This window comes from Heteronotia binoei, chromosome 20 (genome assembly GCF_032191835.1).
Source record: "Heteronotia binoei isolate CCM8104 ecotype False Entrance Well chromosome 20, APGP_CSIRO_Hbin_v1, whole genome shotgun sequence".
Lineage (NCBI taxonomy): Eukaryota > Metazoa > Chordata > Lepidosauria > Squamata > Gekkonidae > Heteronotia > Heteronotia binoei.
In genome coordinates, this window is record NC_083242.1 from 38,324,640 (window position 1) to 38,445,087 (window position 120,448).

The 120,448-nt window shown below is 57.1% G+C and overlaps 6 protein-coding genes across 7 annotated transcripts; 3 read left to right on the plus strand and 3 right to left on the minus strand.

Annotated features, from left to right (window-relative positions):
- The first annotated feature begins 12,533 nt into the window (after positions 1 to 12,533).
- Positions 12,534 to 14,602, plus strand: CDIP1 (cell death inducing p53 target 1). The gene is made up of 4 exons (XM_060260670.1): positions 12,534 to 12,618; positions 12,927 to 13,082; positions 13,742 to 14,006; positions 14,435 to 14,602. The coding sequence occupies exons 1-4, from the start codon at positions 12,534 to 12,536 to the stop codon at positions 14,544 to 14,546; spliced, it is 618 nt and encodes a 205-aa protein (XP_060116653.1). The 3' UTR covers positions 14,547 to 14,602.
- Positions 14,603 to 17,936: 3,334 nt separating this feature from the next.
- On the minus strand, positions 17,937 to 22,988 carry HMOX2 (heme oxygenase 2). The gene is made up of 5 exons (XM_060260561.1): positions 22,866 to 22,988; positions 22,088 to 22,205; positions 19,943 to 20,434; positions 18,632 to 18,756; positions 17,937 to 18,540 (listed from the first exon to the last, which is right to left on the minus strand). The coding sequence occupies exons 1-5, from the start codon at positions 22,943 to 22,945 to the stop codon at positions 18,417 to 18,419; spliced, it is 939 nt and encodes a 312-aa protein (XP_060116544.1). The 5' UTR covers positions 22,946 to 22,988; the 3' UTR covers positions 17,937 to 18,416.
- A 1,502-nt stretch (positions 22,989 to 24,490) lies between these two features.
- On the plus strand, positions 24,491 to 27,548 carry NMRAL1 (NmrA like redox sensor 1). Its single transcript, XM_060260562.1, has 5 exons — positions 24,491 to 24,530; positions 24,610 to 24,848; positions 24,987 to 25,236; positions 25,789 to 25,979; positions 27,312 to 27,548. Exons 1-5 carry the CDS (start codon positions 24,491 to 24,493, stop codon positions 27,489 to 27,491), a joined length of 900 nt encoding a protein of 299 aa, XP_060116545.1. The 3' UTR covers positions 27,492 to 27,548.
- A 2,173-nt stretch (positions 27,549 to 29,721) lies between these two features.
- On the minus strand, positions 29,722 to 42,068 carry DNAJA3 (DnaJ heat shock protein family (Hsp40) member A3). 2 transcript variants are annotated; one of them, XM_060260560.1, is made up of 11 exons: positions 41,892 to 42,067; positions 40,802 to 40,938; positions 36,478 to 36,561; positions 36,165 to 36,365; positions 35,357 to 35,509; positions 34,993 to 35,140; positions 34,213 to 34,277; positions 33,969 to 34,097; positions 33,485 to 33,600; positions 33,005 to 33,102; positions 29,722 to 30,628 (listed from the first exon to the last, which is right to left on the minus strand). In XM_060260560.1, the coding sequence occupies exons 1-11, from the start codon at positions 42,040 to 42,042 to the stop codon at positions 30,606 to 30,608; spliced, it is 1,305 nt and encodes a 434-aa protein (XP_060116543.1). In that variant the 5' UTR covers positions 42,043 to 42,067; the 3' UTR covers positions 29,722 to 30,605. The 2 variants fall into 2 exon arrangements, with proteins under 2 accessions (XP_060116543.1, XP_060116542.1); XM_060260559.1 differs by lacking the exon at positions 29,722 to 30,628 and adding an exon at positions 31,461 to 31,583 and having other exon boundaries at positions 41,892 to 42,068.
- Positions 42,069 to 52,980: 10,912 nt separating this feature from the next.
- Positions 52,981 to 118,597, plus strand: CORO7 (coronin 7). Its single transcript, XM_060260658.1, has 31 exons — positions 52,981 to 53,040; positions 54,109 to 54,208; positions 55,289 to 55,363; positions 57,368 to 57,438; positions 58,220 to 58,403; positions 67,951 to 68,027; positions 69,645 to 69,695; positions 73,704 to 73,790; positions 76,396 to 76,478; positions 103,966 to 104,020; positions 104,126 to 104,183; positions 104,727 to 104,872; positions 104,953 to 105,048; positions 105,339 to 105,479; positions 105,735 to 105,843; positions 106,054 to 106,229; positions 106,401 to 106,509; positions 106,618 to 106,704; positions 106,784 to 106,926; positions 107,093 to 107,197; positions 107,462 to 107,547; positions 107,634 to 107,775; positions 108,013 to 108,102; positions 108,600 to 108,716; positions 109,595 to 109,730; positions 110,023 to 110,114; positions 110,211 to 110,297; positions 116,788 to 116,872; positions 117,105 to 117,244; positions 117,650 to 117,715; positions 118,439 to 118,597. Exons 1-31 carry the CDS (start codon positions 52,981 to 52,983, stop codon positions 118,523 to 118,525), a joined length of 3,141 nt encoding a protein of 1,046 aa, XP_060116641.1. The 3' UTR covers positions 118,526 to 118,597.
- VASN (vasorin) lies at positions 90,326 to 92,844 on the minus strand. The gene has a single exon (XM_060261047.1). It carries the CDS (start codon positions 92,842 to 92,844, stop codon positions 90,835 to 90,837), a length of 2,010 nt encoding a protein of 669 aa, XP_060117030.1. The 3' UTR covers positions 90,326 to 90,834.
- Positions 118,598 to 120,448: the final 1,851 nt, after the last annotated feature.

Here is a 120,448-nt window from a genome sequence, read left to right on the forward strand (position 1 = left end):
TTGCAAACATGAAGTCCAACACACAACAGCCTAGTTTGCCGAATGACAAGAGAAGTGGGAGACCTCCTGATCTTCACAGGCATGCTGTTCCACAAGGTGTGGGAGGGGCTAACACAGAATGTTCACGATGTTGATCTTACCACTTGTAGGGTGCCACCCACAGAAGGCCTCGCTCTGATGGGCAGAGTTGTGGTGGCAGGGAATGGTGGGAGAAGGGCTCTACAGCCATGAATCCATGTGCATGATAGGGAGAATCATAGAGTTGGAAGGGACCTCTAGGGTCATCTAGTCCAACCCCCTGCACAATGCAGGAAACTCACAAACACCTCCCCCTAAATTCACAGGATCCTCATTACTGTCAGATGGCCATCTAGCCTCTGTTTAAAAACCTCCAAGGAAGGAGAGCTCACAACCTCTCCAGGAAGCCTGTTCCACTGAGGAATCGCTCTAAAGATCAGGAAGTTCTTCCTAATGTTGAGCTGGAAACTCTTTCGATTTAATTTCAACACATTGGTTCTGGTCTTACCTTCCAGGGCCACAGAAAACAATTTCACACCATCCTCTAGATGACAGCCCTTCAAGTCCTTGAAGATGGTGATCATATCACCTCTCAGCCGCCTCCTCTCCAGGCTAAACATCGTCAGCTCCTTCAACCTTTCCTCATAGGACTTGGTCTCCAGACCCCTCACCATCTTCGTCACCCTCCTCTGGACCCGTTCCAGCTTGTCTGTATCCTTCTCAAAATGTGGTGCCCAAAACTGAACACAGTACTCCAGGTGGAGTCTTACCAGAGCAGAGTAAAGCGATACCATCACATCACGTGATCTGGACACTAGACTTCTGGTGATACAGTCCAAAATTGCATTTGCCTTTTTAGCCACCGCATCACACTGCTGATGTGGGCTTTGTTGTTTTATTTTGGTTTTAACTGAACTCCTATTCAATTGCATTGTTTATTGAATGTCCCATCCACTTGACCATATTTTGGTGGAATTCCAATTCCTGTCTGGTTGCCATTTCTGCCTGGTTCTTCTCCCATAAGGCTTTGCATCTCTCTCTAGCCTCTGCTCTAGAACTACTGACTTCTTTCCGTTTCAGCTTTGAAGTCATAACATCTATGAAGTTGAAGATATTGGATTTATATCCTACCCTATACTCCGAATCTCAGAGCGGTCACAATCTCCTTTACCTTCTCCCCCCGAACACACACCCTGTGAGGTGGGTGGGGCTGAGAGAGCTCTGATAGAAGCTGCCCTTTCAAGGACAACTTCTACAAGAACTACATCTGACCCAAGGCCATTCCACCAGCTGCAAGTGGAGGAGTGGGGAATCAAACCCGGTTCCCTCAGATAAGAGTCTGCACCCTTCACCACTACACCAAACTGGCTCTCTGCCTCTCCATTGTTCCCCCCTGACATAGAGAGCGCCATGGAGGATGTACAAATGGCTATTTGAAGAGACGGGGCTCCTTGCACTCATAGTATTGTGTTAACTAAGTCAAACTTAATGCCTAACTAACTGTATGAAAGAAGTTGGGTTTTGTCAGATACATCAGATGTTCATCACAGATTTGACTGCCAGTTACATTCACTCCTGTGGATGGAAAATGGTACTTAATGTGTGGTTTTATTCTTGCCCCTTGTTGTTTTGAACGAACCACCCTTGTTATGGGTCTTGAGTCAGCGCCACCAAGGATATCCTTTGTAAAAGTACTGTGCACTGTGTTAAGTATTGAATTTTGAATTAATATTCTATGCTGCATACCAGTTTGGAAGGTTTCTGTGTTATGGTTTTAATTTTAATAACTGGAATAGGTTTCTCTCTCTCAAAAGTTATGGGGTTCTTACCAGTCATTCCCCTCCACCCCCTTTACTGAACCCGGTGGGAGTGGCAGTCCTAGGAAAGGTTTCTATACTCCGAAATTCCCCAACACTTATGGACTGGCTCTCTATAAGCTAAATATTATTGTAAGTTGCTTTGAAGTATACTACTGGCCTCTAATTTCAGACCCACACACATTCCCGGCCTTCTGCCCAAAGTCATCGCCTGGATTCTGCCCAGAAATAAAATAACACGTCTTTATTGAGGCAAAAATCTCCACGGAGCATCAGCTGTGCAATAAGAATACCCAGAATCTGTGGCAGCCCCCCATGTTAAGTCGCTTTGGCTGGGAGACCAAGGTCAAGCCAGGCGCTTTGCTGGAGCCCAGCTCCGGTTCGGGCACACTGGCAAGTGTGGCAGCACAATGCCGCCCCGGCCCTCGGGATCATTCTGACCCTCTGCTGCACCACACAACACAGCTCCACCCCCAAAAAAAGAATGTGACCCGCGGCAGCTGCATCGTGCTTCGTGCATTCACATTAAACTAAATAATACGTTTTACATATGGATTTTCACTGTATAATAATAGCAAAAATCTGGATGCAAAACGCATTATTTTGTGTAGTGTGAACATACCAGGACCAATTTTGCACTAGACCTTTAATCCTGGTTTAGCTGTCCCCAAGATGACATTCTACACGAAAATCATAGAGTTGTGTTCTCTGATTCTAGTGTAGAATGTCAGTTTGGGGACAGGGCTAAACCAGGATTAAAGGTCTAGTGCGAAACTGAGAGTCTGTTTGGTGTCATGGTTAAGTGTGCAGACTCTTATCTGGGAGAACTGAGTTTGATTCCCCACTCCTCCACTTGCAGCTGCAAGAATGGCCTTGGGTCAGCCATAGCTCTCACAGAGATGTCCTTGAAAGGGCAGCTGCTGTGAGAGCTCTCTCAGCCCCACCCGCTTCACTGGGTGTCTGTTGTGGAGGAAGAAGATAAAGAAGATTGCAAGCTGCTCTGAGACTGATTCAGAGACAAGGGCGGGGTATAAATCTGCAGTTTTCTTCTTCTAGTGCGAAATTGGTCCAGCTGTTTCCCAAGCGGCTTCCACTGTTCTACTGTAACACCCCTGCGAGGCGGGCCGGGCCCCAGCAGCTGCACAAGGGGGGTTTGAACCTGGGGCTCCCTCCCAGCTGCACTGCACCCCACAGGCGCCACGCCGGGGCGGCTCCAGCTCCGGCTCCCCCGCCGGATCCCTGAAGGGTTCGCGCCGGCGACGTCATTCCCATGGCCACGCCCCCGCCTGCTGGCCACGCCCCCGCCTTCAGTCAGCTCCCCGGCGCCTCAGAGAGCGGCGGCGACGTCATTCCCACGGCCACGCCCCCGCCTGCTGGCCACGCCCCCGCCTTCAGTCAGCTCCCCGGCGCCTCAGAGAGCGGCGGCGACGTCATTCCCACGGCCACGCCCCCGCCTGCTGGCCACGCCCCCGCCTTCAGTCAGCTCCCCGGCGCCTCAGAGAGCGGCGGAGACGTCATTCCCACGGCCACGCCCCCGCCTGCTGGCCACGCCCCCGCCTTCAGTCAGCTCCCCGGCGCCTCAGAGAGCGGCGGCGACGTCATTCCCACGGCCACGCCCCGCCTGCTGGCCACGCCCCCGCCTTCAGTCAGCTCCCCGGCGCCTCAGAGAGCGGCGGCGACGTCATTCCCACGGCCACGCCCCCGCCTGCTGGCCACGCCCCCGGCGCCTCAGAGAGCGGTTCAGTCAGTTCCCCGGCGGCGGCGTCTTTCCGCGGGCTCTGCGGCCGGCCCGGGCTGGGAGGTGAGGCGCTTTGCCGAGAGCGGCTGGCCCGGCCCGGCCCCGCGATGCATGTTGGGGGATGTAGTCTTCTGTGAAACTGCCGGTCCCAGCATGCCCCGCGCCGTCGGGAGGGCTGGGGAGTGGGCGGGGCGCCGCAACGCAAAGGCGCGGTGACGCAGTAGGGGGCGGGGCAGGCGCCGTTGTTGTGAATGGCCGGGCGTCCCCGACGCGCAACTGATTCCGGGGGAACCTGAACGTGAGAAGAGGCCTCCCGTGCAGAGCCGAGGTGGGTCCCTGGAGGGCGGGCGGCTCAGGGCCTCTTGCGCGGCGCAGCAATTCGGAGGAGGCGCTTCTTCTGCCCGCGTGTGCAGCGTCACGTGTGAATGCTCCGCGCTGCAGCAGGAGAGCCCCTTGCAGGGCCGGGCTTCGCAGCATCACTCTTCCCAGCAACAGGGGACGTTCAGGGAGGCTCCTCTCCTTTGCTGGTTCCTGGGAGAGCCCTGCTGGGAGGCGTCCTTCTGACAGCAGCCAGGGAGGTCTGCCGACAGGTGTGAAGCGGTGGTTCCTTGCAGCATGCCAGTTGGGGAGGGGCCGCGGCTCAGGGGCAGAGCCTCTGCTTGGCATGCAGAAGGTCCCAGCTTCGGTCTCCTTCTCTGCCTGGCAGTCTGAGTGGACGAGACTGACCATGATGGACGGAGGCTCTGATTCAGTGTCAGGCAGCTTCAGGCGTGTTCACCCATTCTTGTGGCAGTGAATTCCATAGGATCAATCGCAGGAATCATAGAAACATCGAGTTGGAAGGGACCTCCAGGATCATCTAGTCCAACCCCCTGCCCTGCACAAGGCAGGAAACTCACAAACACCTCCCCCTAAATTCACAAGATCTTCATTGCTGTCAGATGGCCATCTAGCCCCTGCTTAAAATCCTCCAAGGAAGGAGAGCCCTCCACCCCCTGAGGAAGCCTGTTCCACTGAGGAACCTCTCTAAACTCACAAATCCCTCCCCCTAAATTCACAGGATCTTCATTGCTGTCGGATGGCCATCTAGCCCCTGCTTAAAATCCTCCAAGGAAGGAGAGCCCACCACCTCCCGAGGAGGAAGCCTGTTCCACTGAGGAACCACTCTAACGGTCAGGACATTCTTCCTAATGTTGAGCCGGAAACTCTTCTGATTTAATTTCAGCCCATTGTTTCTGACCCTACCTTCTGGGGCCACAGAAAACAATTCCACACCATCCTCTATAGGACAGCCCTTCAAGTACCTGAAGATGGTGATCATATCACCTCTCAGCCGCCTCCTCTCCAGGCTAAACATTCCCAGTTCCCTGTTAATCCTCCTCTTACAATGTCAAAGGACAACCTTTTCTGGCAGGCGAGGCCCTTCCTCCTTCTCACCCGACTCCTAATCAGCCTCTGGACTAAATAGCCCGAAAGGCTTAAGCTGTCCTCCGATCTCTCGGATCTCTGTCTCAGCCCAGTTTGCCTCGTAAGGTTATGGCAAGGTACAAACGCTGTGCTGAAGGGGAAGAAAAGGTGGGAACGTGGAACATGGCGCTGGTGGCTGCAAAGAACAGAGTGGGGGACGAGGGAGCTCATCCAGTAGGGGTCTTCCAGTGCGTGAGGGCCACCTCAGGAGCCAACGGGCTTCCCGCGTGGGTGTCCAGTTTTGGACAATATATGTCTCAAAAGACAAACAGAGTGTCCTTCCACCACCTTTCTTGGGTGGCCCCAGATTAAAGTCATGCCGCTGTTTTGTACGCCCACAGGAAGCCCACGTGTTCTCCAAGCTGCACAGTAAGATCACAGCTGCGTGTGCAGTTGGGTGCATCATGAGAACTGTGTACTACTACATTGGTGGCTCCCTGTTGCAGGAGCGTGCTGCCTGTGTGCCAGTTCTCACATAGCTCAAAAACCCCATACTTTCCCCACAAAAGAAGTGAATCCCACAGCATGGAGCCCCCGGCAGTTTTCGCGAGCTCTGAGAGCCTGCAGGGCCTGAGCCGGTACTTGCAGCTCACGGGGAAAGAGACGGGCGCCCGCAGCCAGGCACACCTCATGGTTCTTAATGATGGAGAAAGGTCCTCTGATTGAAGGGTTCCAGGAGCAGGGAATGGAGGCTGCAGGGACAAGACTGGGAGAGATGACAGCTCTGCTCCGGTAAGACCTCACCTGGAGTATTGTGTTCAGTTTTGGGCACCACATTTTGAGAAGGATACAGACAAGCTGGATGGTATCTAGAGGAGGGCGACGAAGATGGTGAGGGGTCTGGAGACCAAGTCCTATGAGGAAAGGATGAAGGAGCTGGGCATGTTTAGCCTCAAGAGGAGGCGGCTGAGAGGTGATAGGATCACCATCTTCAAGGACTTTAAGGGCTGTCATCTAGAGGATGGTGTGGAATTGTTTTCTGTGGCCCCAGAAGGTCGGACCAGAACCAGTGGGTTGAAATTAAAACAAAAGAGTTTCCGGTTCAGCAACAGGAAGAACTTCCTGACCATTAGAGCAGTTCCTCAGTGGAACAGGCTTCCTCCTCGGGAGGTGGTGGGCTCTCCTTCCTTGGAGGGTTTTCAACAGAGGCTGGATGGCCATCTGACAGCAATGAAGATCCTGTGAATTTAGGGGGAGGGGTTTGTGAGTTTAGAGCGGTTCCTCAGTGGAACAGGCTTCCTCCTTGGGAGGTGGTGGGCTCTCCTTCCTTGGAGGTTTTTCAACAGAGGCTGGATGGCCATCTGACAGCAATGAGGATCCTGTGAATTTGGGGGGAGGCATTTGTGAGATTAGAGCAGTTCCTCAGTGGAACAGGCTTCCTCCTTGGGAGGTGGTGGGCTCTCCTTCCTTGGAGGTTTTTTAACAGAGGCTGGATGGCCATCTGACAGCAATGAAGATCCTGTGAACTTAGGGGGAGGGGTTTGTGAGTTTAGAGCAGTTCCTCAGTGGAACAGGCTTCCTCCTTGGGAGGTGGTGGGCTCTCCTTCCTTGGAGGGTTTTCAACAGAGGCTAGATGGCCATCTGACAGCAATGAAGATCCTGTGAATTTAGGGGGAGGCGTTTGTGAGTTTAGAGCGGTTCCTCAGTGGAACAGGCTTCCTCCTTGGGAGCTGGTGGGCTCTCCTTCCTTGGAGGTTTTTAAACAGAGGCCAGATGGCCCTCTGACAGCCATGCTGATTCTGTGAACTTAGGCAGATCATGAGAAGGAGTGCAGGGGAGGTACTTATGAGTTTCTGCATTGTGCAAGGGGTTGGACTAGATGACCTTTGAGGTCCCTTCCAGCTCTATGATTTTACGCCCTGGTAGTTAGTGCATCTCCTTTAACAGGCCAGGAAGTGGTGGGCCTTTGCTCTCTGTTAGGGAAAAGAGCCGCAGAGCCAGGGGTCAAACAACCTGAGTCGCTCTTGGAATGCAGGGGAGGATGTAACAGAGGCAGCATGCCCTTGCGGAAGAGAGAGGAGTCTCTGTATCGGTTGCTTGTGCTGCAGCCCTGGTGTGATCCCCACATGATGAGCGGGACAACTGGATTTGAGTCCAGGAGTCAAGGGGCGCCTTGCTTCTTGAAAGCTTCTGCCCCAAGAATCCTGTTGGCCTGGACTTGAATCCAGCTCTTTTGCTGCAGCCCAGTTTCACAGCCCTGTGAGAAACTGCATTGGGCAGAGATGCTCTTATCCAGGGCTTTTTTTGTAGCAGGAGCTCCTTGCATATTGGGCCCCACCCCCCTGATGCAGCCGATCCTCCAAGAGCTTACAGGGCTCTTCTTCCAGGGCCTACTGGAAGCTCCTGGAGAACTGACTTCATAATTTATTTTATTTATTTTTATTTGATTTGATTTATATCCCGCCCTCTTCGCCGAAGCAGGCTCAGGGCGGCTCACAGCATAAAATCCCAACAGACAGTTAAAATCAATAAGTATTAAAATTACACATTCAACAGTAAAACAAAAATTCAATAGTTTAAACAGTTAAGAAAAGAATATTAGTTTGGTGCTGTTTCAGTGGCATTTCTTCCAGGTCCCTGAAATCCAGGCGCCGTGTGTCAGTTAAACGCCAGCCGGAAGAAAACAGTCTTGCAGGCCCTGGGGAACTGCGCAAGGTCCCGCGAGGCCCTCGCTTCCTCTGGCAGTTGAGTCCACCAGCAGGGGGCTGCAATCGAGAAGGCCCTGTCTCTGGTGGTTTTTAGTTTGGCCTCCTTTGGCCCGAGGATTACTAGCAGATTTTGTGACCCTGGGGAGAGACAGTCCCTAAGGTAGGCAGGTCCTCGGCCATATAGGGCTTTAAAGGTAATAACCAGCACCTTGTAACGAATCCGGTATCCTACTGGCAGCCAGTGCAGTTCCTGCAGTCTCAGCTGAATGTGACTGGGGAGCCCCAGTAACAGCCTGGCGGTCGCGTTCTACACTAACTAGAGCTTCCGGGTTCAGCACCAATCAGGGGATGTGGCCTAAAATGCAAAGCAGTTCCTGCTTCAAAAAAAAGCCCTGCAAGTTCATATCTAGTACTGCAGTATGTTGGCTGAGGAGCCGTTCCGAACTGACTTGTTGTGGGGCACGAATAGGGAGGGCTGAGGCTCAGAGGCCCCTGCTTTGCACACAGAAGTGCCCCTTCGGTGGCAGGTGACGCCGAGGAGAGTTCTGTGCCAGAAGCCCTGCGAGAGGCTCTGGCTGTCAGAGGAGGCGGCCCTGAGCGAGGTGGATGGGGGTAACTTGATATGAGGCAGCTTCAGTCACCTCCCCGCTGGCTGGCGTGTCCTCGTTGGCCAGGGCTGGAGCTCTGGGAGCCTTTGCTGGTAAATGGTGCCTGGGAGGCCGGCCCCATCAAAGGTCATCTTGGCCGAAGGTGCCTGAGGATATCTTTCCAGGGCCCTGTGTCTGTCCTCGAGCCATCCGGAGGCTTCCAGAGCCTGGCTGGCGTCTTCTCAGAGGAGTGTTTGATCACATCTTCCTGAAGCTCCTGCCTTGGTCTTTTCTGGGGGCTGCGAAGTAGTCATCCTGCCAGTCCCCAAGAGGATTTGGCCTTTTGTCCAGGCCTTCTGGGCCACTCCTGCTTCTTGGGCTGAAAACTGAGGCCTTGCTCCCCCAGAAGGGCTGCTCCACAGGCCCTTCTGACCAAGGGGAGGAAAGCACTTGGGCGTCTCAGCTCCGTCACTCCCCAGCCAGGGTGTCCTTCCCACAGGGAAGATTTCTGCTTGCGCTTAGCCTTGGGACTGTCTTGGACAGATTTTGGTCCAGAAATAGGAGTTGCTCCCCCTGCCCCCTCCCCTCCCCAAGTTAGGAGCCCACGTCAGCTCCTCATTCCAATATATATCGGGAGCACAGAAGAGCTCCTTTATGGAGACTGCCAGTAAGACTTTATTTTTAAACAGCGCTAATTCAAATAGCAGGAGCCCTGTGGGGCAGAGTTGTAAAGCTGCAGTATTGCAGTCCAAGCGCTGCTCATGACCTGAGCTCGATCCCGGCGGAAGCTGGGTTCAGGTAGATGGCTCAAGGTTGACTCAGCCTTCCATCCTTCCAAGGTCGGTAAAATGAGTGCCCAGCTTGCTGGGGGGAAAGTGTAGATGACTGGGGAAGGCAATGGCAAACCACCGTAAAAAGTCTGCTGTGAAAACGTCATGATGCGCCATCACCCCAGAGTTAGAAACGACTGGTGCTTGCACAGGGGACTCCCTTTTTAACCTTTTTCATTCAAAGCACGCTCGTCTAGATCCTTACGCCGAGGGAGGGCTGGAGTTGGGGGAGGGGAACGGGTGAGGAGAAATGGTCCAGATGTGGGGCTGTGCTGTGCGTTTGTCTGGAGTGAGGAGGCTGTAGGCTGTGCAGGTTTACCTGGGAGTAAGGCATCTTGGCTTTGGTGGAGCTGTTGCGTGGGGGGGGGGAGGAGCAGGGTTGAGCTGAAGCAGCCTCTGTGCTCTTGGAAGAGCAGCAGAGGGGAAGAAGTGGAAGGTGGAGGTCCTGAGGCCCTTTGTAGCGGGGAGGGGTGCTGGTGGGGTACGGATTGGTTCCTCCAACATGGTGCCAGAGAATCTTCCTTCCTTCTGTAGGGCTCTGCAGGCCTCCTTGGGGAACGCAGCATCTCCTGTCTTGTTTGTGGGCTCCCTCGAGGCAGCTGGTCAGCCACTGGGTGAGCTGGATTTGAGAGGCCTTGATCTGGCGGGGCTCTCAGGGAGGGGAAAGGTCAGCCTTCCTGCGGTGAAGTCCCCCAGGGGACAGGCGTTGAAGACATCAGGATGTGCTTTGGGGCCTGCTGGCTGCAAGCCCTGGAGGGACGGGCTGTTTACTCCGTCTGCTCAGCGCCTGTTCCGCAGGGCTTTCTCTGCCTGCGGAGGATGCGCCCAAAGGTGGTGAGGGCCAGGAGGCAGGGATATGGTGGCCCTGAAAGCAGGGTGAAGTGGGAGGCAGCAAAAGCTTCGCAGTGTAGCCCTCTCAGTCCCTCCCCGAGGCGCAGAGTGGGCATTTCCAAAGACAGCAGGGCTGCCCAAATCCTTGCCTTATAGGCAGGACATACGCTGGTGTCTTGAAGGATCACCCACACTTCTGTGCCTGGTTCCTTCCAGAACGGTGACAGTTCTTGGCTGTCTTCCTCCAGCTCTTCTCTCCTGGGAACAGCAGTGCCCAGAAGCAAGGTGACTCCTAACTCCCCCCTCCTCTTTTGCGTGTGCTTGGATGCCTTTGGCTTGCACCATTCAGAAGACTGGGGGGTGCATTACCGCAGGCCACTACCACCCCCAGTGTATCGCGAGTGGCTCAGCCCGGCTGCCCAAAGAGTTTGGCAATTGCCAGGCAAGTGCAGGATAGCTGGAATTCAGGGCCCGTCTGCTGCAGAGGAAGCTCTGCCCCCCCCCCCCCCGCCTCGCCTCCCCATTGCTGCTGCTGTGCCAGGGAACCCTGGGAAGAACCGAGGCTTGGGGCCGGGCTGTCCTGAGTGCATGGCTGTGAGCCACAGAAAGGCAAGGACTTTTGCATGCCGTTCGCGTGTTCCTCTCCAGCGGCTTTGAAGGCAGGAGAAAAGTCCCCTGATGCTCGGGCTCTGGTGAAAAGGGGATGCCCTTCAAGCAGCCGGGGGGTGTTGAGCTGAGGCTCCCACGGACTTTGGTGGGGAGTGGGGCAGGGGCTCGTCTTGGTGGTTTCTGGCCTGGCTGAAGTCGTGTGGGGCTGAGCTGCACCTCCGCTGGGTCAGCCAGGCTGTGGGGGGAGGGGTGCTCTCTGCCCCCCTCCCAGAGGATCAGGCAGGGAGAGCTCAAGACAGCAGCCCCTCAGAGCCTCCCCCCCCCCCAGGCGTGAGCTGCACTTGGAGTCTCTGCAGGGGGAAGGAGGGGAGCGGTGCTTACTGTGTCTGGCTTGGAGCTGGAGGTGTGCGGCTGGCCCTGGCAGCGCGCGGAGCCTTTTCCCCCTTCTGCTGGATGGAGGTGGTCTCTAGACGTTTCCTTCCCTTGGCTTCCCTTTTGTGGGGGGGGGGGGGGGGGGCGTTACATGGCTACTGACAGGTTCAGTGAGGCTGGGGGTGTGTGTGGATCTGGGTGCAGGGCTGAGGGCCGAGAGAGCCGAGAGAGGGTTTAGCGCAGTCAGCCGGTTATTGGGGCGGGTGGAGAGTCCAGCTGGGATCATGGGAGTTCCAATCCCCGTGCAGCCGTGAGCCTCTCTGGGTGATCTCTGTACAGTCCCTCTCCCTCTCCCCATGTAGCCACGCTGGCCTGAGCACCTTGGGAGAAGGGCAGACTCAAAAAGTCGGACTGGGTGGGTAAGTCCAGAAAGCCACTCCTGTGTTCCTTGGACGGGATCTTTCCTGGTGAATGTCTGAATTTGGGGGGGGGGGGGGGCACAAGCCCCCTGGGTGAGAGGCATTGTTCCCTGAAGGCCAGCACACAGAAGGTGTGTGGCTGGACAGTGGTGCTTCTGCTGTCACAAGCCATGGGGAGAGTAGATGTGGCCGCCGTGAGCCTCTCTCAGCTTGCGCTGGCCAGTGGGGCTCCCAGCTTTCGTGGGCAGCAGCGACTCCTGCCTGACTGGAGGACTGGCCACGGATTAGAAGTTTTCAAGCAACAGTTTGGGAACCGTTTTATAGATCTATCCCATTCCTTTGTGAAATGAGAAAAAACTTTCCTCACATGCATTTAAAAATGAGAATTTTAATGTTGGGGGTTAGGAGATTGGAAGCTATGACGTGCTTTGTGCTGTTCTTTTTGCCCCACTTTTCATAGTTTGTGGATCTGACTGGCCTCTGTCCTGAGGGTGGGATGGGCTGAGCTGCCCAGGGCAGGTTCTCTGGAAGGAGGGGGGGGGGGGCACATGGATTTCTGAAATGAACAGCGGCACTCTGAGGCCTACAGCTGGGTAGAGGGTTGGGGGTGGGGTACAGAGGACTCGGTCAGGCCCCCTCCCTCAAAGGGCCAGCGCTGGAGGGGTGAAAGTGTGAGAAAGCAGGTTTATATGCTGCCTTGATAGGAATTTATGTGGAATGTGATTGTATGAAGCTTGTTGAAGCCTACACGAAACAAGGATTTGCGTATGGCCTCGTCACTGGATAATATTGCCCAGCTGCATTGGACCAAGAAATTCTCAATTGGGAGCACTGGACTCATGAGAACACTCCCTTTGGATGTTTCCTCCCGACCCTTTTTCTTGGAGAGATTGCTGTCATAGCATCATGAAGAGACTTGGGGGAGGGGGGGGGGGCGTGGAAACGGACGTTCTTGTTCACATGCACTAATATTTGTATGTCTTGGTTTAAGAAATTTATTACTTTCCATAAGAAATTGTGATTGTTGTTCATTTTGGAGGCTGGTTGATGCGGAGGCTTGTTGGCTCCCCCCCCCCCCCCCGCAAGGTCCGAGGGGTGGCAAAATGGCCTCTGGACCATTCCCACAACCCGTCCTTCCCTGCAAATGCCATTTCCGAGCTGCAGCTCATTCTGCCTCTTGGTTTCTCTTGCAGGAAGATGTCCAGCGACCCTCCACCCCCCTACCCAGGGGGACCGTCAGCCCCCCTCTTGGAAGAGAAGGATGGTGCCCCTTTCCCAGCAGGTACGGGGCTGAGCACGAGGAGGTTTCCGCCCATGGGGGGCACCTGCTGGGGTTCCCGAGGAACAGGAGAGCAGCCCCCAGAGGCTGGAATGGGGGGGAGGGTTTTAGGGAGAGGGTCTTGCTCAGCGGGCCCCGATTCTCATGGGGTTCCCCTTCCTCCGAAGCACTCTTGGTCCAGCTGTGTGCTCCTTTGGGTATCGAGCAGGCCGCAAGCCAATCCCACCCCCTTTGGCTTGATACTTGTGTCCCCCTCCCAGCGACAGCTGCCCAGCAATTCTCCCTCCCTTCTTCTTCGGTCCCTTTTGCAGGCGGAGTCTCGCCCTCCATGGTGCAGCCACAGATGCAGCCGCCCGGCCCCCCGCTGCAGCCGCCTTCTGAGTACGGGCCCCCTCCCTACGAGCCGCCCCCCCACCCGGGCTTCATTCCCTTGCCCCCTGATGGATCCCTGCCCTACATGCCCCCTGGTGAGTTGGAGGGCAGTCTCCTGCAGGATGTTGGGGCCAGAGACTCCATGGGGGGGGGCAGCCAGAGGTGACAGGCATGGAGAGCCAGGGTGGTGTCGGGGTTAAGAGTGCTGGCTTAGTGATTTGGGAGACCCAGGTTCGAATCCCCACTTGGGCCATGGAAGCTGGCTGGACGGCCTTGGGACAGTCATCGCCTAAGCTACCTCCCAGGGTGGTTGTGGTGAGGGAGGGAGAGAGGCAGGCTGTGAAGGAAGGAAGGAAGGAAGGAAGGAAGGAAGGAAGGAAGGAAGGAAGGAAGGAAGGAAGGAAGGAAGGAAGGAAGGAAGGAAGTCATACGCAAGTTCAGTGCCTCCATCCTAGGGAGCCATCTGTTCCAGGACAGGCTTCCACATTGGGGGCCTGAATGGTGGATCTCTGAGGGAGACGGTGAGCCCGACACAGCCGGGCTTGTCTACTCAGGTCACCTGAGAGCAGATCGGGGGTCAGCAGGGCCGTGAGGAGCCCTCTGGGGAGTTGCAGAAGGCTGAGGTCTGGATGCTGGGCGAGGCAACTGCCGGAGTTCCCTGCTGGGCACTTCCTGGTGCGCTGTGATCCCAGGTGGCGCAGGGCCTCGGGGAGCTGCAAGCTGGCCTGGCCTGAGCCCGCCCTCTTCTCTCTAGGAGGCTACTACGTGCCCCCAGGGCCACACGCTGCCGCCGGCTACTACCCCCCAGCAGGCCCCTACCCGCCCCCCGGGAGCCAGACGGCGACGGTTCTGGTGCCCTCGGGGGCGGCAACGACCGTGACGGTGCTGCAGGGGGAGATCTTCCAGGCAGCCCCCGTGCCCACGGTGTGCCCCCACTGCCAGCAGGCCATCACCACCAAGATCTCCCACGAAATCGGCTTCATGAGCTTCCTGGTGGGCTTCTTCTGCTGCTTCGTGGGGTACGTGAGGGGCAGGAAGGAGGCCCAGGCGGCCGAGAGGGGAGGTGTGGGGTGAAGCAAAAAGCCACCCTGTTTGGGGGGTGGGGGGCATTCCCCTGGCCCAGGAGGGCAGCTCTGTCGAACTGCTGGCTCAAGCAGCCAGCTCAGCTTCCCCGGCACTTCTGGCCTTTGCTGTTAGGCTTGCAGGGGAAAGGGGGGGGGGGCAATAGCTGTTCTTTTTGCCCCATTTGGGATTTTCTGGCTGTGCCTTGCAGGCGAGAGATTGCAGGATCTCTTGGACTGAAGCCCTCAATGGATGATGGGCAACTTCTGTTCACGTCCTCTCCCCTGCCCCTCACCCCCCCCCCAAGAAAGCTGCTGCCCCCTCCCTTGGCTTGGCGCTTCTTCAGCTGTGCTCTCTCTTCTCCCCCCCCCCCCCGGCTCTTCAGGTGTGACCTGGGCTGCTGTTTGATCCCGTGTCTTCTGGACGACTTCAAGGACGTGACGCACACCTGCCCCAACTGCAAGGGCTACATCTACACATACAAGCGCATGTGCTAGCGGCACTCCCTGGGCTGAGCCACCTCCCCACCCCCAGCCTCTTCCTCCTCCTCGGGCCGCCCGCCCGACTTCACCTGCACCGCCCAACGCTTCTTTTGCCCGTCCCTTCTCCAGCCGCTGCAGAGAACTTGCAGGGCCTCTGGAACCACGGGGGCATTGGGGGGGGCGCAGAAGGGTGGCGGGGGGGCCGTCTCGTGTGGCTCTCCTGTCGTGGGGAAGAGACTCTACCTCAAGCATCTCGGCCCCCCTGCCATTGCCCTTTGACTGACTGTGGGAGGACCCAACCGGATGCTGGAGGTCGCGCAGGAGGCCCCCCCCCCCACCGTCTCCCCTTTGGAGTCTGCTTGGAAGGAGGGTTGTGTCGCTCCCCCCCCCCCCCCAGAGGGCACTGGAGAGCCCCGGCTGCTCAAAGAGGCAGCGTGAACGGAGATGTTTGTGATCTTGGCCTCGTGCTTGGTTCTGCACACGCATGAGTGGATCCAGGATCTGTCCTCCCCTCCCCCTCCCACCTACGGCTCCCTGGGGGGCAGGGCCCCTGCTGGCATCTGTCCTGCCCGGGGGAGGGGGAGAGGCCGCTGGGGGGCCTCCATGGCTCCTCCTTCCCTGCCTGGTTCCTGTTGCTTCCTGCCCTTCACCTGGGTTTGTGGGGAGGCTCCAGATGAGCCCATGAGCCCCCCCCCCCTTTGACTCCACGCGTGTAGATAGCTTGGCCAACTTGTGTAGGAATGTGCTCGCCTGCAGTTTTGTTTTAACAGCGATGTGAAATGTGTGTAACCCCCCCCCTGCACTCCCCACACACACACTTGGTTTTGCACTTGTTCCTCTGGGGAAGTCCCCCCTCCCCCCACTCTTTGCATGGATATTCAAGGTAGGTAAGTGTGGGGGCAGCAAAGGCCCCCTTGGGGGGTGGGCCCCAACCCCACCCGCTCCTCAGCCAGTGCCCCAGGGAGGCTGCCCCACCCCTTTGTGCCCCCAAGAGGTCTGGGGGGGGGAGGGGCTCGTGCTGGACAGGCTATTCCATGTTTGTATATAAATAAATGAAAGACTCCCCTCACTAGCTTGTGTGGTTGATTTCTAGCAGGGGGAAGAGAGCCAGTTTGGTGTAGTGGTGAAGTGTGTGGACTCTTATCTGGGAGAACGGGGTTTGATTCCCTGCTCCTCCACTCGCACCTGCTGGAATGGCCTTGGGTCAGCCATAGCTCTTGTAGTTGTCCTTGAAAGGGCAGCTGCTGTGAGAGCCCTCTCAGCCCCACCCACCTCACAGGGTGTCTGTTGTGGGGGGAGAAGATACAGGCGATTGTCAGCCACTCTGAGACTCTGATTCAGAAAGAAGGGCGGGGTATAAGGCTGCAGTCTTCAGTCTTCTTCTTGTCTGGCACCCGTGCTGCTTGGAGAATGGGGCGAGGTCTGGACTGAGAAGAGGGAGGGAGGGCTGGAGAGCTGATGGAAGCCCCTCCCCCCCAGCACTAGCCCTCTTGTTGTACCAGGAGGGGGCTGCAGAGAGGTGCCGGGTGAAGGGTTCAGACTGGCCTATCAGCCCTGGCCCTGGAAGGTCCGCTCCCTCCCCCCTCCCCGTGGAGCCCCAGGAGCTCTATGGTGTCCCTTTGCCAGCTCTTGGAGTGGCTCCTCCTCCTCGCCCGCCAGGCTCTGCAGGGGGAGTCCTCCTGAGGCCCCTCCCCAGCTCCCCTGGAAGTAGTTCCACGGCCAGAAGTGGGAGACACATGGAGGAGCCAAAAGGAATGGAGGCCGCCATTGTCACCAACCGGCTACTGCTTTGCTATGGGGAGGAGAAATGAGGGAGGCAAGAGAAGGGTGACATTGAAATGTTATGAACAGAGGAGAGGCCATGTTGGATCAGGCCAGTGGCCCATGCAATCCAACTCTGTGTGTCACACAGTGGCCAAAAAAAACCAGTTGCCATCAGTGGGGCCAGAATTCCAGAAGCCCCCCCAAGCACCAAGAAGACAGAGCATCACTGCCACAGACATAAGAGAAGTTTTCTGTGCAGTTTTGGGCACCACATTTTAAGAAGGATCTAGACAAGCTGGAGCCGGTCCAGAGGAGGGCGACGAAGGTGGTGAGGGGTCTGGAGACTGAGTCCTATGAGGAAAGGCTGAAGGAGCTGGGCCTGTTTCGCCTGGAGAGGAGGTGGCTGAGAGGTGAGATGAGCCCCATCTACACTTGGAGGGCTGATATGCTGAGGATGGTGCAGGGTTGTTTTCTGTGGCACCAGAAGACAGGACCAGAACCAACAGGTTGAAATTTAAAAAAAAAAATCCAGCTCAACATGACAAAGAACTTCGTGACCTTTAGAGCGGTTCCTCAGCGGAACAGGCTTCCTCCCTGGGAGGTGGTGGGCTCTCCTTTCTTGGAAGTTTTTAGATGGCCAACCGACAGCAATGTTGATTCTGTGAAGTGGGCAGATAATGAGAAGGAGGGCAGGAAGGGTAGCATCAATCATAGAATCCTGAAGTTGGCAGGGGCCATACAGACCATTTATCCAACCCCCTGCTCCATGCAGGATCAACCTAAAACATTAATGCTTAATTCTTGTGGCTCCATCTAACACGCTCAGGGAAATGCTGGGGGCCACTCCGGGGTCAGGCAGTTTGGCCAGGGATCCTGGAGGGCTTCCCATCTTCTGGGCACGCAGGGGTCCCTGTGGATGTATGTGTGTGGTGGGGAGATATTTGTGCATTGTGCAGGGGGTTGGACCAGATGACCCTGAAAATCCCATCGAACTCTGATTCTAAGCCATGTTGGATCAGGCCAGTGGCCCATTCAGCCCAACACACGAGTCGCACAGGAGCCAAAAGCCAGGTGCCCTCAGGAGGTCCACCAGTGGGGCCAGAACTTCAGAGGTTCTCCCACTGTTGCCCTGCCCCCAAGCACCAAGAATGCAGAGCATCACTGCCCCAGACAGAGTGTTGCCCCAGCCCCTTGTAGCTAAGAGGCGCTGATGGGTGTTGCCCAGCGAGAGCAGTTCTGGGGGCGACACCAAGCAGGAAGTCAGTGGGGGCTGCAGAGCTGGTCTGAGGCTGCACGCTGCCGCTGGGAGGGGGGCAGAAAGGCCAAGGATGGCCTTTGGCTAGAGGAGGAACTGTTTGGCTAGACTGCTGGGGCACAGCCGGAGGCCCTGGCACACTCCCCACCGTGGCACAAGCTGCTGCAGCCCCCAGCTGACCCTCAACCACGTTGCTCTCGGCCCAGGCTGGCCACGGATGACCTTCATTGCCCACCTGCCCCGTCTTCAGGGACAGATGCTGTTCTTTCCCGAGCCCACCGGCCACGAGCTCAGCCAGGGCGACAGCCCAATGGGTGCCCATTGCAACCCGGAGGGCTTGGGTCGTTCTCCCTCCCCGCCCCATCAGGAAACCATTCTGAAGATTCCAGATAATGAGCTTTATTGTGCAGAGGCCCCATCACAATCCATCAGTTACATGACAGCTCAGCGGTCAGGCTCTCTCCGCCCCTCAGTCTCCTCACCTGGCCCTGAAGGCTGGCGCTGGGAACCTTCCCCGGGCAGGATTCTGCAGCCACCCAGGGCAGCCTAAGCCAGGGATGGGGGGCTGCGTCCCCTCGCCCCCACCAGCAGAGCGCTGCCTCCGCCGTGGCCTGAGCCAAGAGAGGAAGACAGGCCGGGGCTCGTCCCAGTGGGCAGCAGCCGCCCGGGGCCCCAGTCACTAGCTAACCATTGCGGGGGTGAGGGTGGGGGGTGGTACCTTCCTCAGATGCAAGAGGCAGTGCTCGTTTGTTGTGCATGGGGTTTTTAATGGCTCCTCCCCCTGCGGGAGGGAAGGAGGGAAGGAAGGCAGCGAGTCCTGCCAGGCGAGCGCAATCTCCTCTTCCTCGGCCACCAGGGGCACTGCCTCACATCACGTACCAGGCCGCCACTCCCGCCAAGAGGGCCAGGCAGGCAGCAAGCACCAGCTGGACAGGGGGCTGCCTCAACATGGCCACGGTGAGATGGCAGGGGCAGCCGGAGCCCTCACTGCTGGCTGCGGGAGGGAGAGAAAAGGGAAAGGGCCGTTAGCCAGAGAAGGGGGGGGGCATGAGCAACCAGAGGGGCAGGAGGAGGAGGAAACCCACCGAGCTTGGCAGCGTAGTAGGGACACCTGCGCGGGTCTCCTCTCCCGTCGTGCAGGGCGAGGGGGTCCTCCTGGACCTCTTCCGTTAGCAGCGCCCCGATCTTGTCCAGTTCATCGAAAACCTGTAGGAAGCCGAGAGGGGCCATGAGTATGCATGGCATGGTCTTCTCCCACCCTCCGGTAGCTAGCAAGTCTGGGGGAACCAGGGGTGGGGGAGGGAAGGATGCTGCAGGGAGACTACTCAGAAACCACGGACCACTGGAGGAACCTGCCCAGCCCAGAGGCACTGCCTGAATAGCGGGCACTACGCTCAGGCTCTCAAAATCTTTTAGCAATCCCTGGACCAAAAGAAGTACGTTTGGCCGTCGCCAGGGCCTTTTCTGTGGCGGCCCCCACATGGTGGAATGCCCTTCCAGAAGAAATCAGAGCTCTGCGGGACCTGGTACACTTCCACAGGGCCTGCAAGACCGAACTCTTTCAGCTTGCATTTAGCACCTGAGGCAGGCAACCGCTATGTTATAATATTTACACCACAGCTCTGAGAGCCTGACGGGCACGATGATAACAACATCTGAGCGCCAACATAGCAGCAGCAATAATGGCAGCAATATGCAAGCGCCAATGCAGCAATAGCAGCGATGGGAAAGCAAACCTTGGATGACCAGCTGATAGTTTTGTAAACTGTTATACTGTTGTTTTATTATATTGGCTTGTTTTTAAGCTGAATTGTTGTTTGTAAAATGTTGTTAGCCACCCAGAGCCCGCAAGGGGAGGGCGGGACACAAATCTGATTAAATAAAGTAAAAAAATAAAGCAAAAGAACTGGATTTTTCTCCTCTTTTGTTTTTTTAAAAAATATTAACTGGACTAAAACGCAGGCTGAGAGCAGCAGCTGCGGGTCCTTTGCACACAGCACTGGGGGGGGGGGGGCCCAGGGAGGAAGCCAAGGAGGGCAAAGGAGAGGGGGAGGGGGCGTCTATTCCCTGCCCCCACCCCACCCCCGCTGGCAATAGGCTGGCCGACAGATTCCCATCCCAGTTTGCAACCTGCCTTGCATCGCTGCGGATGGTGAGAAATCTTTTATGAAGTGACCACCTTGCAATAGAAGGCTGAAGGGCCCTGCCTGTCTTCACTGGACAAATCAAGCGGAGACTAAAATGGGAAAAGCTGGCTCTGTTTTTCTAAAGCCCCCCCCCCTCCTCTTGCCCCTGCAAACACCACCCCAGAGCTGCCGCAGCAGCACCGCCACCCCGACAGAGGCAGGGAAGAATGCGCCCCCCCCACCCCCGCCCACTTAGGCCGCCCCACCTGCACGTTGAACTCGAAGGCCTTGTTCGCCTCCTGGACGATGCGCTCTTTGGTCCCCTCATCCAAGTCCAGGGCATTCAGCCGGGCTCGGTAGAACTGCTTGAACTGCTGGGGGTTGGAAATGTTTTCAAAGGCGTAGAACTGGACCCCTTCACCGGTGCTGGGCAGCTTCAGCGCTCGCTGGGCCACCTTCTTCAGCACCTGCCCCCCGGAGAGGTCCCCCATGTAGCGGGTGTAGGCGTGGGCCACCAGCAGCTCCGGCTCGTGCTGCCCGACGTGATGGATCCGGTCCACGTAGCGCTGAGCCGCCTCTGAGCAATGGATCTTGCCCCGCCAGCCTTCCCCGTAGAAATACTCCAGGTCTTTCTCCAGGGCCTCCTTCCGGTGCAGCTCGAGGGGGAAATAGAGAGGCATGAACGCCGGGTGGTCCTTGTTGCGCTCCATCTCCTCCTCGAGAGCAGAGTACGTGTGGTAGAGAGCTGCTGTCCCCAGCTGCAACAAAGCAGAAGTGCCATGAGGGGCTCTGTCTGGACCCTCCGCCTCTCCCCGGCCAACAACTCCTTCTGGGATAAACATCCTGCGGAGGAGGGGGGAGTGCTCAGAGGATTGGTTGGCTTCCTTCATTTAATGCCCGCCTTCTTTGCCACCCAGATTCAAGGCAGGCAGCAACAATTCAAGCAGCTGGCACAAGAAATCCAGCGAACAAGACAAGCCAACTAGGAGCACCAAGATCTGGAAACGACACATGTTGAAAACTCGCTCCCGAATACAGCATTAACCACAAACAAGTGGAGAGTGAACTGCAAAAAGCCACAAGACGGCGCAAAGAGAAACAAGCCACGCTGCATGCAGTAAGTGTTGCAGTGGGGAGGGGCTGCAGCTCACTGGCAGAGCACCTGCTTGGCTCGCAGAAGGCCCCCGGTTCAATCCCCAGCTGCATCTCCAGTTTAAAAAGGTCCAGGCAGGAGGTGATGTGGAAGAGCTCCACCTATGACCCTGGACAGCCACCGTCATTCTGAGTAGACAGAACTGACTTGGATGGGCTGATTATCTGGTTCAGTGCAAGGCAGCTTTCTCTTATGTTCTTGGGACGGACCACAGCTCAGTGGTAGAGCCTCTGCTTGGCATGCGGAAGGTCCCAGGTTCAATCCTCGGCATCTCCAGTTGAAAGGACCAGGCAGGAGGTGATGGGAAAGACCTTGACCTGAGACCCTAGCTCACTGGCAGAGCCTCTGCTTGGCATGCAGAAGGTCCCCGGTTCAATCCCCGGCAGCATCTCCAGTTCAAAGGACCAGGCAGTAGAAGATGTGAAAGGCCTCTGCCCTGAAGAGCAGCTGCCAGCCTGAGCAGGCAATATGGACCTCGATGGACCAGTTCAGCACAAGGCAAGTTCATGTGTTTGAGAGGAGGAGGAGGCTCAGTGGCTGAGCATCTGCTCGGCATGCAAAAGGCCCCCCGGTTCAATCCCTGGCTTCATCTCCAGTTAAAAAGGACCAAGTAGGAGGTGATGGGAAAGACCCTTCTCTGCCTGAGACCCTGGAGAGCCGCTGCCGGTTTGAGTAGGCAAGACTGGCTTTGATAGGCCAAGGGTCTGAGATGGCCCAAGGCAGCTTCGTGTATGTTGACTGGACTACAATCCCGTTTCCACTATGAAAGCACCCTCCTAGATTGTCCCACTATGCTGCAGTTTGGATTCCTCTCCACGAATGTTCTCCTAAACAGGACAGTTTAGCACATAAAGGGAATGGCAGTTTTTGGCAGGTTTGGGGTTTTTCAAGGGGCCTCCTGATGAGGCTTTACAGAAAAGGAAAATGACAGAGGCGAATAGTTGCCAGTAATTCAAACGCAAACCATGCGCAATTTTATGCCAGTGCGCAAACACAACCACACCCCCGGTGTACATTTATTACTTATTGTGAGACTGAGAGGATGCTGGTTTCTGACAGAACTTTATGGATCATTATTAACCTGTCAGTTATCACTCATGTTCAAACACCCATTTGCAGACATGCACATTTCTAATACTGCCTCTTTGTTAAGCTCCCACTCCAAATGGCCACTTGCTAATTCTAAAAGGCTGCTGAACCCTGATCTATGGGCTGCCCCCCATATCCGGAGGGCCAGGTGAATGAAACAAGGACACACCTTGAAGAGCTGCCTCTTGATTTTCCCTTTCAGGAAGTCTTTGACGAACGGCGTGTTCTCTGCCCGGTCGTGCAGCTCTTTGGTCCCTTCCTTCAACAGCTCTGACAAGTCCGTGGGGCTGTGGGAAGAGGGAGGGACACGTGTGACAAGGCGAGGGGGTGGTGAGAGGGGCCACAGAAGACGAGGAGGTGCACTTTGATTTGGCCTGTTCCTGCGTCTGGCCTATGGGGCAAAGTGCTCCAGCACTCAGCACAGTTTAAGGGAGCGGTGTTGTGTGGATTCCTGAGGGATGCTGCCGAGGAGCAGGAAACCATCCATTGCCCAAGCAGGCAGGGCCCAAAACTGCTCGAGTGCCAATTAAGCCTCCTTGCTAATGACGGAGGGTGAGGAGGCAGCCCCACATCAGCCCAAGCAAGATGCTACTTCACAGGCCTCGCAGGGATCCAGGTCTGCCTTTCCCAGAAGACCAGGACCACCACAGCGTGCAACAGGAGGACAAGTGCTCCAGACCTCAGTCTCACTTTCCCAGGAATCAGGGCTTTGCGGCTGCCCTTACTTAAGGGCCGGGCTGAGAACCCTGCGTTGGGACAGATTCAATCCCTGAACAGGCTGCTGTTTCCCCTTCTTGACAGCGGAGCGTTAACTCCAGCCTGGAGTCCTGTTTTTAGTGGCTTTCTTGATACATGCTGGTCTCCTGACTCTCAGTGCCAACCCGAAGGCTGGCATCCCCCTGCCCCTCCCCCCGCCAGGCCACCTCTTCCAATTCAAGGGGGCTCACCTGCCACTGTCCTCTTCTTCCAGATCTTCATAGGAGAGGTTCTCGGGCTCTTCCAGCCCTCCTGTTGCCTCCGACGACATCGTGCTCTAGGCCTGGGGCTCTGCCACAGCCCCTAAATCTGTCCTGGCCAGAGAGAGAGAGCGAGAGAGCAGGTCAGGCACCCAGAGGCAGGGCTGGGGGGAAACTTGGTTATTGATTGGGGGAGCTCAGGATTCTGCTTGCAATTAAAATAAGAAGAAGAAGAAGCCCGGGGAGACTGAAGTGGCACAAAGGGGTCCCTTCCACCTTGGCTTCCCACGGCACCTTCTGCAACTGGAAGAAGAAGACGATATTGGATTTGTACCCCACCCTCCGCTCTGAATCAGTCTCAGAGCGGCTCACAATCTCCTCCCCCCACAACAGACACCCTGTGAGGCAGGTAGGGCTGAGAGAGCTCTGACAGAAGCTGCCCTTTCAAGGACAACTCCTACGCGCAGGTCAAGAGACCCTCCCGGGGCACCAAGTGCAGAATACTAAGCCCCTCCTCCCAGGGCGACGTCAGGATCTGGGGCTCTTCCAAGCAGGGCCAGGGAGATGCCCGAGTGGCACGGCCGCTTGGCCCAGATCCAGGCATTGTCCATCGTGCCGGCCGGCCTGGGAGGGACAAGGGGGCCGTTGCCAACCTCCCGGGCGCTTAGAGCGGGAGGGGACGGGAGAGTCCCCCCCCCAGAGGCCCTCTGCACATGCCCAGGGGCACCTTCCCGCCGCTGGCTCACCGGGCGCCTCCGAGGCCCACTTCCGCGTCTGCTGGCGCTCCTGGCGGCACCACTTCCGGTCAGCGACTGACCGCCCGAGACGCCCGCCGCGGAAGCCCCGCCCACCCACTGTGACGTCACGCCCCGCCCGGGAGGAGGAGAGACCCCTGGCGGCGGCGAGGGAGGCACGCATGCGCGGGGGGGGGAGGGAGCCGCGCCTGCGCTCTTCGGCAGCTCGGGCTAGCAGGAGCGAGCGCCGTCTGGTGGCGGTGGAGTGGAGCGACGGGGTAGGCGCGCGTGCGCTCTCCAGCATCCCCGGCCGGAGGGGGAAGCGCGCCCTCTGCTGGCCCAGGCGCGGAGCTGCCTGCCCTGCCCGTCGGGCTCCGTACACGCGACTCTCTGCGGGCGTTCCCACGTGGCGCGGGCACTCCTCCCTCCCCGCGAGCCTGCTGCCACCACCCCCGAGCTGAGACGCCGCGCCCTGGCGGGATGTGCCCCTCTCCCTCGTACTGAGCCCCTGGCTGCCCCCTCCCGACGTCGGGGCTTCTTGGCTCTCCCCTGCGCGGGCGCGGCTTGGGGGGGCGGGGCGGGCGCCGCCGTCGAGTTCTGGCTGCTGCTGCTGCTGCTACTGCTGGAGCTTGGACGCCGCGCTTGGCGGAGCGCGTGGAAGGGGCGCCCCAAAGCCGCGGGCAGGGACGGGACGGCTGGGAGCAGGCGAGGAGGTCCGCTCCCCCTGCCCTTCAGCCGTCCTCAGCCTGCCTTTCTCCCCGGCGGCCTCTGTGCCTGCTGATCCTCAAGGTTGGGGGGCTGGACCTTGGAGCCCCTCTCTCCCCCCTTGGTTGAAGCCTCCAGGCGGACTGCAGAAGAGCTGCGGGGCGGGGGCCCCTCCAGATGGCGGACAGGAGAGTGGTGGCGGTGTTTGGGGCCACAGGTAGGGGCCTGGGAAAGCGGGGGGCCTCTGCGCCTCCTTGGGCGAGAGGAGCGTGTGCCTCAGGTGTGCTCTCCTGCAGGTGCCCAGGGGGGCGCGGTGGCCAGGGCCTTGCTGGCGGAAGCCACCTTCCTGGTGCGGGGGGTCACCCGCAGGCCGCAGCAGAAGGCGGCCCTGGAGCTGAAGCGGCAAGGAGCAGAAGTGGTGAAGGCCGACCTGGAGGACCCCCGCAGCCTGGAGGCGGCCCTGCGGGGGGCACACGCAGCCTTCCTGGTGACGGATTTCTGGGAGCAGCTCAGTGAAGAGCGGGAAGCGGCCCAGGTGTGGAAAAGAGTGAAGGGGCCCGGCAGAGGTTGGCGGTGCAGGGCCCAAAGTCACCCTGGCACCCTTGGCTGAGTCTCAGGGCTCTCCAGCCAGGGCTGAGACAGGAGCCTTCTCTCTCTCTTTCTCTCCCGGCAGGGCAAGCGCGTGGCTGACGTGGCCCAGCGGCTGGGCTTGAGCTACGTGGTGTTCAGTGGGCTGGAGAACGTGAAGCGGCTGACCGGGGGCCTGCTGGCAGTGCCACACTTTGACGGCAAAGGCCGGGTGGAAGAGTACTTCCTGTCCTGTGGGGTGCCCACCACCTGCATCCGGATGCCCAGCTATTTTGAGAACTTCCTGACGGTCTTCCGCCCTCAGCAGGCCCCCGATGGAGACGGCTGGGAACTGGGTAAAGTGTCCCTCCTGCTTAGCCAGAGCACCAGCTTCCCTACCCCTCTGTGGAGGCCGCAGAGAACCATCTCCCCAGGCAGGCAGAGGCCTGATCCTGCAGGGCAGAGGCCACACCCGGAGTCTCTGGCTGGCTGGCCCCTTCCACTTGACGGCATCTGCCCTCATTCTGCCTTTGCTGGGACTCTTGAGCCGCTGGGATGCTGATGCTCTGACTGCAGTGAGCATTAGTCCCTCCGGGATGCTGGGCCATGTTAAGTGCGCGGACTCTTGTCTGGGGGAACCAGGTTTGACTCCCCACTCCTCCACTTGCAGCTGCTGGAATGACCTTGGGTCAACCACAGCTCTCATAGGAGTTGTCCTTGAAAGGGCAGCTGCTTGTTAGAGCTCTCTCATCCGCACCCACCTCATAGGGTGCTTGTTGTGGGGGAGGAAGGTAAAGGAGATTGTGAGCCGCTCTGAGATTCAGGGTGAGGGGAGGGATATAGAGCAAGTATCTTCTTTTCCTTCTTGCTCTTCTTCATGGGAGAGACCTGTTTCTTGTCTTGTGCAGCTCTTCCCATGGGAGATGTCGCAATGGATGGCATGTCTGTGGCTGACCTGGGGCCCATTGTAGTCACGCTGATGAAGGAGCCGGAGAAGTACAAAGGCCAGACCATCGGCCTAAGCACAGGCAGGCTCACAGTGGCCGAGTATGCGGCGCTTATGTCCAAGCATACCGGGAAGACCATCACGGACGCCAAGGTGAGGAGTGCCCGTGGGCAGGACAGAGGATGCCAGTAATAATTAGGGGGGGTGAGTGTGCCGTAAATATCAGGGTGGGGGCAACAAGAGGGCCCCCAAAGCCTTGTTGATAAAGTGTGCCAGTTATTGCACTAGTTTAAGCCCACTAGTTTAAGCTCTTTGCCCTCACTGTCGTGTAGCTTATTGAATAAGCAAGAGGGGTCATCTGGCTTTGAGAAACATTAAAGATTTAAAGAGTAAAGAAACTCTGCAAGTCAGCTGCTGTCTGCTGGATTCTTCACCCCTCTTTGCTCAGATCCCCTAAGCCCCATTTCTCTGGGTTCTGTGACAACAAAGAGGATTTGGATGGTTAGAAACCTGCTGGCTGACGGAGATGCACCTCCTTCCGCTGCCTTTCCCTAGGCAGGCCTGTATCCCAAGAGCCTCCTGGAAGGGCCCTTTTCTGTCCTGGGTGGCTGAATCTGCGCAAGACGGGCCAGAACGCTTCTTAAGGGCCTCTTCCAAAAGGGCCACCCTTGCTGCCTCCCAGATACTTCCGTGCCCTTCCCTGCAGCTCTCTCCGATGGGCAGCTGAGCATGGTCTTCTCTTTCTCCAGGCCCCTCTCTGGCTGGCTGGTTGCAAAGAAGAGCAGCCACCCTTCATTGGCTCCCTGGCCAAAGCAGCTTCCAGCCTCCTGCTCCTCCTCCCTTTCGTTCTCCCAGCAGCCCTGGAAGGAAGGCAAGGCCAGGAGTGAGGGGCCCAAGGCAGCCGGGGAGCTTCCCGGGCAGAGTGGAAAGGTTGAGTCGAGGTTCCCCAGATGGCCTCTGCTGGGGTCTCCCCTCAAGAGGACTCGTTTCCTCTCCTTCCTTTAGCCAGGCCCAAATCCCCTCCTCCACACCCCTGGGCACAGAGTGGGTGCATTGCGAGGACAACTCAGCTGCCCTTGGGCAGGGGCACCTGAAAGGACTGCACCCCCCAGCCCTGTCTGCTGCGCTGAAGACCTCCCCTCCTGCCTGCCCTGCCATCCTTGCCCTTCCGGGAGGACCCAAACCAGCCTGATCTCATCAGATCCAGCAAGCAAAGCAGGCAAGAGCAAAACCACCTCGGACTGCGTCTTGCAGCAGGGCTTCGTTGCACACGGAGGGGTTGGTGACGCCCCCCTCCCTTTCAGTTGAGTACGATCTGATGGATGCTGGAGTCTGTGGCAGGGTCGGCCAGGCTGGCTGCGGACATCTGTCCCAGGCGCTGCCTGGCGAGGAAGGGAGCCACCTTCACCTGCCGTGCCTGCCACACGGCCCCAGGGCTCAGCGGATGGGTGACGATTCTGTCTCTCTTTCTCTCGGCACATGCAGCTGTCCCTCGATGCCTACCAGGAGCTGGGCTTCCCTGGCGCTGCGGAGCTGGCCAACATGTTCCGCTTCTACCACATGAAGCCCGAGCGGGACATCGCCTTGACTCTGAAGCTCAACCCCAAGGCCAGAACCTTTGAGGAGTGGATCGCCGAGCAAAAGGCCGCGTTTGAGGACTTGTGAGAGGCGGAAGGCTTCTGCTCCCCTCTGAAATGGGAAGGGCAATTTGGGGCCAGTCTCAGCCTCCATCTTGGGTCCTCCGAAGGGGCAGGAACCCACATGCAAAGAAAGGGGGGGAAGACACATCACTCAAAGAGGGAGGTGAAGCCACCGAACTCTGAGCCTTCCCCAACGGCAAACCCACAAAGTCCTCTTCTGTCCCCCAAAGGGCCTTATATCTACTAGTAATCTCTGGCCCAAAGCTCTGTCTATTGCACCCCGGAAAATCTAGACCTGGCTCTTCAAGCCGTGGCATCTTGGCTCAGGCTGAGTTGGTTGAAGCGGAATCTGACAAAGACGGAGGTTCTACCTGAGCCGGGGGGGGGTGGGGGGGGGAAGAGATCCTTCTGCCGGCTCTTGACGGGGTGTCACTAATACTGGTCCTTAAGGTCAAGAGCTTGGGTGTGCTCTTTGAGTCCTCTCTTACAATGGAGGCCCAGGTAGCAGCCACTACTAGAGCCGCCTTTTTTCATCTCCGGCGGGTGCAGCAGTTGGCCCCTTTCCTGGAGCATGACGACTTAGCAATGGTGATCCATGTCACGGTCACCTCAAGAATAGATCACTGTAATGCTCTCTACATGGGGCTACCCTTGGCGCTGACTCGGAAACTACAGCTAGTGCAGAACACTGCGGCACGGCTGTTAATGGGGCTCCCCCGATGGGAGCACATTCGGCCAGTGCTGAAAGAGCTGCACTGGCTACCTATTGTGTTCCGAGTCCGTTTCAAGATGTTGGTATTGACCTTTAAGCCCTTTATGGTCAGGGACCTGTCTATCTGCGGGACTGCCTTTCTCCACGTTCCCCAGAGAGCACGGTGTTCAGGGACAAAAAAATCTATTGTCCATCCCTGGACCAAAGGAGGCTAGGTTGCACCAGAATTGGGGAATGCTCTCCCGGAGGCCATAAGGGCCCTGTGGGATCTTTGCACTTTCTGCAGGGCCTGTAAGAGCGAATTGTTCCAACAGGCATTTGATATCTAACCGGGGGAGAACTGCCACCCCACGTCATTATGTGATCACCGTCAGAAAAGAACAACTCGCTTATATTGTAGTGATAGAGCACCACAAAATGGTTTTAAAATCTTAAATTGTAATTATGTTTTTATTGGTTTTAACTTGTGAATATGAATGTTGTCAGCCGCCCTGAGTCTGCTTGCGGAGAGGGCAGGATAGAAATTTAAAGTAATAAATAAATGATAAATCTAGCCTCCTCTAAGCCCAGGGCTTTTCCCACCCTTGTGGAAGGAGCTCCCCAGAGAGAGCAGGGCCCTGCAGGGCCTGTAAACAGCTGTTCCATTCAGCCAGCCGGGCATCTGATACTGCTTGGTCCCTCCTGCTGAAGCCTGCCTGCCTGCCCCGTTGTAAATTAATTGTAAATCAGTTGGACAGGAAAAACTTCTGGGAAGGAAATGCCTTTTTTTTGACCCAGGTTTACTAGCAATAGAATAATTAACAGGCATTCTCACATTCTGACCTGTTACTGTTTTATGGTTTCCCACACTAATGCAACCCAGATCAAAGGTTTTCTGGATTTGTTAATTTTACTATTCTGCTCTTGGATTTTAACTTTGTACCACTTTGCATTCCAAACCCCACCAGCTCTATGTGGCTCTGCTTACTGTCCTCATTCCTCGTCTGAAGAAGTGGGCATGCACACGAAAGCTGACGTTCTGAATAAAACTAAGTTGGTCTCAAAGGTGCAATCAACTCCTATTTTGTTCTGCTCAGTTGTTTCTTTGGCTGTAACTAAGAGAAAGGTAGTTTTGCCCAGGAATTCATTATATTGGAAGCACTACCCTGTCACAGACCTTGGGATATTATGGTTTTGTAGACTGCCATCTTTATTGTTTTGGTTGGATGTTTTTAAAGTTTGGAATCCTCTGCGTTGTGACCCACACTGAGCACGTTCGTGGGGAGGACGGGATACAAGTAAAATGAAAGAAATGAAAAATTCCAGGGCTGTGGCAGATAAAGGCAGACAGAATGGTGGCCTCCCAAGTGAAGGGGGGGGCCTGCCATTCCTTCATGGGAGCCAGAAACTGCTTTTCAGTCGCAACAGATGGAGGAAAGAGACTCCAGATGCTGGTGGGGTTGTGCATCTGCTCTCTCCATCAGAATGGCCCAGTCTGTTCACATTCAGGAATATTCCTTCCACTTCCCCCTCTCAAATCTCAGCGAGTTTGGAAAAGCAACAATTACAGATTAAACATTTTTTATTGAGCATTTTACTGAACATTTCTATTATTTACATTAACTTAGACCAACTTAGTTGGATAGCTATCGGTGCTGCTTGGTAACAGGCGGGGGGGGGGGGAGGAGCACTGAATGCCAGGGGAAAGGGAGAACGGCAAGGTTGTGGGGTCCTGCGAAAGACTTCAGGGCCCGGATGTGGTGCCCACGTTCACACAGGGAAGGCAGCTCCAGCCCCGATTCAGAGACTGCTTGCTCAGGTCCTGCTCTCTCTCCCCCCTCTGCCCAAGAGGTGAAGGGAAGAGACCCTCTCTTTCCCCTCTCCCATCCATGCTGCACTTCTGGGACATCCACACCTGCAAAGTGTCCCTTCTGGCAGGGTGCCCCAGCTTGGGCATGTGGGCCAAGAGAGACATGGGGCTTCATCCCAGAGGACCACAGGCTAAGCAGCCAAGAGAGCAAGGGCTACAGGCAAAGGAGGATCGTGTCAAGCCACCCCTGGAGCTGGGCTTTTGGCCCCTCCAGCTCAGCTTTCGAGCAAAGGGCAAAACTCAGGAAGTGCTCCAACCTCTGCGAGGCAGTCCAGGGGAAACAGCTACCACCCCTCCGAGGGGGCAGGAGGGAAAGGGGCCCAAAGATCTCCTGGCTGCAAAGCCTACAAGGAAGAAGCTGCTGTTCTCAGCCAGGGGGCTGCTCCGAGGGGCTTGGGACAAGCTCAGAGGCTCCTCTGTTTAGAAGAGCAGGCAGAGACGGGTTTCCTGGCAGCGGCCAGTCCTTCACCATTACTGTAGCTGCTCCACAGTCCCTCCACTGCCTGGGGCATCTGGCTGGCGTTTGCAGCTAGTTCTGGACTCTTCTCTCCTCCGCCCCGGACTGCAGCCATCTGGCTCTAGTTTCCAGCAGAACGTTTCCCTAAAGCCCCAAGACAAGAAGACACATTTGTCAATGCATCCCAAGCTCACCTGGCAGAGAGAACTTCAACAGGTACAGGCAGCGAGAGGAAAAGATGTGGTCTAGGCTTGCAGAATCCCAGGTGCCTTTCCTCCCTGAAATGGCTCTGGTCCCACCTGGCGCCCTCTAGAACTAATCTCGGCAAGGTGGGGGGGGGGCGGGTGAACAGGGTGCTTCACCTTCTCCGCTGGGACTCTCCTGTCAAGCAAAGGCCTGTCTCAAGGGATGTGGAGGCCTCGGATGTGTTTGAGGGTCACCCAGAGAGGCCCCCTTGGCTGCCTTCTGCCTCCACTGCCCTTCACTACCTAGATCCTCCCAGCAACACCTCCTCCACCTGCACCAGTTTGGTGTAGTGGTTAAGTGTGCAAACTCTTTATCTGGGAGAACCAGGTTTGATTCCCCCTCCTCCACTTGCACCTGCTGGAATGGCCTTGGGTCAGCCAGAGCTGTGGCAGAGATGTCCTTGAAAGGGCAGCTGCTGTGAGAGCTCTCTCAGCCCCATCTACCTCACAGGGGGGAGGAAGTAAAGGAGACTGAGAGAAGGGTGGGGGATAAATCCAATATTCTATCATCACCACCCCGCCTTTCTCCCCTCCACCTTGTCAAAGAAGTGGCCCCTTTCAGAACACGGTGTCCTGGTTGCCCCTAGAAGCAGAAGGCACCCAGAGGAGGGGGTGGGCAATGGGGGCGGAGCTCCCCAACAGCTCCTTCCAATCCCAGCTGAGCTCTGCCTGCCAGCATCCCTGCAGCCGGACACGGAGGCTTGTGCATGAAAAGAACAGAAGAGGCTGCCTACCTCAGGGGGTGAGTCAGGAGCTAAACAGTTTCTTTAGTTTAGCTAGGAACCCCTCCTCTTGGCCGTCCCCTGCCTCCGGCCTGGCCTGGCCTGCCCCCGCTCTAGCCGAGCCCCAGTCACCTGGACACAAACAGCAGAGAGCAGTGGCATCAGGGCACACCCTGGCACACAGTGCCGCCACCCCCTCGCCCAGCTGCCCACTGAGGAGGGGGAGGGGACAGCTGTCCTTCTTTCAGGGAACCCAGCTGGGCTCAGGGCCTCCGAGCATCTCCACGGGCCCCGTGGCCTGCAGCGGAGCGCTCCAAACATCCCCCTGCTCTTCCCCGGCTGCACACCCTCAGCTGCCTCCTGGGAATGCAATCGACTGCCCCTCCCAACCCCACTTCAGTGCTGGGCACTTTCCTCTCTGCCATGGGCTCCCCCCCAACTTGAAAACCCATCTCCTGGGGAATTCCCACCAGCCATTCCCTCTGCCCAGGGATCCTCTGCATGATCCAGAGGGAATGTGGGAGGGCACCCCACGGCCCATCCCCTCCTCCCAACCTGTCTCCTGATGCCTCTCGGGGCTCCCACTTTGTTCCCCATCGTCTCCCTCCCTCCTCCTGACTCTCCCACGGCCAGGAGTGGGTGGAGGGAGGCGGTGGGGGTGGGACTGGCCTGGGGGAGGGGCTGTGGCCTAGCTTCAGCTGCCCCCTGCAGGGTCATGACTGGCATCACTTCACAGCAACGACTTCATCACCAGCAAAAAGCGGAGGGGGGGGAGGTGTGATAGAGAAGGAACTGCCCTCTCCCCCCCCCCCCCATGAGAACTTAAAAACAAAGGGAAGGAGGATTCACACTCCCCTCCGACTAGAACACCCACCCGGTCAGCCCTGCACTCAGTCCCAGTGCCTATTGCATATGCTGCCCTTCTCCTTATTCCCCTGCACTCCGTTGCCCGGTTTGCGCATCATGGGATGTCCCTTCTCAGACAGTCTTCTTGTTTGCCTCGTTTCCCCAGCTCCTGTGCTACTCCACAGTCTCTTGGAGAGCTCTGCTGTTGGCCTGAATCGTTTCCTCCATTCTGTACCCCCAGCCCTGAGTCTCAGCAAGAAAAGGCAGATGATGCCACAAGATAAATAAGGCCAAATAAGAGTGCTTCTTCCTACTTCCTGCCCAGTTTGGCCCCAAATCAGCCTCTGCCTGCTTGAAGGAGAACGTCAGAGGCTGCCTCACTGCCAGCAGCACAAGCTCTACTTGACCTCCATCCCCAGTGCCTTAAAAGACTGCAGAAGAACCACACTGAGTCGTGGAGAAAGGCCCAAAGAGCCTGTTGATGGGAGCAGGGCTGAGTCCTGCCTCCCACTTGGAAGCTCTGGCCCTATTTTGGGGGGGTGGGGGGCAGGCTCTGCCCAGAGGGGCTTCTGCTCCACACAGCTGGTCCCTGCTGAGACAACTCAAGGACACCCCCATGCCACATTGCACCCCCTGAGACCACAACCAGCCTGACACTTCAGATGGAGGGGGGGGGATTGCTCCTCCCAGCCCCAGGCCCCGCCTACCAGTGGTGGTGTTGGTGATCCCATTCACCGTCCCGTCCACCTCTGTTTCATCCTCCGCGTAGCTCAGCATCAAGGCTCGCTGGCGCTCCGTCAGTCTCCTGCAGCGGGGAGGAAAAAGAGACCGTGACTGGGGCGGTGGGGGGAAGGCCTGCCACGCGGAAGCGAAGAGAGACAGACTTGAACATGGAGTCGCATTTCTTCCAGCTTCCACCCAAGGAACTCTTTTGAAAACCAAGGGGCCTCTTTACCTGGTTGCTATAGACAGCACACACAGAAGTAGTCCCGGAAGTGGGCGAATGAGTTACAAGGAAAATTTGGAGGGGGGGGGGGCACGATTCCCCAGGTCAAGGAATGGAGCAAGAGAGCCAAGTCAGATGCTCATGGCAGAAATCCCAGATGAGGGTCTCTGTAAATGCCTCTCCCTCTCTCACACAGTATGTTCTCAGAGAATATCCTCTTCCCATGATAACCTTGACTTACTTGGGAATTCTGATCTTTATGTGAATGTAGTGGTCTCCGTAACCATAACTGTTAACCCTTGGAATGCCCTTCCCGCTCATCCGGATCCTCTGATCTGTCTGGATCCCTGCAGGTATCTGTGAGGGGAACAGAAACGGGGGGGCTCTGTCACGCATCTGCCCACAGACCCTCTTCAGAGACTTTGCTGACTTCTCCTGGGAGCTGGGCCCGCTGGTGAGGACAAGCTAAAAAAGTTTAGTGATGACTGCAGAAAACAGTGCGGGGAGGGGAGAGACCAGTGATCCAGTTTGACCTTCTTTGGCAAGCAGGACAAGAGGGGTGGATCCCTTGGTCTGCTTTCTCAGCATCTCTTTCAGGAAACAGTCCCCAACAAGTCTGGATAAAGGCAGAACCAGTGGCCTCCTCAGCCCTCCCCGCAGCGCCTTGTCTGGTTTCTGCTTCGCTCTGTTGGAGGAAGCGGCTTCCCGTGGCCGCTGCTACCTACGGTGATGCTGATGGTCTCGTACAGACCAGAAGTGCGGGCCGTCCCCCCCAAGACTGCCTGCGCCACCGAGATGAAGAGGTCTGAATGGATGTCCGCACCGTCTCTCCTGAACACAGGACTCTTCTGGACCTGAGAAGAACGAGCAGACAGGGTTCTCAGGCAGGGGGGTGAGGAGGGGCGGCACAGGTCACCGTCGTGTTCTGAAACTGAGTGCCCCACGGCAGTTGCCCAAAGGGGGGCCTACCCTGAAGGTGATGAAGATTTCCTTCTTCCCCACAGGCATGCGAACCGTCTGCCCGTCCTCCACACCTGAAACCCAACGAGAGGAAAAGGGTCAAGTCTTTGGCCTGAGGCGACCCTTGCCGACTCCTGGCTTTCACGGGCCACCCTCAACCCCGTTCGGTTGCACGCAAGGGGGGCTTCTGGCGCTTCTCAGGCCCCGAGGCCTGTGCCTCTTCAGTTCTGCTCAGAGAAGCAGCTTTTAATGACATTTTATCAGGCTTTCTTGGGGAAGGGGGTTGGTTTTGAGATTTCCATTGCCCTGAGCCACAGGCAAAGCCAGGGCTGTCAGAGGGCCAAACAAGAGATCTGAAGCTGTCCTCAGTCACGTCGGTTCGTTCCTTCAAGGACAGCCAGCAGCTGAGGGAGCTCTTGGGCACTCCCAACACACAAGCTGCTGCATCCCTCCATGCGGCCAGCAGTCACCCTCCGGCAGGACATTTTGAGAGGAGGAGGAAGAGGAGCGTTCCTTTCCGGGGAGTGATATTGGAGGCAGACCCCTTTGCAGCTCCTCAGTCCCACCGCACAGACACCTGCTTGCTGAGACAGCTTTCCAGGGCACCTCCCAAAGGGGACGAAGAGGCCCAGGAGCAAGGAAGGTGCTTCTGGGAGCAACCTACTTGCTTACCGCCATTCAGCCCAGGGCCAGAGTTCCCTCCCTGGTGCCTTCTGCAGGGGGTGGCTGCTCTCTCCTCCCTCTGACCCAACCCAGCTACTCAGCACCAGCCGCCCCACCAGCACTGACCTGCTGGAACGGGGACCATCACGGTCTTCTTCTGCTTGGTCTGGCCTGTGCCCCGGCATAACCCACAGGGGGTCGTCATGACAGAGCCTCGGCCGCCACACCTCCGGCACGTCGAGCGCATCACAAAGGGCCCCGTGTTGATCGTCTCCTGGGGAGGGAGAAACAAGCACGGGCCGAGTCAGCATCCCCAGGACAGTTTCTTCTTCCACCAGATATGATGTCATCATCCACATCCGCTGACCCCCCAGACCCTCATTCCCAAGGGCAGAGGCATAACTGGGGTAAGCAAGAAGAGGAGGTCCTCCTGCTGGTAGAAGCGGGGCCTTCTAAGGGGCTGCCCCTCTTGGCTGGCCGACAGGCTTACCATGCCAGTGCCGTTGCAGTAGTGGCAGTGCTGCACTTTGGTGCCCGGCTCGTGGCCTCGGCCATCGCAGCGCTGGCAGGCGTCGTTGATGTTCACCACGATCTCCTTGTTCACGCCCTTTGCTGCCTGAGTGAATGTCAGCTCCATGATGTACTGGGGAGGAAGAGAACAAGGGTCACTTGCGTCACCCCGTGGCTCAGGTCACGGCCCTTCCTGACGCCCCACCACTTTACATGCAGGGAAGCAAAGAGCAGGAGACGCCGCGTTTCTCATGCCACACTTGGTCACATTCACAGAGGGTGTCGTAGCAAAGGTACCAAGCAGCAACAGCAGCACCCCAGAACAAAAGCCGTCCTTTCCCCTCTCTTCTCCAGGGACACTCGCCCTGAATTAGGCATCAGTTCTTCTCACAACCAGCAGAATCTACTTCTGAGTTGAAGCATTAACCAACTAACTGACAAAGGTAGATCTATTATACCTTTTCTCAAGAGGCGCTGGGTTCCAAAGCTCATGTTTGCTCCAAGGAAGTTCAGGCTTGGAGAGTGCTTAGCTCACCCCGCACTTGCCTACCCCATTTTGCAAAGATGCCCTGGCTATCCTCATGGCTGTCCCCGCCCCCCAACCTGCCCATCTGGAACCAGCTGGCCAAGGAAAAAGAAACAAGTGGGAGGAGTGGGAAAGGAGTTCGCAGTGGGCAGGCAAAGCCCCCCCCCCCACCCAGCCTCTGTATTATGAGGCGCTCCACGAGGAGACTCTACAACGTGTCCTGCCCTCAAAAGGGACTTCCGCAACAGGAGTCAGCGCTCACCTCCTGCGGCTGGTCAAAGACAGTGTGGAAGTCTCCAAAGGGGGACCCGGAAAACTCCCCAAAGATCTTCCGGAAGAGCTCCTCGGGATCCACGGAGGGCCCTCTGCCCCAGTACTGCTGCCCGGAGCCCGCCGCGCCAGGGTCAAAGCCGGCTGTGCCATAGATGTCGTACTGCTTCCGCTTCACCTCGTCGCTCAAGACCTGCAAGGAAGGCCACGTTGCCACAGCTTCCTTCTCTAGACTTCTGGGCTGTGAAAACAAGGAAACACCCCCCCTCCCCCCGGACATGGCCTCTCCCAAGGGGGCCCCTCACCTCATAGGCTTCTGCCAGCTGGGAGAACTTCTCCTTTGCTTTGGGGTCCTCTTTATTGGCATCTGGGTGGTATTTCTTGGCCAGCTGAGGGAAGAAAGACTCACTTGCACTGAGGCTTATGGAGGGGGTTTACTTTATGTTAACTGTCCAGATGTGCAATTCAGAGAAGAATACAACGATAAAACACACAATTTTGTTCAACAGTAATATCACCACTTTTTAAGACAAACAACAAGAAGAGACTGGATTTATATCCCACCCTTCACTACCTAAAGGAGTCTCAGAGCATCTTACAATCTCCTTCCCTTCCTCTCCCCACAACAGACACCCTGTGAAGTAAGTGGGGGCGAGGGAGCTCTTGAGAGAACTGCTCTTGAGAGAACAGCCCTGAGAAAACTTGTGACTGACCCAAGGTCACTCCAGCAGTTACATTTATTTATTTATTATATTTATATCCCGCCTTCCCCTGGCAGGTCAGGGCGGCTAACAATTAAAACAAAATAAAATTAAAGTGTTACAGTAAAATCACGATAAATTATATGGAGGAGTGGGGAATCAAACCCGGTTCTCCCAGATTAGAGTCTGTATTTAACCACTTTACCAAACAAAAGCAGCATAATCCAAAGCAAAATAACTTTAACAAAAACAGGAACTTTAAGAAGGAGCCCCAAAGAAAAAAATATCAGGATAAGAAACATTAATCCACCTATATATAATAATAATAATAACTTTATATTTCTATCCCGCCCTCCCCGCCAAGGCAGGCTCAGGGCGGCTCACAGCATAAAAATACATTATACATCAAGTTATACTTATAAAATCATGGTTAAAACAATTTACAGATTATATTAAAATTAACATTAACAATATGGTGCTATAAACATTAGATCTTCAATAGAATTCAGTAACTAAAAGCATTTTCAGCGGCACTTCTTAGCTTGTCGTTAGTTGAAGCTACCCACCAAAGCCATCCACTAATTTCTCCTCTTTCTCTCAACCTGATCAGAGGAGGCATTTTAATCCCCCATTCTCTTTCGCCACACCCTTGGTGTGCTAGCTCCGTCCTTTCAGTGGTGATCAATTTGTGATGATCGTTGCTTAATATTTTATCCAAAAACAACAGTACAGAACACAGTAAGACCCTCTGAAATATCACAACATTGTCAGCAAGCTTTTGAGTTCATCAGAAATGTTCTTCAGGCTGGATATTTAACAAAGAAACAAAAGATTTAAAAAACAAAACCAGGAGTGCCACAACAGAAGAGGGAAAGATGTGAAGCATGAAAAGTCCAAATCTGTGGGTGGAATTAATGTTTCTTTTTCTTCATTTTAAAATGACGTGAAGGCAGACTTCATTGTAGGAAGCTCCCCCTTATCTCCCAGCCTAATTATGAGCTTTGAGATGTAAGGTCAGCACTTTCCAGTATTTTAATTGGCCTTAAAAATGGCTTTGGAGGGTTTTTTTATATGGACCAGCATGACTACTGGCAATTTCTGTCTGTTTTGCAGAAGATCTTATGTAGCTAAACTTAAAAACAAAACTGGTTTTAAGGTAGAATGATTCTAGCATTATCCTCGGTTATAAGGACTGTAATGGTTTGTCTCATTTCTCCACAGCTGGGGACAGAAGGTGGCAACCGGGGAGAGGGTTTCAATGCGTCACCCTTTGGAGTGCAGAGTCCCCACGGGGCAATCTTCTCACCAGTGCTTTTAACATCGACATGCGCCCTCTCGCCTGGCTGATATGGAGGTTTGGCCTGGAATGTCACCAGGACGCTGATGACACTCAGCTGCATCGGTTGATGGCCAGCTGGCAAAATGCTGGTTCAGACAATCAGGCAGGGGCTGTATCTGGTTGGTTGTAACAGAGCTGGCTGAAACTAAATCCATCAAAGACAGAGGTTTCATGGCAGAGAGCTGAGGACACCTCAGGCTGGGATGTCAACTTCCAGTTCTTGACGGTGAGCCACTGGCACCAAGGCCACTTGTGAAAAGCTTACGCTCAGACTCAACATGCTTTCGAATGAAGCAAATCACAAAATTAACCCAGTAGACTTTACTAAACTCTAAAATCCTTAGGGAATTCAAAGTGTGTGTGTGTGTGTGGGGGGGGAATCCTGACTTTTCCCAGGCCTTCCCATCTCTGGCTGTTCCTCCGAGAGCCGCATGAGAGGCAGCTGACAAGGTCAAGAAAGCAGAAGCCTGACTTCACACACCTGCCACCCCATACAGAGCGCCCATGAACACAGTCAAAGATCCCCTGGCAACGGCATGAGGAAAATCTCTAGTTTCACCCTGGGACATCAGGCTTCAATGCCCTCAGTCACTGCAGCCTATACATCCACCCCTTTCAGATAATGAAACAATGTTTAAGACAATTAAAAAGCAGCAGCAGCAACAGCCACAGTCTTTCCTAATAATCGGTTTCCCGGGCAGCTGAACCCAGCATAGTCCTCAGAAGCTGGCAGTTTTCCTTCTCCCCTTACAAAGAAGTTGTTCCCTTCAGCATGGGGTAGGGTGAGATGAAAGGATCCTAGTGCAGCCAGCTGAAAGCACATGGGCAAAGCAGTCCAGAGCTCGCTTCAGCATCTCTGGAGCTGGGGCAGCTGATGGATGTCTAGGAGGGCTGAGTTCAGTTGACCCTCACCACTCACACACTTCCCCTGCCACCAGTCTGTACCTGTCCTCCCAGCTGCCAAGAGACACTGAGGAAGGGCATGTATTAGGAATGGAAATGAAAACAAATCAGCCAGTATCATAATGCCCCTGTATAAATAGATGGTGCGGTCTCATTTGGAATACTGTGTACAATTCTGGTCACCGCACCTCAAAAAGGATATTATAGCATTGGAAAAAGTCCAGAAAAGGGCAACTAGAATGATTAAACGTTTGGAATACTTTCCCTATGAAGAAAGGTTAAAACACTTGGGGTTCTTTAGCTTGGAGAAATGTCAACTGTGGGATGACATAAGAGGTTTACAAGATTATGCATGGGAGAGAGAAGGTAGAGAAAGAAGTTCTTTTTCTCCCTTTCTCACAATACAAGAACTCATGGGCATTCAATGAAATTGCTGAGCAGTCAGGTTAAAATGGATAAAAGGAAGTACTTCTTCACCCAAAGGGTGATTAACATGTGGCATTCACTGCCACAGGAGGTGGCGGCGGCTACAAGCATAGCCAGCTTTAAGAGGGGTTTGGATAAAAATATGGAGCAGAGGTCCATCAGTGGCTATTAGCTATAGCATATTATTGGAACTGTCTGGGGCAGTGATGCTCTGTGTTCTTGGTGCTTGGGGAGAAAGGGCAAAGTGGAAGGGCTCCAAGCCCCACTTGTGAACCTCCTTTCTTTTCTGGCCACTGTGTGACACAGTGTTGGACTGGATGGGCCACTGGCCTGATCCAACATGGCTTCTCTTATGTTCTTCTGTGACACAGAGTGTTGGACTGGATGGGCCATTGGCCTGATCCAACAGGGCTTCTCCTATGTTCTTATGTGACACAGAGTGTTGGACTGGATGGGCCACTGGCCTGATCCAACATGGCTTCTCTTATGTTCTTCTGTGACACAGAGTGTTGGACTGGATGGGCCACTGGCCTTATCCAACATGGCTTCTCTTATGTTCTTCTGTGACACAGAGTGTTGGACTGGATGGGCCATTGGCCTGATCCAACATGGCTTCTTTTGTGTTCTTATGTGGGTGGTCCACAGTTGGGGCACACTCAGGGGCAATGGGCAGCAGCACTCCCAGCTGCATCCACTGGCCAGTGCTGATGGGAAAAGGGCACACAGGTGATGCGGTGGGAGGGCTTGCAAGCAGCAGAACATGTGGGCAGGTGGGAGTGGAAAGGAGAGAGGGAGGGGGCCTGGGCAGAAAATGCCCAGGGGCACCCAAAACCTAGAACCAGCCCTAGAGCAGTCCCATTACAAATGGGAAGCTGAGGATGAGTAAGAGTAGCCCACCCCAAAGGTCACCTGGTGAGTTCCTGGAAAAAATTTGGTTTGAACTGGGAACTCCCCAGACCACAACTCATTCTGCTTGCTACAACCCTACAACGATTTTTATTTGTGTGTGTGTCTGCGTGGAGAAGGAGAGAGAGAACAAGAATCCAGCAACACCTTAAAGACTAACAAAATTTGTGGGAAGGGAGGAAAGGCCGTCCCCTGCCACAAATTTAGCTAGTCTTTAAGGTGCTACTGGAGTCTTGCTCTTAGATAAACAGGCAGGCAGACATCCCACCTGGACCCAAAGTGCCCCCACCCCCCACGGCTGACTTTCCTATTTTAAGAGCTAAGACCTGGCCCAATCCTCTTCAGTAAGCATACCTGATAATAGGCCTTCTTGATCTCCTTCTGGCTGGCAGTCCGAGGCACTCCCAAAACCTGGTAATAATCCTCTTTGGCAGAGGCCGCAGAGCTGGTGTGAAATGAGGCAACATGGAGGAGAGGATGAGGTTGGAACCCTGCAGAAAGCACAAACAGGATGAGAAGGCAGCCCAGCAAGATTTGTGCACTGAGAGGACAACCGGCCCCTTCAAAATCCAGGCTCAGGGCAGTTGCAAGGCTTCACATAACCCACCTGTGCTATCCTCACGTTACAAAGTCCACACTCAGGCCAAGCAGCTGACGCTGTATTTAAAACAACCGTTCTGTACAGCCTGAGACCAAAGCGAGATAACTTATGTCAGTGATCTCATGGCCCAGGTCCACAGAACACTACTGCTTTCAGCTACCCGGCCAGCTGTTGATAGAGATAAATGTACAGCTCCTTTGCATAAGCTGTGGGAAGTTCTCTAAGTAAATCTCTACAAAAACCGGTTTCGGAAACCTTTGCTGCTTGAATAGAAGACTGATTTATACCTTCAGATGTTGGTCTGAGGCAGCAGAACAAAGTCCGAGTCACCTTTAAAACCAGCAATGTTTGGTTCTGGGTTATAAGCTATCGGGTGTATGCCCACATTTCTGTGAAGTGTGTGTGCACCCAAAAGCTTGCACTCAGAATCAAACATTGCTGGTCTTAAAGGTGCCACTGGACTCAATCTTTACTGATATCTTGGCTTTGTAATTCAAACCGGCGATATGAAAAAAATGCATTTTCTCCCGGAGGGAGGCTGGCAGGCCATGCCCCTTCCCAATGCAAAGGAAATCTGCAAAGCACCAGCAGCGGCCTCTCCCCCAACCGGCCTGGAGGAAAACGCCCCTTCCACAGAGGAGGCCGAATGGGGTGTCCTTTAGCAGGCGTCCCCATGAAAAGCTGCAGCCGCTATGGAAGGGAGCGCGCCTATTCTGTGCAGGGCTGCCCCGTCTCAGCGTCCCCTCCCGGGCAGCCCCGTCCAGACGCAGCTCTTCCTTCCCAGCCCCAGCAGCGCTCTGCACACGCCCAGAGGCACCCTCGCCGCCGGGCCCGCAGACTCACCGGGGCGGCTGCAGAGCCGCGGCGCCAGGGCCGGGCAGGGCGGGAGAGCCCCAAGCCCCATGCTCACACCCCGGGCCAGGCGCAGGGCCAGCGGGCACCGCCGCGCCCCCTCGGCCACCCGCAGCCAGCGTGAGGAGCACACGGCAGCCATCTTGGGGGCCCGGGCGCAAGGCGCATGCGCGACCTCCGCAACCGGCGCCGGCGAGGCCAAACGCTCCTGCTGCGCAAGCGCCCTACACGGCAGGGTTCTACTGCGCGTGCGCGCGGTTGTCGGTCGTTTCCAAGACTTTTTGCTGCGGTCAATCTGCCCCTGCGCGCCTCTGGCTCTTAAAGCCCTTCATCCTTCTTCACTTCTGGGGCCAGTTGCAGTGAAGTCAAGAACACAATATGAAGTTCGAAATTAATTAGGCTTCTCCATATTTCATAAATTATTAATAGCTAATAGCCATTGGGGAGGGACGGTGGCTCAGTGGTAGAGCATCTGCTTGGTAAGCAGAAGGTTCCAGGTTCAATCCCCGGCATCTGCAAAAAAGGGTCCAGGCAAATAGGTGTGAAAAACCTCCGCTGGAGACCCTGGAGAGCCGCTGCCAGTCTGAGAAGACAATACTGACTTTGATGGACCAAGGGTCTGATTCAGTAGAAGGCAGCTTCATATGAGGGACCTCTGCTCCATATTTTTATCTAGCCCCCTCTTGAAGCTGTCTATGCTTGTAGCTGCCACCATCTCTTGTGGCAGCGAATTCCACATGTTAATCACCTTTTGGGTGAAGAAGAACCTCCTTTTATCCGTTTTAACCTGACTGCTCAGCAATTTCATCAAATGCCCACGAGTTTTTGTATTGTGAGAAAGGGAGAAAAGTCCTTCTTTCTCTACTTTCTCCATCCCATGCATTATCTTGTAAACCTCTATCATGTCACCCCGCAGTCGACGTTTCTCCAAGCTAAAGAGTCCCAAGCGTTTCAACCTTTCTTCATAGGGAAAGTGTTACAACCCTTTAATCATTCTAGTTGCCCTTTTCTGGATTTTTTCCAGTGCTATAATATCCTTTTTGAGGTGCGGTGACCAGAATTGTACACAGTATTCCAAATGAGACTGCACCATTGATTTATACAGAGGCATTATGATACTGGCTGATTTGTTTTCAATTTCCTTCCTAATAATTCCCAGCATGGCGTTGGCCGTTTTTATTGCAATTGCACACTGTCTTGACATTTTCAGTGAGTTATCTACCACGACCCCAAGATCTCTCTCTTGGTCAGTCTCTGCCAGTTCACACCCCATCAACTTGTATTTGTAGCTGGGATTCTTGGCCCCAATGTGCATTACTTTGCACTTGGCCACATTGAACCGCATCTGCCACATTGACGCCCACTCACCCAGCCTCAACAGACCCCTTTGGAGCGCCTCACAATCCTCTCTGGTTCTCACCACCCTGAACAATTTAGTGTCATCTGCAAACCTGGCCACTTCACTGCTCACTCCCAACTCCAAATCATTTTTGAACAAGTTAATTTAAATAAATGGGGAAGATATGGGGGGGAGATAAAATTGCATCCCCCAGAGGGACAACCAGCCAGCCCACTCCCACTAGGAAGGGACCACTCTGGGAAGGGGTGGGGTGCCTTTTCCTCCAGCTCGCTTAGCAACACTATCCTGGGGTTCCCAACCTCCAGGGAGACCTCCTGGAATCATGGTGGGCTTTCCCAGGAGCCGGAGATCAGCGGCCCTGGAGGAGAAAACTTTGGAGGGTGGGGCCTAAGGGGGCATCACCTCCATGCCCCCCAGACTTCCAGGAGCTGGCAACCCCACCCTAACCAGGCCTGTAAAAAGGAGGGGGGGGGGGGGACACCAGACTGCTTCGTGGAAATCTTTAAAGGAAGTTAAGCTTTGGGACTGCAGAAGCTCCCTGACTCCCGGGCAGGCCTGTCACACTCCAGAATAAAATGAAAGAAAAGCAGGAGAGAGGCCACAATTCTCAAAGTTCAAATGATGGACTGTTCCTAACCAGCCCTTGACTTGGTCTGACTCACCCCTCCAAGCAGCTCTGCAGCCTAGGCTTGAATAGGCAGCCCTCCCTTGTAGACCTTCTTCCCAGGCACCACCCCCTCCTCCTCCATTGGCCCCAGTTTTCCCTCCAAAGCCCCTGCCAGCCAATCACAGGCAATGGAGGCCCAGGAGTCACTCTCTGGCAGGCTTCCCTAGAGTCACTAGGCCGCCTCCTCCCTATGCAGCCCCAAAGGACATCAAATGGAGAAACACATTCGGTGCCATTTAAGCGTAGGTAGAATGCCAGCAGGTCGCCGCACCTCAAAAAGGATATTATAGCATTGGAGAACGTCCAGAAAAGGGCAACTAGAATGATGAAAGGGCTGGAACACTTTCCCTATGAAGAAAGGTTGAAACGCTTGGGGCTCTTTAGCTTGGAGAAACATCAACTGTGGGGCGACATGATAGAGGTTTACAAGATAATGCATGGGATGGAGAAAGTAGAGAAAGAAGTCCTTTTCTCCCTTTCTCACAATACAAGAACTCGTGGGCATTCAATGAAATTGCTGAGCAGTCAGGTTAAAACGGATAAAAGGAGGTACTTCTTCACCCAAAGGGTGATTAACATGTGGAATTCACTGCCATGGGAGGTGGTGGGGGCTACAAGCATAGACAGCTTCAAGAGGGGGTTAGATAAAAATATGGAGCAGAGGTCCATCAGTGGCTATTAGCCACAGTGTGTGTGTGTGTGTGTATATATATATATATATATATATATATATATAAAGTTTGGCCACTGTGTGACACAGAGTGTTGGACTGGATGGGCCACTGGCCTGATCCAATGGGGCTTCTCTTATGTGACACAGAGTGTTGGACTGGATGGGCCATTGGCCTGATCCAACAGGGCTTCTCTGATGTTCTTATGTGACACAGAGTGTTGGACTGGAGGGGCCATTGGCCTGATCCAACAGGGCTTCTCTGATGTTCTTATGTGACACAGAGTGTTGGACTGGATGGGCCACTGGCCTGATCCAACAGGGCTTCTCTTATGTTCTTATGTGACACAGAGTGTTGGACTGGATGGGCCACTGGCCTGATCCAACAGGGCTTCTCTTATGTTCTTATGTGACACAGAGTGTTGGAATGGAGGGGCCATTGGCCTGATCCAACAGGGCTTCTCTTCTGTTCTTATGTGACACAGAGTGTTGGACTGGATGGGCCATTGGCCTGATCCAACATGGCTTCTCTTATGTTCTTAGGAGGGTGGGGGCTTTCCAGTGTTTTGCACTGAGTGTCACATGTATGACTATCTGCCCACAGGACAGAAGTCTTGAGTGTGTGCTCGATGCAAGCAGCTCCTGGTTCGCAGGGAGCAAGTTCGTACCCTTGAGGCCAAGGTGACTGACCTGGAGAAGCAGAGACAGTCTTGGGGACGTATTAGATGAGCCCCACTCTGAACGCGGCAGCCCCATTGCTGCCAGGGAGCATGAGGGTCGAGAGGGAACAGGCACTGTGCTGAGGATAAGGGGAATGTGCCCTCAGTAGGGACCTCTTCTTCAGTTGGTGAGCGGGTATCTTTTCGCGCCAATGAACCATCCCTGGGCAGGGAGAGAGGGGGGGTCTTGGTAGCTGGTGATTCAATCCTTAGGCAATCCTTAGACAGCTGGGTGGCAAAACCGTGTACTGACTGTATGGTGACTTGCCTGCCTGGTGCGAAGGTAGCAGACATTATGCATGTAGTAGATAGGCTGAGAGACAGTGCTGGGGAGGAGCCAGTGGTCGTGGTGCATGTTGGATTCAACGCAGTCAATTATAATCTTTTTACTTACCACTGTGTCAACGTAGGAGTCCATGGGGTGGCCCTTTAATGGGTTTCCTCATTCCTCCACGGTTGGGGACAGAGGATGGCAGTGGGCGAGGATGTGCCCTCTAAGCAGCCCTTATTATGTGGGGTTTCTCAGGGGGCACTCCTCTCCCCAGTGTTATTTAACATCTATATGCACCCTCTTGCCCAGCTGGCGAGGCGTTTCAGGTTTGGGTGTCATCAATGTGCCAATGACACCCAACTGTATGTTGTTGGATGGATGGCCAGCCACTGCCCTGCAAATTCTGGCCAAGGGATTAGAGGCTGTGGTGGGATGGCTAAAATAGAACAGGCTGGGACTGAATCCCTCAAAGATGGAGGTTCTGTGGAGGTGGTGGTGGGTTCAGGATTGGGGTGCAGGTTCTCAGCTCTTGAGGGGGACCCTTTAAACTGGTGCCATCCCTCAAGAGCTTGGGCATTATTTGGATGCCTCTTTATCAACGGAGGCCCAAGTTACAGATGACCAGGCTAGACCCAGGTTGGCAGCCATGTTCCTCTAAAGCAGAACAGATGTTGAGTCCAGTGGCACTTTTAAGCCCAACAAAAGTTTACGCATGTACATGCACACTTCTTCAGACCCCCAGAAATGGAAGCTCACATTTTATATCCATTTATTTTAATTTTTGGCCGCCCTTTCTGATGCTTCTACATAGATGAACAGCGAATTAGCATACAACTTAATGAAGCTGTTTTAACATATGCAAAGACTAAATAGCAATAACAAGTTAAGGTTATAGGTCACAATATTACAGGGGGGAAACCAGTGGATTCGTAAATGTGTCAAAGTAGGAGACTTATGTGTAATGGTATATTTTGTAATTAAGAGTAATTGAGTGTGCTGTTACGCAGCATTCGTCTCCTCTCATGCATGGAGTTAGCTGAAGGCATCTTTTCCTTTGAGGTGGGGTGATGTCAGAGGAACATATTCCTAATTGCATTATATTACATTCACTATTCCAGTATACTACTCCAAAACAGAAATACACTAAAATACAGAGGATATTCTTGATAAGTATACATATGTAGGGACTGAATGAGTTTAGCATATGTAATGAGATAAGAAACCAATATCCCTCTTAAGTCTTGGGTGGAGTTTTGTTCCAAGTTTTGTAATGACTTACAGTTCAGCAATTTCTCTTTCCAGTTTGTTCCTGGAGTTCCTTTGCAATAAAACAGCCACTTTGAAGTCACCCTTTGAATGTCCTGGAAGGCTGAAGTGTTGTCTTACAGATTCTCAGTCTTGCAATTCCTAACATCAGATTTGTGTCCATTTTTCCTTTGGCACACTGTTTGTGCTGATGGGCACTGTTGGCATTTAATGGCATATACAGTGTTAGAAGATGAGCAAGTAAATGAGCCTGAGATGGTGTAGTTGATGTTGTTAGGTTCAGTGATTGTGTTGACTGGGTGTGCTTGGCAGCAAAGTTGGCATTTGTGTTTACTGCAAGCTCTGGGACCAGTGCAGTGTCCATGTTCAAATGAGATGTAGCATTATTGTGGGTTCAGAGTTGTTTGAGATGGGGAGTGATGTGGGCAAGAAAAGGTTTGCCGCCTCTCCCCCAAGTACTTGTGAAAGAGTTGTCATTGTCCAGTAGAGGTTGTAAGGCCTTGATGATGCATTGAACTGTTTTGAATTGTAAACTGTGTGGTATTCTATTATTGTCTTTTTAGAACCTGTCTTGTACCAGGTTTTCTCTGGATGCCATCCTGGCTTTGTTAATCTGTTTCCTAACTTGCCTTGGTTTAGCTTTTGAAGTAGACAGGCATTAGGTGGGTTGGTGATAGAACTTGAGTTTTGCTTGTCTGAAATGCACTGTCATTAAAAAAAAATGTATTATCTGGACTGGATTTATTCTTAGTGCTTGGATTTATCATGCATAGCTGTTTCAAGATTAATTCCTTTGCTGATTAAAAATGTTGGTTACTTTGGTAGATTGTTCTGCTTACATATTTCCTTCCTTTCAGTTTTTGTTATTGTGTTTTGATAAACCAGTGCAATTCATGCCAGATAAATGCTGAAGTCTGTATCTTCTTACTGGTTGAGTGTTAGACTGTCGGAGCGGGAGTAGCAGAGTGAGGGAGATGACTTGCCCGACACAGGGCTTCAGGAAAGAAAATCAGGCAGACACGTGCAACTAGTGCCAAAAGGTGTATTAACATATATACACGACAAGTGCTCTCTTGTGCAGTCTATACAATATCACCTCCACGGACAAAGTGCTTCGCCTAACCACCATCTCACAGGGAGAGACCTGTGTGATGCACACACAGATCATATATAGTCCAAGCAGCCAATCCTGGCCATGCTGACTCAGCAGATTGCATCACTTGGCTTCTGCCGGCTCAAGCCGGTCTGCTGATCAGGTCACTGTGACCTAGCCTGGCAGCTAGATCACCAGCTGTCATACTGTGGCTGTCAGACTGGGTTTATGTAGATTCTTGCTCCAACACACCTCCTAATCTATTTAAACCCAGTGCACCAAAACACTTTATACAGTTTACATACATGTCCACCAGCAACATTACAGTTCATATTTACGTAGCTCGGAACCCTTTCCGGAATTCGTTCAGGAACTCATCATGATTGTAAAACACATCATCGTGTTCCTGTTCAGCCAGCTCTTTCAGACGCTTGGCTTCAGCCTCCTTCTCCCTAGCCTCGCACTCTGCCACCCAGGCTTTCCATTTCTTAGCCTTTTCTTTTAACATTTCCTCAAATCCGGGTGGGTCTGGATTGACAGTCAGAGTGACATAGGGACACTTGTACCTAGCGGGACGTTGGCCTTTGGTGGACCTGGCAGACACCCGTGGCCCTGTGCTTGGACCAGCTTTGTCTTCTTCGGGTTGCTCTGTTCCCACCTCCTGGGCTGGTTGCTCTGCCCCTGTAATTGGGTGTTGAACCTCCTGACTCTCACACTTTACCTCCAGTTCCTGCATTTGAGGCTCTGCCTCCTGACTCTGCTCGTCAGGCTCTGTGCCAGCATTCGGCTCACCTTCTCCAGCCCCACTGGGTGCCACCTCCTGGGCTGGAGTTCTGGGCTGCGCTCCAACATCGTTATCGCTACTTGGCAGCAGGACAAATTGTTTCTGCAAGGAGTGCAACCTTGGCCAGCTGCTTTCTTCATTGAACTGGGCACTCTTGCTAAGTGTTATCTTGCTTTTGCTATTGCAGAAACGATAACACCTGGCCCTTGGCTTGTAGCCCAGAAAAATTAGGCTCTCTGCCCGGACATCCCCCTCCCCGCTACTCGTGGAGTGGATGCCAACCCGAGCCCGTGACCCAAAGACTTTTAAAGAACTCAAATCTGGGGTCTTGTTCAACAGTAACCTGTAAGGCACATTTTTCACAGTATTACACCAAACCCTATTTTGCAAAAAAACAGCTGCATGTATGGTTTCTGCCCAATAGGTCATTGGCAGTTGTGCATCCTCTAACATGCAATACATCACATTCTGCAATACAGCCCCATGCCCATTTTCTCGGGGCGTTGCCGGGTTCGTCAGACGGTGGGCGATGCCCTTGTTCTCCAGCCAACGTTTCATCTGGTTAGATAAGAATTCCCCCCCTCTGTCGGTTTGTACAGCTAGGAGATTAACCCCTAATTGTCTCTCCACTGCTTTGACCCACTTGGTGAATGTCCTATACACCTCAGACTTATGCACCATGGTGAAAACCCACGCGTACCTCGTGTGGTCGTCGGTGGCCACCAAGCAGTATCTCCTCCCCGACAGACTCTTTGGCAATGGGCCAATAACGTCTAAATGGACTAGTTCCAGGGCTCGTGTGCTTTCCCTTGAGCTTTCTTTAGCAACAGCACACGCCTTGCTTTTGGCCTTCTTGCAGACCTGGCAATCCAAGTAACATTTGCAAGGATTTACTTTCAAACTAGGCACAAGCTCCAGGGTTTTCTTTAACGCCCTAAATCCGCAGTGCCCGAGTCTCCTATGGAGCAAATGTATACAATTATTGTGCACAGGCTCATTCGACACCTGAGCCACCTGGGCACAATCACTCTGGACCACATACAGTTTACCTTCCCTCTTTCCTGTCACAAGCAACTTTCCCCCACCTCCCAGGATTTTGCAGCAGGTTTTCTCAAATCTCACCTGGTATCCCTGGTCAAACAGTGTGCTAACACTCAACAGGTTAGACTGCAGTGAGGGTACATACAACACATTTTGCAACATACATTTCAGTGCAGGAAATTCCACATTGCCTGAGCAAACAGAATTGGCAGTGGTCCCATCAGCCAATCTCACATACTTATGCTCAGGACTGTCAATGTTTTTCAACAACTCCTTCTCGCAGCAGAGATGGCTCGTTGCCCCGGAGTCTAAAATCCAAGCAGACCCTGTGCTCTCTACTGCAGACGTGACCAGCCGGGTTGCTTCCTCACACGGGCTGGCGGTCCTCCGCTCTCGCCGCACACGCCCCCGCCTCTTCTCCCTCTCAGGGCAAGCTCGGAGCAGGTGCTGCGACGACCCGCATCCATAGCAGCGACGGACTGCAAACGCAGTCGGCTCCACTTCCTCCACCTTCGGACGCCTGCCAGCAGCAAAAGCTGGCTCATTCTTGGCTGTCTTCCCGGACACACCGATAACAGCACGCTGCCTGGCCGACACCCCCGGACAGCTCACGGCCGCAATTCTCTCTTGGAAGTCAAGCAGGTGGGCACAGACGTATTCCATGGTCAGGGTCGCTACGTCCACCGTCTCCAGAGAAGTTATCAGGGGAGTGTACTCAGGTGGCAACGACGACAGCAAAATGTACACTCTGTCGTCTGGAGCTACAGTCTTGCCTCTTGCCTCCAGCTCAACGAAACAGTCCGTTAGCCGTTTGATGTGATCTTTCACACACCCTCCAGCCGGCATAACGGTGCGGAACATCCTCCTTGTCAAGGCCATGAGGGAACCAGCAGTGGTGCTAACATGCACCGCACTCAACGCGTCCCAGGCAGCCTTGGGAGTGTCCTTCCCTCGCACATAAACCAGCTGGTCATCTCCTATAGATAGCACTATGTTGGCCAGTGCCTTATCCGATAACACAGTCTCGGCAGGAGATAAGTCAGCAGGGGGGTTACTCACGAACAGCCATTGCCCTTCACGCTTGAGGTAGTGTTGCATTCTCAGGCTCCACACCGCGTAGTTGGCTGAGGTGAGCTTCTCAACGGCTACTCCAAGCTGTTGCTGAGCCATCGTGCCGACTCCTCCTCACAGCTGGCTGCCGACGTCCCTCTGGCTCTCAAACAGAGAACGGTGGTGCTTCTGTGTCCTTCGCCGGCGTTCCTCGCCTCCGGCTCTTTCCAAACTCACAGTCAGCTCAACTCTCAACTCTCTCCTCCGCGCAGCGGAACCGCCCTGGGCCCATAACCCTGTCGGAGCGGGAGTAGCAGAGTGAGGGAGATGACTTGCCCGACACAGGGCTTCAGGAAAGAAAATCAGGCAGACACGTGCAACTAGTGCCAAAAGGTGTATTAACATATATACACGACAAGTGCTCTCTTGTGCAGTCTATACAATATCACCTCCACGGACAAAGTGCTTCGCCTAACCACCATCTCACAGGGAGAGACCTGTGTGATGCACACACAGATCATATATAGTCCAAGCAGCCAATCCTGGCCATGCTGACTCAGCAGATTGCATCACTTGGCTTCTGCCGGCTCAAGCCGGTCTGCTGATCAGGTCACTGTGACCTAGCCTGGCAGCTAGATCACCAGCTGTCATACTGTGGCTGTCAGACTGGGTTTATGTAGATTCTTGCTCCAACTTTGGTAGATTGTTCTGCTTACATATTTCCTTCCTTTCAGTTTTTGTTATTGTGTTTTGATAAACCAGTGCAATTCATGCCAGATAAATGCTGAAGTCTGTATCTTCTTACTGGTTGAGTGTTAGACTTCTGGATGATAAATAAGAATGCCAGTCTCCAGGTGGTAGCTGGAGGTCTCCTGCTATTACAAGTGATCTCCAGATGGCAGAGGTCCACCTGGAGAAAATGCCCACTCTGGAAGTTGCTCTCAGGGCATGATATGATAATGACAACCATTTTTCCCACTATGTCTTCTTGTAATAAAATATTTATCATTTATCTCCATCTTCCTGCCTCTGTTTTGTTGGCAGGTTATTCCTAATAGACTGTAATCTGCAAAGGTTTTTTGTTGCATCTTTGCAGTCTCTAACATTAGTATCTAAGGCTTTTGATCACTAGCCCATATCTGTCCTTGCATATGTTTGGTGTCTGTTGGAAAAGAAAGTATAGTCTCTAGTATTTGGATTTTTGATCTTCCAATTGTAATATTTTTGGGAAATTTGCCTTTGTTTTCTCTCACCTATCTTTTTTTTTTGTTCAATTATCTTTGAAGATCATTATAACTCCTTCTTGAAAATTAAAAATGGATTGGAAAACATTTTCATAAAATTTCCCTCTTGCATTGTTTGGGGCTTGTGTTGTTGCTAGTGTGTAAATCTAACCTTTCTGGAAGCCTGATTTTCAAAATCATGTATCTTCCTTCAGAGCCTCTTAATTCTTCTGTGATACTGATTTGTAAATTATGTCTATCAACCGTGACTCCTTTTTTTCATTATAAATTCTTAACAAAGAGAGCAGAGGAAGGAAGCCCCGAAGAATCATGGAGGTCGCAGGAAGGGTGGGCAGGCCTGTGCTTCAGCACAGAGTCCTTCAAGAGAGTTTGTCAATGCTGCCTGGCACTGATGTTCCCTCTAAGCAGAGTTGGTGTGAGCTAGCTCACAGCTTTTTGGAGCCTTTTGTCTTAGCTCAGGAAAAATGGCCCCAGAGCAAGCTAATGCCTGCAGTTGCAGCAACTCACAACTTTAATGCCAGGAGCTCACAAAGTTGGATTTTTGCTCACAAGGCTCCATGGCTCAGAGGGAGGCAAATGTGGGGGGGCTTGAGCCCTTCAGTCAGCCCCCCCCCCCAGCTGAGACCTTTGCTGGTCGTGGGGTGGGGGCAGAGGGCGCTGGAAGGGAAGGGAAGGTTGGCGGCTGCAGGAAGGCGGCGAGTGGAGGAGCAGCTCCTGCCCAGGCTGGGGAGCCCAACCTTGCCTCCAGGGCGCGGCCACCGGCTGCTGCTGCTGCTGCTGCTCTGGCTCCTCCTCCAGGGCGCCCCGCCCCCTCCCTCCCTCCCGCCGCGGGGCGGGGCTTGCCTGGCGGGGCGGGGCTCCCTCCCTCCCTCTCTGTCTTGGGCGGGCGAGCCCGGAGAGCCGAGCCGAGCCGAGCATGCACCGCTTCCGAGTGTCCAAGTTCCGGCGCGCCGAGGCCAGGGTGGCCCGCCAGGAGGTGGGTGGGTGGGCAGGCGGGGGGCACCTGCTGCTGCTGCCGCCTGCTCGCTTCCCCGGGGCTCCCCCGAAGGCAGCCGGGAGGGAGGGAGGGTCGCGCAGCCAGCCAGCCAGCCACGTGGGGGACGGCCGCGGAGAGCAGCGCCTGGCTGCCCCCTTGGGAGCGCTCGCTGCTTCTTGACGCCCCCGGCCCGTAGCAGGGCGGGGGCGCTTGGTTTGCTCTCCCGCTGGCAGCTGCCCCGCCCCGCCCCGCCGTGCCTGCAGAGCTCCAGGCGCTCCGGCCCCGAATGCTGGCGCGGGGTGAAGGGCCGTGCCAAAGAGGCTGCAGATGCCCGGGCAGGGTGCTGGGGGGGGGGGGGGGCGGTGAGGGGCGCAGCAGCCCTGCAGCATCTCCTGGCCGGGAAGGGCTTGGCTCCTTGGAAAGCAGCCTCTCTTGGCCCGCTGTAATCTCCAGGACGTGCCTGGAGCCCCCGAGCCTCGGAGCTTCCCAAGGCCCACCCAGGGCAAAGCACCTGCTGACAGGGCCCGGCTGGCCCAAACAGCCCCTGCGCTGGCAATGTCACACGAGGGTGCCCAGTTTGGGGCCCCCAGAAGGCCAGCGCCCTAGACGGTCACCTCCTTTGCCCAGTGCTGGCCTGTCTCCTGAAGGCAGACTTCTGCCACTTGTGGCCAGTTCCGTCAGCTGCAGATGGGAGAAGCTGCCTATTGCTAGAATTCTTCCTCAGAAGGCTAACGAAGACACTTCTAGGACTCTAATACCAGCCAATGATCACATGCCAAAGAGGGAGGCTCCAGCAGGGTCTCCTCGAAACAGATTCTCTTTGTCCTGACGACTCGTTGGGTGCCTCCTGGAGTGTGAAGGGGGTGGGCAGCAGCAGTGAGAAGGCTGTTTGTGTGACAGTGCAGAATGTTCCCTTTTTCTCTGTGATTTCGCAGAGAAGGAGGAGGTGGTTTCCTTTCATTTCCTCGCCCCTAAATGACTCCTGGATTTCTCAGTGGGATGCAGCAGGGCAGCCTCCCCTCAAAGCCCGTGTCTCCCTCCCATTCTTCTTCTGTCTGTGGGTTGCAGGACTGGATCCGAGGCATCCATGGCGGCTGCGCTCCTGCTGCTTCTGGGAACCACCTCAAAACCAGCTGCCGCTGGATCGTGTTCAGCACAGACTCTGCAGGTGAGCAGTTGGCAAGGCCTGGCCCAGAGACGAGGCCACAGGGCCTCTGGCCTGACCCGGTGTGACCTGGGGATGCACCTGCATCAGCCTTGCGGTAGGGACCCAGGAAGGCTGTGTGAACACACAAAGCTGCCTGATCTTGAATCAGACCTTTGGTCCATCCAGGTCAGACTGGCAGCAGCTCACCAGGGTCTAAGGCAGACCTCCTGCCTGGTCCTTTTCTGCTGAAGATTGAGCCAGGGACCTTCTGTGTGCCAAGCAGAGGCTCTGCAAACGAAAAAATACATAGCTAGCTGCAGCTGCCTTCTACTGAATCAGACCTTTGAGTCCATCACAGTCAGTCTTGTCTACTCCGACTGGCAGCGGCTCTCCAGGTCTCGGGCAGAGAAGGGTCTTTCACAGCATCTCCTGCCTGGTCCTTTTAACTGGAAATGCCCTTGGGAATTGAACCTATTTGTCTTCTAAGCACTCGGAAACTGCCTTAGACTGAAACAGACCTTTTAGTCCTTCAAAGTCAGTCTTGATTACGCAGACAAGCAGTGGCTCTCTAGGGTTTCAGGCAGAAAAGGATCTTTCCCGTCACCTGCTACCAGATGCTGCTGCTGGGGATCGCACCTGGGACCTTCTGCATGCCAAGCAGAGGCTTTACCTTTGAGCTACAGCTCCTCCTCAGGTGCCACACTATGAGATTCTGGGGCAGCATGCGAGAGTAGCTGTAGCGTCTCTCTGGGAGTGAGGGGGCTTGGTGTCTTGTTGCTTGGTAGTAGCAACCACTGGTGGATTGTGTGAGAAGGAAGGCGCTCCCTGGGAGGAAACCCCCACCCTGTTTGCGTGCATCCCCTAGAGCAGGGGTGGCCAACAGTAGCTCTCCAGATGTTTTTTGCCTACAACTCCCATCAGCCCCAGCCATTGGCCATGCTGGCTGGGGCTGATGGGAGTTGTAGGGAAAAAAAACATGTGGAGAGCTACCGTTGGCCACCCCTGCCTTAGAGTGCTGGGGTGGGGTGATCAGCCTGGGTGTCCCGAAGGGCTGCTACAGGGGTGGCCTGTGCTCTCTGACCTGACTCCTTTCTCTTCCAGGTGTGCTGGGTGTCGTGCCACTGGAAAGCCCAGATGGGGGCCAGAGGCCTGTTTCGCAGCTGCGTTGTCATTCAGGTGAGTGTGGAAGCCGAGCTGGTCTCACTCCATTTGTGGTGCTCTCTTTGCTTCTTACCCTACCTCATCTCCAGGGAACTCTGGGAGGCACACTGGGGTGTGGGTGGGTGTGTCTCCCGCCTCCATTTTATCTTGTCAACAACCCTGCAAGGTAGGCCAAGCTGAGGGAGGGGCTGGCACAAGGATGCTCCCCAGATTTAGTTATGTAATTCGTTTATGGCCAGCCTTTCTGCTGAGACTGAAAGTTGGTTACACAATTAAATACCCTCGGTGGGGTAGGGCGGGATATAAATCGAATAAAATAAAAATAAATAAAATAAATAAAAGTAATCACAGTAAATGTAAGAATAGCCAGATGCATGTAGCATGATAGAAGTGGATTGCAAAATTAGAGAATGCGCTGAAAACACAATTATGATGCAGAAAATAAAAGGGGACTGCAGGATTGGAAAACAGTGCAGTGAAACATGTAAGAAACAAAGTAACAAGAGCTCATTACAAAATTAAGAGAATGATGCAGTAAAACAATATAGCGTTTAATGACCAATCCACAGAAAACCATCTGGAATATCACAGGCGTTAACTGCAGCCCTGTGCTCTTTATAAGAATGCCCTAGTGGTGTGGAGGGACCTGAACCCAGATCTCCTGCTGCCAACCAGGGTTGCACACCCCCAGAGGGCCAGATCCCTACGCAGTTTCCAGAGTCCTCCTGTGTTTGGTTCCCAAGCAGGTCCTGCCCCCCCCGGTCTCCTTCTTCTGCCACTGTCCCTTCCAGAAAAGGAGCTCTTAATTCATGGTGCTTTTCATTGCGGGGGGGGGGGGGGGGGCAAGAGAAAGGCTCACCCACCCCCAGCCTTGCAAGAGCTGCTGACTCTTCCAGCTTGGCCTGGTTGCAGAGTGAGCCACCTTGCAAGAGCAGACCATGTCCTTGCAGTGGTTTAGGAGGCTGAGGGAGGAGAGGCAGGAAGCTGGAGGATGTGTTGCCAGGGCAACTGCTGCCCGCTGGCACATGGGCTTAGACCCGCCCCTTGTGGGGGAAGCCAGAAGAGGCCTCCTCCCTCCACTTGTGGGGGTTGGCATCTGTTTGCACTGGGGGTGGGGACAATCGGTGCTGCTGCGACCTACTTCCTTGGGTGCGCCAGCTGCCTCCTCTGTCTGTTTACTGCCGGGCTGGGCTGCCTCGTGGAGGGCAGCCAGTGGGGGTCCCTGTGGACTTGTGTGCCACAAAGCCCCAGGGGCAGCAGGAGTCACTGGGCTGTCCCCACTGCTTGGCCCGGCCAGCATCTTACAGATCCAAGTTTTGAGCAGAAGAAGAAGGAATGATGCAGTGCCCCTTTCCCCACTCCCTCCCTTTTTGTCTCTTGCTGAATCTTAATCCTGGCAGGAGTTCTGGATTTGGACTGTTGCTCTGCCCAGAAGCCGTAGGCATTCCGAAGGGCCTGCCCTGGCAATGGGGCTGCCCAGTCTCCTTGCCCGCTTGGAGGCCCCAGTGCCTGCTGGCTCCCAGAACTTGGGTCTCGGAATATTACTTACTTCTTTTACACCCCTGGCCTTTCTCCCCAGTGTGGGGACCCAAAGTGTCTCCTGCCATTCTCCTCTTATCCATTTTCTCCTCCCAACAACCCTGCGAGGTGGGTGAGGCTGAGGGGGGGCGGACTGATCCTCTGCAGGGCCACACAGGGATCAGAACACAGCTTCCCCAGATCCTAGCCTGACGCTTGAAGCACTGTGGGGCCTCTCTGCAGGCACGCTGTGGAGGTCCACACAGTCAATAAGACAAGACCCCTGAGAAGGGGAGTTGTAGGGGGAGGATTACAGAAATCTGGTGGGGCTGGAGGGGATCTGATCCGGCTTCCTGTTTAAGCAGAGCTGGGTCGAGTCTCAGCCTGCCTTTGAGTTCCACGATGGACGGAAGAAAGAAGAGCAATTAGTCAATAAGTCAACCCCTCTCTCTCTCTCTCTCTCTCTCCCCCCCCCCCCCCCCGCCTCCTCCCGCTCACCAGGTGTGGTGGCCGATTTTGACTTCTCTCCCTTCGATGATCAAGTGCTGGCCACATGCTCCGCTGAGGAAGTTGTGAGTGCCAAATCCAGATCCTGTCCTTTGGCAAACCTCGGAGGTCCCTGCTGGGGTTGGTGTGTCGGTGGGGAAGGGGGAGAAGCCAGGGACGGCGAGAATGCTGCTGCTGGGGTTGGGCTGCAGAAGCAGCAGGAAGAGCCGATGCTGCTAAAAAGGGTTGGGGGCTGAAGGAGGGGAGGGGGTCTTTGGGGAGTTACGGAGAGTAAAGCCCCCATCAAGGGCCTTTGTGGACTGTTGACAGAAACTCCTCTGCAGCCAGACTTTTTGCTTATGCCTGGATGATGATGTTGGGAGAAGGGAAGTGGTGGGAATGTCAACTGATATCCAGGGGGTGTCGCTTGTCGAACTGTGTGCCGCGGGGGGAGGGGCAACCCCGCTATTGTGGATAGGAAATTGGGAGCTGGATTAGAGCGCACCTTTGAGTCCAGACACCTTTCCCTGCCCCACAGGCAGCCAATCTAATGAAGGCCATAGCCAGGGTTTTTTTCATAGCAGGAACGCCTTTGCATATGAGGCCACATCCCCCTGATGTAGGTAATCCCCCAAGAGCTTATAGGGTTCTTAGTGCAGGGCCTACTGTAAGCTCTTGGAGGACTGGCTACATAAGAGGGGTATGGCCTAATATGCAAAGGAGTTCCTGCTCAAAAAAAGCCCTGGGCATAGCACAGACCTTGTTGGAAGCCTGGGTGACGTGGCCCCCTGTTGAGTGCCTGCTCTGTAGTTGTGGGAGGGTTGTCCGCCGGAATCTTCTTGCCATCATCTCCTCTGTTTGCCGCAGGTGAAAGTCTGGCGCCTCCTGGATTCCGGCCCGGATCTCTCCTCCTCCCCCCATGTAGCCTTGGGGCCAGAGGGCGGCCAGGCAGGCATGGTCCTCTTCCACCCCACAGCAGATGGTGTCCTGGCCAGCGGGGCTCAAAGGGCAGCAAAGGTTTGGGACGTGGAGCAGCGGCAGCCTCTGACAGGTATGTCCGGAGCGGGGGCTGGGAAGAAGAGTCCAGGCTGGGGCTCCAGAGGGCCACCAGGCGCTGCCTTCTGCTCAGCTGAGGAAGAGGCATAAATTAATACGTCGCAAGCTGCAAATCTGCTGGATTCAGTGTGGGACACAGGAGGCTGCGACAAGCAGGAAGTGCAAGGTGGTGGAAGGGCTGGTGGAGCTTCTGGATCATGTGTCTGGGGTCAAGGTCTTCTGTGGGAACTAGTGGCAACCAAGTGTTTTTCAACCTGACATGGCTGCCCTTGCTTTGAGAGCCAGTTTGGTGTGGTGGTTAAGTGTGTGGACTCTTATCTGGGAGAACCGGGTTTGATTCCCCACTCCTCCTCTTGCACCTGCTGGAATGGCCTTGGGTCAGCCAGAGCCCTCTTATCTGGGAGAACCGGGTTTGATTCCCCACGTCTCCTCTTGCAGGTGCTGGAATGGCCTTGGGTCAGCCAGAGCTCTCTTATCTGGGAGAACCGGGTTTGATTCCCCACTCCTCCACTTGCAGCTGCAGGAATGGCCTTGGGTCAGCCAGAGCTCTCTTATCTGGGAGAATCGGGTTTGATTCACCACTCCTCCACTAGCAGCTGCTGGAATGGCCTTGGGTCAGCCAGAGCTCTCTTATCTGGGAGAACCGGGTTTGATTCACCACTCCTCCACTAGCAGCTGCTGGAATGGCCTTGGGTCAGCCAGAGCTCTCTTATCTGGGAGAACCGGGTTGGATTCCCCACTCCTCCACTAGCAGCTGCTGGAATGGCCTTGGGTCAGCCAGAGCTCTCTTATCTGGGAGAACCGGGTTTGATTCCCCACGCCTCCACTTGCATCTGCTGGAATGGCCTTGGGTCAGCCATAGCTTTCTTATCTGGGAGAACCGGGTTTGATTCCCCACTCCTCCACTTGCACCTGCTGGAATGGCCTTGGGTCAGCCAGAGCTCTTTTATCTGGGAGAACCGGGTTTGATTCCCCACTCCTCCACTTGCACCTGCTGGAATGGCCTTGGGTCAGCCAGAGCTCTCTTCTCTAGGAGAACCGGGTTTGATTCCCCACTCCTCCACTTGCACCTGCTGGAATGGCCTTGGGTCAGCCATAGCTCTCTTATCTGGGAGAACCGGGTTTGATTCCCCACTCCTCCACTTGCAGCTGCTGGAATGGCCTTGGGTCAGCCAGAGCTCTCTTATCTGGGAGAACCGGGTTTGATTCCCCGCTCCTCCACTTGCACCTGCTGGAATGGCCTTGGGTCAGCCAGAGCTCTCTTATCTGGGAGAACCGGGTTTGATTCCCCACTCCTCCACTTGCACCTGCTGGAATGGCCTTGGGTCAGCTATAGCTCTCTTATCTGGGAGAACCGGGTTTGATTCCCCACTCCTCCACTTGCAGCTGCTGGAATGGCCTTGGGTCAGCCAGAGCTCTCTTCTCTGGGAGAACCGGGTTTGATTCCCCACTCCTCTACTTGCAGCTGCTGGAATGGCCTCGGGTCAGCCAGAGCTCTCTTATCTGGGAGAACCGGGTTTGATTCCCCACTCCTCTACTTGCAGCTGCTGGAATGGCCTCGGGTCAGCCAGAGCTCTCTTATCTGGGAGAACCGGGTTGGATTCCCCACTCCTTCACTTGCAGGTGCTGGGATGGCCTTGGGTCAGCCATAGCTTTCTTATCTGGGAGAACCGGGTTGGATTCCCCACTCCTCCATTTGAACCTGCTGGAATGGCCTTGGGTCAGCCATAGCTCTCTTATCTGGGAGAACCGGGTTTGATTCCCCATTCCTCCACTTGCAGCTGCTGGAATGGCCTTGGGTCAGCCAGAGCTCTCTTCTCTGGGAGAACCGGGTTTGATTCCCCACTCCTCTACTTGCAGCTGCTGGAATGGCCTCGGGTCAGCCAGAGCTCTCTTATCTGGGAGAACCGGGTTTGATTCCCCACTCCTCTACTTGCAGCTGCTGGAATGGCCTCGGGTCAGCCAGAGCTCTCTTATCTGGGAGAACCGGGTTGGATTCCCCACTCCTCTACTTGCAGCTGCTGGAATGGCCTCGGGTCAGCCAGAGCTCTCTTATCTGGGAGAACCGGGTTGGATTCCCCACTCCTTCACTTGCAGGTGCTGGGATGGCCTTGGGTCAGCCATAGCTTTCTTATCTGGGAGAACCGGGTTGGATTCCCCACTCCTCCACTTGCACCTGCTGGAATGGCCTTGGGTTAGCCATAGCTTTCGCAGAGCTGTCCTTGAAAGGGCAGCTGCTGCAAGAGCTCTCTCAGCCCCACCCACCACATAGGTTTGTTGTGGGGGAGGAAGGTAAAGGAGATTGTGAGCCGCTCTGAGACTCTAAGATTTGGAGTGGAAGGTGGGATCCAATATCATCTTCAGTTGTGGCGGGCGAGCAGAGGGAATGTGCCAAATAAAATTTAGAATGCCAAGTTTTCAATGCTGTTTGGTTTGGCTGCTGTCTTTGGAAATGGTTGTGGTTTGCCATAAATACCTGTGGCTGGTGATAATATTTGGGATAGAATTGGTGGCACCCGGTTTGGGAAAAGCTCTTCCAATCTTCTCCCCCCCCCCATCTGTTTTGCCAACTCTTGTACCCAAAATTTAGTCACGCTCATGAAAACCATCTGCTTCACGGTGCTGTGTTCCCTGAACGGAGCATGTGCAGCACGAGAAGATAATTGATTGTGTTTTCTCCCTGCTGGTGGTGCTGGGGGCATGGAAGTAGCAGCTGCAATGCTCCCTCTGCTCACTGGGGTTTTTAGACCTTGACACCCATTCATTCGCTTATCTATTACCTTCCTTCTTGTGTTATGATGACGACAACTGCTCAAAGGAGGCATTGGAGAAATGCCGCAATAGCCAGCAGAAATCATTGGCTGTGCTGTCATATCGCAGCTGACTCACGGTGGCCACGTAGGGCTTTCCAGGCAGGAGGCGAGCAGAGGGGCTTTGCCACAGCCTGCCTGTGTGTAGCGACCCTGGACTCCCCCCCCCCCAGGGGTCTCCCATCCAGGAACTAACCTGGGTTGACCCTGCTCAGATTCCCAGATCTGATGAGATCAGGTTTGCCTGGAAAGATGCACAGAGGTGGGTTGCCATGGCCGGCCTGGACTTTCTCAGTGGTGCCTTTGCTTAGCTTGTGAAAGAAAAAGAGGAGACTGGATTTATACCCCACCCTTCACTCGGAGTTTCAGAGCAGCTTACAATCTCCTTTCCCCTCCTCTCCTCACAACAGACACGCTGAGGTAGGCGGGGCTGAGGCAGCTCTAACAGAGACCGCTCTTGAGAACTTGCGACTGACTCAGGGTCACCCAGTTGGCTGCATGTGGAGGAGGAGTGGGGAATCAAACATGGCTCGGGGCGTTGAACTCATTGTTATGAAGGCCGGATCTGACATAAATGAGACCTTGTTGGGCTGGGCCATGTATGTACCTATTTAAGTAGTTGAGATATACATTTTATAAAGAACACAAACACAAAGATATATTTTTAAAAATGCTTAAAATGTTAGCACTCGTTAGTCTTAAAGATGCTTTCTTTGCATTTCTCCCATGGGATCCAGGGAACTGGGCAAAGGAAGCTCTGGCTCTTTCCTTCCTTCCCCAGGAGACCAGGAGGGGGAGGAGCCTCAGCCAATAGAAGGAAGAGAGACTTGGCTCAGTAGCTCTGTTGTGCAATTGAACCAACCCGGCAAAGCAAGCTCTGCCTCCCCCCTTCCCTTCCTCCCCAAGGGAGGAGCCTCAGCCAATGGAAAAAATAGAGGTTTTACTCTGTAGCTCCTGTGCAATTGAGCAAACCTTACAAAGCCAGCTGTGATGCAGAAGGAAGCAAGAGAGCGGGAGAAGGAAGCAGATGATAGCCAGTTGCTTATTTGACACCCCTGCTCTAGAGTCTGCCACTCTTAACCACTACATCAGACTGGCTGTCCAAGAGCTGCTGAGATTGGGCCATCTAGTCAAGACAAGAGACGAACAGAGGTGGTTGGCCATTGTCTTCCTCTGTGTAGGGACCCCTGGGTTTCTTTGGTGGTCTCCCCTGCTTAACTGCTGAGATCTGATGAGTGGGCCATCCAGGTGGAATTCCAGACTGGAACATTTGTCCTTGAAAGGTCAGTTAGGCTGCCAGTGACCCAGCTGCAATGTGGCTGAACAAGGAAAAGGGAAAGTAGAATTGTCTTCTGAGCTCAGATATTCACAAATCGGAGTGGATGAGTTTGCGTTCACTGAACTCTCTATTAATCAAGGGTGGCTGTGCATTTTATGCATGTGGTGGAGGCAGGATGAAGCCGCAGAAGCAGTGAGAGGAGAAAAATGAAGACTAGTCAGTGCTACACCTGTTTCAACATCTCCCGTGATCTGAGTGGTGCAGAACGTGCCACCAAAGACTCCCGGTTGAGAGGCGCCTTCGTGAGAAGAAAGGAGCTTCTTGCAAAGAGGCCTTCTTGTGAACTGCGCAGAAGGAGTTTCAGCTTGTGCTCGGTTATGAAGCTTGCTGAATTTATTTGTGACTCAGGCAGAGAGATTGTTCACCGTCTCATTGCTGCTTCTGGAGTCCAGCATTGGGTGGACCAGTTAAGGGAGCTCCTGCTATTTTATTACTTATTGTTCATTTGTTAGATTTGGCTTCTATCCCGCCCTCCTTGCAAGCAGGCCCAGGGCAGTGAGTGTCTCTCCTACAGGAAACTGTGTCTGTCTTGGTGTCTTCTGTGATATCAGGGTTGCTCGCCCTGCCTGGAAATAAACATGGTCTGACTACCATACCGGGGGGGAGGTCTGACAGCCCACAGACAAGTTTGTGACGGTTGCATGCCTGATCCCCTGATGAGCTCTTGAAGTGCCTCTGGGTGCAAAGATGTTTGGTGGTCTCACCTGAGCATTCAGTTAATCAGCTGTCACCTGTGGACCTGCACCCAGAAGAGAGGAGGAGATACTTGGTCAGCCAGTCCCATGCCAGATTCAGTGCGGCAGCTGTGAAGGAAATCTGTGAAGATGGGCTGAGCCATGCCGAGGTCCCTCATGGCCTCCCCGCCCTGTTTGGTGGCCCTCCAGGGTAGATCTTTGGCTGCTGGCAAAAAAGTCTGGTCAAGCAGAGCTTTTATTAGAAGAAGAAGAAGCAGAAGATGATGATATCGGATTTATATCCTGCCCTCCGCTCCGAAGAGTCTCAGAGCGGCTCGCAATCTCCTTTCCCTTCCTCCCCCACAACAGACACCCTGTGAGGTGGATGAAGATACTGGATTTATATCCCGCCCTCCACTCCAAAGAGTCTCAGAGCGGCTCACAATCTCCTTTCCCTTCCTCCCCCACAACAGGCACCCTGTGAGGTGGGTGGGGCTGAGAGGGCTCTCACAGCAGTTGCCCTTTCAAGGACAACCTCTGCCAGAGCTATGGCTGACCCAAGGCCATCTCATCAGGTGCAAGTGGAGGAGTGGGGAATCAAACCCGGTTCCCCCAGATAAGAATCCACACACTTAATCACTACTCCAAACTGGCTCTCCAAGATGGAACTAGCAGAGTGTTTAGCTGCAAAGCTACCTGCAGCTCCACCAGTTCAGCAGGGGAGAAAGCTGCTGATCCCCTAGAGCTGAGTGCAAAAGATGACAAATCAGCTGGGGGCGGGGGGGGGGGTTGATTCCAGAAACCACTGTCCACAGGTGACAGCTGATTAACCCTAACCCTGCAGCCAGAACACTTCCCCCTCTTCCTTGTCCCTCAGACCCCTTGGAACGCGGCAGCATGACTGGCAAGTGCCTCGTCTGTTGGGCTTCTGCTCTTGCCCAAGGAGAGGGCTTGTGTTCCTTTTGTGGCCTGCGGGGGTGAGGCACGCTGGGGGGGCTCCTCTGCCTCTCTTCTGCAGGAGCCGGAAGCCGCCTCCTAGCAGCAGCATGCAAGGCTGGAGATGTCATCACAACCACTTCCTCTTCCACTTCCTCTCAGCAGCCGCCTGTTGGGGGTGGATTCTCAGCTCTGTGGAGTCAGTTAGGCAAGGTGGTTTTGCCCTATGTGGCCACCCGGATACACTTTTTTTTTGGGGGGGGGGGGAGCTTCCATGCAGCATTGCATGCCTTCAGAGTGAGGATTCTGGGACTTCCCCCTTAAAGCTGGAGCAAAGAGAAACTTCCTCTTAGGGCAATTAGGCCAGGGTGGAGAGAAGCTGACCAAGAGAGCTTTTTCCATCTCTCCCCCAAAAGGCTAAAACTCGAGGGCATCCCGTGAGGCAATGAGCAGGAGGTTCAGGACAGACAAAAGGAAAGACTGCTTTACACGGAGAGTGGTTAAAATGTGGGGGATTGGCTGCCAGAGGACGTGGTGATGGCCACCGGCATAGACGACTTGAAAAGAGGATTAGAGAGATTCCTGGAGGAGAAGTCTCAGTGGCTGCTGGCCCTGGCAGCTGAGGGGAGCCTCTGTGTCCTGAGGCTGTTGTGTTCTTGCCTCTGGGGTGGCTCTGCATGCAGCAGATTCAAGGGAATGGGAAGGGAGCTGAGTTCCACTTTCAGAATGATGATGTTCTGCTCTACGTTCCCCTCCATCCTTCCAGCTCTCTAATGGACTTCCCCCCGCTAGCCTGGAGCTGAGTTGTGGGGCTTTGAAAGAAGAAGGGGGGCTGCCATGCCAGAAGAGGGGCCCAGTGTGTTGCCTCCGCCAGTGTGACAGAAGGGCAGGCATAGTGGGGGCAGTTGGTGGCCCAGAAAGAGGGGATGCAGGCTCCACATGCCTCCCCTCCTGCTTCTTCACGGGGGCTGCCATTCCGTGCCCCCGCAGGGAAACAGTCCAGACCCCACCCCAGTTTTCAGAGGCGGCTGCTGGGAACAGATCTGTCAGTGCCTTTTGTGGCCTAGTGTAGCAGGATCTGGCTGTTGGTGTCTGGAATAGTCCTCATTCTCTTTACAGGGAGCTTTAGTAGAGACTTTTGAAATGATATCTGCCCTGCTTTCATTTGGAAGAGAAGCAGCCTACCAACGGCTGATGGTTACTTCACTATTGTAAAGAGCCTCTCCACTAAGCAATATGGTAGACAACTAAAATTTCCCACTTGGCAAGCATTAATTATGAAGCAGTTTCAAAACAGAAGTGTGGGCCTTCTTGGGAGTATGAATGGCAGGGCCACCCAGCCGTATCCAATTTGTCCGTCTGGATCTTCAAATGCAGTGGGCGGGTTTTCATTTAGAGAAACAGCATCTGATTGCCAGCAGTTCTCCCCAGCCCCCTGTCAACTTCCACAGCACTCTCTGGAAAGCAGCAGCCATTTTCCAAGATGGTGGGCAACCAAACCAAAAGGTATAAAATTTGTCAACTTGGATTTCTGAATTCAATACTCCCCCCCCCCCCCATTAAGTAGCACCTAGCTGCCACTAATTCTCCATAGCTACCTTTGCTGACTTTTCTGGAGTTATTTGGATTTCTGACCAGTCTGTTAGCACTGACCTTGCACATGACAAACTCTGTGACAGGTTAAATACCTGTGTTCTCCCTGCAAATGTGGGAATGGTTCTGAGTCTGCGGCGGAACAATGGGAAGAAGAGAGGAGAAAAGGGGTCGTTGGGTGCTGTCATGATCCTAGCCCTAGTGAGGCCTACAGGCTCCAGGGAAGCCTGTGTTAGAGTAGCTATAGGCCTAGAGGGTCTACACTTCCCAGGATCCCTTCTGTCCCTCTGATTGGGAGGGCAGCAGTATTGAAGGGAAAACTTGCCTAGTGGAGACCAGAGGGGTGGAAGGAAGGAAAGGAAATAAAAAGCCCAGCTACAGAGGGGGGAAGTTTCTCACTGGGGAGGCTGCTGTCGGGATGGTTATCTCTGAAAAGGCTGCAATCATGAGAGCTCCCTCATCCAAAGAATGGTGAGTCAGCTGGAATTAGAGGAAGGGAATATATAGCTAGCCATGTCGGCTTTTTATATTTCTTTAGTGTTTTCCATGTTCCCTATTTTACTAAAAATTACAACCCACTTCTTTATTCCTGAGCACTTTCAAAAACTTAGTGTTGTTAAGCCGCCTGGGTCTGCACGCCTCTTTGGTCACAGCTCAAAGGCACTTTCTGAGAAGGAAGATGAGGGTCGGGTAGGTACAGACTCTTACCAGAGTGGTGGCAGCCAGTAGAAAGCTCTCCCTGCTTGTGACCAGTGCAAAAGAAAATGGTGGACTTTGAAGGAAACACCCAAGGGAGTTGCTGTGGAGGGGATGAGCCAACCACATCACTTGGGCAGAAAATGAGGGGACCAGCTGAATGGCGGTCAGTCACAGAGAGCTCTCCAGTTCCACTTTGAGAAGCTGAGGGATAACATCCCTGCTGCTAGAGAAGAGCAAGAGAGAAGTGCCACCTTAATGACTAACAACATTTGTGGCAGGGGATGAGCTTTTTGTTAGTCTTGGAGGTGGCCGTGGGCTCATGCTTTTTTCTACAGCTCCAGACAGACTAACAGGGCTACCCATCTCGATCTGTTCCTACTGCTAGTTAGTGATGGCTTCTCCCAGCACGAAAAGCCACATTTTCCATGGTGTGTGTTTTAGGAAAAGGGCTGCAGCTTAGTTTTAAATAAGACTGACTTGAGGGGCTGTGGCTCTGTGGAAGAGCCTCTGCCTGGCCATCCTCAGCTGCATCTCCAGTAAAGAAGGACCAGGCAAGAGGTGATGTGAAAAACCTCAGAATGATACCCTGGAAAGAAGCTGCCAGTCACAGCAGACAATACAGTCACGATCTGCCTCACAAGACCTGCTTTCTGTGGGGATGTGCAGGGCAGCCAGAGACAGGGCATTTTCAGTGGTGGCACCTCATTCAGTGGTGGCACCCTCTGGAGGCTCACCTGGCACCTGTGCTGATCTCTTTCGGGTACCATCCTGGTTTTTGATAAAGGAGTTGATCTTTTAACATCATTTTGTAGTGTGCTCTTGCTCTGAAAACGGTTGCTATAAGCTACTCAGATATCTGCTTAGGTGGATTTTCTAATTCTGGATTTTAATTGCTTTTAACATTTTATGTTTTATTGTTTCCTGGAGAGGCAGAATAAAAATTTTGCTAAGCAACGAAAGGCAAGGAGGTGGCAGGGGATCCCAGGTTTGCTCAGCGTCCGAGAGCGACTTGGAAATCTTACGTGGCTTTGAATCTTCCTTGAGATTTTCTCGTGCTGGTTCACCTTGATAGCAGGCACATGGGTCACATTGCTGGAGCTGAGTCCAGTCGCACTTCGGAGACTTGAAAGGCTCAAAACCCCCACCCCGAAAATCTCACTGGTCTCTCAGGTGCGACTGGGTTGGAATCTGGTGCTTAAACTTGCCATTTCCAAAGGAGCTTTTGAGACCTCAGGGTGGCAGGCCCTGAGTGAGGATGCCCACAGATTCTCCACTCCTCCACTTGCAGCTGCTGGAATGGTCAGCCACAGCTCTTGCAGAGTTGTGCTTGAAAGGGCAGCTTCTGGGAGAGCTCTCTCAGCCCCACCTGCCCCACAGGGTGACTGTTGTGGGGGGGGGGAGATATAGGAGATTGTAAGCTGCTCTAAGTCTCTGATTTAGGGAGAAGGGCGGGGTATAGATCTGCAATTCTGTTCTTCTTCCTTCTCCCAGAGCTGGAACCGCATGGGGATCTTGTCCAGAGTCTGGCGTGGCGTCCGGATGGCGCTCTTCTGGGAAGCTCCTGCAAAGTAGGTCGTCTGGGATGGACTGCGAGGGGTGGGGAGGGGAGAAGGTGCCTTAGCAGCAGGCTGTGGTCCCACTCTTCTAGGGTCTCACCTCTCAGGTTATGCCTCGCAGCAGCCAACCAAACCACTTTGTGCTTGCTGAAAATTTGCAGAGTGCAGAACAGGCCAGTCAAAGCAAGCTGTGCTTGAGATGGAATGCTGCCCCCTCCTCCCTGTATAAGGAGGTGTTGCAGAAAGCCCCGTGGGTCTCATCTGCTCAGGATCCCTCTAGCTGGATTTGGCATGTTGCTTATGTAATGTAATGTAATGTAAAATTTTATTTGTATCCCGCCCTCCCCCGCCGAAGCAGGCTCAGGGCGGCTAACAACATTTAAGGTGAACAACACAATAATAAAACAATAAATTCATATTAAATTCACATTAAAACCAATCAATGATTAAAACATTCCTAGATCTGATACTGGCGGTAAACATTATTAATCTGGCGGTAAACATTAATTTAGTCATTGGTGAACGCCTGTTTAAAGAGGACGGTCTTGCAGGTCTAAGTTCCGCAGGGCCCGCACCTCCTCTGGGAGCTGGTTCCAGAATTGTGGGGCCGCAGCGGAAAAGGCCCGAGTGCGGGTGCTTTGAAGTTTAACTTCTTTTGGCCCAGGGATATTCAGTCTGTTTTTTCCCACTGACCTCAGTGCTCTCTGGGGCTCATATGGGGAGAGACGGTCCCTCAGGTAGGTCGGTCCTTGGCCATATAGGGCTTTAAAGGTTATGACCAGCACTTTGTACTGGATCCGGTATACGATCGGCAGCCAGTGCAGTCCGCGCAGCCCTGGCCGTATATGCTCCCATCTTGGGAGACCAAGTAGCAGCCTGGCCGCCGCATTCTGCACTAGCTGCAGCTCCCGGGTCCGGTACAGAGGCAGCCCCATGTAGAGATCGTTACAGTAGTCCAGTCTTGAGGTGACCGTCGCATGGATCACCATTGCTAGGTCCCGACGCTCTAGGAAAGGGGCCAACTGCCTCGCCCGCCTCAGGTGGAAGAATGCTGACTTGGCAGTGGCTGTTATCTGGGCCTCCATTGCTTAGCTCTCTCTTGTTTCCAGCTCTTGGTGCTGCTGGCCTGTACCTCACGTGAACACTGGGGGGCACTGTGTGCACATGTAGCCCACCTCTTTGACTATTGCGGAGCAGACTGGTGAACCGAGTCCCCTCGTATCTGTTTTGGGGGGGGCAGAGGATGATTGCGCCCAGTCCCTTGCTCTTGCAGCTGCTGCTCGGAGTTCCAGGGACACTCCCAGCTTCCCTTGTTGTGTACGTTTCCTCCCACCCTTGCCCCAGGGAGCTCAGGGTCTCTTCCCCCCTTTATCCCCCCCCCCAAAAAAAACCCCATTGGCTGCTGGGTGTGTGTGCATGGCCCATGGTCCCCTAGCGGCAGGGTAGTGGGGGGTCTGAACCCAGGTCTCGGACCTTAACCTGACACTTAGATGCAGATTATTCTGTCCTGTTTCTGCAGCTTGTGCCTCCCAAGTGTTGTTGGTGTTCTCAGGGTGGTGTGTTCCGGCAGAGCCAGGGGGCCTCTGCCTGTGTGCTCCCCCTTCTGACCCCCCCCTTGTGTATCTTCAGGACAAAGTGCTGCGGATCTTTGACCCCCGTGCTGGGCCTGCTGCCTGCCAGGTATTTGCCTCATGGGGGGAGGGTGCTGCTGACCTTTGCCTGGCCAGAGCTGCTGGGAAAGGGGGGGTCCTGAGTAGTGTCTGGGGGGGCCCAAGCCTTTGACTAGCCCTTCACTAGTGTCCTCCCCTTGCAGCCCCATGGAATGCCCATCCCCTTTCCTTGGTCCTGCAGGGGCCCCACTCCTCTCCCTTGCATTCGCTGCTGCCCACTAAGATGCTCTAGGGTAGCGTGGCTGTATTGTTGGCAGAGGGCATGCGGGGGGGCGGGGCAGCTGGTACGTCTGTGGGTGCCAGGCTAGAGCAGTGGGAGGGGGGAGTCGCAAACATGGCTGCTACCAGGCCAGGAAGAGTCATCTTTTCTCCCTCATTCTTCTTTTCCTTATTTACTTAAAACTCTTAATGGCCACCTTGTAGAATCCCAGGCAGCTCACAGTAGAAATAAAGCATTATTAACAAACCAATAAAAACAGTGATATTAAAAAAAGCCATTAAAAGTGCTATTAAAATTCCACTTAGGACTGCCAGTAAATAAAAACTAGATCCGTCCTAGATAACTAACCACCTGAAGATCGACAGTATGGAGGCCAGGCCCACCTCCTTGGGGGGCGGGGAGGTTGCTCCATAATGGGGGGGCTGCCACTGAAAAGGCCCTCTCTCCAGTGCCCATCAGAAGAGCCTCTGTCATTGGTGAGAGATTCAGGAGGGCCTCTCCCTGAAGTCTTCCTTCCCAGGCAGGACAGAATAATCTTCCCTGAGAAAGCAAGGAGGTTTAGTCTAGCAGGAGAGGCTGTTCTTCTGTGTGAAGGGAGAGCTGCTTTTTGTGCGGAGGCATGAGCACCTCCAGGAATGCTAAGGTGAGGGGGCGTGTCTGGGAAGAGGTCTGCCAGGTGCCTTTGCTGAACGGGCCTGTCATCCCGTTGGGCTGTCTTGCCTGTCATCCCCTGGTAGAAGGCCTTGTGCTGCCCGTGAGCCCGGAAGGGGAGGTGACAAGGGACGAACCAGAGGCCTTCTGCCTTAGTGGTCCATGCGCCTCCACTTCTGTGTTCTGCAGTTGCTTCTGTTTCTTGTCTGTGCCGGTTGCTCACCGGAGCGTGGCCTGATCCCCTTTCCTTTGGTCAGGTGACCTCACAGAGGAGGGTGCCAGGGCGAGAGCGGTGGGTCTCACTCCTTCCCATCTCTCCCTCTGTGCTCTGGCCCGGGAAGCCATGGCTTGAACTCCCTTTTTCCTGCTGAGGTCATTCTGGGGGTACCTGGCTCCCATCCTCCTCCGTGGCTGTCCACAATGTTCCCCGTTCCCAAGCTGGCCGTGGGAAGCTGGGGGGGGGAAAGTTGACCCATGTTTGGGAAACTTATTTATAGCTCCACGCCGAGTTGTGCTCTCAGGCTCCTGCTCCCCAGCGGAGGGGGCTGAGAGGCCGGATACTTCCGCTAACACTCCCCCTCCCCCCTCTGCCCCACACCCGCACCCTCCTCTGTCCGGGAATGCTGTAGGGATGGGAAGGGGGCAGGAAGTGGGGGGGTGGCCGGGCCTGCGGCTGGCGAGGAGAGGCCGAGCTCCCTGGGGCAGCAGGGCAAAGACCCCGAGAGCAGTGAACACTCTTCAGCTCTGCTTGAATCTGCCCAGGGTCACAAATCCTTAGAGAAGCCGCCTGCCCTGGAGCCCAGCAGACAGACAGGGTTGCCAATCTCTGGGTGGGGCCAGGAGATCTCCCGGAATTACAGCTGCTCTCTGGATGACAAAGAGGACCAGCTGCTCTGGAGGGGCGGGCTCCATGGTGTGACGTTCCCTCTTCCCTTCCTCACACCCCAGTCTCCCTAGACTGTATCCCCACATCTCCAGGAATCTCCCAGTCTAGAGTTGGCAACCCTATGCTGAGCTGGGACCTTCTGTAGAAACTGGTTAAAAATGCTGTTTCTCTGGGGGGGGTCGTAGTTGGCAGGGGCATGGTGGGGGAGAAGGGGAGTTCCAGGCAAAACAGAACCTCGACCTGTGATGCTGGCGGAGGGCTGGGCTGGGGGGAGGGGGGCTCCAGCAGAGGGCCCCCACCCTCTGGGCAGGCTGGCGGGGTGGGTGTGTTTTGTGAGGGGGTCTCCCTGGGAGGAGGAGGGGGAGTGAGGTGCGTCACAGCCGGAGGGGGGGGGGGAAGGCTGCAGTAGAAATGAAGACGCTGGGCAGGGATTCTGCAGGGGGGGCGGGTTGCCTGCTTTCTGCTGACTGGGCAGGCCCTCCCCCTCCTCACCTAGCCCCTTCCCTCCATTGCTGCTGGGGGGAATTGCCCCCCACATTCCTTGTTTTGCTCTCCTCAAGCGGGCTCTCCCCAGCCTTGGAAGCATTACTCTTTCAACATTTGTTTTGTGGTCCCCCACCTTTCTCTCCCGTGGGGACCCCTAACGGGGCTGACATCCTTCTCCGCTGGATTCTCACAACCAGGCTGGGCCGAGGGGGCGTGGCCAGCCCCAGGCCCCCCATTCACCTCTGAAGATGCCTCTCTCATACGTGGACACACCAACCTCCCCCCCCCCCATCCACAGTGGCTCCTCCTCTCTTTAGATTCAGATCCCAGAGAAGTTCTGGCCCCAGCCAGGAGAGGCTTTTTCCTGATGGGGGAGAGAGTTCCAGAGGACCCTTGCCAGCCCTGCCTGGAGGAATGGGCTGGGGGATTGACAGGGGAAGAGTCTGTGTTCTGGCATGGGAGCTCTTCCTGAGCCCTCTTCCTCCTGTCCTCTCTGCACCCAGGTGGGGGAGTGCTGCTCGCCTCTCATCTCATGAGCTGGGGCTCTGCCTTTGGGCCTTCCTCGCAGCCACATGCCTCCTGCTGCCACAAGCTGCCTCCTCACCTGTCCCCATTCTGTCCCTCTCGCCCCAAAGATGTGGCTCAGGCCCACCCACCCACCTGGAAGGCACGTGTCTGCTCAAAAGGTGGCGCCCGGGAGGGTCCTGTTAGGATCATAGCTGGCTCTGGGACAGCCCCTCCCTTCCCAGCATTGACTCCAATGTCAGGCTCGGATCCACTCCAGTCCCCACCCCCAAAGGCCGCCTCTGCACATCCCCCCCATTCCTGGAGGCTGCAGGGGAGGAGCAGAAGAGAGGCACCCACAGATTGTGGAGGAGCACGTCTGGGGCCAGAGGGAGCAGGGCCTTCTAGGCTTTGGCCCCGCACTCTTGACAACAGTTCGGTTCACAGCTGTTGGGCTGCCAGGTTGACCACTGATGCCACCTCTCCCGCCCCCCCACAACTCCATGAAGGTGGTGGGTGGATCTGCCCGTGTCCTGCCAGTCACCTGTGTCTGGCAGAGGGTCAGATTTCTTCAGTCCCCCCACACACACAAAGTGCAGTATGAGGGCCCCCCTGTTGACCAGTAGGGGCTGCCAAAATTGGTCCTCTCTGCAGCAGCAGCAGATCCCCTCCTGGCTGGGGCAGTGACACCTCCTGCAGCCCGGAGCCTCTTCACTGGGCCTGGTTGCCAACCTTTGGTGCTCGAGGGGAGGGGACGCCTCCCCTGCCCCAGTTCTGGGCACCTCCTCTTCCTGCTTGCTAACTGCAGCAGGCTGAAAGGTGGACAGCCTTCCCCTCTCAGCCATGGGGCCCACTACCGTCTTTGACCAGCGTCCTCAAGAGAAGGAATTGAGGCCAGCAGCCCGCAACCCCTCCCCCCTTTGTTCTTGTCCTCCTTTCCCCTTGGCAGCCTGACCTTCCTGGGAAGCCAAGGCTAGGAACAGAGGGGTGTGATGGGGAAATGCCTGCCAAGGGGGCGGGGGGGGGGATACTTGAGCAAGTGGCCTGAACTGGTGGTTCCTTCTTCGGCCTTGGGGGGCCCTGTCTCTAGGGAGCTCTTTGACGCTGGTTCTTGTGGCGTGTTGGTGAAGTCCTCCCAAGAGGGGTCATGGGAACAGGCCTCTTTCTGCCTTCCAGGCCACTGTAGAGGGGAGTGGGGGTGGGAGACGGCAGGTGGTGCTGGCCTTTCCCGGCTGCGGGAACCCCTGACTCTCTTCCCTTCCGCCCTGCAGAGCATCCAGGCCCACGAGAACGGCAGAGACTCCCGGCTGCTGTGGGTGAACTCCAGCGGCTCCCTCCTCTCCATCGGGTTCAACCAGGTATGATGCCCGCCTCCCTTCAGTGCCATTCTTGATCTTACCCCTGCCCCTCTCTCCGGTTGGAACCCAGTATGGCTTTGATTGTTCTCCCGATTCTGCTGTGACGAAGGTGAGGCTGAGAGCGGGTGACTGGCCAAAGGTCACCCAGCAAGCTTACATGCTAGAGTAGGGAATTTGAACCTGAGTCTCCCAGATTGTAGCCTGACACACTAATCAAAGGTGTCAAATGTGCAGCTGGTGGTCCGTATCCGGCCCCTGCAAGGCTGGTATCCATCCCAGGGGCAACTGACTGTCTTCTGCATCTTTCTGGCTGCTACTGCTGCTGGGTGGAAAAGCCTGTCTGAGGGGGAAGGAAAAAGAGAGCGCACATGCGCACCAGAGAAAAGCTCCTCCTGCTCTCTTGTTTCCTCCACTGGCACTACTGCTTTGCCAAGCCAGTCTTCCTTTATTTGGGGAGGAAATGTGGGGGAAGGAAAAAGAGAGTGTACCCGCATGGACCAGAGAAAAGCACACACACACACCCGCTCTCTTCTTGCTTCCTCCACTGGGGCTGTTTCTGTCTTCCCTCGTTTGGAGAGGGAGGGAGGGAGGTGGAAGGAAAGAGGCAAGGAAAGGGAGTCCCATGGCACTTTCAAGACCACCAAAGTTTTATTCCAGTTATAAGTTTTCCTGTGCAGGCACACTTTGGGGGGGGGGGTGTGGCGGGGGAGATTCTTCTGGCAAGCCCTGCTCTACTGTTTTCTTCAAGTCCTGATCACACACACACACACACGATAAAAAGGAGAGGGCAGAGGAAAGAGATGCATCTGGGATAAGGGGAATTAAAGGCAGATTATTTTGACTTTTTCTGAAAAGTTTTTTAAAAAAAAGATTAGATTTCTATGTGCTTAGCTGGGGTTTTATTTTCTTTCAAAAAGACCCCATTGTGAAATTTCAACACTGGGATTGGATTCCATGGTTTAATGACTGGAAGTAGATGACTAATTTGATTTTATTTATATTCTGCCCTCCCCACCGAAGGCAGACTCAGGACGGCTCACAGGTTAGGGTCAAAAAAATGACCAAACAAGATAAAAACATCGATAATACATAAAACATAAAACCAGCATTAAAATATCAGTTAAAACAATATGACAATAGATGCTAGTACAATGATTCATGATGCAGTTAAGTTTTGATGGTAGCGGTATGGCTAGATAGTCAATGTTAGATGTTCCAAGGGGCCCCAGATTGCCATAGCGTGGCAGCAAGTCCAGAATGACTAAGTACATATGAACCTATGAAGCTGCCTTCTACTGAATCAGACCCTCCTTGAGCCATCAAAGTCAGTCTTGTCTACTCAGACTGGCAGCGGCTCTCCAGGGTCTCCAGCTGAGGTTTTTCACGCCTACTTGCCTGGACCTCTTTTATTTGGAGATGCCGGGGATGGAACCTGGGACCTTCTGCTTACCAAGCAGACGCTCTAACCCTCCCCAAATATATGGTTCCATATATTCCAGTTCAACTCGTGGTTCTCTCCCCTCCTGTCACACCTCACTGTCTGCCTTTCTTCCCATTAACCCCCCACCACTGTTTGCTTTTTGAACTTCTGATTATCCTCACTAGCAGTGAGCGGATTTTGTCCAGTCTGAAAGCAACACGTGATTTCACGTGGAGAGAGCCCCCTTTCCAGTTCTAAGAGATAATAAAAGAAACCTAACAGCACAGTTTGCACATTCTTTATTAGGGGAAGGGAGCCCCTTAAAGGTTAACAACATTTGTGGCAAGGACGGAGCGTCCATGAGTCACTGCGCACTTCCTCAGATTCATCCAGAATGTGAGCCCATCTGTCTTTACAGCTTGGAGAGTGAAATGATGCCAGATGCCAAATAACAGCAGCAGCCATTGATAATGAGAGAAGAAACCTTGAAGTTAGGTCAGCAACTGAATGTTGTGGAAAGTTAAAATGTCCCCTCACTGGTTTTTGAATGTTGTGGTTTCTCATAGCTGTAGAAAAAGCAAAAGTCCAGTAGGACCTTGAAGACCAACAAAATTTGTGGCAGGGTATAAGCTTTTGAGGGATACTGCTCACTTCTTCAGTCTTGTGTCCATTTATTCTTTGCATCCTCCTGGACCAAATTGAGATCTAGGTTTCCTGTCTCATTACCGATGATGATATCTCCACACTCCTGCTCCTCCTCCTCTGCATATCACATCTAATCTAATCAAGCCTATTGCCATTTGGCATCTGAAATCATTTTCATAAAGTTTGTATTTCCACAGTACCTCATGTTACTTTCCCAACAAAGTGACATTTATGTCAGATCCGGCCCTCGCAACAAGTGAGCTTGACCCCTCTGCTGTAACCCTGATCCCACCTAGGCTCTCCCCCGTCTTGTGACAGGCTGTGGTGAGGGGGGAGGGACACATCCTGCACGAGGGGCTTGGAGTGGGCAGCAGCATGGGCAGTTTTGAGCAGCAGGAGCTTTTCTTTCTCTGAAGGATCTGTGGCAGAAGAGTCGAATGCGAGTTCAGTAACATCTTAGAGACCCACAAGAGTCTTTTGTTGGGCATGAGCAGGACCGGAATGTAGCGGAGGCCATAACCTCTTTTCCTCTTTACCCAGGTGAGGGAACGTGAGGTGCGGCTTTGGGACACCCGGGCATTCGGTGGCTCGCTGGCTTCCGTCACCCTGGACGCATCCCCCAGGTAGGGAGAGAGGAGCAAAGCAACGTTTTGCGAGGCTGTCTTGGAATGTACTCTCTTTGGGTGTGCAGGGGTGTGTGTGTGTGAGAGAGAGAGACAGAGGTCTAGTGGCTGCTGGGCCCTTGGACTTATCCTCCCCCACTTCTCTCACTGGAGCAAGGGTGGAATCATGTTCCGTAGGGCAGTAGGAGGACTGCAAACCTGGGGCAGCCTCTCCCCCCCCCCCCCCGCACATACCGCCTCTCTCTGCAGCTTGTGAAGACCCCCGCCCAGGGCCCCAGCCCAGGTTTCTGGATCTCCTTTTGATGTGTGGGGAGGAAAGAGAGGAGCAGCGAGGAGGGAGTCTGGCTGCATCAAAAACCAGCCAGACTGCTGACCTGGCAGCTGGGGCGGGGGTCTTCCTCCCACCTTTTTCTCCAGCCAGGCGTGTGCCGCAAAGGCCTCCCTGCAGCCGCCGTCTCTAGATAAGCCCCCTCTTCAATCCAGGAGCTGGACGTGGGCGATCTGGCTCCCCTCCCCCCTCCCTCTCTGGGAAGAACAGGGCACGGAGCAAGAGAGGAAAATGATTCCAGGCCTCGGCTTATTTTGGCTGCTGTGGGGCCCCCTATCTGTGCTGGAGGAATGTGGGGGGGGGCTTTCTTATCCAGGTTAGAGCTGGGCCTGCTCAAAGGCAGGAGGGAGGTGGCCTCTGAAGAAGGGGGTGTCGGTTCTGCGTGGGGGGGAGGGGAGGCCCCGTTGCTTGGGAGACCCCAGGAAGTTGGGGGCGGGGGAGGAGAGGGATATGTGCACAGAACCAGGCAGCAGCTCCCAGACATTTCGCTCCCAGCGAGAGGCCTTGAGCCACTTAACCCCAGCCCTCCCCCTCTGCCGCCCTCTCCAGCCACCTGGCACCCCAGAGGGCCAATGCTGCCAGTCAGCCGTCTCCACACAGGAACTTTGGTTTCTGCCGCGTTTGGCAGGAAGGGGTTGGTGGAAGTGGGGGGGCCTTTTGGGAGTCCCATCCGAAATCCTTAAGCAGAGAAGCCGTGGGGAAAGCCTCGTCACAGAAGGGCTGGAACCTTGGGAGGTTTTTGGAACAAGAAGCTGCAGTTCGGTGGAGTGGGCGCGTCAGGAGTTCTGTCTGAGTGTTTTGCCGGTTGTCGGGAGAGTGTCGGCCAGCCCCCTCGCATTTCTGGCTCCTGGGACAAGGCGTCTCGTCCCCCACGGAAGGTTGAGGAGTGAGCAGCAGGTGTTGCTTGGGGCTCAGCAGCAAGAGTTGAGCTCAACGCACACACAAACATGTGGTCTCTCTCTCTCCTTCTGCCCCACGGAACAAAGTTTGCATCCAGCGGCACCTTTAAGACCCATAGCGTTGAATTCTGCATATAAGCTTTGAGGTGTATACACGCCTTTAAGACCTACAAAGTTTAATTCTGGGTGTGAACTTTTGTGTGCATGCTGTTTTGTCACAAAAGCTTATGCCAAGAAGGAAACATTGTGTGTCTGAAAGGTGCCTGACAGGACTCAGATGTTGCTGTCCTGCTTCAGACTGACCCACCTGGATCTCTCTGCCCCCTGGGTTGCCAAGTTAGCCCCTGGGCATGACAACCAGCACCCCCACCCACTCCCAGCTTCACAGCCTGGTGCCAAAGCGTATTTTGCTCCTTGGGGCTGAACAAAACTGGGGTGTGGGAAGCAACGGTTCCTTGGGGACAGAGGGGCTGGGGCAGAGCTCTGGGGTCTCTCCCTGGCTGTAGCTTGTGGGCTCAGGAGGGCCCGGAACAGACACCCCGCTTTTGTGGTTGGACGCACTGGTGCCCTCACAGGGGTGTGACGGTGTGGGGAGGGGGCTCAGCAGAGGGTGTTTGGGGCTGCCTGCAAGAGGGTGCTGTTTCCTGGGGGCTTCGCCAGAGGGGCCAGTGAAAGGAAAGCAGCTGCAGCTCCTGACCTTACAGAGCTTCTCTCTGTTATGGCTGAGGCACCTTTGAACCGAGCAGAAGTGACCTTGCCGGCTCTCTCTCTCCCTCTCTCTGAAGGCCTGGCTTGGAAGCAGGCGAAAGCAGTGGTGTGTGCGTTTGTGTGTCTCCCCCCTCCCCCGCTTCCAACAGAAGCAAACGCCAAGCGTTTCCTCTTCCTCTTGGCTAATTTGCAGCAGACCTTTGGGATGCGAGAGACGAGAGACGGAGAGGAGGCCAAAGACGGGGTGGGGAAGCAGCCAAGAGATAGGGAAGGCGCAGGCGGCCGACCCAGATGTGCGAGGGGGGAAGCATGGCAGAGGCCGGGGGAGGGGCAAAAGAGTGCATACCCCCACTCCCCTCCCTAGCTGCCCCACAGGGCTCCAGTCTGCCCCCTCAGTGTTCGTCTGTTTCCTGTAAGGAGATGGGTTGCAGGTGATCCCACTTCACTCCCCCTCCTCCCCCCCTGTCTGGTTTCTGAATTGCTTTTCTCTCTGCTCTCTTTCTGGAATAGTGACAACTGACCTGCCCCCCCCCCCCAGTCTCCCCCTCCGTGGAAACCCTCCAGGCTTTACACAGGTTCTTTATTGGTGGTGGGGGGAGGAAACCAAGAGTCATAAGAACATGAGAGAAGCCATGTTGGATCAGGCCAATGGCCCATCCAGTCCAACACTCTGTGTCACACAGTGGCCAAAATACCAGGTGCCATCAGGAGTTCCACCAGTAGGGCCAGGACACTAGATGTCCTACCACTGCTGCCCCCCCCCACAAGGACCAAGAATACAGAGCATCAGTGCCCCAGACCTAAGAACATAAGAGGAGCCATGTTGGATCAGGCCAATGACCCATCCAGTCCAACACTCTGTGTCACATAAGAACGTAAGAGAAGCCATGTTGGATCAGGCCAATGGCCCATCCAGCCCAACACTCTGTGTCACATAAGAGGAGCCATGTTGGATCAGGCCAATGGCCCATCTAGTCCAACACTCTGTGTCACATAAGAACGTAAGAGAAGCCATGTTGGATCAGGCCAATGGCTCCTCCAGTCCAACACTCTGTGTTACATAGTGGCAAAAAAAAACCCGAGTGCCATCAGGAGGTCCACCAATGGGGCCAAGGCAACAGAAACCCTCCCACTGTGCCCCCCCAAGTACCAAGAATCCAGAGCATCACTTCTGCAGGCAGAAGCCCCCGCTCCAAGCTTCCAGGAGAGGGTTTGTTGGCACCCCTTCCCCTTGGGGGGGGGGGGCGAATCCCCAGGAAAGCTTTTTTGGCCAACCTCCTGGACTCAACTGGTGGAACTCACTGCCACTGGGCAGGGGGTGATGGCGACCGGCTTAGAGGGATGGAAAGGAGGTTGGACAAGGCAATAGAGAACTATGCTTGGCTAGCCATAATACCTGCTTGGGACGGCCTTCAAGAACATAAGCGAAGCCATGTTAGATCAGGCCAATGGCCCACCCAGTCCAACACTCTGTGTCACACAGTGGCCAAAAAAAAATAAATTATATATATACACACTGTTGCTAATAGCCACTGATGGACCTCTGCTCCATATTTTTATCTAACCCCCTCTTGAAGGTGGCTGTGCTTGTGGCCGCCACCACCTCCTGTGGCAGTGAATTCCACATGTTAATCACCCTTTGGGTGAAGAAGGACTTCCTTTTATCCCTTTTAGCCTGTCTGCTCAGCAATTTCATTGAATGCCCATGAGTTCTTGTATTGTGAGAAAGGGAGAAAAGTACCTCTTTCTCAACTTTCTCCATCTCACGCATTATCTTGTAAACCTCTATCATGTCACCCCGCAGTCGACGTTTCTCCAAGCTAAAGAGCCCTAAGCGTTTCAACCTTTCTTCATAGGGAAAGTGCTCCAGCCCTTTAATCATTCTAGTTGCCCTTTTCTGGACTTTCTCCAATGCTATAATATCCTTTTTGAGGTGCGGTGACCAGAACTGCACGCAGTACTCCAAATGAGACCGCACCATCGATTTATACAGGGGCATTATGATACTGGCTGATTTGTTTTCAATTCCCTTCCTAATAATTCCCAGCATGGCGTTGGCCTTTTTTTATTGCAACCGCACACTGTCTTGACAAGTTCAGAGGCAGAATACCCAGGATGGTGTAGTGGTCTGAGTGCTGGGCTAGGAGCCAGGAGACCCAGGCTCAAATCCCCGCTTGTTCATGGAACCTCACTAGGTGACCATCACAGACTCTCCGCCTAGCCTGCCTCACAGGAGGAGGCTGTCAGTGGCTTGGGACTCCGCTGGGGCAAAGGAAGTTAGGGAATAAATATCCCCCAAGCCGCCTGTTGGTTGGGTACTGGGGAGCTGTTGGCAGGCAGAGAGGCTCCCAAGCTGTCCTCCCAGGGCCCTGGGCTGGCCGCTGTGGGGAAAAGGATGCTAGCTGGGGGGAGCCTTGGGCTGATGCAGTGGGACTCCTTTTGTGTACGCTGGGAAACACCGACCAAAGCACGGTCTCTTTTCTGGCTGAAGGGTTCTGAGGAGTAGAAACTCCCTGGCTTTTGAGAATGAGAGTGAGGAGTTCCAGCCAGCATGGTGACCTTCTTGCCTAGCATCGCGGCCCTCCAGCCTGTTTGCCTGCCCTTATTTCTTCCCCTGGGTTGGGCAGCTAGGAAGGCTGTTTGTCAGGGGTGGGTCTGGCCCTCAGTCCTGTTCCTTGCGTGCCGCCCGCCCGCCTGCCTGCCTGCCTTCCGGGAGACCTCGCGCCAAGCAGTGGGAGAGGCCCATGCCGGAAATGGCACCGGCTGCTCTGTGCCTCGGGAGGGCTTTGAACGGGGCTGGCCTGGCCGGGAGAAGCCGCTGAGCGGATTTATAGGCTCTGGTGATGAGAGATGGGAAATGACGGCGGATTTTGGAGCCGTAAAAAAAAAGCAGCACAGTTCTTTTTTAGGAATTTGGGGGAAATTGATGTCTGTGCAATACTGTATTGTTTTAAGAAATGATTTGGGCGTGACGTAGCTGGAGAGTTGCATCATCTGAACTTTCTCAGGGCTGGACTTGAGTGCTTTGCTGAGGGTGAGTCAACAACTAATGTGCAGTTCGGTACTTGCAAGATGCCAAGTGGGCACCTGGGGGGGGGGGCAGGCAACCTCCCCGTCCTCTCTCCTTCTCTGCCTGCCGCCATATCCCCATTACCCCCACACCCTTTGAGCACAACGGTCTGTTAATCAACTGCAGACCATTTGCAAACTTGTCCGAGATGGCTGTCTGCAGTGCCCTGGACCTGAAAAATCTGGTTCTGGCTTTACCTGCTGCTGCTGCAACCAAGCGAGAAAAGTGCAGCGCAAGGAGCTAGAGCAGAGTCCCCCCAACCCGGCCCCCCTTGCGGAGAACAAAAACAGATGTAGGGGGAATTCAGGCCGTTTAATCTGCGGCACGGAGTTGTTTTCAGAGAAGGAAGCCTGCTCATTAAACCGTGGAGGGGAGTGCGGTGGAGGGTGCCAAGGACAGGCGGCCCTCCAAGCTCCCCTCCACAACAGCCCTCTGCTCTGCTCCGCTCCATCCAGCCGCAGCTCCACCTTCCACCGGCTGCTTTTGTCCTCCTTGTGCACAAGGATTATCCAGAATAAATACACACCCCAGGAGGGCAAGGTGCCGAAAGGAGGCCAGAGAGAGAGGCTAAGGAAGCCCTTTCTAACTTAAGAGAAACGTTCACATGACTGCTTTAAAAGGTGAATAGAGAGATACGTGTATCAGTGGCTGCTAGCCACAGTGATTCCAAGGACAGCGAACCCCTGAATACCAGTTCCAAGAGGCACCATCAGGGGAAGGCCTCAGCCTCTCTGTCTTATTTGTTTGGCCCTCCAGAGAAGAAGAAGACGATTTTGGATTTATATACCACCTTACTCTGAATCTCAGAGCAGTCACAATCTCCTTTACTTTCTCCTCCCCACAACAAACACCCTGTGAGGTAGGGGGGGCTGAGAGTGCTTTTACAGTAGCTGCCCTTTCAAGGACAGCTTCTATGAAAACTATGGCTGACCCAAAGCCATCTCAGCAGCTGCAAGTGGAGGAGTGGGGAATCAAACCCGGTTCTCCCAGATAAGAGAGCTATGGCTGACCCAAGGCCATTCCAGCAGCTGCAAGTGGAGGAGTGGGGAATCAACCCCGGTTCTCCCAGATAAGAGAGTTCTGGCTGACCCAAGGCCATTCTAGCAGCTGCAAGTGGAGGAGGGGGGAATCAAACCGGTTCTCCCAGATAAGAGAGCTCTGGCTGACCCAAGGCCATTCCAGCAGCTGCAAGTGGAGGAGTGGGGAATCAAACCCGGTTCTCGGCCTCTCTGCCCTGTTGTTGGCCCTCCAGAGGAACTGGTTGGGACTAGATGGACCCTCAGTGGTCTGACCCAGCAGGACTCTTCTGATGTTCTTCTCAGGGGAAGGCCTTGGCTTCTCTGCCCTGTTGTTGGCCCTCCAGAGGAACTGGTTGGGACTAGATGGACCTTCACTGGTCTGATCCAGCAGGACTCTTCTGATGTTCTTCTCAGGGGAAGGCCTCGGCTTCTCTGCCCTGTTGTTGGCCCTCCAGAGGAACTGGCTGGCCACTGTGAGACAGGAGGCTGGACTAGATGGACCCTCACTGGCTTGATCTAACAGGGCTCTTCTGATGTTCTTGTCAGCTCCTCTGTTGTTGGCCCTCCAGAGGAACTGGGTGGCCACTGTGTGAGACAGAATGCTGGACTAGATGAACCCTCACTGGTCTGACCCAGCAGGGCTCTTCTGGTAGGCAAAAGGTTGGAGCAAACATCTTGTGGTCCAGATCCTCAACTGCACACCCAGGCTTCACAAGGGAGTGGTGGATGTTTCTGTTGGTTAGGAGGAAAGGGCTGACTGTCCCAAGCCTGGAGAGCCAGTTTGGTGTAGTGGTTAAGTGTGTGGACTCTTATCTGGGAGAACCGGGTTTGATTCCCCACTCCTCCACTTGCACCTGCTGGAATGGCCTTGGGTCAGCCATAGCTCTGGCAGAGGTTGTCCTTGAAAGGGAAGCTGCTGGGAGAGCCCTCTCCAGCCCCACCCACCTCACAGGGTGTCTGTTGTGGGGGAGGGAGATAAAGGAGATTGTGAGCCGCTCTGAGACTCTTCGGAGTGGAGGGCGGGATATAAATCCAATTTCTTCTTCTTCTTCTTCTTCTTCTTGGTTGAACGCCTGCTCTGAACATCCAGCTGCCCCTCCCTCTCCGTGCCAGAACTGAAGCCTCTCTGTGGTCTCCCCCATGCTGTTTGGGGCGGGGGGAGAACGGCACCATATTTGGGGGAGGGGATTGTGTTTGCTGAGCTCCCTCTCTGCCAGGGGGAGCAAATGGGCACAAGGCAGAGGCTGCAAGGAGGTGGCATGCCGAAGCCAGGCCAAGGGGCCCTTCTGGAGGGGGGGGGGGGCGTGTTGTGCCTCAGATCCAGAGGTGGGTGTGGCATTTGCTGCTGCTGGGGTCTCAGCAGGGATGGGGGCAGCTCACATTATGGCTTTCCTCAGTGGTCAGATATTTGGAATTGAGTGCTTTTGGTGGTGGGGGGGAGATGCATGCAAGCTGGGGAGGGGAGGCAGCCTGGCCCATCTGTGAGGGCTCGGAAGAGGGGCCTGCTAGTGGGGAGGGGCAGTGGTGGAACTGGCCCCCAGCAGAGGACACAGCTTGTGGGGAGGTGGGGAGGGTTAGCTTGTGCAAGGACTGAAGCTCTCCTTCAGGGACTTTGCTCCCAGGCACTGCCCCCCTACAGAAGAAGCGGGTGCTCCTTTTGCCCACACCCCAGGCTCAGTCCTCTTGTGGGGGAGGGGAAGGTGCCCTGTTGGGCAGCTCAGCTGCTTTGGGCCACCCCTGGCAGCTCCCGTCCCTGGGAGGAGGAGGAGAGCGCTTTGGTCCAGAGAGGTTTTGGCAGACGCGTCCGGAAGGCACACGGGCCGTTCTCCTACCCTGCAGCAGCAGCGACGGCGGCATTCGCATTCTCAGCTGGACCTGGCTTGGATCTTGGTTTCCTTTGGGGGATTTCTGAAATCCCTTCGCTGGCGCTGAGTCAGCACTGTGGAGTCAGCTGCTCGCTTGCTTGGCCGCCAGCACTCAGGGTCTTTGAGGAGTGTGCGGCGGGGGGGGCAGTTGCTTTGTCCTCCTCCCCCCCTTGGGCTGTAGCTGACCCCTCCCCTTGGGGCTCTGAGCTGCTGTCAAGTGGGGGCATTCGTGGCCTTCTCTTTGGCCCTGAGTCCTGGGGGGGGGCGGGTCTTGCCGTTCGGTGGCACCGCTTTCCGCCCCCTCCCTGCTGCGGTTGGAAAATCCACGTGGCTCAGAAGGAAAATATTTGCTCAGCAACCATTTTTGCTGGAATTTGGGATGCTAATTTGAAAAATCTGCCGGGTGGCTGACAACCAGCCCTTTCAATGGGTCAGCCCGTCTGCCCGCCAGCCCAGCCGTTCCGTGGCTTCCCCTCTGGGCAGACAACACGTCCCGGCAGTCCCAGCCCACCTTGCCGCACAACTGCCGGCCCCTGGCAAAGAGGTCACCCTCCGGTCGGGCGCTGAGAAGGGCCTGCAACTGAGGGTGGAGGAACGACGCTTGGAGCCTCTCTCCTGCCTCCTCTGTGACAGACGGGCCTCAAGAGTGCAGCAGCCCGCCATGAGTCGGGGGGGGCACCAGGATGCTGCAGCGTGACACCTCACTACTTTGAAACGGGGCAGGGGGCAGTTCCCCGCCCTCCCTCTGAAGCCACAGAGCTGCCTTTTCAGCCAAGGCTTTCCGCGGCTCTTGCTCTCGTCTGGCTCCCCCCAACCCCGCTCCTGTCAGTTTGCTGAGACGGATCTTCCTTGCTTGCTCTGGTGCAGCAAGAGGGGGAAGCCCACAACTAGTTCTGTAGCCTGGGAACCGGGCCATCCCTGCCACTAAGCAATCTAGGTGGTCACCTAGGGTGCTGGCCTTCTGGGGGCACCGAATTGGGCACCTCCATGTGACTCGGTGACGTTATCAGTGTGGGGGGCGGGGGCACCAGAAGTTCGCCTTGCCTCAGGTGCCACGCCTGCCTGGGAAGCTGTGACTTTGGAACACAGAGCTGGAAGGCACCCCCAAGGGTCATCGAGCCCAACCACCAGTGCAGTGCAGGAAGTCTATTGCTAGCTCCTCTCCCCAGGCCTCCAGTGACCTCTGCTCTATGCCCCCAGGAAAGCCAAAAGCCTCCAGGGTCCCTGGAGAAAACTTGCTGCCTGACCCCGAAATGGCCATCAGCCTTTCCCTGGACACGTAAAAAAGGGCCACGAGAACTCAGCCCTGCTGCAGCCCTTCCTGCCCTCCTTCCCGTGAGCTGCCTAAATTCACAGGATCTTCATTGCTGTCAATGGCCCTCTAGCCATTTAAAGGCCTCCAAAAATGGAGAGCCCACCACCTCCCAAGGAGGAAGCCTCTTCCACTGAGGAGCCATTCTGAGGGTCAGGAAGTTCTTCCTGATGTTGAGCTGGAAACTCCCCTGATTTGATTTCAACCCCTTGGTTCTGGTCCAGCCTTCTGGGGCCACAGAAAACAATTCCACACCCTCCTCTATACGACAACATTTCCGAGTACTTGACGATGGGGATTATAATACCTCTTGTTGGGGAAGAAGAATGTGGTCTTTTTCTGTGTGGAAGAGACCCGTGTTGGTTTTCGCTGAAAACTTGCTGGGCTACAGCAGGAGAGACTCTGGTGCCTCTCCCCACCGCCCACCCCGCCCTGAATAGCAGCAAAGGGAAAGAATCCTGTTGCCAGCTAGCTAGGTGGAGCCGCGGCTGGCTCCGTCATCCAAGTTCCGAAAAGCCCCCACTAATCAAAGGCATGTGGCGCTCGCTCCCTCCGCCCATGTGCAGCTGCAAGGGGGGGCGGGGGGGGGAGGCAGCTCCGGACCGAGGCCAGCAGGGCGGAGGCAGCTGTGTAAACAGCCTTTGAATGGGGCTCCAGGAGAGCAAGAGGCCTTCCCATCAGAGCCCTCCTCCCCCGCCCAAGTCTCCTTTGCCCCGCCTTCTACTCCAGAGCCCCAAAAGCGAGGGGGACCCTTCTGCTGCACTGATCTCAGCCAGCCAGCCCCCTTTGCTCCTCCTGAGACCTGCTCCAGTGATGCGGGGGGGGGGGGGCATTCTTATTGTGATCTCCTCTCAGAGGGTGGCAGCCATCTTGGTCTGCAGGGGGACATTAAGATTTGAGTCCCGGAGCAGCGGAGAGACCCAGGAGCGTTTCCGGGTGTGTGCTTCCAAGAGTCCTTAATCCCTTCACCAGACCTGAGCAGAGAGTCCTTTTGTCCCAGTGCGTGTGTGTGGGGGGGGAGTGTTTGTAAAGAACGTTTGTGAAAAGGTGCCCAGGCACCCTGCATCTTGTCGCTGGCTTGATTCAAACAGAGGGGAACTGCTTGGGAGACAGAAAACTTGCATCTGTTGTGAGAGAAGAACCCTCTTTCCCTGTTCAGCCCTGGGGGTTGGGAATTCCATGTTGTGAACTTGCGAACCAGCTGAAGCTCAGCAGTCTTGCATTGGGATTCCCCCTTTGTTTGTGGAGTGTGACTCATGTCAGACTCTCAGGAGCTCATCCCTGAACCGCTGGTTGGTCTCTCCGGTGCTCCTAGAACTCTTGGGACCTGGTGGTCAGTGGCACTCAGTCCAGGGCTGTCTCTGTGTTATCCAGGCTGGTTCCAGGGGCAAGAATTCAGCCGCTTCACAACTGGGGAATAAAACGGCAGACATCTTCCGATCCCTAAATTGGTGCAAGGAATTCTGCAACTCCCCGGAGAACTCTCCGAAGTCAGGCATAGTTAAGTGGTCTTACAAGGTTCTCCAAAACTCCTCCTTCCCTTCGGCTAGCAGGAGTAGAATAAATTGTGCAAAACGGAGAAATAGGTTCTGGGTTTTGCAGCAAGTTCAGATTGTAGAGGTTGGATTTGTTGGTAGAAACTCTGCTTTACCTTGGTATGGATCTTCTCTCTCTCTTTTTTTGCTAGTGTAGAATGCGACTTGCTTGCAGAAAGAGAACAGACCCTGGCTCCCCCCCCCCCCGCACGCGGTGTGCCCTCTGCCTCTCACTCCCCTTGGCATCTGGTGCCAGCCTCAAGCTCAGCTGGGCAGGGGGGAGAGAGCATTGCTCTTAGTCTGCTTGGCATTTTGGCAAGAGCTCTCTTGTGAAATATTAACACAGGGCTTTTGAACACACAGAGAGTTTCTAGCTCACCCTGAGTGACCACAGGGCTATCAAGTCCAACCCTCTGCACCGGGCAGGAGAGTCACAAGTACCCCCCCTCCCTGTTCTCTGCTTCCTGCCATTTAGCCAACTTGTAATTCGTAAGAGGACCCCTCCTCTTCTCCCATGATGGCTGAAGCTTCCCAAGGAGTCTTTGGTGAAGGACCTCGTCTGAAGCCTTTGGGAAGTCCAAGTAGACAATGGATTCCAGCCTAGCAGCACTTGAGAGATCTGCGAGGTGTTCAGGAGGGGGATTGTAAAGAAGGAACTCGGGATGCAAAGGCACCCCCATCAGCTTGATTAGAGCAGAGGGGAAATGGGGGGGGGGGCAAGATTTGCATCTCCAGTGAGGTCACTATAGATTACTACAACCTGGCACACACCATCTGCTGACCATCCCTGACCTGAAGGACGTCCATCTTGCCTCAACCAGGACCAGGGCCTTTTCAACCTTGGCCCCAGCCTGGTGGGATCAGCTCCCCTTAGAGATGTGGACCCTCGCTGAATCATTACCTTTTCGTAGGGCCTGTAAAACAGAGCTGCTCTGCCAGGCCTTTAGTTGAGGCAGTGGACGTCCTACTCTGTCTGGTGTTCCTTCCATCAGCCGACCTTATGCTGCAGCACCATCTCTGCTGTAATATTAAATTACCTTTTTACTGTGCCAGATTCTTAATCTATATAACATGTGTCCAACTGAGCCACCACCTGTAACTGTTTATGATCAAGTTGTATTGTTTTATTGATATATGTTTTGTTACTTACACTGTTTTTATAATGACGTTATCCGCCTGAGCTCTTCTGGGGTAGAGTGGAATATAAATATAAATAAATAAATAGGTCCCTATTCGGCCCTCGGGGGAGGCTCCATTGTGCTGACCTTGTGCAGGGATTCACGCACCACCTTCCCTTTCTCGGCATGCCGGGTCAGGCTCTCAGAGAACTTCCCACAGGCCTGCCCTTGCAGAAGCCAAACTCCTCCTTCCTCGGCTGGGAGGAAAACCGACCTTGCAAACAAATGGTAGATCTGAGATCTCCTCGTAGAGCGAGTGTCCCCTCCACAGCCATAGAAACCCATCCAGACAGTGAATGTGATGTCCAGACAGAAGGAAACAAGCGCGTTTAGTCATGGTGTTTAACAAACCGCTCACAGTTACCCTCTGCTGCTGGCTCGGGTGGGCTTAGAGATGTCACGAGCTGCTTACAACTTGGAGGAGTGTTGCCGGCCAACACTCTGTGGACACAACGGTGGCGGAAAGTTTACTTGCCCAACAAAACCCGCTATCCCTGCCAAGTGCCCCCCCCCCCCGGAAGTGCCTCCTTTATGCAAGTCCACAGGCGGGGTGGGGGGAGGGAGGGTCCCTGCTGAATCCCCTCCTCACCCCTCCCGCCAAGGGCTGCTCTTGCTCCCCCCCCCCCCTTGATGTGTCAGGAGAACTGGGGAGGGGGAAGAGCTGGAGGTCTGGCGTGGCCCCTCCGTTGCCCTGGAGAGCAGCCCAGGGCCAAGCCCAAGGGGGCCTCGCTGACTACGGCTGCTCTCCTGGGAAAAGAACCGCCCCTCGCCACAACCAGGGGGAAGGAAGGAAGGAGCTTCTGGAGGCACCAGCAGCTACTCCCCATCCCCCATTCCAGCAGGGGCATCAGGTGGAGCAGCTGGCCAGGTGGGGCTGGGCTCCATGGGATCCAGGACTTGGGCTGTGGGCCCCAGCAAGACTCTGGCTTCCTGGGAAGGGGCCTTGTCCTCCCAGCGGCCAGAAGGGGATGGGAGCCCCTCTTCAGCACCTGGGGGGGGAGGGGAGGCTCGTGCCCCACGGCTGTGGCTGCCTTAATGTGCTCCAGCGTGACCCTTCCTCCCCAGACAGAGGCCGTCCCTCAGGGACTGCTTGGAAGGCACTGCGGCCCCCAGAGAAAGGCATTCTGGTGCTTGAATTCCTGCACAAGGTCAGCACAATGCAGCCTACTCCCCCCCCCCCCCCCGGGCTGAATAGGAACCCTGGATTCTGGCCTCAAGACGGATGCAAATCCCTCTGCCCAGCATTTCTCCTCTGCTCTGGTGCCCTTGCATCCAGAGTTCCTTCTTTACAGCGCCCCCCCCCCCCGCTTTCTGATGGGGTATAAAGGCCGAGACCACCCCTTTCCTACTTTGGTTCTTCCCTGGGACCTCCAGGGCACTGGGTGCCTTCACTGGGATCTCACATGCCCAGATCCCTCCCCAATCCCTTGGGTCACCCATGGGCTGACTTGGGTTTCCTCAAAACACCAGGCAGGGGAGGGCCACGTCTCATTGCTTGAGCTGATCCTTGGCATGCAGAAGGCCCTGGTTTCCAGTCCTGACCAATCTTCCCTCTAAGCTGAGTTAGCGTGAGCTAGCTCACAATTTTTTAGCCTCCAGCTCACACATTTTTGCCTTTGCTCAGGAAAAATGGTCCTAGAGCAAACTAATCTATGCAGTAGCTCACAACTTTATTGCCAGTAGCTCACGAAGTACAATTTTTGCTCACAAGACTCCGCAGCTTAAGAGGGAACGTTGGTCCTGACATCTCCCCCTAGGCATGTCCAAGGCAGCCGTAGGACTTGTCCTCAGCCCCCCCCCCCTTGTCTGTGTCTCTCTCCCAGGAGCCCTGCTGTCTTCCACACGTTCAGGACAATCCTTTCCCAGCTCTTCCCACCCCCCCCTGCCCCCAGTGCCGCCACACACACACACAAACTGTACACAGCCACCATTGTTATGATTTCGTACAAAAGCATTTATGGTCTGGTTTTAACAAAAAGGAGAAGTACCTCAACCTGTGTTAGAAAAGCGATTTCCCAGAAGAAATGGGAACATAATCTGGCCATGCCATAAATACTCTCTACAGGTCCTGAAAGCTTTTCTTCCCTAGGAGCTCAGCCTGGGAGCTCCGTCAGGCTGTCCTCTTGCCGCCCCCCCCCCCCCATTCCTTCATTGCCTTTGGGCGGCCTGGCTGGAGTTGGCAAGAGGCTCCTGTGCCACAGGAAGACAGACCCTTCTTGCCTCCTTGGCAGCGGCCAAGGCCCCTGGCCCCCGGGGGGGCTCCGCAAGGACCACAAGAGGCCCTTTGTCCTTCTGCCTCCTAACTGGATACCTCTCTTGGGATGCCATGCATCACCCGTCGAAAGGTTTTCATTCCTGCCAGGCTAGCCTCCACTCCAGCGGCCTCCCAGCCACACTGCCGGTTCTGGAGCCAGCTCTCGAATCGCAATGCCATTCTCGAGCCTAGAAGTAGGAAGGCCTCAGCGCCCGGGGGGTGGAGGCGCTTGTGCGTTGCGGCTCCATGAGGGGCACTTCGTAGTCCAGGGCGCTGGGGGGTGTCCCTGCTTTCCCTGGCAACTTCACCCTGTGTCCGACCAGGCCTCCGTTCTCGAGGCAGGCCTTTGTCCCCTCGAGCTCCAGCGGGCCAGAGCTGGTGTCAAGGGAGGGCCGGGCTTTCCCCTGCCGCCTCCGCCTCCAGACGTAGTAGAAGAGGGCAGCTGCAGCCACAGCCACGAGCAGCGTGGCCAGGACGGCGGGCACCACCACGAGTGTCAGACTGGGGTGCCTGCTCTGGGTGACGGGGGCATGTTGCTGGTGGGTGAGATGCAGGGTGTGGGCCTCCACACAGAAGTCCTCTTCGTGGGCTTTGTTCCCCAGTGGCCCGATGCAGATGTGGTAGGAGGAGTTGGGCCGCAGCTCCCGCACGGTGTATTCGGCCAGCGTGGCGGGCAGGTTGAGGGTGACCGGCCGCTTGTCGGGACCGGAGAGGTTGCTGTAAGTGAGCCGGATCCCTTTCAGATGGCTCTTGGACTCTATGTAGTTCTGCAGGTCCACTTTCAAGGAGGTGCCTCCGACGTGCTTGACGGCAATCGGCTGGGGCTGTGTTGGTGCCAGGGGGACCATTGACACTGTTGGCACCGGGACTTTGGTCTCACAGTACGTGCCCGAGAAGCCCACGAGGCAGATGCACTCCAGGCGCTGGTGAGCATCCAGCTGGCACAGGCCCCCGTTGAGGCAGACGTAGGGTGGGCAGAGGCGTGCCTCGGGACTGGGGTGGCCCTCCGGAGTGGTGGCCGGTGCCAGAGTGGAGCTGTCCGGGCTGGGCGTGGGGCTGGGCGTGCTGGGCTCCGGTGGGACGTGGCGGCTGCTGGGAGTAGGGGTGAGGAGCCGGGAGCTGGTGGCTTTCCAGGCGGCAGTGGTGGTGGTGGTAGCCGGGCACCCCAAGTCCGCATACTGCAGATGCTGGAGCAGCCGGCCAGCGTTCTTGGGAGGGAAGTGGCAGCGCGTCTCCTCCGATCTTTGGAGCGCAGCTTTGCTGCTGCTGAGCCAGGTGACCAGCCAGCTCAACTGGCAGATGCAGTTGAAAGGGTTCTCGGCGGCCGTCACGGCCTTGAGGCGGGGGAAGGCCCCGAAGAAGTCCTGGGGGAGGTGGTTGAGGTTGAGGTTGCTGATGTCCAGCTCCTGCAGGTTGGGCAGGTCCTGGAAGTCCTCCGGCTGCAGCTGGGCGATGCGGGCGTTGCCAGCCAGGCTGAGCTTCGTCAGACCCCGCAGCTGCTTCAGGGCTGCCGGCACGCGGCTCAGCTGGTTGTTGGACACATCCAGCTCGTGCAGGCTGTGGAGCTTCCGCAGCAGCTCCTCGTCGAGGTGGTCCAGGCGCAGGCCGGCGACCTTGAGGGCCTCGAGCTTGCCGAGGTGGAAGGGGCCCGGCTCGAGGGCAGCGATGGGGTTGCGGCTGAGGTCCAGCAGGAGGAGGGTGGGCAGGCGGAGAGGCGGCAGGGCCTGCAGCCGGTTGTCCTGCAGCTTCAGCTCCAGCAGGCGCTCCAGGGAGTCGAAGGCCTGCGGGTGGATCCGCCGGATCTGGTTGTGGTGCAGGTAGAGGCGCTCCAGCCAGCACAGCCCGTGGAAGCTCTCGTTGGTGACCTCGTGGAGCTGGTTGGAAGAGAGGTCGAGGTTGGAGAGGCTGCTTAGTGGCTGGAAGACGTGCCGGGGCAGGCTGGCGAGCTGGTTCTGGGAGAGGTCCAGCAGCTGCAGGGCCGGCAGGCCGGCAAAGCTGTCTTCGCTCAGGGAGCGGATGCCGTTCTCGAAGGCGTACAGGTGGGCCGTGTCCGGGGGCAGCCCCTGCGGGACCGTCTGGCTCCTCCGGGAGATGCAGAAAACGGTGCGGGGCTGGCTGCACTGGCAGTTGGCCGGGCAGCCCTGGGCGAAGAGTCCCACCGGGGAGAGCAGCAGAGCACAGAGCACAGGCCACTGCATGGTGCCCACCCTGCAGGGAGGGAAAGGAGAGGGCTGAGAGGGGGCGATTCTCCCCACGGACCCACCCCTGCTCAGGCTGGGAGTTCAGCTTCTCTCCTGGAGGAGGAGGAGGAGAGAGCCAGTAAGCAAAGGCAGCACAGCCCCCCCCCGCCCCTTCCACACTCCCCCTTCTCAGCCAGCGCGAGAGGCCAGGAATTTGGGCCTGGCCGTGTGCAGCAAGGAGGGCTGCAACCTGGCACTGGCTGGCGATGCTGTGGACTTTGGCCGCGAGGGAGGGGAGGAGGAAACCAGACCCCGGCAGGGATGCTGGCCAAGAGCCACGTGACGGCCTCACCGGCAGGCGGGGCTGGTCCAGGCCAGGAGCTTTTGTGCAAAGTGGGGTTTCAATGGCCAGTGCAGAACGAGGGCTTGGGATTGTGGCCGCTGAAGCGAGGGTGGGCCTCTGCTCCCTCCCCAGCATCCCTCTCAAAGCTGCCCTAGGCTCAGAGTTGATGGGGGGGGGGGCATTTAGGGCCTGGTTCCCCTTCCTCAGCTGCTCCCTTCTGGGCAGCCGCCTCTGCCAGCCAGGCGGGAGTGCTGCAGTTTCACGGGGGAGGGGGAGAGTCGGTCACCGCTGCCTCCCCCCTCTGTCTGCCTCCCAGGCCGGGGGAGTAAGAAACAATCCGACCTCCTCCAAGCCAGGAGATGAGCCAAGGGGGCTGTCCAGGGCCGTGGGTGGGCAGGAAGGGGGGGGAAGGAGGGCAGCCACAGAAGGGCCACGAGATCTCTCTTCCGACGTAAGTTTGGATCGGCAGTTCTGCGTGTCCTGGGGCAGTCCAGGCTGCAGGAGGGTGCCAAATGTGGCGGCTTGTGAATGTGAGAAAGGGGGGGGGGAAGGATGCTGCTGGCTGTGTGTCCCCCTGCCCCGGCTCTTTGCATGGCCCTGGCATTGCTGAGGACTAAGAAGGAAGGAAGGGGGGGGGCAGTGTGTTCCCTTGAAGTGCTTTTGCCCCCACCCCCTGCGGAACCAGAGCCCCCTCTCCCTTCTGGTGGCTTTGCAGACAGGCCAGGCGCTCGGCCCTTGCCGGGAACTCTGCCCTAGAATCCTGTTGGCCCCTGGCTCCCCCCCCCCTCCAAATATTTCTCTTCTGAGACACACCAAGGCAGCAGCAGCAGCCCCATCCGGGCCCAGCCAGCGGCCTCCTGCAGGGGGGGTGCTCCCCTCCTCTTGCCCAGTCGAGCAGCTGTGGGTCAGCCAGGAAGAGACCCCCCCATCAACAGGGGATGACCGCCTGGGGCCTTCCGGAAACGCCTCTCCTCTGGCCCAGATCGGTGCATGGGCCCTGCACACTGAAGATGCCCCCCCTTATGTCACTAGATGGTGGCGGGGCGAGACTGGCAAGTGAGAAGCATGATGGGGCCAGGATCGCTTTGCGCCTGCCTCACAGGGGGCCAAGCCCCTTCTCCCCCCCCCCCCTGCCCTGTTTTCCTCCTCCGTCATTCCCAGCTGAGAATTCCCCAGGCCCTTCTGCTCCATTCCTCTGCTGCCGCTGCCCAGGATGAGTTCATCTGGGAAGTGACACAAGGAATCCATCCGTCTCCTCCTCTCTGCCAGCCTCCCGCTCTGTCAACAGTCTGCCTCCGGAGGTCACCAGCGCAGGCTGACTCACCTCGCCCCACCCTCCCACTCGCTCGGCTGGTTCCCGGGACTGGACGGGGGGGGGGGGGAGAGCTGGGGGGGCTCCCCTGAGCCACCTCCTGCCAGGGTCCTGAGACAGAAGGAAGCTCCCCCCAGCCTCAGGCCTTCCTCTCTCTCGTTCCTGGCCCCCCTCTCTCCTCGCCTGCCCCTTCCCCTGCTCCTGGAAGGGTTGGATCTGCCCCAGACCCCCACAGAACGGCCCCTCTCTCTGTGTTGGGCTCGACACCTCCACCCTTCCTCCTAAATTTCATACCGCGCAATCTGTTCCTGCGGTTTTCCCCTCCCCAAAAGGGCTTCAGTAACTCTGCCCAGATGCATTCCTTCCATGGAAAAGCTACCTCAAAAATCCACATGGATGGTTTTCCCTTGAAGCTGGCGGGAGTCAAGTGTCCCCCGCTTGTGAACTCTGAGGGCTGAAGGGGAGGGGGCTCCTCACAGTTCTCTTGGAACGCCCCCCCCCCCTTCTGCAGAGGAGCCCCCGTTCAGCCTGGGACAGCCAGGGGCTGCTTGGGCAAACACAAAGGTGTCTCCTTTGGCCTGGGCAGGAGGGGGGTGTCTCTGCCTGCCCTCCTTGTGGAGACGCTTTCCTTGGGGCCTGCTCTGCTCTGGCATTCTTAGGCCGATTAAAGAAAGGCAGTCCAGTGAAGGGGGGGGCTGCCCGCGTTTCCTTGGCGGCTGGGCGAGGGGGCTGTGTGGGGAGGGGGGGGTCCCAGCCAGCTTCCAGAGTGATGGACAGGGGCCCAGCTGGCTTCTTGCTTGTCTGTCAGCTCTTTGAATCAGTGAGAGAATTAATATTGGGGAGAAGGAGCAGGCGGTGGGGGGGGGGGGCAAAGCTGGCATTACACAGACAGGTAATAAACTCTGGAATGTGCAGCTGGAGGAGGAGGGGAGGAGCCAGGCGGTGGGGGGGCAGCAGCTCCCTCCCAGGCAGGAGAGGGGAGGGGAGGAGAGGGAGAATGTGAAACTTTCCCATCCTTTCCTCGCTGAATTGGGGAGGCGGGTTGCAAGGCATGCCAAAAAGACTTCACTTTGGACTGTGGGTTCGCTGCAGGAGGCTGCAGGTTAGAACAAATGGGGTGTTGCTGCCTGTTGCTTCAGTTCTGCCCCCACATCTTCAGGCTGTCTTGTGCCAGGCTTCTGGCTGACTGTCCCGCCCCCTTCAGCCCCCCTCTTCCTCTGTGGTCACCTGGAAGAGTTGCTTCCTCCCAGAGCACAGGCCCTCCCCCACAGATGCAGCCGGGTGGACTCCAACTAGGATCCGGGAGAGCCGGGTTTGGATCTCTGCCCTGCCATGGAAGCTCACACAAACTCAGCCTTAGTGCCTACATGGAAGGGTTGTTGTTGGGCTGACAAAAAGGAGAGGGAGACAACCTGGAGCCTCTTGGGGACCCAAGGGGGGGGGCCCCAGTGAAGGGTTGTGTGGGGGAGGGGCCCTAGCCTCTGCCTCCCCTTCCCCCAGTTGTCCAGGGCAGGCGGCCTCCCACCCTGGCTGGCTCTTGCTCCCCACCCCCCCCACCCCCCTGCTTGGCTTTCCTGGGGCTGCCCCCTTTCCCTCACCTCACAGGTTAAGGCCCCTTCTAATATCTCTGTGGGGCTGAGGGCTGCCCTGGAGCATTCTGGGTAATGGGAGCCAGCTGTGGTGGGGGGTGTGCTGACAGGTTGGCTTGGAGGTTGAAAGGGGGGGGGGGGCTGGAGCCTTTCGTTGCCAGGAGATCCGGTTTCTTGCTGACATCCGGCTTTGGGGGAGGAACTGCCTCTCTCTCCCTCTCCCCCTCCTGCCTGGCCTCTGCTCTCTCCATCATGGGGGGGGGAGGCTGCTGCCACTGAAGAAAGGAATTGCCAAATAACACCCCCCCCACCCCGCAGGCTCCCTTCCCAGGGCTGTTGCTGCTGCCTCTGCAACCCCCCCCCCCCTCATTTCAGCTTCAACTTCCTCACTTTGGGAGACATTCTCAGGCCTGTGGGACAGCCAGAAAGGGCTTCTGTCCCAAGGCTCAGCTCTGGAGAAAGTGCTCCTGAGCATGAACAGAGAGCCGGTTGCCACACAGCGTGCCGGTCTGGACAGCCTTCCACTGTGGCTGCCCTCTCTAGCTGCCCTCTCCGCTGACCCAATGTGCCCGAATGAACGAGGGGCGCCAATGTGCTCCACACAAACCTCGCTGCCACCCCAGCAGAAGGACCAAGAGAGACCCCCATCACCTCCCCCCTCCATTGAAAGAACTGCCCTTCCTATTGGGTGGAGGGAACCCCTGAGTGCCTGCGCCCCCCCCCCCCGGGCAAACCGCAGAGCCCACACAGAATCGCTGTGTTTATCCGCTCCAAAAAAGAGAAGATACTACCAACATCTCAATCCCCTCCCCACTCATGCCATGACCCCACCTGAAAACAAAACCCGCTCCCAAATGGCCCCCATGAACTCTGCGGGCTGCTCTCCACCCCCCAGACATAGGTGCCACAAGCATACACACACACACAGAGATAATGAGGAGCTGTGGGGGGGGGGGTGACCAAAGCTGCTTGCGCCTCCCCCACAGTATGCTGTGCCACCCCCCCCCACCCTGCCTGGAGCCCTCTGGCCCCACAAAGGCCCTGGGAGCAGGAGGTGGCTGGAGCCAAGAGGCTGCCTTCCCCTGGGTGGCTTTGCCCCTGGTATCCCCCTCCCTCCAGCCTGGCTGCCTTGCCCTCTGCCCCCCTCAACTGGGGCAGGAAGGGTTTGTTCTGCTGCACACGGGGCTCTGGTTCTCTTCAGGAGCAAGAAAGGAATCCGGGTCAGAAGCCTTTGGCAGGACCATCCAAACCGGCCCCCAAGAGCCCACTCGCAGGCTTCCCAGCTCAACAGAACCTTCCGTCTGTCTGCCTGTTGGAGCTTGTGCCAGGACAGCCCCCACCAGTTGGGTTGGTCTTCCTCAAAGGTGGATGAGCCAGGATTCCTTCTTGTTTTTGCAATTTGGGCTGGGTCCATAAGGCTGCACGACATTCTTTCCCTCCAGGAGACCTAGACTGTCGGGGGGGGGGGGGTGCCAGGAACTAGGCGGGGCTTGTGGCCTATGGAGTGTGCTGGATCAGCAAAGCCCCCCCCCCCTTCAGATCCTGCCGGGGTCCTCTGCAGAAGGCAGCTGCTCCCAAGATGTGACAACTGAACCTCCAGGCATCTGCCTGCCGACACTTCCCTCTCCCTAAAAAGAAACCTCAGGCCGGCTGGCCGGGTGCTGCTCCACGACTGGCAGCACATCAGAGGCCCCAAGATTCTTCCCTTCGAGCCAGCTGCCTCCTAAAACTGCCAGACTGCGGTGGCGGGAGGGGGGGCACCACACGGAGGGGGCTGGTAGCCAAGTGGCATTAGAAGCACCTGAGCTCTGCGCAGCGGCTGGGGGCAGGCCTTACTCTGCACGTGCCTTCCCTCTTCACTTCTGCCCTCCTCCCTTGCAGGAGAAGTGCCTCCAGCATGGCTGGAACACAAAAGGGAGGAGGGAGGGCAGAGTGCTTTTAGTGCACTGGACACAAGGGCAGGGTGGGGGGGGACCCAGATTCAGGTTCAGCTCCTTGCTCCTGGGAGATCTTGGGCCAACTACTCCCCTGAGCCTCGTCCCCCCCCCCCCCCCCCGTGGCAGGGCAGGAGGAGCAGATCTCTCTTTGGAGGGGGTGTGTGAAAACGCCCTCCCTGCAGAGCCTCTTCCCAGGAAGTCAGCCTCCAAGTTCCACAGAACACTTCAGGGGCCTAGCTGCGTCCTGCTCATGATCCTCTGACGGACCAGGGGCTGAGGAGGATCTCCCGGTGGGGTTTTGGGGGAGGAGGCCTCTGGCCTCTTTCCAGGCATGGCTGGGGGGCGGTCGCGGAGACTCTTGGGGAGGGGGGCTTCCTGCTGCACTGGCTGGTGTTTCTCAGACCCTTGGCTCTTGGGCTGCTGCTGGTGGGGACATCTGCAGGCCGCAGCTCTGCCCCCTCTTCCTCTGCTGGGCTTCAGGCTAGGCTAGGCCAGGCGGAGAAGGTGGGCGTGACACGGATGGAGCCAGAGGGTCTGGGGCACAATGGGGCTGAGGAGTCCAGCAGGATTCCCTCCCTGGCTTGTTGCCTCCAGGCTGAGGGCGCGAGCAGCCACTCGACTGCAGCAGTCATAGGCTGCTCAGGATGCAAACTGCTCCACTTGGGGGGGGGGGCAGAATTTCCCCAGGCCTCCTCTCGTGCCACCAAGTCGCTGGACATGGAGCCTCTGGCTGGGGAGGGCAGCCCCCTGTGGACTGGGAGGGAGAGACTGCGTGTGTCTGACAGCTTCACAGCCTGCCCTCAGAGGACGTGGCCCTCGTGCCTGGGCGTCCACCAGCTGCAGGGAGTCCCCAGCCAGCGCCAGCCTCACCCAGCTGGAATGCTGCTTGGCAGCTGTGGCTGCCCGTTCCGGTTCTGCAGCTCCGTCTCCAGCCCCACAGGCCTGCTGAGCAGCCTCCCCAGCCCCTGTAATCAGCTCTCCCGCAGCAGCCAGGGCCGGGTCAGGAGCCGGGCAGGCCGGGCTGAGAGGGAGCCTGAGTCTGAAACACCGCCCCCCACTTCTGCTGCTCCAAGACTGCCCCGGGGTCCATGCAGGAGAGGCTTCCCTGTGCTGCTGCCTCCCCCCCCACCACCCCAAACAACAGATGGGCAAAGTCCCATCCAAGGGAGCTGGCAGTTCCCCTCACTGCTTCCAACGTACCTTCCGTGCCCCACGTCCTCCAGCTCTGGCCCCTCTTGCCTTGAGGGGAGCTGCACACGCCTCTCTCCCGCCCTCCCGGGGGGCTCCTGGCCTCCCTTCTGTTCTGAGGCTCCAAGGGAGCATAGACTTCACCCCCCCACCGCCGCTGCAGGGCACGGAAGGTGAGCCGTGGGCACAGCACCCGCCTTGGGTGGGGCTCCCAGACCGCAGCCGGCTATCCTTGGCACCCGGGCAGCTCTAACCCCTCATTAGGCCGGGCGGAGTGAGAGGCCACATTCTTCCCCGCCTGCCTGTGGCCGGAGGGAGGGAGGGGGACAGCAGAGGGCCTGGCCCTGCAGCCCACAGAGCCCCGACCTTCTGCCACGTTGCTGCGGCTGGTTCTGGGGGGCAGGCAGAGAGGGGCAGTCGGGGGAGGGTGGAACCTGGCCCCAGGGAACAGCTCAAAGCCCCTGAGGCCCAGTCACTCAGGGGCCAGTGAGGCCAGCTTTGGCCAGAACAGCTGTGGCTGCAGCCCTTTGCTGGGCGGAGGGGCCCCACCAGCTGTTTTGGGGCTCTGGTCTCAGGTCACTTTGGCTGGCTTCTCCCTTTCCGGGTCCCTGTCAAGCCAGCGCTCTCAAGCGCAAAACCCACAAAGCTTCCCTGGAGCTTTGGCTGACCCTTTCCTGCTGTGCCAGCCCACCGTTTGCTACACATGTCCCCCCCCCCACCGCCCGGCTGCAAGTTCTCAGTCATTCGCACGGTTTCACCACTTTGCACATTTGGGGGTGAAACACAAGCAAGCCCTTCCAGATGGCTGTGCCCTTTGCTATGCCAGTGTAAAAAAAGACATCCAAAAATGTGCAAATAAAATGGGCCCAACAACGGTGAGACTGGGTTTTGGAGAGGACGCCTCTGTACACCGGAAGCCCCAGAAGGTTGGCCAGACTGTACATCCCCTCTTCATGGGGGGCGGGGAGGTCTTTGATCCATTTAGAAAGGAGGCCCACCTTTCATGCCAGCACTTTAAGCCACATGTGTGAATTTGTGCTGAGACGCCGCCTGCATTTCAGCTCTCCAAACTAACCCAAGATGCAGGGTTTGGCTGATCCTGATGGACTTCTTTGCTAGGAGATGGGGGCGGGGGAGACCATCTCTGCCTGGCTGGGCTGTGGGGGCCCTGCTGGGTGCGTGGATACCCTCTTCTGCCTGTTTACCTTTCGGCCTCTTTTTTCTCACCACCCCCCCTCATGGACAAGGCAGCCATTGTCTTGCAGGGGAGCTGGCCGTGTGCCTCCGTTCTGCCTCTCCTGGAGATAGGAGGCTGCTGCCAGCGTACCCAGGAGGGGGGGCACTCAGTGCTCCGGAGGAGGAGGAAGGGGAGGGCTGGTGCCCTTTGCTGGGCAACTGCACAGCCCCTCTTGGAAAGCCCCTCTCAGCCCTTTGCCCATTAGGGAAGCTGGCTGTTGGGACGGGCTGAGCAGCAGCAGCAGGAGGAGACCCCCAGGAGATGGATGGGGCCTCCATCCCGGAGCCGCAGCCGGCAGGAGCCAGGCTGTGAATGGGGGGTGGGGCGTGTTGGAGGCAGAGGCGAATGCACAAGGACCACTGCTGGCTCTCCACTTGGCTGCAGAGATGGGGCTGAGGCTGTCCACACGATGCTGCCACCATCTCACCGAGCTCATCGGCCAGGCCTTGGGGAACGTAGCTGTGAGTGGCCCATCCCATTGACTCTGTCATGCCAGCCCCACGGCCCTTCTCGGTCTCCCTGCTGCCCCTCCCTGGCTACCTCTGTCTCCCCCACCCCTCCACCATCATTCCAGAACCATCTTGCCACCTCCCACTTTGGCCAGAGCATCCCCCCACCCCTGGCTGTCCAGCCTCCCCCTCAGGTGGCCGGCTGCCTTCCAAGACGGAATTCATTCCAGCTGCGTGGGAGGGGAGGACCGGCTCTCGCACCTCCACACCCTCCTTCCCTGCGCCCCCATCCCCCCCCCCCAGCAGTGTCTAATGAGAATTCCAGGGCCATGACGGCACTGCAGGCAGCCGCCTTTCTGGTTTGGCCTCCTCTTGGATGGGGGGGCGGGGGGGGGGAGAGGAGGCTGCCCAGGTGAGAAGCTGCTGGGGCTGGCGTCTCCCAGATGCTGCTCCGTGAAGGCTTTGGACTGAGGGAGGGATTGCTGCTGGATGACCCCCCCCCCATCTGCTGGGTATGCAAAGGCTGCATCCATGGGTGCCCCCCACAATACCTGCCGTGATGCTAAGAGGAGCCTCCATGTTCAGAGGCAGCATATCTCAAAATCCCAGGTGCCAAGGAAAGGGGCTTTCCGGAAGCCTCAGGCCGGCCTGTGTGGGAAGCAGGCTGTTGGGCGGTCTGAGTGGCAGGGGCATTCCAGGGTCTCCCAGAGAAGGGTCTTTCCCATCCCCTCCGACTGGATCCCTTTAAGTGGAGATGCAGACGGGGATTGAACCGGGGACCTTCTGCCTGCGAAGCAGAGGCTCTGCGCCTGAGCCACGGATCCTTGGTCTGACCCCGCAGGGCTCCTCTTGGAGAGCTCTCCCAGAACCATGATAGCTAAAGGGAACGCCATGTTTAGGACTGTGGCAAACCTCTCAGGAGAAGCCCCCCCCCCCTCCAGACCTTCCCTGTGAGATTCCTGTGGAGCTGGTGTCTGGATGATGCCCCCCCCACACACACACACACTGCCCATCCACACAGGAAGAGCTACTTCTCGCCCTTCAGACTCCCGATTGCAGGACCACGGAGAGGCTGGCTGCCTTTTGCCCGGAGGCCAGCTCTGCTCCTCTCTGCCCTGCTGAGTGCCAGGCTGCCCCTGGCTGTCGCTGCCCACACACTTGCTATTTCTGTGCCAGTCACCCCCAGCGCCTCACCTGAGCAGCAGACAGTGACGGGGCATTCCGCAACCCTCCCTCCCTTAGGTCAAGTGCAGGGGCCAGACAGCCAGGGCAGGGCCTTTTCTGCAGTGACACCGGAGTGCTCGGCTTGGCAAAGGTGCTTCTGTGGGGTCTTTGGTGGCTGGCCGGCATTTCCTACTGTGGCCGTGGCTTTTAAGTTATATTTCAAGATTTGGATTATATTTCTGGAGCATGTTTTGCAATCACCTTTCCTAGCTTATTGGATTTCATTTTTGATTGCGAAGTTATTGCCTAGTAGCCTTGGGGGACGCTCTAGCTGTGGCACGATGTCCCTGCCTCAGTTTCCCCTGCAGCAGAGCGCAGAAGCCGGGTCTGCTTTGGGAGTGAAGGCCTTTGGTTGGGGGGGGGGGGGGGCTGGTTGACTAGAGCCAAGAAAGCCGCCGCAGAGCCACCTGTTGGGCCGGGCGCTGGAGGAGGCGGCTGGGGCGTCCTCACCCCACCCAGGGCCTTTCTGGTTCTACCGCTTCCCGCCTAATGGCAGCAGCCTGCACGGGAGGAGAGGGAGGGGGCGTCCCTGGGCTTCAGCCCCCTCTTGCCCTCTGAAGGGCTGGGGGGAGGGGAGGGGCTGCCCTGCTTCCAAGTCCCCCCGGGGGGGGGAAGAAGAGGGGGGGCGCAGAGCAGAGGGAGGGCGCCGTCGGCGGGGGAGCGCAGTCTGCACATGCCCCGGAGGCCCCCCCCAGGCGCGGGCCTTTGGTGGAGGGACGCCGGCGGGCGGTGGGGGGAGAAGCGAGCGGGCCTCGGGGCCTGGCTGGGCGCCGTCGGGGCAGCGCGCGGGGCGCTTACCTGGCCGTCGGTCCGCGGATGCGGGCGGGGGAGGCGCGCGGGGCGGGTTCTCTAGCGCGCCGCGTGGCAGGCGCCCCTCCGCCAGTGCTGCAGCCCGCCGGGAAGAGGGCCGGGGCGGCCAGCCAGCCAGCCAGGGACCGGCAGACCCGCCGCCGCCGCCGCCGCCTCCCGTCCGCGCTTGGCTGCCACCGGCTCGCTCTGCCTCGGCCCGCGCACGGCCCCCGGAGGGCGGACGGGGCGGGGAGCCGGTGCCTGCCTCGCCTCCCGCGCCCAGACTCCGCCTCCTCCAAACCTGGCTGCGGCCTCGGAGGCCCGCCCTGGACCCCCCCCCCCCCTCCCTGCCTTCGGGGCTGGCAGGGGAGACTGGGGGAGGAGCCCCCCCCGGGGAGACCCGTTCGTGGGGGTGGCCTGCCTTGGCCCTTGCAGAGCCGCCTCCTGCCCGCCGCCCCCACGCCCCCCCCCCTCCGGCACTCTGCTGCAATCCGGCTTGCGCCTCACCTGAGCGCCTCACCTGAGCCAGCAGCGCCACGCCCGGGCCTCGTGCCGCGATGATCCAACAGCCCGCCAGGCGCGCCGCCACCCCCAGGAGCCTCTGCCCTCTCCCGCAGCTGCACCAGAACCAGTCTGGGGAGGAAGCAGAACCAGGATGGCAGCCGAGGGCTCTGGCCCTGCCCTGCTCCCACACGAGGCTGCCAGGGAGCGTGAGCCGGTGGGCCCCTCCCTCGAGACCCCAGAGAGGGCACCCACCGGAGGCCAAGCCTTCACCAGCCTTTCTGCACAGGGGCCTGAATGTTGAGCGCCTGAAGCTGCCCACAGCTCCTCGCCGGCTGGGGCTGAGGGTGCCGCAGAGGCCCAGAGGCATCAAGGAAAAGGGAAGGCGGTAGGGGTGATTCTCTGCCTCTGGACCGGGCGACCCCAGGGCATTTCATGCTTGCCTCTTCAACTTTAGGAACTGGGGTGTGGGTGTGCTTGTGTCGATGCCTGTGTACACCGGTGTTGCCACTGTGGTGGGCTGCGCACGACTGCCCTGGTTTCACCCGCTGTGCCCCGCTTGTGTTGCAGAGTCTTGATGCCGCTCTTTGACCTCGACACCGGCCTGCTGGTGCTGATGGGGAAAGTGAGTGCCCCCCTTCTTGGCATGCTACCCCCTTTCCCGTTTCTCACCCGTGTCCTGAAGTGGGCACCCCTCATCCTGTGGCTCAGGGGGTCTCTTGCCTTCCAGGGGGAAGACGTCCTCTTCTGCTATGAGGTGCTGCCCGCTCAGCCGGCGCTAGCGGAAGGTGGGTCTCAGCCGCAGGGCACTCAAGGGCACTCTCTGCTCAGCTTGCTGTGGCCCATCGTGGCTCCCTCCTGGAGCCAAAAGAGAGCCAGGGACGCTTCTGTGGCACACCCCCCCCCCAGCCTGGCTGTGCCTGATGGAGAGAGGAAGGGAGGCTCTCCAAGCTGACTAGCCCCACCCCCCAGGAGAGGAGGGGGGGCAGCAGCCCCTTTTTCTCAGCAAAGCAAGAAAGCTCCCAGGCCTGCTCGGGTGCTTGTTGGAGCTGGCGGTTTGGGTGGCCTCCAAGGATCCCTCTAAGCTGCAAAAATTCTACTGTGAGCAAAAATTCTACTTTGTGAGCTGCTGGCATGAAAGTTGGGAGCTGCTGCGTAAATTATTGAGCTCTGGGCTCCTCCTTCCTGAGCTAAGGCAAAAATGTGTGAGCTGGCTCATACTCAGCTGAGAGGGAACACTGGTGGCCTCCGCCCTTATTATTATCCTGGGCTGCATATCCCGTACCCCCCCGGGTGGCCACGCTTGCCACATTCTGCGTGCTCTTGTGTAGTCAGCCAGTGCCGCACGGAGAGCAAGGCCCACGGGATCGCCCGGGTGCCCAAGCTGGGCCTGGACGTCCTGGCGTGCGAAGTGATGCGGGTCCTGCAGCTCACAGACAGCGCCATCGTTCCCGTCAGCTACACCGTGCCACGGAAGGTAAAGACGGGGGGCAGGCCACGGGGAGAGGCTGCAATGTGGCTCCAGTGGCACCTACTGACCGGGCACACGTCTTGCAGTCCACGCAGGAGTTCCAGGAAGACCTGTTCCCCTGCTGCGCTGGAAACGTCCCTGCGGCCTCTGCTCAGGCCTGGTGGGCAGGAGATAACAGCCAGGTGAGAGCGACAGTCAAGGCGGCACAGGGCCCTTCGCAGCACAGCGGGACGGGCTGAGAGGTGGACACCCCCTCCCTGTGAATGCCACTTTGGCACACTGCCAGCCTGCTCTCAGCTCCTGGGCACCTCTGCCATCCCATCTCTGCCTTCGGAGCGAGGCTGTGGGCACCGCTGCTTCAGAGCTTGGCCAAGCCGGCTTGTCGGCTGCCCCTCCCTGGGTGTGGAGGCCTGGGCTCTTGATGGCCCCCGTCATGAGACGACAGACACGGCTCTCCTGCTTCTTCTCTCAGGTCCAGAGGCTCAGCCTCCACCCGGCCCACAGGCCCAGGCCGGCCTTCGCTTCCCCCTGCGTTCCAGGCCTCCCCCCCGAAAGCCAGGCCCCAGGCGGCCCCCAGACGGAGGAGCAGGTGGAAGAGGACTTGGATGTCAGTGTGAGTGCCCCTCCCCCACCCAGCATCTCTCCTGGACTCTGAAAGTCAGTCCAGAACAGAGCCAGCTGGCGGAGGTGGGAAGGGACTTCTGCCCTTTAGTGCAGGGGGGGTGCCTCAGTGGTCCATTAGCAGCTGAGCCAGGCCTTTGGAAAGAGGACCCTCGGCTGAGGTGCTCTCCCTCCTCCCCCCTCACTGAAGGTTTCTTGGGCTAGCCAGGCCGCAGCATCTCTGACAGTGTTGCTGTCTCTCTTCCAGGCGGGCAGCGGCCTGTCTTCTCCCAGCAGCTCCCTCACGTCCCCCTCCCTCTCCGCCACCAGTGGCTTCGTCTCCAGCCCCAGCCAGAGGTCCTTGCAGAGCATTTTGGGTAAGCGCTTTCCTCTCCCCTCTCCTCCTCCCTCTGAGGGGGGGCAAGCAGGGGGCCGATGCTTTGCCAGTCCTCTCTGCCTGCCACCACGAAGGAGGCCCTGTTTCCCAGCAAGGCTCTCTGCCCCTGTGCTCTGGCCATCCTGGGCAGGCAACAGGCAGTCTCCGTGGGAAGCCTTCGGCTGCTTATCCTCTGTGCCTTCCGCCTCAGGCCCCAGCTCCGGCTTCCGCCACCTCCAGGGCACCGTCCTGCCCCGTAGCACCCACTTCACCAACCTCAAGGGCCTGAACCTCACCACGCCAGGCGAGTGCGACGGCTTCTGTGCTAACCGGAGGCGGGTTGCCGTCCCGCTGCTCTCGGCAGGAGGGCAGGTGGCTGTCTTGGAGGTAAACGCAAAGGAGGGGGGTAGAGAAGCATCCAGTCCCCCCCCGCACACATCCTCTCTGGGCTACCAGCTCTTGGGCTGGCCTCTGTTCCCAAAGCACCAAGAGCCGCCTCTGCCAGAGGGGGAGGAGCAAGGCCTCTCCTGCACTGACGCTGCCTTGGCTCCCCCTCAGCTGTCCAAGGCGGGACGCCTGCCTGATGCTGCCCTGCCCACCATCGAGAATGGAGCCCCCGTCTCCGACCTGTGCTGGGACCCCTTTGACCTGGAGCGCCTGGCCATCGGTAGGTGACTGCGTGGGGACTTGGGGCCCGAGGAGATCCCACCCTCTCCCCCGTGGTGCTCGGGTGCCGTCAGGGGTCCCAAGACTTGGCTTTCTTTTCTTGGCGCAGCTGGTGAAGATGCCCGAATCCGCCTTTGGCGGCTCCCCCCGGAAGGGCTGCAGAAGAGCCTGCTGGAGCCGGAGGCTGTGCTGCAAGGTGAGGCCGCCCCCCCCCCCACCAAAAGGCAGGGCAGAAGCAGAGAAACCCCCCACCCCCTCTCTTGTCCTCCCCACAGGTCACACAGAGAAGATTTACTCCATCCGGTTCCACCCGCTGGCCGCCAACCTCCTGGCCTCCTCCTCCTACGACCTGAGCGTCCGCATTTGGGACGTGGGGGCCGGGAGAGCAGTGCTGGTGCTGGGGGGCCACAGGGACCAGGTAGGGCGGCAGGGGGCTGGCTGATGGGGAAGGAGGGGGGATCGGTGGGGGCCCACGAGGAGCAGGGGGCGGGCCCCACGGGCCCCCTTGCTGGTGACCTGCTAGGGCTGAAGCCCCCACACCAGAAGGCTGACTTCCCTCTTTCCCTCCCTCGGGGGCCTTGCAGGTCTTCAGCATGGCCTGGAGCCCGAACGGACGTCGCCTATCCACCGTCTGCAAGGATGGCAAAGTGCGGGTTTACGAGCCCCGGCAGTCGCCTGAGCCTCTGCAGGTGAGGGGCCTTGCTGGGCGGGGAAGCCGTGCCTCTTGGGAGAGGGAGGTGGGGAAAGAGCTCTCCTCTTCTGCTCTTGGGGGCACGTCCTGGACCCCAGACCTCTGCTGGGGCAGAGCGTGGATGGGAGAAGGGCAATGGAGCAGTTGGGGGGTGTGTGCCCAGGTTGAGGGTCCTCTTGGGGCTGGAAAGGGGCAACTGGAGGTTGGCAGTGGCAAACAGCTGCCCTCTTTCTCTCCTCTCTCTCCCTTCATCCCACCACAGGAAGGTCTGGGCCCTGAGGGAGGCCGCGGAGCCCGCGTCGTCTGGGTGTGCGGGGGCCAAACCCTTCTGGTGTCGGGCTTCAACAGGTAAGGCCTGGGGGCGGTGCTGCTTTGTGGCCTAGGTGCTGCAGGCGGCCAGGCGGATGCCATCTGCTCTCCTCCTCCCTCCTCAGCCACAGCGAGCGCCAGCTTTCCCTGTACCACGTGGAGTCGCTGGCCAAGGGGCCCGTGGCACGCATCAGCCTGGACGTCTCTCCCTCCACCCTCATCCCCTTCCACGATGCCGACACGGGCCTGGTCTTCCTGACAGGCAAGGTGAGGGCCTGGCCGACCTTCAGAACCCCCCTCCCAGCAGCCAGGTGGGAGGAGCATGGAGGCCCAGCCCGCAGTTGTGGCCCTCTTCATCTTCCGCTGGGCGGCCTTGCGCTCTCGCTGGCCAGATTGGGCACCAGAAATCCCAGGCCTGCTTCCTGCACTGTGGCCTGGGCAGATCTGTTCTCAATCACCAGCCCACCCCCCGGCTCCAGCCTCTCCCTTCTGCCACGTATTTAGGGCGACACCCGAGTCTTCGTGTACGAGATCATCCCAGAGACCCCCTTCTTCCTGGAGTGCAACAGTTTCATCTCCAATGAGCCCCACAAGGTGAGGAGGCAGTTGGGGCCAGGTGGAGCTGGGAAGCCTCAGCTGAGGGAGGGACGGAGGAAGGAGAGCCTCCAGACCTGTGGGCAGAGGAGGGGCCCACTGACACAATGCCCAGGCCTCCCATCTTTCTGGAGAAGAACGCGGAGGAGGAGGAGGAGGAATGCAGTTGGGCTCTAAGAGGGAAATGCCCCCCCCCCCGCAAGAGAGAGCTGTGCTGGGTCACCATGGCCGCTGGACTCAAACTCGGCACCTCTGACCAAGGCGGTGACTCCCCTGCATCTAGTTCCAATCCAGTGTGGCTGCTCTATAAACCGTATTGAGAGCCTGCCCCCTAGTGGCTCTCTGCAGGCAGAGCTCTTGTGCCGTTGGAGTGCCAGGCTTCGTCCCAGGGGTACATCTAGACTGCTGGGGGTGGACGTGGCCAGAGATGGTGTCCCTGTGTGCAGGCCCGACGTGTCTGGGTGCCGAACGAGGGTCTGTCCTCTGCCCCTCTGCAGGGTTTCCAGTTCCTGCCGAAGTCGGAGTGTGACGTGCGCGAGGTGGAGGTGGCCCGGGCCCTGCGTCTCAGGCACAGCTCCATCGAGCCCATCACCTTCCGCGTGCCCAGGGTGAAGGTAGGTGGGGGGGGCCCCCAGAACTGCCAGCTAGCCCCAAGCAGTCCGTTTCAAGACTGCCCGTCTCTCTGCTGTACCCGGCCAGCTTGACAGGACGCTTGTTTTGGCCTGAGCAGCCCTCTCTCCCTCAGGGTGTCTTTGCTGCCCCCACTTGGGCACCAAACGCACTTCTTGCTGCAAGGCCCACTTTGGGAGCCAGCGCTTCTCCGTCTGCCTGGCTGATACGGAGGCCTCTGCAGACCTGGCCATGCTTCTCCCCCCTCCCCCCTTGTGACCAGATTACGTAGCCCCAGACGCTCCCCCCCCCCCCCCGCAGCAGCTCTCTCAGCTTCCTCGTTTTCCTTGGGCGGGGGGGAAATGTCTGTGATTCTGCTCCATGCCTCTTGCTGTGTTAGCTGGTTCCACGGCCCTTAGAAGATATTTGTCTCTTACCTGCCGGCTGTGGCAGGCCGAACCAGAAGAGGCCCTTTCCATGGGCATGCTCAGAGGCACCCAGAGGAGGAGTCCGGGAAAACAAGGGCTTTTCATCCCCTGGGAATTTGCATTGCAAAGGGGAACGCATGAATCTAACCAGACCTAGGTGTGCAGGTGTGGAAAAGGTCCAGTTAGACCTGCAGTTGTCTCAGGAGCATTAGGGCTAGGGGAGCCTTCGGTTGTGCACACACCGTCAACAGCTGAGAAATGTCACACCTGGATCCAGCAGCCACACTGCTCCAAAATCTCACCGGTCTCTGGGCAGGTTTGAGGCCTCTCCCATCAGCTTGCAGCGTACTAGTCAGTTGTGCATCGAGACACGTGGCAGGCAACTGACCCCACAGCTTTCTAGGAGGAGGCCCCAAGCCCCCTCCCCTCTCTCTCCCTTGATCTTCTCTCCTCAGAAAGAGTTCTTCCAAGATGACCTTTTCCCGGCCACAGAGGTGTGGTGGGAACCTGCCTTATCAGCCGCCGCTTGGCTCGCCGGCTCCGATGGGCAACACCGCAAGGTCAGCCTCCAGCCCAAAGCGATGATGCCAGGTGAGAAGCACAGGGGTCAGTGGGGAGGGTGGGGCTCTGAAATCTGATAACCCCCCCACCCCAAAAAAAGGGTTTCTTGGTCTCTAAGGTGGCCCTGGATTGGAACCCCACTTTTCTCCTGCAGACCAAGACGGCGCCCCTCTGAAACTTGCTCTTCTGGCCGTGGGCTTGTGGGAGGGGAGTGGGGGGTCTGGATGCAGGAAGTCCCAAGTCCTGTCCCTCAGAGCTCTGGCTAGGCTGGGCAAAAGCCTAGAGGGGCCACGTCTGATCTCCGGCGTGTGTTTTTCTGCAGTGAGCAAAGCCCCAAAGGACATTCCTAGCAGAAAATACGTTCCATCCTCGGTCTACCTGGAGGAGAAGTCGGACGAGCAGAAGAAGGAGGAGGTGAGGGCTGCCTGTGGGTGGGAGAAGCTCTTGCCTGCAGCCAGCTGGCTGGCCTGGTGGGTGGTGGCCCCCTGTGACGGCTCCCTTCTCTTCCAGCTGCTCAGTGCGATGGTGGCCAAGCTGGGCAACCGCCAGGACCCCCTCCCCCAGGACTCCTTTGAAGGCGTGGACGAGGAGGAGTGGGTAAGGCCGGCCATCTTGGGGGGCACAGGGGCTGGCCAAGGCAGCCGCAGCCTTGTGGAGGCGGGGGGGGAGGGGGAAGAGAGCCTACGACTGTTTTTAGCTCCCCTCCAAGGAGCACAAGGCTCCCCCCCTTCACTTTGCCCCCTCCCTCTCTCTTGCTCAACAGGACTGACCCGAGCCGCCTTTCTGCCTGGACCGGACCTGCCCCCTCCCGTCGGAGACAGACTGGCCCCTGCACCTCAGGCACCCTCTCAGCAGAAGAGCCAGACAGTCTTGGAGGCCTGTCCCCCCCCCCCCCCCCCCCGCCCCAGACTGGCTGCTGCCGGTCGAGATGCCAAAGCCCCTCCTTTGCCACCCTGGAGCCCCCCAGGCTTTGCTTTGCTGCCCTGCCTGCCCTTCACGACAGCAGTGGAGGTACCTGGCCCTCTGTCCTTTAAGGCCTGTCTCCTGCCGTGCTCCCCCCCCCCCAGCACTGTGCAGCCAGCCAGCCCCCCCCCGAGGGACGAGAAATGTCAGTCAGCAGCCGCCAAGTTTTCTTCAGCACTGAGCCCAGAGTGGAGGGCTCAAGCAAGGCCTGAAGGGTGAGCCCCCCCACTCCCCGCCCCAGTCCCCTGGCCTTGGTTCCCCCCCACCCCCAGCTGCTCCCTGGTGCTTGCTGGGCTGGGCCGTCTGGAGAGCCCTTCACCCACCTCTGGCCCACGGGGCTCTGGGGCCATTCCCGAGGGCAGGAACAGGAAGTCCCGCCTGCGGAAGGCCCATCATCTTGCCAGCTTCCTCTTCTTTCAGCATAGCTGTGTATGTGGCCACAACACAAACAAACTGCTTCAACTCTGAGCTGCTTCTGTCTCTCGTGTCTCTTTTGATCCCAGCGTGGCCTGTGGAGGGGGAGACCTTCTTTGGCCTGCCTCATGTCTCACACAAGCCCCCCCTGCTGCTATCACCCTGCACCCCAGAAGCACTCAGCACACCTTCTGTCTGCCCCTCCCACCCCTGTGGCAGGCATGGTCAGCTTCCCTCTGACCCTTTCACCACCACCACCACCGCTCTGTGCTTCACTGCAGCCGGACAGGCACCTCCTGCTGGCTCCTCCGTCATAACCTGGATCTGTCCACGGAGAGGGGGATGGCCTTCCACCTCCACCACCTCCCCAAGCACATCTTCCTGCTTGGAAACTCCACCGGTGGCCCTTCCCTGAAGGCAGAGCCGAGGGGCTTTCTGCAAGGCGATAGTGGAGCCTCAACGCATGGGAGGGTGCAGGGGGAGGGAGTTATGAGGCAGAAATGAACTCAGCCCATTTGGGGGTGGGGGACCGGAAGTATGCACAAGAGCCTCAAACTGAGGCAAGGGGCGAGGTGGATGGGAAATCACATTCCCCCCACACCCCACACACACACACACTTGCACCACCAAAGCAAGCCAACTAGGCCTCTCTTTGCTGCCAGTCATGGTCACGTTAATGCTTATGTTTAATTCGATTTATACCCCGCCCTCCCCACTTGCGGAGGGGAGAAAGTCCTCCATGAGAAGAGGCCGCCTTAGCTGCAGAGCCAGAGGGAGGCAGCACCCACATTTGTCCGGATGGCCCTGCTTCTGCCCCCCCCCCCCAGTGACTACAGACAAGCCCTGTTTTGTACTCTCGGTGGGTGGGTGGGTGGGTTGCCGCCTCCAAGTAGGAAAACCGCTGGCTGTTTGAAGGTGGAACCTGCAGTCTGGGAGGGGAGGCAGAGAGCCCCCTCCAAAGGAGCCGTTTTTTGGGAGGGGGGAGAGCTCTGCAGTTGGAAGGCCAGGAGTGAGATCCTCAGGCCCTGCCTGGATGTTTATAGCAAACCAACAGAGTAACATGGTAATGGAAACAGGAAAGAAAGCCCGTAGGCATCCATGTAAACAAAACCCCAGATTTTCCAATTATTTATATAATCAAATATCCTCACAGAATCATACAATACCAAAAGTGCAAGTATAAGACACACCCATACACCAAGTCCACATACTTATAGCAACAGTTTATTTCTTTGAAATAAAGTCCTTGTCATTGTTCCTTAAAGCTGGGACTCCGAGACTCCAAAGCTCCCAACTATTCTATCTTTGTCTGCAGAACAGTTGGAGCCTTGGTCTCCCACATAAGTTGTAGAAATGTTTCGAAGCTTGTAGAAGCCTATTGTGAAAGAGGGCGTCAAGCGCATCCCTGTTGCGTTCTTTTGCCTTGCTGCTGCTTCTCTCTACACTGGCTGCAAGAAGCTTTGGAGCACAGGTCTCCACCTTCACGGCTCCTCGCACCACGTCTCAGAGTCGCTCCATTGTCACACCTGGAGACGCTGTGGAGCAAGAGGGGCGGGGGGCCAAGCAGGCGAGGGAGGGCGGTCACGAAGCAGGAAGGGACACGGAGCACTGGGGGTGGGCGGGCTGGGCGCTGCACGCAGGAGCAGCACTTCTCCCCAACGCCGCCGCAGCTGCCCGCCGCACCCGCAGCACAGGCGAGGGAAGGAAGGAAGGAGGGGGCTTCTGTGCAGGCGGACGCTTCCACGCCACGCGCTCCGTACTCAGGGGCCTCGCCGCTTCCGACCGCCAGAGGGCGCAGCACGGGCCAGCGCTGTCCCCAGGATGCTTCCGGCCGCTCCGCCCCACGCCGACTCCATGGTCGCCCCTTTGCCCGGACGCCGCGCGTGGCTCCCCGGGACTCTCCCGCCGCCGCCGTCTCCATGGTACGGTAAGGGTTGGGGGGAGGGCCAGGAGACCCCCCTGGATAAGAGACCCCGGCCTCTGCAGCCCCCCATGCCTGCCCCCCCCAGCACAGGGACCCCTGGATAAGAGACCCCGGCCTCTGCAGCCCCCCATGCCTGCCCCGCCCAGCACAGGGACCCCTGGATAAGAGACCCCGGCCTCTGCAGCCCCCCATGCCTGCCCCCCCAGCACAGGGACCCCTGGATAAGAGACCCCGGCCTCTGCAGCCCCCCATGCCTGCCCCGCCCAGCACAGGGACCCCTGGATAAGAGACCCCGGCCTCTGCAGCCCCCCATGCCTGCCCCGCCCAGCACAGGGACCCCTGGATAAGAGACCCCGGCCTCTGCAGCCCCCCATGCCTGCCCCCCCAGCACAGGGACCCCTGGATAAGAGACCCCGGCCTCTGCAGCCCCCCATGCCTGCCCCGCCCAGCACAGGGACCCCTGGATAAGAGACCCCGGCCTCTGCAGCCCCCCATGCCTGCCCCGCCCAGCACAGGGACCCCTGGATAAGAGACCCCGGCCTCTGCAGCCCCCCATGCCTGCCCCGCCCAGCACAGGGACCCCTGGATAAGAGACCCCGGCCTCTGCAGCCCCCCATGCCTGCCCCGCCCAGCACAGGGACCCCTGGATAAGAGACCCCGGCCTCTGCAGCCCCCCATGCCTGCCCCCCCAGCACAGGGACCCCTGGATAAGAGACCCCGGCCTCTGCAGCCCCCCATGCCTGCCCCGCCCAGCACAGGGACCCCTGGATAAGAGACCCCGGCCTCTGCACCCCCCCATGCCTGCCCCCCCCAGCACAGGGACCCCTGGATAAGAGACCCCGGCCTCTGCAGCCCCCCATGCCTGCCCCCCCCAGCACAGGGACCCCTGGATAAGAGACCCCGGCCTCTGCAGCTCCCCATGCCTGCCCCCCCAGCACAGGGACCCCTGGATAAGAGACCCCGGCCTCTGCACCCCCCCATGCCTGCCCCCCCCAGCACAGGGACCCCTGGATAAGAGACCCCGGCCTCTGCAGCCCCCCATGCCTGCCCCCCCCAGCACAGGGACCCCTGGATAAGAGACCCCGGCCTCTGCAGCCCCCCATGCCTGCCCCGCCCAGCACAGGGACCCCTGGATAAGAGACCCCGGCCTCTGCAGCCCCCCATGCCTGCCCCGCCCAGCACAGGGACCCCTGGATAAGAGACCCCGGCCTCTGCAGCCCCCCATGCCTGCCCCGCCCAGCACAGGGACCCCTGGATAAGAGACCCCGGCCTCTGCAGCCCCCCATGCCTGCCCCGCCCAGCACAGGGACCCCTGGATAAGAGACCCCGGCCTCTGCAGCCCCCCATGCCTGCCCCCCCAGCACAGGGACCCCTGGATAAGAGACCCCGGCCTCTGCAGCCCCCCATGCCTGCCCCGCCCAGCACAGGGACCCCTGGATAAGAGACCCCGGCCTCTGCACCCCCCCATGCCTGCCCCCCCCAGCACAGGGACCCCTGGATAAGAGACCCCGGCCTCTGCAGCCCCCCATGCCTGCCCCCCCCCAGCACAGGGACCCCTGGATAAGAGACCCCGGCCTCTGCAGCTCCCCATGCCTGCCCCCCCAGCACAGGGACCCCTGGATAAGAGACCCCGGCCTCTGCACCCCCCCATGCCTGCCCCCCCCAGCACAGGGACCCCTGGATAAGAGACCCCGGCCTCTGCAGCCCCCCATGCCTGCCCCCCCCAGCACAGGGACCCCTGGATAAGAGACCCCGGCCTCTGCAGCCCCCCATGCCTGCCCCCCCAGCACAGGGACCCCTGGATAAGAGACCCCGGCCTCTGCACCCCCCCATGCCTGCCCCCCCCAGCACAGGGACCCCTGGATAAGAGACCCCGGCCTCTGCAGCCCCCCATGCCTGCCCCCCCCAGCACAGGGACCCCTGGATAAGAGACCCCGGCCTCTGCAGCTCCCCATGCCTGCCCCCCCCCAGCACAGGGACCCCTGGATAAGAGACCCCGGCCTCTGCAGCCCCCCATGCCTGCCCCGCCCAGCACAGGGACCCCTGGATAAGAGACCCCGGCCTCTGCAGCCCCCCATGCCTGCCCCGCCCAGCACAGGGACCCCTGGATAAGAGACCCCGGCCTCTGCAGCCCCCCATGCCTGCCCCGCCCAGCACAGGGACCCCTGGATAAGAGACCCCGGCCTCTGCAGCCCCCCATGCCTGCCCCGCCCAGCACAGGGACCCCTGGATAAGAGACCCCGGCCTCTGCAGCCCCCCATGCCTGCCCCCCCCAGCACAGGGACCCCTGGATAAGAGACCCCGGCCTCTGCAGCCCCCCATGCCTGCCCCTCCCCGGCCTCTGCAGCCCCCCATGCCTGCCCCCCCCAGCACAGGGACCCCTGGATAAGAGACCCCGGCCTCTGCAGTCTCCCCATGCCTGCCCCCCCCAGCACAGAGACCCCTGGATAAGAGACCCCGGCCTCTGCAGCCCCCCATGCCTGCCCCCCCCCCAGCACAGGGACCCCTGGATAAGAGACCCCGGCCTCTGCAGTCTCCCCATGCCTGCCCCCCCCAGCACAGAGACCCCTGGATAAGAGACCCCGGCCTCTGCAGTCTCCCCATGCCTGCCCCCCCCAGCACAGAGACCCCTGGATAAGAGACCCCGGCCTCTGCAGCCCCCCATGCCTGCCCCCCCCCCAGCACAGGGACCCCTGGATAAGAGACCCCGGCCTCTGCAGCCCCCCATGCCTGCCCCCCCCCCAGCACAGGGACCCCTGGATAAGAGACCCCGGCCTCTGCAGTCTCCCCATGCCTGCCCCCCCCAGCACAGGGACCCCTGGATAAGAGACCCCGGCCTCTGCAGCCCCCCATGCCTGCCCCCCCCCCCAGCACAGGGACCCCTGGATAAGAGACCCCGGCCTCTGCAGTCTCCCCATGCCTGCCCCCCCCAGCACAGAGACCCCTGGATAAGAGACCCCGGCCTCTGCAGTCTCCCCATGCCTGCCCCCCCCAGCACAGAGACCCCTGGATAAGAGACCCCGGCCTCTGCAGCCCCCCATGCCTGCCCCCCCCCCCAGCACAGGGACCCCTGGATAAGAGACCCCGGCCTCTGCAGCCCCCCATGCCTGCCCCCCCCCAGCACAGGGACCCCTGGATAAGAGACCCCGGCCTCTGCAGCCCCCCATGCCTGCCCCCCCCCCCAGCACAGGGACCCCTGGATAAGAGACCCCGGCCTCTGCAGTCTCCCCATGCCTGCCCCCCCCAGCACAGGGACCCCTGGATAAGAGACCCCGGCCTCTGCACCCCCCATGCCTGCCCCCCCAGCACAGGGACCCCTGGATAAGAGACCCCGGCCTCTGCAGTCTCCCCATGCCTGCCCCCCCAGCACAGGGACCCCTGGATAAGAGACCCCGGCCTCTGCAGCCCCCCATGCCTGCCCCTCCCCGGCCTCTGCAGCCCCCCATGCCTGCCCCCCCCCCCAGCACAGGGACCCCTGGATAAGAGACCCCTGCCTTTGGAGCAGCTCTTCTCCCCAGGGGAGCTGGTCTCTGTGGTCTGGAGATCAGATTAACTCCAGGAGGTTGGCAGCCCTCCCCTCAGAAAAAGGACCCCACCTTCCAGCCCCCTCCTCCATCGCCCCTGCAGCTCCTCCTCCTCCGTTCAAGGGGTCTGGCCCAGCTTCTGGGTGCTGCAGGATTTCAAAACACACTCCCCCCCCCCTCCCTTGGCCACAACAAGCTCCTCCCTCTGTGGGGTGGACTGGAGCGAGGAGGGGAGCCCTGACCTCCGCTGCCTCCCTTGCAGGCCAAGTACCTGGCCCAGATCGTCCTGGTGGGCATGCAGGTGGTGGGCCGGGCATTCGCCCGGGCTCTGCGGCAGGAGTTTGCAGGTAAGCTCCAGAGCTGGTCTCTTCCTGTGTGGGGCAGCCTCAGGGGGCAGAGTCAAGATGGATGCCGTGGGCACAGCCTCCCTTCACCCAGTTGTGGAGCTTCCGGAGTCTGGGAGGGGTCGCTTGACACAGCCTCCTTGGCCTTTCACGCAGGGCACAAGGGCACCCCTCTGCTGGCCGGAGCACTCCCCTGCAGCCAGCCTGCTCTAACCAGTGCCTTTTCTCAACTCAGCCAGTCAAGCAGCCGCAGGTGCCCGAGGGCGCTCTGCGGGGTCTCAGTCTGAAGCAGCCTCCAGCATCTCTGGGATCAGCCTCCAAGAAGCCCAGCGGATCCTCAACATCTCCAGGCTGAACACGGAGGAAATCCAGAAGGTAGAGAGAGCCACGGTGGGGGAGTGGTTATGTGTGCAGGCTCCCGTTTGCTTCCCCTGCCTTCCTCCACATGCAGCCAGCTGGGTGACCTTGGGTCAGGCACAGTTCTCTCAGCTCCACCTGCCTCACAGGGAGGGTGTCTGTTGTGGGGAGGGGAAGGAAAAGGAGATTGGAAGCCCCTCCGAGACTCCCCAAGTGAAGGGCGGGATATAAACCCAGTCTAAAGCTGGAGGAGGGGGCTCATAGTGGCTGCTGAGTCCCTCCCCATCCTCCTGCTGCTGGGGAGAGCATGTGGAGCTTGCCCCCCCCCCCCCCGCCCCACACACACAGTCCTGTTGCTTGATTAAGGCCTTTCACGAGGTTTCCCACTCACGCTCTCCTCCTCCTCCCCGGTTTCCCTTGCAGAACTATGAGCATTTATTTAAGGTGAACGACAAAGCCGTGGGGGGCTCCTTCTACCTGCAGTCCAAGGTGAGTGGGGGATTCTCTGCCTTGCCCCAAGGGGGAGGAGCCATGCCGCCACTCTTGGGGGGTCTGCAGACCCTCCAATGAAAGGTTGACCGCGTAGTGTCAGACTAGAGTCTGGGGGGCCAGGTTTAAGAGAGCCAGGTTGGTGCAGTAGTTAAGAGCATGAGCTCTAATCTAGGAGAACTGGGTTTTCTTCCACTCCTCCTCCTCCTCGTGCACCTACTGGGGTGACCTTGAGTCAGTCACAAGTTCTCCGAGTTCTGCTCAAGAGCAGTGTCTGTCAGAGCTGTGAGCCGCTCTCAGACTCCTTCAGGCGGGGCAGGGTGGGGTAGAAGTCCAGTCTTTTTTTTAAATCCCCCCCCCCTGCCATGGAAACCTGCTTGGTGACTTTGGGACAGTCCCAAACTCAGCTGAGCCCACTTCCTTGGGCTGTTGTGGGAAGAAGAGACCGATGCTGGAAGCTGCTTTGAGTTTCCATCAGGGAGACAAGCGAAGTGCCAGGGAAGTAAACACCTTGATCTGGCTGATCCCTCAGTTCTGCTCAGGCGAGAGCAATGCTGGAGCATCGGGAGACGATGCAAGCACAGCCGCCCTGTGTCTTCTGGGAGGCCCCGAAAGGCATCTTTTCCCGCCCCGGCTGGGCAGTTTCCGTAGGTGCCTCATGGCTTGCTTTTCCCAGGTGCCCTTTTCCAGCCATGTCAACCAAGGCTGTGCTCTGCCTTGCAGGTGGTGAGAGCCAAGGAGCGGCTGGACGACGAACTGCGGATCCAGTCCCAGCAAGAACCAGAGGCAGAGCGCAAACCGGACACGTAGTAACCCCCCTCCCTCTCTCCCTCCCCGAGCACCCTTTAAGTTATAGCTCATCAATAAATTTGCCCTTCTGTAGCTCCCAGCTGTGGGTGCCGCATTCTATGGGGGGAGGGCCCGAGGTGAAGATGTGTGGCCCTGTGAGAGAGCGTGCCCTCCCCCTTGCCGTTGCTGCTCACACACACACACACCTGCCAGCGACCTTCCGATGGCTGCTGCAGGAATTTGGACTGTGACATGTCAGCATTGCTTTGTAAAAATCAAATCTGGTTTTCCTCTCTAAAGGAAGGCAGGCTATCTGCCGTCGGTACAATCTCTGCCTGGCTTCATCTCCCACCAGCCCCCCCCCTCCCCACAGGGCCCCCAGAAGCAGGGCACAGCTCAGCTCAAGGCCAGCTAGCAGCAGCCTGGGGAGAGACCAGCCCCTTGCTCTCTCCTGCTCCCCCCCCCATGAAGAACAGCAGCAAAGAGGCTCCCCAAACGTTTAGGTTTCACTTTATTGTTACCTCAAGAAACACCTTCTCTCCCCAAGGAGGAGGAGGAGCAGAGGGTGTGGTCATAGCTTATCTTTTTGCTGTTTGAAACTATGCTAACGACGACGGAAGAAAGAGGAGAGAGAATAAAACGACGGACTACAATCAAAAGGCACTTTGGGAGTGTTAAAATACTGATGGCGGAGGGGGGGGGGAGAGGGAGGACGGACAGCAAACGGAATGGAAACGTCCACCAGCCACAAGGCCAGCCGGTCAGCGAAACAAAGCATGCGGGGCCAGAAAGGGCCCTTGGAGAGCCACTCTGTTGCCGGACCCACGGTGGGGGGCAGCTCACAGGCGGGAGGCCAGCTCCCCACCTGGGCATGACACTCTCCCCGTGGCGCCCAGGCAACACTGTGGCAGAAGCGTGGCCTCACGACCGCTGCTGCAGAGAGCGAGGAGAAGCCCACGGCGGGAGTCCCACTGCAAGAAGCCAGGAGAGAGGTACACGGGGGGACCCCCTTGTTGAGGAACTGAGACGCGGAGTGACCCCACCAAAAGGGAGGGGCAGTCGAGAGGTACTTGGGCTCCTCCCCCATGGCACGGGATGTGGGGGAGGGAAGAGCCAGCAGAGGGCAACCCAGGGAGCAGCAACCCTCCCAGGGCGGCCTTCTCAGGCCATGCTGCCCCAAAGGGCTCTGGCCACAGCTGGGGGGCGGGCGGTCTGAGCACCGTAAGTCTATTGGGCCATCCCCAGAGTCCCCGAGGGGCATGCTCATGGGCTGTGGGAGAGGCACGCAGGCTCACTCGCCCTGGATGTGGTCTCCACACCCTTTCTGCCTCACGGAAGGGAATGTGGCCTTGGGGGGGCATCCCACTGGGCAAACCTGGTCCCACGTCTCAGAGGGGAAGGAGGGCTCACACGGAGAGAAGGGCCGAAGCCCCCTTTGGCCTCAGCAGAGAAAACCCCCACACACACCGAGCCTGCGGAAGAAAGCCCCAGCATGGGGGATGCACCCCCCTCCGCTCTCTGCCCCTCGCTTTGCAGCTTTGAGGCAAAACCTCCTAGTAGGGGGAAGTGAATATTTCAGCTCCTCCACGTCAGGGAATAGGGGCAGGTGAGCAGCGCACCTCGGTGGCACGCCTTGTCTGGTGGGGGGGGGGGCTGCTTGCAAGCATGGGGGGGGGGGTCTGATGGAGGGCAGCTCCAACCCAAAGTGCTTCTCTGTCTGGCCAGGGCAGTGGAATGGAGAGCCCCTCCCTCGATGCACACAGAGCCTGGCTCAGCCCAGGTGTCAATGAGGGGTCTGGACTCCTGCTGGCAGCACAGTGAAGTATGAACAGAGCTCCCCCCCCCCCCCCACTCACAGCCTTGGCTACTGAAGGTTTTCCACCACAGCTCTGCAGAGACACCCCCCCCCCGCCCAATACACACACGCGCAATAAACGGGCAACC

Excerpts from the sequence above, each read along its gene's own strand:
- CDIP1 (XM_060260670.1), top strand. The coding sequence starts at position 12,534 with ATGTCCAGCGACCCTCCACCCCCCTACCCAGGGGGACCGTCAGCCCCC. Across the intron at positions 13,083-13,741 it reads CCTGCCCTACATGCCCCCTG|GAGGCTACTACGTGCCCCCA; the intron begins GTGAGTTGGAGG and ends TCTTCTCTCTAG. Across the intron at positions 14,007-14,434 it reads TTCTTCTGCTGCTTCGTGGG|GTGTGACCTGGGCTGCTGTT; the intron begins GTACGTGAGGGG and ends CCGGCTCTTCAG.
- HMOX2 (XM_060260561.1), bottom strand. The coding sequence starts at position 22,945 with ATGTCGTCGGAGGCAACAGGAGGGCTGGAAGAGCCCGAGAACCTCTCC. Across the intron at positions 20,435-22,087 it reads TCAAGAGGCAGCTCTTCAAG|CTGGGGACAGCAGCTCTCTA; the intron begins GTGTGTCCTTGT and ends GCTTTGTTGCAG. Across the intron at positions 18,541-18,631 it reads TACGCTGCCAAGCTCGGTGG|CAGTGAGGGCTCCGGCTGCC; the intron begins GTTTCCTCCTCC and ends TCCCGCAGCCAG.
- NMRAL1 (XM_060260562.1), top strand. The coding sequence starts at position 24,491 with ATGGCGGACAGGAGAGTGGTGGCGGTGTTTGGGGCCACAG. Across the intron at positions 25,237-25,788 it reads TGGAGACGGCTGGGAACTGG|CTCTTCCCATGGGAGATGTC; the intron begins GTAAAGTGTCCC and ends TGTCTTGTGCAG. Across the intron at positions 25,980-27,311 it reads AGACCATCACGGACGCCAAG|CTGTCCCTCGATGCCTACCA; the intron begins GTGAGGAGTGCC and ends CGGCACATGCAG.
- DNAJA3 (XM_060260559.1), bottom strand. The coding sequence starts at position 42,042 with ATGGCTGCCGTGTGCTCCTCACGCTGGCTGCGGGTGGCCGAGGGGGCG. Across the intron at positions 35,141-35,356 it reads ACTGCAACGGCACTGGCATG|GAGACGATCAACACGGGGCC; the intron begins GTAAGCCTGTCG and ends CTCCCTCCCCAG. Across the intron at positions 31,584-33,004 it reads GATCACCAACACCACCACTG|GTGACTGGGGCTCGGCTAGA; the intron begins GTAGGCGGGGCC and ends GTTTGTGTCCAG.
- CORO7 (XM_060260658.1), top strand. The coding sequence starts at position 52,981 with ATGCACCGCTTCCGAGTGTCCAAGTTCCGGCGCGCCGAGGCCAGGGTG. Across the intron at positions 55,364-57,367 it reads GCAGCTGCGTTGTCATTCAG|GTGTGGTGGCCGATTTTGAC; the intron begins GTGAGTGTGGAA and ends CCCGCTCACCAG. Across the intron at positions 107,198-107,461 it reads AGTCGCCTGAGCCTCTGCAG|GAAGGTCTGGGCCCTGAGGG; the intron begins GTGAGGGGCCTT and ends ATCCCACCACAG.
- VASN (XM_060261047.1), bottom strand. The coding sequence starts at position 92,844 with ATGCAGTGGCCTGTGCTCTGTGCTCTGCTGCTCTCCCCGGTGGGACTC.